At 43.7% G+C, this 132,875-nt stretch overlaps 7 protein-coding genes and 1 long non-coding RNA gene across 22 annotated transcripts; 5 read left to right on the forward strand and 3 right to left on the reverse strand.

Annotated features, from left to right (window-relative positions):
- Nucleotides 1-1,114: 1,114 nt before the first annotated feature.
- Nucleotides 1,115-5,034, reverse strand: LOC121233296. 2 transcript variants are annotated; one of them, XR_005932363.1, is made up of 2 exons: nt 4,804-5,034; nt 1,115-2,145 (listed from the first exon to the last, which is right to left on the reverse strand). It is a non-coding gene; the product is annotated as an uncharacterized LOC121233296 (long non-coding RNA). The 2 variants fall into 2 exon arrangements; XR_005932364.1 differs by having other exon boundaries at nt 4,779-5,034.
- Nucleotides 5,035-5,221: 187 nt separating this feature from the next.
- GRB2 (growth factor receptor bound protein 2) lies at nt 5,222-59,008 on the forward strand. Its single transcript, XM_030013142.2, has 6 exons — nt 5,222-5,347; nt 10,651-10,891; nt 46,585-46,682; nt 52,447-52,569; nt 55,125-55,293; nt 56,691-59,008. The coding sequence occupies exons 2-6, from the start codon at nt 10,814-10,816 to the stop codon at nt 56,874-56,876; spliced, it is 654 nt and encodes a 217-aa protein (XP_029869002.1). The 5' UTR covers nt 5,222-5,347; nt 10,651-10,813; the 3' UTR covers nt 56,877-59,008.
- A 1,381-nt stretch (nt 59,009-60,389) lies between these two features.
- Nucleotides 60,390-70,123, forward strand: SLC25A19 (solute carrier family 25 member 19). 4 transcript variants are annotated; one of them, XM_030013086.1, is made up of 7 exons: nt 60,390-60,497; nt 60,765-60,912; nt 61,415-61,570; nt 62,387-62,557; nt 63,520-63,703; nt 64,865-64,995; nt 66,233-70,123. In XM_030013086.1, the coding sequence occupies exons 2-7, from the start codon at nt 60,787-60,789 to the stop codon at nt 66,431-66,433; spliced, it is 969 nt and encodes a 322-aa protein (XP_029868946.1). In that variant the 5' UTR covers nt 60,390-60,497; nt 60,765-60,786; the 3' UTR covers nt 66,434-70,123. The 4 variants fall into 4 exon arrangements, with proteins under 4 accessions (XP_029868946.1, XP_029868947.1, XP_029868948.1 ...); XM_030013087.1 differs by having other exon boundaries at nt 60,390-60,473; XM_030013088.1 differs by having other exon boundaries at nt 60,396-60,410.
- Nucleotides 70,124-70,834: 711 nt separating this feature from the next.
- MIF4GD (MIF4G domain containing) lies at nt 70,835-77,319 on the forward strand. Of its 4 annotated transcripts, none has more exons than XM_030013140.2 (6): nt 70,835-70,981; nt 73,453-73,589; nt 74,385-74,494; nt 74,802-74,957; nt 75,703-75,795; nt 76,334-77,319. In XM_030013140.2, exons 2-6 carry the CDS (start codon nt 73,508-73,510, stop codon nt 76,559-76,561), a joined length of 669 nt encoding a protein of 222 aa, XP_029869000.1. In that variant the 5' UTR covers nt 70,835-70,981; nt 73,453-73,507; the 3' UTR covers nt 76,562-77,319. The 4 variants fall into 4 exon arrangements, with proteins under 4 accessions (XP_029869000.1, XP_029868998.1, XP_029868999.1 ...); XM_030013138.2 differs by lacking the exon at nt 70,835-70,981 and adding an exon at nt 71,184-71,296; XM_030013139.2 differs by lacking the exon at nt 70,835-70,981 and adding an exon at nt 71,606-72,358.
- Nucleotides 77,320-77,518: 199 nt separating this feature from the next.
- Nucleotides 77,519-81,600, reverse strand: MRPS7 (mitochondrial ribosomal protein S7). Its single transcript, XM_030013136.1, has 5 exons — nt 81,502-81,600; nt 80,570-80,761; nt 80,195-80,258; nt 79,143-79,310; nt 77,519-78,283 (listed from the first exon to the last, which is right to left on the reverse strand). The coding sequence occupies exons 1-5, from the start codon at nt 81,555-81,557 to the stop codon at nt 78,062-78,064; spliced, it is 702 nt and encodes a 233-aa protein (XP_029868996.1). The 5' UTR covers nt 81,558-81,600; the 3' UTR covers nt 77,519-78,061.
- Nucleotides 81,601-81,615: 15 nt separating this feature from the next.
- On the forward strand, nt 81,616-102,846 carry GGA3 (golgi associated, gamma adaptin ear containing, ARF binding protein 3). Of its 6 annotated transcripts, XM_030013050.2 has the most exons (18): nt 81,669-81,726; nt 82,159-82,275; nt 87,383-87,467; nt 88,209-88,284; nt 88,808-88,906; nt 89,704-89,827; nt 90,797-90,900; nt 91,440-91,520; nt 92,713-92,850; nt 93,896-93,977; nt 94,472-94,588; nt 95,587-95,856; nt 96,507-96,574; nt 96,977-97,299; nt 97,786-98,051; nt 98,224-98,393; nt 99,118-99,228; nt 100,440-102,846. In XM_030013050.2, exons 5-18 carry the CDS (start codon nt 88,823-88,825, stop codon nt 100,548-100,550), a joined length of 2,049 nt encoding a protein of 682 aa, XP_029868910.1. In that variant the 5' UTR covers nt 81,669-81,726; nt 82,159-82,275; nt 87,383-87,467; nt 88,209-88,284; nt 88,808-88,822; the 3' UTR covers nt 100,551-102,846. The 6 variants fall into 6 exon arrangements, with proteins under 6 accessions (XP_029868908.1, XP_029868909.1, XP_029868910.1 ...); XM_030013048.1 differs by lacking the exon at nt 82,159-82,275 and having other exon boundaries at nt 81,616-81,726; XM_041123417.1 differs by lacking the exons at nt 81,669-81,726; nt 82,159-82,275 and adding an exon at nt 82,295-84,135.
- Nucleotides 102,847-103,213: 367 nt separating this feature from the next.
- Nucleotides 103,214-115,813, reverse strand: NUP85 (nucleoporin 85). Of its 3 annotated transcripts, XM_030013051.2 has the most exons (19): nt 115,684-115,813; nt 115,490-115,583; nt 115,242-115,404; nt 114,770-114,840; nt 114,197-114,240; nt 113,323-113,392; nt 112,257-112,378; nt 111,743-111,877; nt 111,026-111,148; nt 110,508-110,639; nt 109,997-110,103; nt 109,613-109,696; nt 108,940-109,005; nt 108,322-108,473; nt 108,112-108,229; nt 106,661-106,761; nt 104,706-104,857; nt 104,013-104,099; nt 103,214-103,403 (listed from the first exon to the last, which is right to left on the reverse strand). In XM_030013051.2, the coding sequence occupies exons 1-19, from the start codon at nt 115,714-115,716 to the stop codon at nt 103,302-103,304; spliced, it is 1,956 nt and encodes a 651-aa protein (XP_029868911.1). In that variant the 5' UTR covers nt 115,717-115,813; the 3' UTR covers nt 103,214-103,301. The 3 variants fall into 3 exon arrangements, with proteins under 3 accessions (XP_029868911.1, XP_029868913.1, XP_040979354.1); XM_030013053.2 differs by lacking the exons at nt 115,242-115,404; nt 115,490-115,583; nt 115,684-115,813 and adding an exon at nt 115,119-115,229; XM_041123420.1 differs by lacking the exons at nt 115,242-115,404; nt 115,490-115,583; nt 115,684-115,813 and adding an exon at nt 114,953-115,095.
- Nucleotides 115,814-123,123: 7,310 nt separating this feature from the next.
- On the forward strand, nt 123,124-131,101 carry SUMO2 (small ubiquitin like modifier 2). Its single transcript, XM_030013149.2, has 4 exons — nt 123,124-123,342; nt 125,081-125,212; nt 128,267-128,338; nt 129,907-131,101. The coding sequence occupies exons 1-4, from the start codon at nt 123,322-123,324 to the stop codon at nt 129,967-129,969; spliced, it is 288 nt and encodes a 95-aa protein (XP_029869009.1). The 5' UTR covers nt 123,124-123,321; the 3' UTR covers nt 129,970-131,101.
- The last annotated feature ends 1,774 nt before the right edge of the window (nt 131,102-132,875 follow it).

The raw sequence follows: 132,875 nt of genomic DNA on the forward strand, positions 1-132,875 counted from the left end.
TGAAACTAGGTAGTCAATATACAGCAGTTACCCAATCCATTCACTATCCTGCTCTCTAAAGAACAGACACAGAAAACACGCTTGGACAGGTTTTTTTCCTTAGCTTTGCTGTCTGATTCTCTAATTAGTACTGTCGCACAATGTTCCAGATACAGGCATGTGGGGAAATCCTGTATCTAGACTGGAAACCTAGATATTGAATTAAGGTTTCAGAGAAACTCTAATAATACCAGTTAAGTCTTGTAGACTCCATCAATGGCCAAGCTTGTTTGGTGACCATTTTAATACTTAATTATGAATGAAGGGGATTTGTTGCCTTTTCTATCTGTAAGTAGTATCTGCAGGTCTTATTGCATGTGGCCTGACTTTAAGACTAGCACCTAGATGCTAGGTTTTCTCAAGGTATTTAGTATCTTCCTAGAGCAGGTCATTGCTCTTTTGTTGCATCAGGCATGTTCGGTGAAGAAACTTCCACTCCAAGACAGACTCAAATACCTAGTATATAGAACAGTTTTGGATTTTATGCCTAATGTCCCTGGCTTGATTGCTACACTGAGGCCAACATGGGTTTATGTGAGAAGAAAGAGACAAGAAGGTAATGTTCATGCAACAAATATCAACAGCCCCATTCCCAGCATTCCCTCCTTGCTGTGCCTACATTCTTGGCATTCCCCTATTTGCCGCACCCGCTTTATTCCTGTGCATCTCAGACAGAGGTATATAGCAAGTCAGCTCCCCTACAGCTGTCAGAACAGTCTTATGGCATTAAATTTTCAGCTTCCAAGAAAATTGATCAGGGCTATCTTGAGTTATCTACATCTATTCTACATTCCCCATAGCAGATTGTCTGAATTGTTTTCTATGGGAGGAAGCTTTCTGTCTTGGTTCATACATCAGGCTGCTTGTATACAACTCGGATAACACATATAGTGTTATGCTATGTAAACTGCAGCAATATAATCTAGAATCACAATGTGAAATTTTGAACACCTTCAGATATGTTGAGCCAGTCAGTGGTTTTGCTTTTAAAAAAAAACACAACCAACCAACAAAAAAAAACCTAGATCACAACAATTCTTTGAAATGAGGAAGTGCGTCAGAGGAAGAAAGGTGCATATTAGCAATGTATTTTATTACAATTATTGTGCCAGATGCCATTTAAAAAAAAAATTGCAACAGATACAAAATTCTTAAATTGGCAGTTGTGTATTGTAGTTCGTGATGATCGCAGATTCTCATGTCTGAGGAGAATGGGCTTGGGAACAAATACGAAAACTACAGAAAGGATGCAGTGAGACATCTTGGAGAGCTCTAGCAGGAAAGCTTCCTCAGCCTGTGGTTCAGCAGACACAGAGGCTGAAGCATGTGGAATGTAGGGTTAAGCCACATCGTTGTAAAGAAATTGCTTACATTTCAGAAGTTTGTCAAGAAGGTGATCTGTCTGTGAAACACCAGTGCTGATGAAGCAAGGGCTTACTCAAGGCCAGAGGTTCCTTTTGTTAGAGCTGGGATGTGACATCAGATTCCAGCAACCACCAAGCAGTTCCTACTCATGCTCAAGGGAATTACACCCACCCTGTTTTATCTTTGATACTGAGAGTATCTAAAGTACTCAGATGTTAGATTTTTCCTCTTGATTGATTAGAAGCCTTAAAGAATTTGGCCTCAAAACTTTGCATCATGTTAACATCTACAAATTAACGATCACTTTTGTTCTCCACTCAGGCTTGGATTTTTCTTGTTGCAGCCTCTGTTCCACCTGAGATGTCATTGCTTTCTGGGCTCTTTCTGTGTCTTGCATTATCACCAGAAAGATTTTGCTGTAGTTAAATTTGCTCACAATACACGCAGAACATACGAGACCACACTAGCTCATTCTTTCATTACTGTGTCAGTTCACAAGCTTTTAACTTATGTTTGCCAATAGAGAGAACAGATATGAATCAAAGCTAGAGCAAATATTTTCTGACTATGAACCCTCTCGAAGTTCAATAGCTCTCCCAATAGTTCCTAGTTGCTCTTTTGTTTGAGGCAGAGGCCCCTGGGCTCCAATTTAAGCTCCGACTCTTAGTTTTCAAAACCACCTTTGAAGCTGTGTATGTTGATGCTCTCAGCCAGTGGGAGTGAGAGGTCACTTCTTTATTCCTTTGAATGAAAAGAAACAGTCAAGAATATCTTCCTGGTTAGCTTTTAGTTTCTTGCATCAGCCCTACAAGGAAGTACATTTACTGCATACAGTAGCACTAAGATGGTGACAAAAAATTAGGAACATGTACATAGTATCTCTTAATACATGCCAGAGTTGCTTGACTGGAGAAGCAGTATGTTATAACAACACATGCCAAGTTCATGCGTTTGCTGTGACAACAGTACAAAAAGTTAATCTTTAGATGATATACAGTGGGAATTCTGAGTCCTAATAATGTAAAAGTTTCCACAGTAATTAGATTCCATTGCAAGGACACAGATGTTAATGGAGTATAGTTTAAAGAGAGTGTCAAGGCATGTATTATCACTATGGTTTGTCTTCAGTAATGTTTACACTAATGTAACTGCTGTTACTAATGTTAAACTTTGTGATCAGTAACTATTGTCTTTAGTCAGTAACACGGAATTAATATGAATATTTCAAGCAGCAATTTTAAACCTTGAGAGGCTGCTTACACGGCACTAACACTTTTTAACAGATATGCTTCTGATCTATTCATAGCAAAACCCATGAATTTATTTCCCCAGACTGCTCTGAGACGTTTAAAAAGGTATCCAAAAGAAATGTCAGACACCAAGATTTTTCTTACCCTTAGTACTTCCTAAAATACTTAGAGCTAATCTTAGATTATATTTTATCACCACAAACTGTCATAGGAAATTCAAGCTATTCCTAGACTACAAAAAACATTTGAAATTGATCCTCTAGCAAAACAATGTCTCTGTTGCCTTTTTCACCCTTGCTTACAGCTATGCCAGGATTTCAGCTTTTGCTGTAGCGAAGCTGTACTGTATTTGCACAGTAAGTTATGTATTTTTCTAAAGCTTTAACTTGTTTGCAAGCTGGGGGAACATTCTACATTAATTGGTTTGCAAGTAACTATATCTCAGCAACTCCTTTATCAGGAATATCTTTCTATAACACTTTGACCTCTGCTATTTCTAAAATTTGTTGCTTGTTTGATTTTCTAGGACTGCCCTTTTAAAGTCAGGCAGCTGCAGCCTCTTAAAGTAGCTATCATTCAACTAGCAGCTGTTAGCCATATCTAGCTTTTCAAGTCCAGCTAAAAGTAGCTGCTATAACTTTTCTGAGAAGATGTTATTTAACTTATAGAAGGCTTACTAAGAACTTCTAAATCTTCAATTTGAGGTCATACATGAAACCAGAGATTCTGTAAGCCTGTTCTGGCAACAAGTACTGGGGACTTGAGGGATCTTGGAATCTAGCTCTGACTTCATCAATCTTTGTGTCATCCTAGATGAATCACTTCTGCGTCCTCAGAAAGAACATCTGCAACATTTGTAACATCCTCAACTCCTATAGCTCTTTTTCTCCACCCTTTCCAATTTTTGCATGAAGTATTGGGAGAATTCATACCTTCCCCCAACACCCAAATCTGGGAATATGTTAAAACCCCTGAAGTACAATGCTATTAGGAGGAGAAAATGATCTTGCTAAGGGTTTAAAACCACAAATTTCATCCAAAAATAACCTCTTGGGAATCTTTATCAAGCTGCTTAAGCATTTAGAATGAGAATGTCAGCAGGCAATGTTTGCTGAACATGGTTTGTAAGCCAAATTGTATGAGGTAGCAGTATATATTCTGATGTTATTCTAATCTTGGTATGGATGAAACCATGACACCTCCCTGCAGAGTACAGCTGGGGAGATCAACCAGTGTGGTGGTTTACTTAAAAAAAAAAAAAAAAAAAAAAAAAAAAAAAAAAAGAAAGTGGGCTTAATTGGAGGCTAAAAATATGCATCTCATAAAACAAAATATCAGTTATCTATGCCTAAATTAGATGTGGTCTTGAACCCAGACCTTGGTCCAGAATAATCCTGCATTTACGTAAGCCCAGATGCAAACTCTGCATCCTATGTCTTGATACTGTGGTACATGCTGTGCTAAGACCCCACATTCCCAATCTCAGCATCTTTTTGGGGGTGAGAGAGTGGGGAGCAACCTATCAAAAAAAAAAAGTAACCCCTATAGTTGGCTCATCCTTTCTGGGGAGTGGAGTATGTTGTAGAAAGCCTCTAGTTGAGAAACTATCTTTCCTCTCCAGAGCCAGTGGAAAACTTTTTTTATTCAGTGGCTTTATTGAGGAATTGTTTACCTAAGCAACTGTTTTACTGTATGTTGTAATTAGAGTCTTTTCAAGCTAAAAGAATGTTAGGAGGGTCATGTAGTTAAACCCTGGAATTAGTCGCCTCTGCCCTCTGTGCATACTTTAATTGCAATGTGTGATCACACCGTTGTGTTTTTTTTTCCTGCAGCATGGGTTCTTTAATCAGTGCTCGGAAGGGATGTTAGTTGTTAGTTGTCAAGTAATGGCTCTACCAGCTGTATTCTTTGCTCTCAGAGGCTGGTGATCAGTTCCACACCCCTCGGTGCCCGCTGAAGCGCTGCGTAGACAAGCTCGGCTTTAACGCTGGTGTGGAGTTTTCCCTGGTAGCTACAGGTAGCTGCTGAATTAATTTCTCCTTGCTAGCTCCATGATGTGGTAGACTGCCCTGTCTTACAGACAAGCGGAGCCGCGGATAAATTAGGCAAATACTTTGCACAAACCCTGAGTGGTTTCACCTCCGGATACCTGTACTCATGGCCTCCTCCCCCGGGGGCTAATAGTCTCAGTGTTGCACGGCCCGTACTGCTGCGACGCTCGGGAGGGCTCGGTATCTCGGCTGCTGCCTCTCCCCTCTCCTCCCCGCTCGCTTCTACGCAAACCCCGCGGCGAGGCCGGCCGTGGGGCGCCGTGCCCGGGGCGGACCGGCCTCGGGGCAGCTGCCCGGCAACTGCGGGCCCGGTAGCCCCGGCCCGAGCGTCCCGCCTTCCCCGCGGCTGCCGCTGCGCATGCGCAGGGAGTGCCCGCCCTCCGCCCGGGGAGGCGAGCGCGCAGGCGCTTCTCCCGCGGTGGGCGGGGCGCGATCGCGAAGGGCGGCTGACAGGGCCGCTCTCGCGAGAGTTGCTGCGGGAACGGCGGCGGCGGAGCAGGCGGCGGTGCGGCGGGCGGGGGGGGCGCCGCGGGACGGGGCCGCAGCGGCAGCCGAGGCGGCGCTGGAGGGGCGGCCGGGCCGCGTGAGGCCGGGCAGGCGGCGAGGACCCTCGGGCGGGGCGGCGCCCCCCAGCGCTGCGCGGTGAGTCAAGGGGGTGTGTATGGAGGGCGGGCGGCGGGCCGCCGACCTCTCCCGTCCCCTCCCCAGCCCGCGCCCCGGTGCGGCGCGGGGAAGGCCCTTCCCGGCGGGGCCCCGGTTCCCCTGCCCACCGGGACACGCCGAAGCCCCGGCGGCGGGCGTCCCCCGGTGCCGCGGCCTGGGCCCCAGGGGTGTTCCGCCTCTCCCCGCCGTCCTCCCCGGGAGTCGCCTCAGCGCTGTCCCGGGGCTGCGGGCCTGCGTCCCGGCGGGCCCCGGCCTTCCTGGGGCGCTGGGCGCTTCTCGGGGGTGCGGGCTGTGCGGAGCGGGGCTGGCCGCGGGGCGGGTGGGGGTTGGAATAAGGTGCTGGGCTGTAGAGGCGTTATCTGCCAGGCGAGATTCCCTAGCTCTCCGTACAGCTGCCCGCACTCGGCTGCCCCGGACGGGTGTTGGTCTTGGGTCACGTTCCCCTTTGCCGTACGTCTGTGGAGTGTTGGCTGGTGGTAGTTCTTGGGGCTGATTTTTAATATTCCCCGAAGAGTTCTGTAACTTCAGGCCGCTTCCAAAGGTTAAAAGGTTGCGAATACCCTGTAGGCAGGTTACCATCCATACTTTTCTTTCTCCAAAGACCTTTTGGGTCACGCTTCAAACGTGAATTTCTGTGATAGCAAAAGACATTTTTCTCTTAGCCTCTTCTTTCTCTTCTGAGCTTCCTGCTTGACATTCAGTGTTGGTTTTGTGGCATAAGGTTTAACTTGCCAATGTAGTTTCAAATAATCTGTAGAAGAGAAGGATGCAGTCTTGTTAACTCCCACAACATCTGACTCAGGCATCTCTTTTATAACCTAAAGAGAAAAGTATTCTGTAGCACAGTTAATAACTGGGAGAGCAATTCATAGATAAATATAGTGTTCAGGGAAGTTCATTCCTTGTTTTAAAAATTACTAAATGCCTGTGGTCGAGGGCCAACATTTGAAGGGTCACAGATTGTTAATCTTCCTCAAACACAGTGGTGGTGTTTGTAATCCATTTCTGTGCAAACTTTGGATATTGAGAATTTGTGCCAAAAAAAGATCTTTCAATTATTACCATCTCTTATGATAATTAAGTCATGTAGTGTTTTAAGTATTTCATAATGCCAGGTAAGCTTGTAAAATTTAAAGCTGCTTTATACAGTTTAAAATAAGAAAAAAAAAAAAGTGGCAATAAATAAATTTTGGCAGAGGTGAAGTTTTCTATTACCTGATAAAATGATTTGACCTGATAAATATTATCTGTGCTTTGTGCTATAGCTTAGTTTTGTAAGTGATATCTTGAGTTGTTCTCTGACAAGACGTGCTTAAGGAAGTTGAAACGTATTAAGCTAGTAGATAATGAGTATCATTTATGACCCTGAATGTTCTGGGTTTTATATGTTGATAATTTAATTTATATTTTACCTCATTCGTTTATTATGTTATACTTCCTTATTTGGCTAATTTGAATTAGTGCTCTGTCCTCATGATTTTTTTCTTTCTATTCTTTTGTCTAGAGCCTGACACTTAACATTTCTGCATGTCTTCCAGATGATGTATGCACACATTTTTCTTTCCACCACCCTCAGTAATGTTTTGTCCTATAACAGCTGATGAAGCTTAGGATCCAATTCTTTGCAAAATCTTCCACTGAATGTATCTTCTTTCTTCCCTCGCTTTGGCTTTTCTGAAGTGTCTGTTCTTCTATTCCTGCCCATATGACTTTGCAGAAGAACAGTAAAAGAGTGGAAAGCAAACAATGAGAAAGCTCTCACTTGCTAGAAAAAATGCTGTTTGTAAGAGCAGTATAAAAACCCTACCTTTGCCTGTGTGTTTTTTGAAATACGTATTGAAAAGAACGTGAGAATTGTTTCCTGTTGGCTACGACAGGGAGGTTTGTATTTATAATTACTTACTTAGATTCCATTCTGAGCTGCAGCACTGTATTGCTAATAAGAATTTACTGTTAGCTGCATCTGCTGTCTTTTCTTCCTCTGCCCCCTCCCAGATTTAAGAGCAAGAGAAGTATCTTGCCCCAAATCACAGTAAGGCAAGAGGTGAAAAACATATTGATATTCTGAGAAATCTTAGTCATTTCTCTGGTAAGATCATCTGATAATTCTTGTAATGTGTATTCATTGTGTCCATATTTTGACGTTATTCATTCATACCTATCTTATTCCATTTGAAGTCTGTGGAGCTGGGGTGCATTATAGTATTTGCAGCGTGTCCTGTTTTGGTGGTGTCTGCCTAAAGCAAATACCTACAGATGTGTTCTCAGTGGGCAGAGACCTAGCACAAGCTACTTCCCCAGTAACCTTATTTTCTCCCTTGTTGTGCAGTTGGTTTGTCTGTATTTTAGTAATTATGTGGCTGACTGTCTATAAGAACTTATTTAATAAGATTAGTGAACAACAAATGCTTTCTAAGTGACTTTAAGGGAATTGATGTTCCAAGTTTACCTTTTCTGACATTTGCTGTGTAAGTATCTGGGTTTAATGCTTTTCAAAGCTTTTCCGTAACTTATGTGTAACTTCCATGCCTAAACTTCAGCTATACTTTTGCCTAGGGTCATGATGGTTAAACTTTTGTTCTACACTGCAGCTGCTGTTAGTATCATTAGCTAGAAACATTGCTCCTTTATATGCTGACAGTATATACGATGGTGGTAGTAATACGAATGCATGTTTAAAGAAAATTGCGTGATGAATCTCTTTCATCTTGAACTGTGCTGGAAAATTTCCCAATGTTGTACTATTGCTAAGCTCAGGGAAATGCCAGTATAGTTCTTGGAAATGCTGCATCAGTTTCTCTAAGAAAGTTGTGTATTAACTCCTTCAGTTAAAAAAAAAATTCTTAGATGCTAATGCAGTACTAGGTAGTAATACTTGTGTATGCCAAAGAAAGGAACATTTACCAATTGGCAGTAATTTCTTTCTTTAAATGTGTCTTTAGCTGCTAACATATTCTTTAAGTTGTGCAACTTGCTGTTAGGTTCTTAGGTTTGGAACGTACGGTTTTCAAGCAGTGTTCCCTTAGCCAATGGTGTTTGCATGCCCATATAGTGAATGATACGCATCTTCAGATGTAGCATTGTGCTACCAAAATGTTACTGCCAGTAATATTTATCCTTTAAGAAGGAATAGAAAGCGATGATATTTACCATGAAAGGTAAGGGACATGTAGACAGTATGCTTGAACAAATATTTGCATTTTCCATTGCTTCATATGCAATCATTCATGTGCTCCTTAATATTGCTATAATAGCAGAAAATTATAAATACCATCAGTTTAAAAAAAAAAATCCAAAGAGACCAGGTTAGAAAGACGAGGAGATGGTGAACCAAACACAATAGAGGCGGGCAAAGGGAAAATGTTGCCGGCAAAGGGACGTTACTGTTGCTGTTTGTATGAGTATGCTAGTATGGTGTGGAAGACTGACATCAGAAAGACAGATGCTTTTTTATCAGCATTGAAACTAAAATTACGTAGTTTAGAATCATCAAAATGTAGCTAAGATGGTACACTTTTTGGGTTTAATTATGTGTGTTGGTCAAAGCTCGGATCCAGTATATTTATTTCCAATAGCTGCAGTAGCACAGGCAGGTTTTTCAGTTGTGATCTTCGTGGCTGTTGACAGCTTTGTCAGTCTTACTGACGTTTCGGTAGTGCTGTGTAGGAGTACCAAAGAAAACTGCGAGCCCTGTCCACGTGGGGACCTCACTAAGCTGGTCTTTTTTTGATCAAGATAAATCCTCTAAATACCTCTTCTCATTCTACCAGTTTCCCTGTGATAGAAATCTCAGTTTGGGTGTTTGCCTGGAGCTTCATTATTCTTTATGGGGAGCTGAAGGTTGGGCAAACATGGGACTCATGGAATATAAGCACGTTAATTGCTGGAACTGCATTTATGTAAGGCAGGTTTTTCTCCAAAATGGGAAAATACTATTGCCATCTGCTGCCTTTGCATATAGCTGGGCTCTTTCTGGGCCATAACCACAGAGACTGAATTAGCAGGTGCGTGGGTTCACTGGTGTTTGTCAGATCTCTTCTGTCTTGAATTGTCATTGACAAGTACCAGCTCTCTGCTGGTTCTTCAGAAGGGTATTCGTGATGGTTTTTAATTTACCTTACTTGACTTTTTTTCTGATCCCTTACCTTCTCTGCTGTCAAATGTGGCTGGAGTTAGATTAAATCCTTCCTATTCTAACCTGAGATCAAGATTTAACCCTTTTCAATGGTTTCAGTGTGTCTCTATATGCCTTGCCAGGTCTGCTGTTATTTCTTCTCTGGGCCCATAAGAGATACGCAAACTTGCTGATTTTCATGCTGTGCCTATGAAGATTTTTTTAATGTGTTCTGCTGCTCAAGACGCTGGAATTTCAGGATGGTTGCTTTTACGTTAGAGTGAGCCCAAACTTTTGTCTCTATGCAGTATTATTTTAGGACGCTTTTTGGTGGGCATTTCAATTCCCAAGAAAGTCCTCTTACAGAGGATGCATAGAAGTATTCTCTGCTTTGTCTGACTTACTATATTTAAATTGATAGGAGCTGTATGCCTGGAAAAAAACCCAAATTACTGCTGTAAGCGGCGTCTTTCCCAGTGCAGCGCGTGGGGGAGAGGAGTGCATCGCCCTTTAACGGCCGCCTGTCCCCACCGTGGGCTGGCGCTGACAGGGTTTAGTTTCGTGTCCCGTCAGCCGAGATGTCCGGCCCTGGCAGTGCTGAGGGCGGGCAGCGCCCTGCCGCCCGGCCCGGCCCCGCTCCTCTCCGCCGGCGCCCGTCGGTAGGGCTAACCTCGCCGTGTCCTCCCGCCTCTTACGTCTCGCTGTAATTAAAAACGCGAGGAGCGGGTGGCTTCCCGTGAGAGGCGGTCCCGCTGCCGGGCGGGAGAGGGGAGGACCTGCCCTCCCGGGGCTAGGCAGCCCGCGCGGGGCGGCGAAGCGGAGCCGGCGGCGGGCCCTGCCTGGCCGGCTCCGCCGCGGGCGGCCGGGCGCTGGCGCTGCCGCCGCCGCCGCCCCGGGGCGAGGACCGGCGGCTGCCGCGGGGCGGGCAGCTCCTCCCGGCGGGCCGGTGCCGGCCGCGGTGCCGCCTCCCGCCCCCCCCCCCCCCCCCCCCCTTTTCCTTCTGGACGCCATTGGCCGCTTACTGTCACTCGTCTCCCTTGGGCCTTTTCGAGCTTCGGCGGATAATCGGCGGCCGCTCCGCCCGGCGGCTCTCTGCCGGCGCCCCGGCCATCGATCCGTGCCACTTCCCCTAATGGCCCGTCTCTTCCTTCTCCTCCCCCTCCCCTAGGGCGGATCGTCCCCCGGCCTCCCTGTATGTGAGAGACGGGGCCGGCGTCTCGGACGGAGCCGGGCCGCGGGAGGGCTGAGCCGGCAGCCGCCGCGGGAGGAGCGGAGGCTTCGGGGAGCGCTTCCTTCCCACCGCCCGCACCGCCGTGCGCGGCAGCCCCAGCATGGAAGCCATCGCCAAGTACGACTTCAAAGCCACCGCGGATGACGAGCTGAGCTTCAAACGGGGGGATATCCTTAAGGTAAGTGGCGGGTAAGGGCCCGGGAGTGTTCCCTCTTTGGCCCTGGGCTTTTCAGCTTCTCTCCGGAGCCTCTTCCTGTCCGTCAGACCTGACCCTCTCTTGCGTCCCCAGAGAACGCCATCTCCTTTTAACAGGGTACCTCAAGATTTCCTCAATCCCAGTCTGACCTCTTTAAGAGCAGGAGAGGCTGTTTCGTTTCTGTGTTAAGCATGCATCCCAAAGTCTCTCATTTCTCTCTTCTGCGATTGGAATATTTGAAAACTTAAGTCGTAAATGTGGTAGCAAATAAGCAGAAGTACGAGAGAATCTCTGTGCTGAATTCCCCTCTAGGAGAGGAAACCCCTTAAAGTAATCAAGATCAATTTGATATTCCTTTCCTTTGCCTCCTGCCAAGGATTCCAGTATCAAAGAACAGTGATTAGATTATTTCTCAGTAGATAATCTTTTAGCATCAGGCTGTCAAATATTGGTGCTGAGTTTTATCTTCAGTCCTGATGAACTCGTGATAAGCTTGTGGCTGAATATTTAATGGATCTGTGCAGATGTAAGTAGATGTTGGAGTGCATTAGAGGAATCTGGTCTATGGTTCTTTCAATATATCAAAGGCTGTTTAGACTTCATCTTGGCTATGTTAAAGGAATTTGAAAAATATTTGAATTTCTAAAACTTTCTTTAAAAAAAAAAAACCAAAACTGGGCACATAGAACAAGCCCAAAATTTTATTTTGGGGAGAAGTAAAATATAAAAAGCCATAGTGATTTGGCCTCAGTGAAGCATATCTCTGAGCATTGTTGCTTCCAAGTAAAAAGAGCTGTATTGTGGAATGTTTTAATGGAGTTTCGTTCAGAGACAGTATTTCTCCATAAACGTACAAGATGGGCTTTACCTTCCTAGTGTGATGTGTTTACTATTAAAGTATTTTAAGCTGCTTCTTTCTAAAATATTTTGACTAGAAACTGTTTTGAGAGGTACCTATCCTGCAGATGTAAGGCTGTAACTTTGTGTATGCTGACAAATCAAGTCCTGCAGACCTCAGTGGGATTACTCATCTGCTTAAAATTTTTGCCAGGGAAGGGCTTGATTTCAACTACTGTTCTAAGATAAGTTGGAAGAAACAACCTCTACGTGTAAACTTAATATGCGTCTTTTATAGGTGATATTTCAATAACATAACTGTGGCTTTGTTAAAAGTGCAGTAATATTGTGTGGCCATCAACAGATAAAGGTTGCAAAAATGTATCCTGCTTTGAGATTGTTAACTTTTAAAATAAGTGCATCTGTGTATATCCTACACATCCCTGGCCCACAATTGGCCTAAAAATGCCTGTTAGACCTGTATACCTCAATTCCAGTGTTTATGTAAATAACCAGAATATTTCCTTTTGCTTGTTTTAAACATTTGAGACTGTCAGAATTTTAGAAGTCTTCTGTGATAACCTCATTTATTTTTCTTAACCTGAGCTTCTATTTTGGGTTACTACTAGCTACCCTCAGCTTTTATGGTGTATTTGAAGTGGAGCACAGCTGAAGTCAGCTTGTAGAAAATGACGAACAGGAAGGAAAAATTAAGTATAGTGAAATATAGTTTATTTTAAAGTGTGTTCTTAATTTCATCTAGTTTGGTATAGAAGTTCGCTGAAGTACATGAAAAAATATCTTGTAAAATTTACATTCATTTAAAAATACGTTCTCTAAGAATTGAAGGAAAAATAATTTTTTTTTTTTTTTTTTTTTAGACTTTTGAAAGTTTAGTCTGTGCTAAAACTCTTACAACTGTGCACAGTGGCTGGTAGTAAGATGTTCTTGAGTCCTAGCCACTTGGTGTCATCCCATAGATACAAATTTTGTCACAATAATAGAAACATGGTGGTATGTAAGCTGTTACACTACATTAATCATTGTATTTTTCCTAGAATACAGAGAGGGATTTTCCTACTCTTCATAAAACCTAGGCTGAACACTTCCTCAAAGCGTTGATGAACAGTTCTACAAACTATATTTCCTTTCAGCTCATATTCTGAAAATGCTTACAAATGTTACGTATTTACTTCATAGATGAGTAAACCAAGTCATAGAAATAGTAAATTGCTCAAGATTATCACTAAAGTTAGTTAGAACTCCAACGGTTTCAGGAATCCTTCTTCAGCACATAGTTGAGATGAGTTCTGTGTAGCATGGTACGGTTCACTGTCTAAAGCTGGCAAATTTCAGACAAATAAGCCAAAACCAATTAGAATTGTTACAATTCACTTTACTCAAACTGACAAACTTCTGTAGTGCTTTGTCACTTTGAAAGTCAGGTTCACTTCAAATGTGTTTCAGGTTGTGGAAATTAATTTCCATCAGACATGCCTGATCTGTTTTGTTAGTACTTTGCTCATGACTGAGGAATCTCAGGGTATCCCATTCATGTGCCTCGTGTGATCCATCTTATTAATCAGGTCAATCCTGCTGCCCTCGAACGAATCGGAAAGAGAAATAAACTTGTAACATGTTGAATGCACCTGCATGCTTCGCTCTTTAGATAACCCTTGCTGAGGCGCACGTGTAATTTGACATGTAGTGAAGACTTCTTTAAATCTAGCTATTAGACACCTGTCCTGATGCACCTCCAGAGAGTTGAGTTAGTTTGATGGCATATAAGATGATGGCAAAGCATTGTTTCGTAGCAAAATGTTATGCCTTGACCACACTAAGGAAAGAACAAAATCTCTAATGCTTTAATTCCCACTCCTTGGAAGTTCATGTTTCTCTTTGTGGGGAGAGAAGGCAAAGATGCACACTGTCTGACTCCCTCTGATTTCAGCAGATAACTTGCCTATGATGTCATGGTGCCATTACTGCTGCATACCCACATATTCGGGACTTGATTGAATAGCATTTGAACTGTAGCCATTAAGCTGGTTGTTAGTAATCTTGTGGCTGGTTTCCAAAAGTGAGTGAAGATAGTTGACCTTTGGCTTGCAATTGTAAAACAGCTGAGTGAAGAGGAAAAGTGCTTGGCCTTTTCTTTTGTGGGCGCTATATGGTAAAAGCTGCTTCTATGATTTTTGTAACCCTGGCGGTAGACTGGATCCCCTTACGCTTTTTTCTAGTGGTTCTATAACAGTGTGTGGTATTGCCGTTCAAGAGATACAAACGGACAGCTTTCTTTAATCTTCTTAAATATGCTAAATGCTACTTACCGAGCATTTTCCAAAGAAAGGAAAGGTTGCTTCTTCCTTCTGTGTCTTCTGACTACAGTACAGTGCTGTAGCTCTCAAGATCACTGTTCTTTTCATGTACAGGTGGTTGCTTCACAAAAGCTAATTGGTGACTGGCATTCTATTGGGGGTGTGTGAAGATAGCCTGTCCTGTTATTTAAAAAAGTAAAAAAAGGAAACTGAGGGATTCCTATTTATTTACTGTTTTTCACTTTGATTAGTTCATGGTTGCCATGATGCTTTTTCAGTCTTTTCCCCTTTCACTTGCTGTATTTATTGAAGTTGGGACTAGTTAACTTCAGTCTCTGTCTATATTTGTTATTCAGGTTTTATGTCCCCCAAAACTATTGTATTTCTAGCAGCTTCTGGTTTTGTTGGCCTTTGTGCTAACTGGCAAGTATCCAGACCTAAAGTGTGCTGATACTTGCTGGTGGTTTGGCAGGAGTGCCGGGGGGGGGGGCGGGGAGAGAAGAAAAATCATAATTCTTTCACTCATCTCCTCATCATTTCTTTTCTTTATTCCTCCTACACCTAATCTGAAGTGTACAGTTAATACCATTGTGCTCTGATAATCATTTCTGCATGGTTAATACAGAAGCACTAAACATATTCATGAATATCTTGAATATTAGAATTGTGGGGGTTTTTTTAAAAAAACTATAGACCACTGCTCCATTTCCTCTTTCTCCTTCTTCTGTTGTAGCGTTGGGGCATAGCCAGGAAGTGATATTCTGAAGAACTGATTAAGTTCCTGTTCCCAGTAGTTATCAGCATAATTAATTCAGGGGCACTTACAGATTGGTTTTATGAGTAAAATTACTCAGGTGGAGTTCTAAATAGAGGGCCATCATCTTTAATTTTGGGGTTTTCACTTTTGTTTGCCACACAAAGCAGCTTCCCTATATGCTAAAAGGAGGAATTCCTTGATAGGATTTTGATCACTTGACAATTTTGTTCAGCAAAGTCAAGATTTTTTTCTTTTCCTACTCTGATCATACACTTGACAGTCACTGCAGGTTCTGTTCACATGATTGTTTGCCACCAGACTTATTTTCTGTCAGCCTTTAAGAGGATTGAGCGTTTGCAAACAGTTGATGCTGAGATGGCATTTTCAGTTCCTGCATGAAAACCATTTTTCTGTGTCTGGATCCAGTGAAACAGTTTTGAATAGAGGGAGGAGTATGATAAACAAGGGGAGCATGGTCTCCCTTTTCTTCTTCCACATCCCTTGTCTTTGACCTCACCTGCATTGGCTGTTATGTCGTGGTGACTGTGCTAGAGAACAGAAATTCATTGCTTGCTGAAGAGTAGTGCAAAGACTTTTTCTCTGTTTTGGGTGAAACTGTCTTCACTCTCATCCTTCCTTCTTCTCCCTTCCTTACACACCCCCTTCATCTTTCCCCATTTTTTTGTAAGGGGGTGGAGTCAGTGTGGTCTTGATGATTTTAATATGTGAGAAACAGTTTTCTGAATTAATGATTCAGGCAAATTGCAGGCACCATGTGCTTTATAGTGAAATAGGTCAAATATTAGAACAGGTTGCCCAGAGAAGTTGTGGAATCCCCATGCTTGGAGGTACCCAGACAAGTCCCTGAGCACTCTGATCTAATTAGACTTGTTTTGAGCAGGAGGGTGGATTGGGTGACTTCCAGAGGCCCTTCCAACCTATGTTATTCTGTGATTTAGCTGTGAGTGGCAAGTCTGTTGTATGCGATGGTTGATTTGTAAAGGTACGCTTAGGTCATGTTTCTTGGCCGGCAGCCTTGAATGAAGATGATATTTGTCATCAATATGTGATCAATATAGCAGTCTAAGAAGACAAAACAGAAAATTACAGAGACTCATAAAGACAAGTATGATTATCTTAAATGTAGTTGATTTGGCATCCTGGCAATTGGAGATAATGTGTTACAAAGAGATGCCGCTATAAGAGGTTGCATTCTTCCAGTCTACCCAACTGTTCAATGCCTATGTTTTTAGTACAAACTTCTCAAATATTGTTCCTCTTATGTATGATAGTAATCTGAGGGTGGGATGTGTTTTATTAGACAACTTCCCTAGGCATTGGGGGGAAGGGTTGCGGGAAGGAGCTACCTAACCTCCACAAGGTGCATGTGCCCAAAAAAGAACACACACATGTTCTGTATTTGTAAAAGAGCATGGACCTGCTTAGAGCAAGATTGCATTGCTGAAGGTGTGTCCGTGCAGAGGACATAAATACGGAGTATTCCAGACTGAAGGTATAAAGCGGTCTTTGCAAGCAAGGGGTAAACACATTCCTCCTTTAAAATGGCATCTTTGTTTTTGTTTAGTAGCTATTTGTGATGATTATTTAAACTTGTCACTGAAAGCAGAGAAAAATTAGCTCTTGTGAGCTGTGTGCTACCTGAAGCCCACTGGAGTTTTGAATGTCAAACAAGACACTGATTAAAGCTAGTGGTCAGCTCAGCTAATTTTATCATATTGACTTAACACGTATTGCATTCTGTTATAACCAGGGGAAATTATGTTAATTTGAAGTTCAGCTGCCTTTTGCCAATTTAATGGAAGTGCTATTGTTACAGCTTCTCTGTGAGGTCCAGCTTTTGATATGACTGGTGTGACAGACTTCTGGAAAGCGTTAGCATAGACGTATCAGCAAATCAAATTTTGGCTTGCTATATTATTTATCTGCTTTGTTCAACGTGCGTGTCAAACTGCAACCAATGTGATTCTCTTCTGGTTTTATTTACTGGCAACACAAAGATGTCGTCTCTCCTCTTTGGTTCAGTGATATTTCTCTCATGATAACTATATGATGAGGGAATGTCTGAGAATTTCAGATCAATAAAATCTGTTAATCTGAGGGACATCCCAGGTGTTAATGGACTAACTTTGATTAGGTTTTTTTAATGAAAATGGTAAAAGCTTAATCACAGCTGGGGGAAGAAAAGAGTGATTATGACTTTTAGTGGCATGTATAAAGGATTGAGTGTGTCATACTTTTCCAGTTTCTGTGAAGAGCCCTGCTAATTGGGGCTACTGCTGTTTGTAGTGAAATTCAGACTTTTCTGATTTCTCACTACAATCAATAAGGATCCAACTAAGTGAAGGGAGATAAGGAATCCAATTTGTCTATGTACAGCTCAGCCTAACATAAGCAGTGAGCTGTATGGCCCCTTGATAAAATCCCTTGTGCTTTACAGTTGCCAGTGGCTATATACCAGAAATCAATAACTAAAGCTTAAACCTCAGGAAAAAATGTGCTGGGCAAAACTAATTCTATTTCTTTGAAAATGAAAGAAAATTAAGCATTGGTCCCCTAACAACACTGGAGCCAAAAGTCTTACAATCTCACATTGAGCAAAAAGAGAATGTAATTTACCAAACCTGATGAATTTTACAATAGAAATCTAAACCAGAAGAACTGCTAAAGATAACATTAGGATATTTTCATGATTGCTGTGAGACTGAACTCTTGTATTAATTTAAGGGTATTAAACCGATGATACCAGATTTCCATACTTAACTTGTTGGTTACCTCTGAATTAAAACCTTTGCTAAACTGTTAATAATTTTATTTATGTAGGTCTTGAAAGGTTTGAAAAATCGCAGCTAGTTCTAGAACCATAACAATAAACATCTTTAAAAAAATCCAAACACCACCACTTTCCTCCCCCCCCCCCCCCCCCCCAAAAAAAAACCCCAAAAAAACATTTAAAGCCATTCATGTAATGGGCATTAGCAAAGAATTTGGCAACATAGATGAACTAGTTGAGATGAGTTTTTGAGTTTTTCCTGTGTAACTGTGTAGCATCACGTTTCTTCTGGTCTGTGGTGTTGAACCGCAGAATGTCCTTTCCAGGTTTGACAGCAGAGTGTTGTTAAAGCAATAAGGAGAACTGAGAGGAGTCTGTCGCACCCCTCTGCACAGAGGTTTACGGGTATGTCTGCATTGTGTAGTCACGAGATGGGACTGTATCTTCTGTAGCTATATCCAAGCTAACTTTCAGGTAGCTGGAGTAATGATAACCACATTACAGGATTCAACATGATTTACAAAACTTACACAGGACTCTGGATGAATACTTAGCCTGTGCTTAGTTCTGTGTTACAGGGTGTGTGATGCCTTAAAGTCTGAGCTAGCTACTCTGGAGGTCTTAATGAGCAAGATATGTAGCAAAGGATAAGCCTATTTCCTTTCTTCCCCCCCTCGCCCTCACTCCTTTCAGTGCTGGTGGGATAGGGGCTAGCCAGAGAGATGAAGCAGTGAATATAATGTTTAGGTAGAAAAGTGACCAAGGAAATGCATTTGTTCTTCCTCTGATGCTTAACCTTGCGGACATAGAAATGGAGCTTTTGTGTACTCATCCATTTCACTGGGGCACTAGTGAAAAGAGAACTAGGTCTCAGTGTTTTGTTATTTTTTTACTTGCTTTATTTAGCATTTTGTTAGGAAAGCTGCCTTTGATCTCTGTAATTTCCAGTTTTCTCTGAAAATTCTGTTAAATTCAAAATGCAAATGCGTAGATGACTTGTATGCATTCTGCGTTTCTACGCAGATCAGCAAACTGATACTGCAGTAGTCTGATACACAAGTTCTTATCTGCAGCTTTATCCCACAGCAGTTCTTGCTCTTTCATTTCCTTTGCTGGCCCTGCAGTGGCAGTTAATATTACCTTCCAAGTTGGGCAAACATCAGTGACTAGAATATACACAAGGAAGTAAAAATGTGTTTTTTAGATGCTTTGGGAGAGAAAATAGGATAGGAGAATACTTCCTATTATTTTTTTAGGGGCTTTTTTTTTTTTTTTTCATTATCTACAGCTTGGGGAATGCTGTATAAAGTTGTTCCTTTCCCTCAAATAGCCATATCTTTTTAGATGGAACAGCAACATTGTTGATCTCAATCTGTCAAGCTTCAAGCTGCACTTTGTCACGTTCTAGGCTTATGCCCTGTTGCTGAGTATTTAAAGCACTGCTCATGAGTGGCACATGCCTTCAACTTTGAAGTCATCTTGTAACACCTCATAAGAGTAGGTGTTCAAATGGAATAGAAAAACGGTTGTGAAGCAGACTGTCTGCGGTGGAGCCTGAACTTGTTCCCATGTCTTATACGCATGATTGGTGCCACCATCTGACAACTCAAGTGAGAATTGGTTTAACAAACTTAAGAATGTGTTTTTTTTCATGGTGACATGCGCTAAACACATGGGGTTGTACAGCTGAGCTCTAATAGAGCAAAAAGTGAACTGACAATCTCCAAAACTGCTCCTGATAATTATTTTTAGGATATTTATTATATTGCTGAAACCCAGATGCTACTCTACAGTACTTCCTGATTAGTTACTAGATGCATCTGAAATTTGCATTTTAAGTGGTTGTGTTCATAATTTTCCTCAGCCTGTATTTCCCTCTTTACTAAAAGAATAGTGTTTTTCTATAGATACTAAATAAAAGCCCATTTTAAAAATGTCTTAAGTGTCTTGAAGAGCCTAAGGAATGATTGCTCACTTGAGTTTCCATACCTGATCTTGGATCCTTTTGTCTCTGGTTATTTGAAGTTGTGAAAACAAATAGACAGTCCTGTTACTGAAGGTTCATTAAATCGGCCAGTTTTTTGATCCCATGGGGGCAGGTCAGGATGGTGACTGGAATAAGGCAGAAGTTAGGACAGCTATTTTTGTCTAGGAAGTAGATTGTCAGCCTCTGTAGAGTAATTAATTTATAATTGTGATGTTCAAACTTTACTGACCTTTATAAATAAAATATAGAAAGAGAATATGTAACAGAATAGCTTTATTCTGTTTGTACCTGCTGAATTTAGCTTCTTTGCATGCGTTCGTGTCAGCATGCATGCTTTGTTGTGAGCTGCATGTTGGCTTTACTGCGGCTGGACCTCATGCAGGGAGCAGAAAGCTTTTTTTTTATTTCAGTTCAGCTGAACTGTAATTATACTGTTAGTCTCTAAAACCTCTTATTTAAATAATTTGTCTCTGGAATTCATGCTTTCTGCATTGAGCCAACCTACTTCTTGCTCTAACTTGTACTAAAACTCTACAGGTTTACATGTGGAGGAAAAAAAAAAGTGCTGCTGTTATGCAAAATTGTTTCCCTTGGGAGGAAAGGGGGGAATTCTTCATGAGTTATGTATGAGCCAGCAGGTTCCACTGATCATGGCAGCTCTGCTAGTGCAGAAGACTTGTGGTCTAGGCTAGTCAGTCCTCTGGTTTGTGAGAAATTGGCACAAAATTTTAAACTCTTGCAACTCTTGCTGAGCTTGAGTAGGTTTTTCTATTATAAATCCTTATGTGCAGTCAAATTTTGAGTATTCTTTTGTTACCTACACTTCTTTAGCATAAATATGAAAATGATATTTTAACCATTTGATCTGGCTTTTACTTTCTGCTGTTAACAGTAGATTATGGTCTGCTTGGAAAGAGCTATCCTTAGATTCCAGGTTTAAGTGAATTAATTTCAGAATACTAGGAAGAATTTTAAGCTGCAGAAGTGTGCCTGTTTTGCCAGTTCCTCTAGAAAATCTGCTGCTTTTACTTAAGAGGTATATCCCTGAGCTCCCGTGTGGTTCAGGTCTTGTGCTCTAATCTTTACTACTACTGGGGGAATAACTAATTGGGGGGGAAAACTCCCAAATTCTTGGGGATAGAGGGGGAGGGAAGGCAAGGCAAACAAGTGCTCAAAGTGTGTCCTACAGTTGCAGAGGAAGGGAAGAAACAAATGCAAGGAGGAAAATGAGGAAGTGGCAGCTGTAATGGAGACAAGTACAATGAAAACTTAGAGGTGAAATTTGGCGTTTAAAATGTTGTGGTTCCCAACCTTGCCTTCAGACAGCACTTGAATATTGGCAAGATGAACATCAGCTTGACAAATGTGTCTTGTGGAGGCAGTATCAGGAATACCTGTTGTGCATATATTCCACAGCTGAATTTTATGTTTCTGTGATGTTTTGCATGTCCTTGAAGAATACTTTGTCAAGATGTATCCTTAGCCCTGGAAGTGATAAAGCATGGGCTGGCAATTCAGGCTTTCTTCTGAGCACTGGAATGGAAGAAGCAGAAGTTGCTTCTGCTTCCTCCTTGCCTTCACTTCTGTCCTTATTTTTTAAAATATTTTTGCACCAATGCCTCTGCCCTACCTCTAATGAAGCTATAGTTTGTCAAAAACTAATGTGCGGATTGCCTGCTTTGACCGTTTGTACCAGGGTGCTTAAACTTTCTTCCAGCATCAAGCTGTCTTGACACTTCCTTACTCCTTAGCAGGAAGTGATACATTCCTCAGTTTTTTCTTGAAAATTGCCTTTTAGGTTAAAAGTGTAACTTGCTCTCTGCCAGGATGGATAGATGAAGACTGTTGTGACTTTACCTAGGGGGACCCAGATTGAAACTAACAACTCTGTTTACAAGATCACGAAAAATAGAGATAACCAAAGTGATTATGGTTGACACAGCTTTCCTGGCTTCCACCCCTTCCTTTACAGCTTGTTACGTCTGGAACTCTTGCAAGCTGTTACCTTCACTCAGTTTATTTAGGTAATGTGAAAAGGAAGAGCATAGGTAAAAAGAGGCTTCCAATGTTTCTATAAACTTTCTTGAGCTTTCTTTTCCTTCAAAAGCTTGTCTCTCATTCCACCTGTCTCTGTTTGTATTACAAACATGTGCATGATGCTGCAGTAAGATTAGAGAAGCTGTTGATGCTATTTGCATTATGAGTAATAAGTTCCCGTAAAGCTTATTTGTTGAGAAGAAAAAATTAACTTTCAAAAAAGCTGAAGGTATTAAACATAAGGTAATATGGTGGTAAAAGAGCTGCTCTACAGTCTGGTCAGCTACTGAAATCTACCCATGGGTGACTTATATGAGTTGCAGATTAGCATTCTGTGGAAATGTTTGAGCTACCCCACAAGAGTATAGTTCTAGACCCTTTGGGGCTTCCTAGTTTAAAGTCCTCACAAACCAAATACGGTTATACCATTTTCTTAGTTTGCCTTGAATCAAACTGGATTTAGCTGTTTTTGTTCAGGATTGCAGTCCAAAATGAGAAGTCTGGCCATACCTAATCCAACTCTTGTAAAACCACCTGTTTTCCCTCAGTCATGATCCCCCCCCCCCCCAATTTACTAATGGGGGGGGGGGGGGCGCATCATCCAAATGAGTGGAGCTAGCTTTCGTGTCCTAATGCAGGGAACAAGTAACACTGCTGGGGTGTGCTTGGGTTTGGCAAGGTTTTTCAGCACTATCATAGACAGATTTGAGCTGACCTTTTACATGGCCTTTGTACCATGTTGCCAACTACCTGTATTAGTCAGCTTTCTCATACTGACTCTTCATTGCCACAGATAATATTAGGTTTATTATACCTTTATAATGGATTATGCTTTAGACTTTCTTCTATGGAAGTAAATTCTACCCTTTCTAATGTTAAAATACTGCCCCATATCATTCTGGGAGTGGTTCCCATCTGAAGTAAATTATATGCAATTTTCATGATTAAAAGTAATAGAAAACTCTTTACATGTATAATGCTCCTCTGCTCTTCTCTAAATATCTGTACTATTTGCCATTGGAGACTGGCCTAGATGGGCCCCTTGAGTGCTGGCTGTATTGGGTTGAGACATTTAGCACTGGACATAATCTTCCTCCATGTATAAGGTCTTGGATTCCTATAGTCAAGCTTTAGTGACTTTCTCAGCTGGAGGCTGTATCTGGACTACTGTGTTTTAGCAGCCACTGATGGCCACACCTTGGATGTATCTTTCTAAACCCATTTTGAGTCCATCTGTACATTATACCATTAAGTTCTCATAATGTAAACATGTACTGTGTGGAAAAAAAGTTATTTGTTGGTTTGAAACATGCTACCTGGGAAGTTTATTGACTTTTTTTTTTTTTTCCTCTTCTGTCCCCCTCCCCTTGCAAGAGGTAGTAGGAAAACACCTCTCACCATACTTCTCATGGGGAGAATAGATTTGCAAATGTCCTCTTGTCTTTGTTGCTTTTTTTCTGCAAAGGAAGTTGGGGGAGTCTGATCTCCTATAGTGCAAAAACCATTCCATGCTTCAATTTATCCTTCCTTTCTCAACTTTTTTAGTTCATTTTAGTATTTTTTGAGATGGGTTGAGTGTAGGTACTCAAGAGTATTCAGGGGCTGACACAACAGATTTACAGTGTCAAAATATTTGTCATCTTTTCAGTTCTTTCTTAACAGAATATTAGGTAATTTTTCTAATTTATTTTCAGATTACTACCCCCATGATTCCAGGATATTTGCTGAGGAGTAATAGTTTGTTTAAAACCTATACCTTCATTTAGTTACAGTTCTTGAGGTTTTTGGTTGTGTTTTTCCTCATCAGTGTTATTTTGCATATTATATTTAATCTGACATTACCTGTGCCACTTACCAATTTTAAGGTTTGAGTACACTTAATAACTGTCTTGGCGACCTTTGCCACTTCACCCCTCTGTCGCCTTCTCAGATCACTCGTGAAGCTGTTGAACAGTGCAGCCTTTCCTGGGATCCCTGTGGTACAGCCTCCCTCCACTGTGGACACTGACCCTTTGGTTTCCCTGTTAACCTTATATTCAGCCCCTGAGGCTGGGGGGGCGGGGGCGGTTCCTGCATTGTTAATGAGTACGTTTGTGGAGATGAGTAGCCGAAAACATGAGTTGTTTTTTTAAAATGAAGCAACCCACATAAAACCTAGAAAAGCCTGAGTCTTGGCCTTGCAACTATTCTAGTTTATCTCAATTAGTGATTCATTTGTCTTCTATATGGAGTTATATTTTTGTTCTCTCTTGCCACTGATTAAATGGAGGTCTGAGGTGAAGACTGCTTTTTGCTTTTATAGCTTTGCCAGAAGAGCCCAGCTTCCGAACAGCTGCTTGAGAAAGTCAACTTAATTGGATAGCTGTATTTCCAGGGAGGTTTTATGGCTGCATACTAGCAATATTGCTGCAAACCAGCTGGGACCAACTGGCATCTGTCATGGTGCGAGATATGTATTTAATATCTTTAGATAAGGCCTGATCCTGGTTTCTGAGTACATTAGTGAGATGGCTTCCACATATTGAGGTCTTCCCAGAACTCCACTTTTGGGAAAGTTTTTGAATGCATCCACACTAACGCATGGTCTAAAAATCCCATTTTGTTGTGTAGGAACGATTGACCCCTTGTCAGGGCCCTGGGGGGAGTCTTTTGTGGTCCAGGCATTGATCTCCTGATTGGAATCTCCCAGTAAGGGAGAGTTTTAGTGCCTTAGCTTTTACTGAGACTTACAATGGAGATATTGTGCTACTATAATGTACTTTGGAGCTTAAATTAGTCTGTGGTCAAATAATATACCCTAGGGTGTCAGTGACCTGCATTATGATATCCCTTCCAGGTTATTGCAATGGAGCCATAACGAGTTCTATTCTTGTTTTAATTTGTTCTTGACCTGGAACAGTTCTTCTAATTTGAGACACTAATTAGGAGATGGTTTTAGTTATCTCTGATCTTTTCTGTAAAGAATTTGGTGCCTCAGCTGTCTTGACTTTAGGATTCTGGAGCAAGTTACTGCTTTTGGCATTTAGTATCTGCATTTCTGCATTATTCATGTGAGGAGACTCTGATTTTCTTTTTTGCCCATAAGCCAAGAAAGCAGCAATAGACTTTTGTAGAGATTGCTGGTGTTTCTAATAGTATGTTACATTAATTTAAAAAAAAAAAAAAATGTATCAGTACTTATTTGTCAGTTTTATATTTCTCTGTTCCTCTGAGATATTGTACATAGTGCATCTTTTTAAATTAAAAAAATTATTCCTGTATTAGTATACTCTTTTTCTTCCTAACCTTGAGTAACTTTGGACGAGTGGTTTTTTTCCCAATCCATGTGATAGTGACCTGCAATGGCTATTGTAGGCTCAGCATCTTAAATATACAAAGTTCTCCTATTCTAACTTGGTGTGAGCAAATTCCATTTCAATGTTTTATTTTCCTTTTATGGAGAGAATTGGACATGAACTAATGCAATTTTATTAGCTCTGAAGTGAAAGAGGAACTTTATAACATAAGGGGAATTTTTTAAAACATTGCTTTGAACTGCAGATGTTGCCCCCCCCCTTTTTTTTTTAATGCTCTTCATTTTCCCCTCTCCCCTCCCCTGCAGTGCATAATTCAGAAGTTTACTTTCGGTAAGCCCTCCACAACTGTGGTTTTGGACTTTTTCTGAGGTAGAATGCAAATTAAACTTGCTTTGGAGTTCTTGGGCCTTGCACTTTCCCAGTTTTAAGTCAGAGTAGGAACGCTGTTTTGAGACTGGAACGAGTATACATTACAGACCATCAGGCAGCTCTCTGGCATGCATGTAGTCCTTATTGTATGGTGGTTGTCTTTCCTCCTTCTTTGAAAAAGAGGACGTTATTGGTATCTTTCAAGTTTTTGCCGTTCATAATGACTTCTGGCATTCTGTATGGGCTTCTTTTTGGGGTTAGATGTAGGCCATTTAGTTCTGATAGCTTTCCTTGTTTTAAGGGAATGATCCTTATTCTTCAACATCTAATTCCTTGTTTATGGTTCAGATGTCCTTGTCTCCAACTCCTCAGTCTTATCATTAGTTATCAAAGCATGTTTTTTTCAGTCTACTGAGGAGTGCGTATTTTTACAGGCTCTAGTGGGGTGTGTGTTTTTCTTTTCTTTTTGAAAGGCTAATCTTTCCTGTTTTGCCAGAAATTGTTGTGCTTTTTATGGTTAAATTGAGGCCATTATAATTCTGAATTTTGTTATTCCAATTTTTTGAGTACAGAATTGTGGGTGTTTCATTCTGTATACTATTTGTTCTCCAGAAATTGAACCATAATCTAATGATGAGTTTGGAGAAGAAACAAAAGTGGATTACTGTTGGAGTAAATCAACAGTTTTAACTAAGGCCTTGTTGTGACCCAAAAATAGGCTAAACTTAAATGTCATTAAAAGATTTCTGGTATATAATAGTTCATTATTCCATAGTAGACTGAAAACAATCATACATTTCTTCTTAAAGTTATCATGAATTAAAGATCAACATGAGACATTAGTACACCAACTCTATTCTGTGTTTTTATAGAATTTGGTGAGTTTGCCCTATTGAGGTTTACATATGCTAAAGGCATGACTGGCTATGAAAGCACTGAAGAAGCTTTGTGCAGAAAACGCTGGCATTTTTGGCAGTTGTGTAAAAGCTGGGATGATTGTAGGTAAGTGTATCGCACAAGTCTTCCTAATAAAATGACTGAGGATACGATGTCAAGAATATTGACATATAAGTTGTATCCCTCGTGATCAAAAAGCTAAGGAAACCTGGAAAAGAAATGAAAGGTTTATATCTGAAACAAGTTGGTTTGGGCACTATGTAGATTTAGAAAGATAACTGAGCATAACCAGTTTGTGTGATTTGTTTTTACTGGCTTTTAAAATTGTTAGAAACGTTTCTCAAAACAACCTGTGAAGCAGAGTTGTGATTAAATGTATTTTCACAAAGGTTATTTAGCTGCAAAATCCACTGAAATCCTTTTTTTCTTTTTTTTTTTTTCTGGGTATTTTTGTTGATCTAATGTCTTTGCCTTGTTGACTGTTGTTTTGAAACTTAAGTTTGCTTCCTGCATGCCAGGAAGTTTGAATTTGGAGTGTACCTGATGCCTTTGGTTTACAAGGGTCTTTCAGTATATCTGTTATTTGAAATCTTTTTCTCATAGAAGAACAAGAAATGACCAAAGTTGCTGGGTGAAAGCTCTGTTGTATCTCATAACAGCGTCCAGTGGTTACTTGAGCAGTCTGTAAGAATGGACTGTTTGAACTGTCTTTGAACTTCAGGTTATTAATGCAACACCAGCATAATCCTGGTTGTTTCTTTTTTTAAACCAACCAGGTTGGTTGTTTTTTGTTTGGTATTTTTTGTTTTTTAAGGTGTGGCTGATGATCTGCTGGGAGGTGCACCCGTCCATTGAAAGATTGGGTGCAAGAAAATGGTGATGTGCCATCTCAGGCCTTTAAAAGCAAGTCCCCTAAAAATAATTTTCCATTAAAGGGCCTCTTTATTATCCTTTCTTTCTTCCTCATTCAGTGTTATGTGGGCAGGAAAATCATTGGTGCTAATGTAATGTTGTACAGTAAAGCTGTATCTCATTTCTTGTTTGGCTCTGTTTTATGAGATTGGAGACATTCTGTGAAATGTTTTTAAGTGGATATAATGTTCTAGAGCCAATGGTGCAAACTGCCTTCAGTTTGCTTAGTTTGATACCTATGCTTATGCTCTTGTAAAGGTTTGCAGGATCTCTTGGTGTGCTTTGCATTATGCAAATGTGACAGGAATGAGTCAGACGATATTCTGTGTTCTGATTAGAAACCATTTGCAAGTGTCTTCCTCCTGTGTGCGTGTCCCACTAGAGAGGAAGTCTGAGCAGTTTTGCAGTTACTGGAAAACAAAGAGTTCCCGTCTCTCTTAAATATTCTCACTCTCTGAAGATCAGCCAGACCAAGTACCTAAGAACCTATACATTTTCTCTCCAATTTGAGATGTTGCTAGACATAAGTCAGTAAAAACAGATTAAATAAACTATATCAATCAAACATATGCTAATTAAAACCATCACTCTGCAGCTGACAAATCTCTTCTCTGATGAATATAGTTGCAGTCCCTTAGTGGTAAATTAGTATTTTAGGTGCCTTAAATGGTGGGGTTTTATACTGTGGAAAACTGAGCTCTTTACATCATGTGAAGCCAAAATGTTGTTAATTGCATGCACTGAAATTGCCTTGATTTGTACAGGGAAAGATAAGCTTCCTTAATTTTTCTTTATTTTAGTCAATGCTGATTTATAACTGAATTTATAATCTAGTTATGAAGGTGTCTTGTTTTAAGCAAGGGTTTGTTTACATGCAATTGGATTAAGATTCTGATAGGGAGCAAAAAATCTTCCCTGCCAGGAGGCTAAAGTTACGCAACTGTTGGTTTTGCTGTTCTTTTCATGTGAACGGGGTTGTCTGACCAGCCCTGTGGAACTGATGCGATCAGATCTCCTCTTCTAGCTTTTCTCAGTGAACCACCCCAAAATGAAATGGGTGATAAGTGCTTTTTGCAGATCTGCATGTCTTCCCCACAAAGGAGAGTTAAATTTAACATGTTAAATGCACAGATAAGAGGTGAGGCAGCAAGTTATGCATATGTACAAACAGGGTTGAGGCAATAGAAAGAGCTTTGTGTGGATACCAAATTATTAATTGTGGCTATGTCTATATAATACGTCACAAAATCACGAGGGCTGTGAGAGTGTGAACAGGCTTTTTGTGGGCTGAATTAAGACATGTTGTAAAATTATTGGCTAAGAGCAGATGCATGCAAACTGCTAATGTGCTCTAAGAGTTGTGAGAGTAATTAGTCTGAACTGACAGGTGAACCTGCTTGGTAAGAGATTGGATCTTGTGGTACCTTTTTTTTTTTTTTTTTCCCTCCTTTCTCATGTCTTTGCATAACTAGCTTACAATACTGCTAAACTTCACATCAAACCTCAAAGGTCTCATGTTGCAGGCTTTGATTTAGAGAGTCTGAGGCTTTTGCTGACCTATGGGATAGGGCTTTTTTTCTGGAAAAAGTTAGGAGCTGTTAGCTGCTTGAAAAATAATTTTCCGTTTATCTAATAGCCAATGGTCTGTTTTTAATTCCTTGGATGATTTCTTGCTTACCTCTGTTTCCCTTAACAGTGTTATTTAATCTCAAGGCATCTTCCTGATCCTATTTAGTGCTGAAATATAGCATGCTTTTCTTTCTTTTCTCTAAGTTTCCCTATTGCTGATTCTTGGCCAGGTTCCGCTGAGGTAGCTGGATAGTGGCCACCGTAATCACTCTCAGCTATGTTGTATATCTGAGGCTATTTTGTGCTTCCCCTCTCCCCCCGCCAATATTCATATCCTGCAGAATAGAAGAGTTAAGGGGTCATTCCATGCTGCATCTCTTTAATATGCTGTCTTAAACCAAGATTAAAACTGTCCCTTCCTGCGACTGCTTTGTGTCACACCGGTTGCAGATGCAAATTGCTATCTTAACAGTGTTTATCCACCTTGTAGTAAAAATCAATAAGCAGTCTTTAGCCACGTGCAGTTTTGAGATCTTTGTTTTTCAAATGATTGGCTCTTTACTCACTGTTTTTCCAGTTAAAGCATCTGGGAACAGTATTGGCTAGAATCTCAGTAAGTTAGTCTCTTAGTCTTTAATATTCTGCAACATATTAAAATTACATTTATATATTACTTTTTCTTATTGCTTATGTAGTATGGATTTGGAGATGCCTCATTCTCCCTTCCAAGATGTTATATTAGAATTGGTTAAATAGGTACGAATCTACCAAAATATTGACTTACAGCTATGGTGAACCTTGAAAAGCTGCCTATTCTAGGAAATTGGCCTCCTGTTATCTCTGATTTCATGCTTTTTCCATCTGTCTCAAAATGAAGAGATTAGGGCTGATCCTAGCTATGTGCGTGAGGCAGATTATGGTAATCTTATTATTCTGATCTCATTACACTTAGTCTCTAGATTTGAAAATGTCCTGGTTTTAACCCTTTCTTCAACAGCTACAAAAAATTTAGTGAAAAGGTAGTTGAGGCATGTTCTGCAAACTTCAGATTAAATGGTTATATCATCCTGAAATAACAAGCTCTCAAAGACTTTCCTACTTAGAGTAGTACACTTAGTTGTTGTTTTGAGGTTTATTTTGTCTAAACAGACTGTCTAAAATGATGAGTAAATCAACTCATTTGAGTTGCAAAGGATTAAATTCCCCCTATATATATGATAAAAAAATTAGTAATGATTATTAAGAATTCCATTTTCAGTTTAATACTTCTGGGAATCTAAAATAAGAGCACCTTCTGGAGATCCTTAGTTCATGATAGGTCAGAGTTATTTTTTTCTAGTTTTCTGAAGAGAAATGGGATTTTCCAGAGTTTTGTCCCGGCGTTTGACACACAAAAATATAAAAATGAATGGAGTGTCTCCTGATCTCATTACAAGTACACAGAATTTAATGCAAGATGCTGGAAAATATGTAGCTGTGTATTTTAAATGAAGAAGGGACTACTGAATTGGAGCACAGAATTCCCTAGCTTTTCAGTATCTACAGCACAACTTTGCTATTGTTACTGGGAGGTCAAATTTAATTGATTGCAAAGGGTTAACTTTCTAGTCTGTGATGGAGAAAGGGACTCTTTTCTGCACTAGGCTAATACCTTTGCCTGAGAACACTAATGCAAGCATTGTCAGGTGAACTTTGAGGATTACAAGAGGTCTTTGTCTTCAACTTGTGGAGGAAGCTCTGTCCTTTCTGCACATTTTCAGGCACCAATTATGAAACAACTGTTATTGCTTCTTCAGGCCTGTAAATGAAAACAAAGCAAAATGACATCTGCTGATTGTGGGAGTTAAAAAGCAAATATGATTCTCTGTCTTTAAGAGATTTGCATTTTATTGTGACTCCTGTTTGAACAGATTCATAGGATACTTGAGATTTTATTGTATTACACTGATGGACTTCTAGATTAGATACTGCAGGGAACTCTTTTTAAAGCATTTAAATATTGCTCTGACTATTCTACTGGTCATCTTTGAACATCAAGCATATTTGCCAGTTCCCATCCCGAAATTGCATTTAGAGGACAGGGAAGAATATTGGAAATGAAAGGGAAAAGATGTGTTAGTATGTCAAAGCTGGGATAGAAGGAAGCAAGTTCCTTCTACTTCTGTATTCTGTCATTTTTATAGGTCATCTAAATTGGACCTTTTTGTAGAATGATATATGTTGTTACACCTGGTTTTGCTTAGAAAGAAGCATGCAATGCAGGAATATCACTTAAATTGCTGCCCCAACTGCCTAGAGTACATTGAGTGTATCACTCTTAATTAAGCTTCATTGTTTTGTAGTACAGGGACCACTTGAGCTTTTCCTCTAGTTGCTAATTCCTGTGCTCTGTTGACATGAAATTCACGTAAGTGACCAAGCTCCATTGGGACTGAGCAAGTTGGCAAAAATGGAGCTGTTGCAAATAATGTTTTTTTGTTGTTGTTGTTCACTCTGTTCAGTCTTGACTAATGTCTCAAACACTTGGGCCAGCACAGGATGGGGATGAGGAGTGCAGAGGTAAGAATGAATGGCTGGAGGGAAGAAAGTATTGGGAGAAGCTTAACTTAGCTCTGTCACAAACTTCACTTGTGGAATCACTGCCTTGGGGACACATCTTTGCTTTATGAACAGGATATTCTGTTTTGTGTGTCACTGTTGTGGTAATGCAGACATTTGTAGACTTGCACTGTGAACTGGTCAGGGAAGAAAGCCAGCAGTGGAGAGGGGTTCGTTGTTCTTTTGTTTTGTGTTGGGTTTTTCGTTGTTGTTTTTGGTTTGGTTTTGTGTTGGGTTTTTTTGGTTGGTTTGGGTTTTTTTTTGTTGTTTTGTTTTAGCTAAGATTGTCTTTGATTTCATTTAAAGTAGTTGTGCTGGCTGCACTGGGGAGAGACCAGCTTTGGCATTGGAGTTGGATCAGTGTACTGTGAGCTAGCACTTCTGCTGAAGACTTTTGCGGCTGTCAAACTGCAGTCTTCATTCCTGCCCTCGGGCTATACATTTGGCTGAGCCTCATGATGGCAGAGCAACGTTCTCTTGGCGATTATAGAGCAGCCCTTTCTTTTTGTAACTTGAGTTATTTTTCGTGCTGTTCTCAAGAGCTCCTTAAAAATTTGCCTTACCAAAAATGCTGCTTCTATTGTGTATTCACACTGGGTGGTGATGGTTGTTTTGCTTTGAGTGCTGAGTTGCTGGCAATGTTTTAATATATTTTTAGATAACAGTGAAGTATTTGTTTTTCAAGTGAGAGGTAGGAAATTGCAAAGAATAAAGAATTGCATGAGCTGGCTTAGTGATAGCATGCCTGTTTCATTTGGGGTAATGGAGGAGGAATGGGGGAGTAGCTGGTGATGTAAGGGCTGTTGCTGTGACACTCCCCAGTAATAATTTCTGTGAGGAGCTGTAAAGGGTTGAAGGAAAAAAAAAAAGTTGAGTATTCGTTGACTTTGATGCTTGATATGAGTCATAGCTTCTCTCTTGTAAGAGGGGGGTAATTCAAATGAGCACAGTGAACCCTTACTGTAGCAAATGCAAAACTTTTCTTTTTCCTCCCCTGAACTTCATTCTTGACAAAGCAGGGGATAGATTGCAGTCAGTCTGAGTAAAGGGTTGTCTCTATAAAAAAGAACCATAAGACTCCTGCATAAAATTCTAGCAGAGTTGTGGAAGCTCTGCATTGATGAGGCAAGTCTTTTATTTGTGGTATCTGTTGGTTTAAAGCAACTGCAGTAAGCCTTACATCTGAAAGGTTCACATAGCCTTGAGGTTGGAGGCTGATTTTTCATAACATAGTAGAAAAGTGGAGGGGCTTCCTGTAGTATTTTAAGTTCTATTTTCTGGTCTAGTTATCACTAGTTGGTGTTTTCCATTTTGGTAGTGTGTGAAGTCTGCTTAATAAGGATCTGTGTCTTTCGTCCCACAAGCATTTATATCATTTTGTTCTCCATCAGTATGCGTGGTAAATTTTATGGCCAAAGCTAAATTATGCTTTCCTAAAGGTGCAGATGCAACTGCTGTTGCTGGTCCTGACAACAATAGGAAATACCGCTTCTTTGCATGGACTGACAGTTGTATGTGGAGGGATTCTCAGATCCTGTCCAGAGCACTGATGTTGCTTTCCAGCGATTGCTCATAAAATCCTATGTGGAACTTTAAAAAGTAATTTTCATTTTTCATCTCAAAATGAGATTTCAACACCATTTACTTAACTTTTTTCAGTAGGAGAGGGATTGAAATGCATGGGTGGGGAGTTACAGATGCATTTTCAAGTTGGGGAAAATGCAGTTCAAATAGGTGGTGGTAATACTATTCTTAGATCGCTAAGGCTGTAAACCCTTTTTGGTGCTAACAGGAAATGGCAGACTTCAGCTTCATTGGCCAAAGGGATCAGCCTTTGCAGCTGGGGTCTGAACTGAATCGTGATGACATTTGGGGCAGCTGTCTCAAGGTAGTGGAATGTGGGCTTTTCCTTCTTCTGTACTTTCAAATGCAAATTGCAGAGTATGCTTTAGGGACTGGCAGGAAAGTACATGTGTGTCTTAGGTATGCAAGAAATTAGCAAATATTGATTGTTCATAGTAAATACTGATTATTCAATTGCTGCAGAAAGGATATTGCAGTTAACACTCACTTGACATCCTATGTTGGATGAGTTTTGTGCACTGGTATTAACATAAAATTTTTAAACATCTAGTCAAAAAGCCCTGCTCTTTTTCATGTGTGCAGTTTTGCAATGTGTAGTTGGATGGAAGAGATTACTTTTGCTATGCATGTCAGTGATGTAACCCGTAAAGAAGTAAACTTGTCAGAAGGAGCAACAGCTGTCATTGTTGAAGGTATGGAGCAGAAAAAGAGACTTGCTCGGCCCACCAGTATTTGTTGTAAGTGTCCCTGAACCTGATAGCAGTTTCATGCATCAATTCTGGTGTTTTTTCTCTCTATGCTGCAGAAATCTTCAGATGTCTCTTGCCAGGATCAGTGTGAGGCTTGGCTTAACATGGCTGGCTGACCTGAAGTTAACTTTTCTTTCCATCTTATCCATTAAAGGTCCCAGCTTCAATCTGTATACAGCTTGAAAAAAAGCTGTCTTAACACTTGCCCAAATAAGCCTGTTGTCAGAAGACACAAATACCTCTGTAAGACTCAGCTGAGTCCCTCACTCCTGCTTCCCCATTTTCCTTCCCCCCACTCCCAGTCAGTTGAGTCTTGGGTTTTTGCTGCCCTTTTGCCGGACCACCCATGTGCTGCTACTTGAACTCTTGTCCATCTCTTCCCATAGTCTGCTCTGTTTAACTCTGCCTACATAAAACTTTAAGCCAGTGGAACTATTAATTCTTGCATATGTAAGTTTTTGGGGGTTGTTTATTGCAACAATTGTAGAGCAGGTCTTTTTTTTTGTCTTTTGAAACTGGAACGAAGGGTGTTTCCTTTATGGTAGTGCCTGCTCAAGCAGTACTGCCCTATTCCTTTCTTTCCCATCTCCTCAGTCGCTTGCTTCAGTTCCAGAGTTGTACCCTGTACTTGCTGGTATAGCTATCTGTGTAGCCAATCAGTCAACCGAGACAGGTGAAAAATACACCACCTCCCTAAACTGTTTTGCAGATCAGTTCCCCAATCTGTTGAACTACGTAAGTGTGTGTTACCAGTGCACGGAGTGCATGTGGGAGGGTGCAGCCACACGGCAGTGACTGCATAAACCAACTCAAACAGTACTGCTGCCAAACATCTAGCCACTACAAACTGATAGTGTAGCCTCTGAGTTTGTAGCTGGGTAGGAATTCATGCTCAGAAGTATGAATTAACTAGTAAGATTATTAATTCTGAGGTCAAGATGTGTACAATATCAGCATTAATTAACAATTTTGTTGCTGAGTGTTTTGAGAGATGCCTGCAAACATCCTCATTCCTGGATGGAGGCTTAAGTCATCTGGATTTTGGCTTGTAGCTCTGTGTTTAGTTGAATAAATATTCCACCTTTCAAGGCGTAACTTAACAACTGTGTTTTTTGAGGACCATCAATAAGAGACTTGAAATGTACAAAAGTTCAGTAATACCAGAATAACTGAAGTGTTGCATAGCTTTTCAAATACATATTTTTTTTAATATGGCATATCAGGTGTAATTAACCTAGGGAACTTTGTTCTATAGGTAATTAGTTGTCAAATACTATTCCTGATATCTTCCTGGCAAAGAGCTGAGTAAGACTGTTTCACATTCTGTAAAATTTACAAAGCTATGAAATATTAAGCAATCAATATTAAATGCAAGAATCAATGCTAGTAGAATCCTAAAGCCTTTAAATTTTAAAACCAGATGAAGCAAAGTTAAGGTTTTTATTGCTCTGTTAACTTGTCTGCACTGTAAAATGAATGAATAATAAATACTGTAATAAAACAGTTCAAACAAAACCATGCATTTCAAGAAAAAAATAATTTGGAGGTTATCTATCTTGTAAATATATGCCAATTGCACCAAAAGCCTTCCCCCCCCCCCCCCCCCATCATCATGTTGCTCATAGTCAGCAGGAATCTCTCTCTTGTCTTGATGTTTGGAAGCATGTTGGACCTTTTGCTCGTGGTGTTGTGATAGCTTTTTTTTTACTGGAAAAAACAGATAAAGCAGCTGCAGATCAAGTTAATTTACTTCCTTTAAAAGCAAAAAATGAAAGTCTGTGTTTTGAACACTTTTGAAGTTTTTCTGTAAGGCCTTTATGGGTTGTGTCTTAGTGTGCTTTAAAATGTAACAGGTAGTGTTTGTAACTGTATTTCCCACTGAAATGTAGTTGGGTTTTGGTAGTGGTTTTGGACAACCTCAGCATTTTTTTTCCTTCTGGCTTGCTTTGCATCAGGCAGTTAACATTGGTATCTGTTTTGCTTCTCACCAAATAGTCTGGTTGCCAGTGCAAGGCATGTACATATTTTTTTTAACTTTTTCCAGGTTTTCAAAGTACATTGAGACCGCAGTTTTCATAATGTCTTTAGACATGTTGTGAGTCACTTAAACTTGGCAGTGCATTGTGGGTTATCAAGCCTAGTAGTCCACTGACATTGGCAGCCTGTTTTATAAGCAAACGGAGAGACACCAATTAGGTGAAGCCTATGATAGGAAAGTCTGTGAAGATATTTAGAAAACAACAATCAAGCTTAGGTAGCAGTCATTCACTGTTGCACTTGAAGGCTTTGAGTGTCTTTCCACAATACTATGTTGGGTATGATAATATTGCATTGATGACCTGGGTGATGAAACAGAGCATGCTTACAATGTTTGTGGTGGTGATTAGTTGAGTTGGGCTTATGCAAGCTGAAGATAGTTTTAAATAGTATCTTAATGGTTTGAAGAAATGTATTAGAAAAACAGGAAGGTGTTCAACAAGGATTAATGTGCTGTCATACATGAAGGCAGAAATAATCAACTGCACCAATACAGGATGGGGAATAACTAGCTAGGTATCAGTTCCTCTGAAAATACCCCAAACATTACAGTGGAAAACTGGTTGAAATCATGGTGGTGTCACGCTCTTAAGACAAGTAAAACTCATGGTGAGATGTATAGACAGGGCTGTAATATCTCTACAGCATGCAAAGAAATTCTTCCACTCAGTGCATGTACAGCCTTGGCTGTGGAGCACTGTAGTTTGAAGTCCACGAGACTATTAAACTGCCCTCTAGTCACATACCCTAAATTTCTGATCAAAGATTAAGTCCAGGTTATTCCACTAGTAATCATCTTTCCTCCTGCCCAGCTTTTCCAGCACTGGGGTAGAGTTGCGTTATGTGGTGTGATATTATTGCAGGATGCCAAGTGAACTGAGCAATATTTAGCTTCAGTGGCTGCAGTCACCTTCTTTGAAGGTTTGCGTTGTGCAGCTGTTGGTAAGCAGTTTGTCTTCCTTAATGCACCCTTTTAGACTTTAACCTGCTGTTACTTAGTGCATCGTAGCAACTCTGTTGTGTACAAGCATTAGAATGGTTGTAATAGAGAACGTCTTACATGGAGCAGTTGCTCGATGTCACTCCACAAATAACTGTTCCTATCTGGTTAAAAGTGATAGGTAAATTGCTTGAGTTTGTGTGCTAGGAAAAGCAGTAATTAAGAATGAAAGTACAGGAGTGGAGTGTTGGACTTGGTGGTTTCTTGGGCAATGAAGTATAGCAGAGATAATGGTACACATCTTCCATTTGGAATAGAAAGCACGACTGTCTTCATTTTGGCATTTCTTATCTTTCTTTCTGATAGAGGAGTTTTGGGGATTTTATATCTGTAGATGTTTGGGGTACCAAGCATGAGATGATTAAGGGCTGGTTGTTACTGTTGCAATACTTCAGTGAAATGCAAGCCTTTCTTGTCCTCTACTGAAAGTTTTAGTCATGTTGACTGCTGGAGTGTGTTTAAAGGCAATCTGTGGGACAACTAGCAAGGAGTTCTGCCTTCTGGCCCTAGAGGGATCGCAGAGGATTTGTCCCTGTCTCTGAGAAACAGGTGTATCTCCTTCCTCAGAGATGGTGAGAAATACATTCTCTGGCAGTGCATTTTAGTAAGAGAGGTTAGGACAAAATAGGACACATGCAGATAGAAATAGGAACTATATGGTATTTGGGTAAAATTGTTATGCAAACCAGATTAAGAATGGATTTCACAAGCTATGAATCTGGGCTGATTTATGGACTGTCATGCATGTGTATTTCCCCAGGGTATTTTTCACTTTTACTGTATGTGACCAGCTTAATTTGTATTGTAAAGTTGTAAAAGGGCAACCACAGCTGGAATGACAAGCACATGTTATGATTGCTTGTTCTTCATTACCTTTTTCAGTTTTTCTGTTTGATACACACCATCAAGTAATGGTTTACAACAGAGCCGGCATGATGAGAGAAGTTGCATGAGTGAGAAATGTATGATTTTTATATGCTTGCAAACTGCCACAATACCACTGCTGATATTTCTGCAGTGTTTCCCTGTTAAGCTTGAAAGCAACTCTGAAACACTCTTATTGGAGTGCTTAATAGCTTTTTTTTTTATTATTATTTTCTGGTAGAGTGACTTTCAACCTTCATCCCTCAGAGCTTGTGCCAAGAGCTCTTACAAAAGCCTTAAGATTTCATTACAGGCCTGAGAAGTTGTAGTTGGTTGTACTTGGATAAACAGTCTAGAGCATATGATAAAAGATGTGTTTTATGCTTGGTATCCATGCTGCTAAACTTGAAGGGATAGCTAGAACAGCCCCTCTTTTAAGAGGGCCTGGAATTTATAGCATTTGCGTTAGCAGCAGATACAGGAATAGAAACCAGGAGATGTTACTCTGACCACTAGGTAAAAGTAGTTCTTTCAGAATTTTTCTTCTCAAAATTGAGGGTTTATTTAGATGCTTAAGGCAATGTATGCTCTGTTCTTTACGTACAGATGTGCATATATGCATTTGGGTTATTTTGGGGTGTGGTTTTGGATTTTGAATCTTTCCCAAATAGAGCAGGTTTTTACTCGGAATTCAAGGTTGTTTTCTTTCCTTGGTAAAAAAGAGGGGAGGATGGCATAGAGTTTTCTAGGGTTCAGAGCTTGACCTGTTCCTCAGTTTGTGTGCTTCACTGATGGTTTTCTTTTGGGACTCTGCTTAAACCTAAATTAAACAGTGCTAATCTGTTTACTTTTTAAATAAAAACTCAATGAGGAAAGGCACTCATTTGCAAGCAAATGGCCATCTCCACTAGTACCTGAGTAAACTAATCCACACTGCACAACAGAAAACTGGCAAAATGCTGTGCTCTTCAATGCTTCCAAATTCAATGTGGATTGGGTTTGAGATTAAGGAAGGATGTTTTGTCTTCTGTTTCCGTGATAACATCCTGAGCACTACAGCTAGTTATAAAAGGCGGCTGGTCCTGGTCTTCAGTCACTGTAAACTAACCCTTGGTCTGTTCGGGGAAAAACAACACTCCCCTTCCTCTTTTTAAGAAACTGTTCTTGTGAATCCCATAGCATTCTGCTCTCTATGTGCGCAAGCCAAGCTGTGGAGCTTAGGCTGTGATAACAATCTTTTTCCTTTTTTGCACTCCATTTTGATCAAGCACTGAAATGAGACAGTGCATTGACTGCAACATCCAAATGTTGAACAGTCATCCTTATGTTATGAAGTTTGTCAGAATTAGTGTTCACTTAAGCACCATAAAAGTTGCTGAACATAAAACGAATCTCACTTCTGAGAGTCCCTGCTGCTTCTGAAACACTTGGGGGTCTTTTAGATGAGGGAAGCCTAATTAGAACACTAGCTGTAGCTGCTTCTAGCTCTATAAAGCTATTTTTGTTTGGGTTGTAAAATCACCAATACTAATTTTTACTGCAGACTACCATTCTCTCTATGATGGAGATTTTGCATTAACCTTCTTGAAAATACACAATTTGTAGTATCTATAGCTTAACCTTTATACGAGTGGTAATAGTGGGAGGACTAATTGGAAGAGAATTCTGTTATCGCTGAGGCTAACATCTCGCTATCTATCCTTCACAAGCAACGTAGGCAGAATTGGTGAATTTGTTATCATTTTACCTTTGTGTTTTTGCTAGTGGAAACTCCCTACACAGAAAGAAACTTCATTGAAGACAAGACTTGTGGAAAAGTTCCTTGAGCTTTATTGACTCTTTCCAGGATCTCCATTAGACATTTTGGAGGTCACTACAATATAATTTATAATACTGGGGTTTTTTCTCCTATCTCTTTGTGCCACATAAATGTAAAAAAGGTGAGCCATAGGGAAGGAGAGTTGTCTAGATTGTTCTTTTTTTACTTCTCTCTCTCTTTCTCCTATTATCTTAAATAAGCCTTCATAATTGAAAGCTTTGCCAGAGGGGAAGAAGTAGTACAAGACTTGCAAGGCCTGAGAGGCAGGGTAAGTTAGTCTCTGCTGAGTTCTGTCCTTGTGGCTAGACTTGATTGTGCCTTAGCTAACTTAAAGTTGCCTCAAGTATTCTTGTGTTACACACAAAAAAATCAAAGTGGTTTTGAACTGAAGGCTTGAATGCTCATTCCTAGCTATATTCCTCTCTTTGGACTTTGCTTTGTTACGACATTCTTGCCAGCCAGTGCTACTATGGATTTCTTGACCACTATCTCTCGCTCTCTATCTGGAGTTCTGCATGGTGAAATATTGCATGAAATTGTAATTGTAACTTGCCTTTATCTCACGTAGGTAAAAGTAATATCCTTTCCTGTAATCTTACCCAGCTACTTCTCCCCATCAGCCCTTTCTGAAGGTTAGGTGAATACTGGATTTACCTATAAATGTATACATGGAACAATCCTCTAGTGATGAGTAGATTTGTGCAATAGACTTGGAGGACAATATTACTTACAGTTTGGAAAGAGAAGCTTAGATCCTGGAGTGGCTGTGTACTGTGACTTTCATTTTCATTTTTGGTTTGCTGTCGTTCAGCTTTGTCTTGTATTTTACTTTGGACTAGATTGCCAGGTTCCTTCAAGACGAATAGAAATAACTTAGTTTCTTTAAGAATAAAATATGTCTAAAGACAGCATTACGTAACCCAGACACTAGCCTTTTGATTTGAACGGGTTCAAAATTTGCTGTCCTTGATTCCTGCTTTCAACTGTTTGGCCTGCTGAAAGTGCTGTCAACGTGAAAAGTCAGTGTGTGTGCTGTGTTGAAGTAACAGTTGTCACTTCAGATAAGGCTTCTGACAAAAGCGCTGCTTGAGGAGTGGGGAAGAAGGGCCCTTGTACTTCCTGGTTGTTGTGGTGGGCAGACCTTCTGAAATTTTTTTTTGGAGTTTGTATGTTGTGCTCTTTTTGTGCCTTTAAAAAGATGAGGGTGGAAGAAGTGTTTCTGTAGTGATGATGAGAATTGGGGTGAGGGTGAGAATGAAAACCTGTATTCATAACACATTATTGCATTATATTACAATCTACTTGCATTATTTAGGTATTTATAATGTAATACTTGGTAGTTGAGTGCAGTTTAAGAAACAATCTTTCTCTGGCTGTTTCCAGTAACACTTGCTCAGTGGTTGTTAAGCGTTTTCACAGCTTTTTATATCTGCCTAGAGAGCAAGTATTCACAATCTTAAAACACCATGTTTAGACATGCTTTAGGTTTTGATCTGAAAAATGTGGATATTTTGCATTTCCTACGTGTGATTATGATAAATTGAATTTAAGGAAAAGCCTAAAACATTTTAGCAGTTGTGTGTTCTTGAGCTAGTCAACTTAATTGTCTAATGTATCTTTTTGCATTGAATGTTTGAAGTTAAAATTAACTGTACTGTATGTCATGATGAGTAAACTAAGAAAAGAAAAATTCTGATTTGGCTTGACCTGAATGAATTACAATGCCATTTTGACGTGCATATTACCCTAGGTTTCCTTAAGATGCCCTTTCCTCTGTGCAGCTGCCTTGTTGACGGCGTTAGGCAGCCAGAGTGAGGATACATTTGTTCAGGGGATTTTGTGCAACATGAGGATGAGGCAGGGAGCTGCAGGTTACCAGGCCATGTCTTGGGTTGTCTTCTGCAAAACCCTGAAGAGATGAATTTGAATATCCTGTGGTGCCATTTGCATTAAGTTTGTGGGGAAGAAAAATGCTGTATAATGGACTGTGTTGATCTTGCTCTGTTGAATCCAGGTGTAGCTTCCCTTGAAGCAGTGGGTGCTTGCTGGTTTTGTAGCTAGTTCATAATTCTCTTCTTGGAGCAGAAAAGGAGCCATTTTTCTCTGAAATGAAAAGCTGTGTTAAAGCACCTCTGTGGAGAGTGAGAGCCGTTCTCCCAACCGCCATTCCATCCTGGGACAAGTAATTTCTGGGCTTAAAAATTCAGTTGTAGAATTGCTGCCTTTGAATCGTTTGTTCACTTCTTTGATTTTAATTTCTGCCCTCGTTTGAGTGTCGTGAGTGCTTTCTTTGGATTCCTGAGACTTTGAGAGTGTTTTTAATGTACTGCATTGTTTTCTTTGTGGCAGTGTCAGTGCAACTTTGTTGAGGAGAAAAAACACATTGGCAGCTAACAGGTTGTACTTGAGCAGTTGTGTTACCTTCTGTTTCAGTGAGCCCAGCAAGAACCCCAGAACCTTACAGTTCAGCGAAAAGAGGAGGGAGGCTCAGCAAAAACTCAGAGCCCTCTCTGAACAAGTTTTTTGGGTTTTGTCTCTCCAAAACCCAAGCATTCTGATGAACTTGGCTAAATTCGCTAGCACGTAAGTACGTTTGAGGCCTTATGTTTAGTTTCACATTTGCATATGGGAGTCAGCTTGAGAGGTGACATGCCAAATCTGCTTGTTATGTTACAGTTTAGTGCCTGTGTGTTCCTGAAAGTTGTTTGGTTTTGAGAGGATCAAGACTGGTGTGCAACAGTTCACAAGGGTGGAAAAGCTGTGCTTAGAAATATTCTCTAGCTATGGAATTGAAAATGGCTGGGGATGCTTGCTGTGTGTGAACTGTTCTAGCTAAAACTTGGGAACTACCTTGCTGTGTGGCTCTTCAGCAGTGCTTCTCCATTTCCATGGGAACAGATGGGTTTTTGTTGATAGGAGATCTATTATCAAACTAGGAAACTGACAGGCAGCGGTTGAGCCACTATTACTGTAAAGCAGGACTGACTACAGACTGAGGACATCACATGGCAGTATGTGTTCAAATGTAGTGGCTAAAAATATCTTTCCTTCTTCCTCCTCTCAGGCACAGATGCCCCAGTGTGGAAGGAAGAGTCATTCTGGCATAGACTTGATTAGATCTATAGTAGGCAAGGGGATTGGATGCAAAGGAATGCTTTATGTTTTGACCTATACGAAGAGCAGCAGTTTTTAGCAGTTGTGGAGATAAATAAGCGTTTGTGCCTTTTAGATTTTTTTGCAGACTCTGAAGGCTGTCTCAGTTTGGAGCAGTGAATCTTGAAGTTTCATTTTGTTGCTTAATTCATCTGTATTTAGTTGTACTTGGGGAAATTTTCAAAGCAAAATCCAGTGATACCTGCAGTACTTAGACTAAATTTTATAGCTTTGATAAGTCTGGGAAAATCTTACCATAGTTCAGTTAAGAATCTTTATTTTTCTTAGAGACATAGCACTGGTTTTTCAGTATCCAGATGATAAATTTTAATCTTAATTATTACCTGGAAATCACTTGGAGGCCAGTTAGAGGTATGGGACAGATGGATTTACTGGATTCCTTTTCTTAAAATGTTTTGCAGCAAAATGGTTTAATTACTTAAAGCCAGTTCTTTCATTTCAGTGAGTTTACAATTTAAAAGAAAAGAGAGCAATGTCAGATGTAAACATCTAAGCTGCATAGACCAGTGCAGAGAGTTCTTACATGTGTTCCCAACTTACTTTTTAGTTGTATTTCACTAATGGATGTTAGTGGCATAAGTTTTTTTGAAAGCTGAAATTTTACATGGCTATTCTGCTGTTGTCATAATAATAGCTACACAACTTCATAGCAGCCACCAGAATTCCAGCCTTGTGCATATGACTGCAAAGTTGTCTGGAATTTAAGGTACTTAAGTACAAGTCAGTTTTGCTTGACGAAGCACTGGGAGCAGCTCCAGTGGTGTCGTTTGAGATGTTGTCAGAAAAATGATTTTGTAGATACCTGTGTTGTGGAGGTGACTCCTCCTGAAATGATATGTGAACATGGAGCTTTGTAAAGAAAACAGTATGTTCTATTGCCTCTGGAAGTGCACACTGAGAGACCCGGAGAGGGGAAAACAGTGTTTACAGGGTGACTGTGTATGTATAAGCTCTCTGGTATATAATATAGGGCATGGAGAGTTTGGCTGTCTGCCAGGGTGTGAATGGAGCTGTGACAACTAGTTAATATGATCCTAGAAAGGACAACGAGCTATGAAGATATGTCATTCTGGCTGTGAAGCAGGAATAAGTCCTTGGAGCAAACAAAGCCGCTGTGGAGCTTTGAAGGATTCATTATTACAGCAGAAGTCCCCTGAACAGGTTGTAGATGCATATGTGTAGGCAGTTCACCTTACTATGCTTTTTATCCAGCTTTTTTTTTTTTTTCCGGTCACAAAGCTTAATGCATGCCTCAGCAATGCTCCCTCACTGGTATTTGGCTTCAGGCCAAGCATTAATGAGTACCCCAAGCCCTATGTGATTTGGCTTCTCCAAATCTATTAGCATATCTTCAGAGCAAGATAAAACTCATTAAAATAATTTACATTTGGGCATTAGAATTTCTGGTAATTTTTAATACCTACTGCCAAAAGCACAAATATGTGGTAATGTCCTTCATATGAAGCTACAATTTACCTGATTTTTTTATTGTTGGAGAAAGAACAGACTGCCATATCACTTACCTGCTCTCTGATGGTAATGAAATGAGTTTCTAGTACACAATCTTATCAAAGGTTTGATCTGTGCTATCTTTGATAAAGGAATGTACACTATTGCATAAGATTTGGCTTATTAGAAATGACATAAAAATGTGTCATGTTTGTGTTCTATTGTATTGTAATGATGGTGGCTGAGGTATATAACAACCAAACTTCCTGGTCATTCAAGCTATGTGCCAAAATCTTTGCATGACTGAGTTGTAGATCTGGGCTTCAACCCCTGCACTCTGTCTCCCTAGTCTTATGCAATTCACTTTTTTACATAGCTGTTTTTAATCTCCATCTTCCCTGCTCAGTATCCTAGAGCTGCCTGCTGGTGTTATCTACCTGTATTTCCTATTCTGGAGTTGAATCAGGTTCTGCACAGAATGCTGTCTCGCAGTCAGTACAGTGGTTGTGAGAGAAGTGCACCGTTTTCTTGCTCAAAGGCAATTCAGCAGACATCAGCTGATCTGCATCAATTCTTCATGTGCAAGATTTTACCTCAGAGCCTGTAACAGAGCCACCCTTGAACTGCTCATGACCTGTGGTCAGATTATCCTTGCTAAATGACTGAACTGTAATGCATGCTAAAACAATGCTTGTAAATAAAGAAATGGAAGCCCATGGTAGTAACTGCACAAAAGATAGCTTGAATATTTTTATCCATGTAAAAGTACTTAGGCTCTTTTAAGTATTAAAGTCTCTTCAACTGGAAATATCCTGAAATGGGCCGTAAAGGTGCATATCTTTGCTCACCTGAAGTTCTGTAGATGTGGCCCTGCTGCTGTGCTAGTTCCCCAGTGGAAGTGCTGGCATCTGGGGGATGTACATCCTACCATCAGCCTCTTCGGTTGGGAGTTAAGGAACAGCTAGTTAACTACTACCCACTATAATTCACTGAGGAGATTCAGATTCTGTTCTTTTTTTGCTTTATGGGATTTCATTTCATTAGGTGTTGAGTTTTTTCTCTTTTTATATGTAGCAGTCAGCAATGAGGCACGTTAGGGTGTTGACATGTCATGTATTTTTGAAAGGCAGCAAGCATTGACCTTTAGGGTTTAATTTTCTGAAGCACCTCCACCAGCTGTAAGAATTTTAAGGCCTGCACTTGCAAATTCTTGTCTGCTTTTCCTTTTTTTTTAATTTCCTTTCATCACCCTTCCAAAACAGAAACATAGTGAGATATTAAAAAAAAAAAAAAGTCAGAAATGACAATAATTGCTTATGAAGATTTTGGGGTTTTTGGTGGATATCTTCACCATAACTCTGTGTGTATGTAGTATGTGATCTCTGGTCTGCGTTCATGTTGTCTTTCTCTTTGCATTTCCTCATCTTCCTGCATTCAGGCAGTGCTAATCATGTGATACATTTATGACTTGAGGCTTTATGTGTATCTTTTTTCTTTTTTTTTTTTTTTTTTTAAAAAAAAAACCCTCACATCCAGCTTTTTGTTGGCCATTGACGTAAAGTTTAAAAAGAACCTCAGAAAGCTGAGAAGGAATGAAAGTGCTCAGGGAAAAGTGTTGTGGTGGTGCTTGATTTTAAAGGGTGGGCAGGTTCTGTGCGATGTTTACTTCCAACACCAAATAAAATATTTTTGAGGAGAGGTAGTTTCAAACTCACTGTACCAGTTGACAGAAATTCAATGAAAAATAAAGCACCAAAATTTTTAGAGCAAGTATGCTTTGAAGTGTGAATTTGTGCTTTTTAAAGCTACCTATTCACGTGGCTCCTCTCTTGTGACTCCTGATCTTTCATTCATTTTAGAATAAAGTTACAGTAAGAAAAGTATCACTTTAAAAAAAAAAAAGAAACTTTGTTCATCTACATTTGCTGTTTGTATATGCTTAACTTGCTTTATTAACATAAAAATATTCAACAGGCAAGTCACTGTTTCTGCCATCCAATTTAACCTGGCTTTAACTTGTATCAGCAAAACCAGCTGCAGCTGCCAGTTGTATCTGCAGCTGGGCCAGTGCTAATGTCGTCACAAGGGAGGTGGTTTTTTTGTAAAATTCTCTAATATAGATGTTGCCTAGAATCTTTAATGTATCCAGTGTGCAATCAGTGCAAATGCAGAAAAGCTGGATGAAATCACGTTTATGCTGAAAGCATCGGGTTTGTCAGCTGAATTCAGGAAAAAGTGATCATTGGAAGTGATAAAGAATCAGAATTTCTTGGCTTGCAGATTTTGGACAGAATTTTTTGGTGATGACAGCCAACTTAATCTTTGGCACAAATCTCAGTCTAGTTATGTTATTAAAAGTACCTGTGGACTTACAGTGACTTTCTTACTAAAGCATGGGGTTTTGGCACTAAAATCCTTTGGCTATTTTAAATTACTCATCCAGCTTTTTGTTTACCACAGTTCTGAATGCTCATGAGATGCAGTGGAGCAGGATGACTAGCAACATTTTTTAATAGGTTCATCTTACAAGAGCAGTCTTTGAAACAAGAATGGGAAGAATAAGCTAGTACCTTCATCAGTTTTGCTCTATCTTGAAATGTGGTAGGCTTATTTTTTGTTTGCTTCCTTCAGGTTTTGAATGAAGAATGCGATCAGAATTGGTACAAGGCAGAACTCAATGGAAAAGATGGCTTCATTCCCAAGAACTACATAGAAATGAAACCACATCCGTAAGTAGAGCTTTGGTGATAGGCTCCCTTGATCTTACTTTTGCGCATCCTCTCAGACAGGAAGAAGGTTTTCTGCTGAATACGTTGCAAAGTGTACCTTACCAGGTCTACCAAAATGTATGCTTAGATAAAGGACGTCTACTGAGTTGTATCTCTGGCTGCAGTGTTTACTGTAATTCATTTCACAGCTAGCTATATAGCAGGGTGTTTTGGAAGCTTTTCTGGTGGTTGCTCTGGTGTTTTGCTGTAGGGTCAGACAGACTGATCTTGGGGGTCAGGCATAAATCAGCAGAAAACTCTTTAGTAGAGAGTTGTCACCACCACTGCCCCAGGAAAAAGCCTGACTCTGTTCTTGTGATGATTTAGCACAGCAGATAAGAGTAAAAATTGTGGCATTCACAGGTCACCAGAAAAATGTTTAAGGATATTTGAAGCTGAACTCTTAGTAAGTCTGTCACATCCTGAGTATAGAATCACAGAATTGTTTCGGTTGGACAGGACCTCTAACAGTCATCTGGTCCAACACCTTCCTCACAAAACAGGCCAACCTCAAAGAGTGTATACTGTTATGCAAGTGTAGTTGCATTGATTTGCAGCTCCAGAGAACTGTATTTGAGTAACTACTTTCAACATTTCCTCTTAGATACAAAGAATCTAGCATATGAAAATAGTAGCATTTCGTGACTGGGTATTTTCTTTGTTTCGGTTCATGTATTTCTGCTGTCTTCTGCTAAACTCTGGCAACCTTTGAGACCCTTCAACATATGAACAAGAAAACAGCAAGCTCTGGGTAACAGATTCAAAGTGGAGAAAAGGTTTAGGAAGGAGCAGCAAAATCTGTAATCAGGGTTTTTACAAGGAGCTGTATTGTTTCAGTTGCCCAGAAAAAATGATGATAGATTTGTTAATTGTTGAGTGTAATTATATCATGAAGATACTGCAGTTAAATCCAATCAAGAATTATTTTTCTAAGGGCTCTTTTGAAATAGCAGAAGGAAGCTTCTGGGGGACTGTGCCCCAAGAAGGAGAGGAGGTATACTGCTTTAGTGCAGCCAACTGGGAAGCGAAGCAAGGATGCACAAGAAAATACTGAAATTGTTTAAAGCCTTGTCTGCTGCAGTAACATGTCCAGTTTACCCTGATCGTGCTAGTCCACTGGGAATCACAAATGTACATTGCAATTTCTATCTCTCATTGATTTGAATCATCATACGTTTTCTCATTTTCTCATAACAGTTTTGCAGGCATTTGAGTTATACTGTGGTAATGTCTTCTGTGATGATGATGGTGATGATCAGTTTGTTCTGTAATCATCCCTGGTGTTTTGTTTTAGAGGGTTAGAGCTGTCAGGTTTTCGCTTTTTTATAATAAAAGGGAATGAACAATATCTGAGCCTGCAAGTGGGTGAATTTGGTAGTAGTTTTTAAGCATAGTTAATCTGACCTTTTCTGAAGATGTTTAAACTGCTGATGGCAGCTGAATGGAGTTAGCTTCATGTGTCAGCAGTGCTGGGAGTCTTAACTAGAGCATTAACAACCCTGGGAAATTATGCAAAAGTTTTTATAGCATAATGTTTGCTTAGCTGTAATGCAGAGCTCTCTTAAGTAGTCATACAGGTCATACAAAAAGCAAATTGCAGGCAGCTGACCAGGAGTGAGAAAGAGAATGTTTTTTTTACCAGACTAGTATCAAATCATGTTGTGGGAAGGTGCACCAGAGTTTTGCAAGAGAATTTGGAAAGCAAGCAACTGAAAACTGCTTTAAATCCTGTCCTAGGATCTGAGGCTTAAATCCTCCAGCCCCACAGCTAGTCTTAAAAGCAGCGTTTCTTCTTGCTTGTATTTTGCAAATCTCACAGTTTGCTTTGTAACTACTAGCAAATGAAGCTGTAAGGAAAATGTGGTGCCTCTCGGTCACCAGCTGAGTCACCTGGGTTCTGAAGGGTTAATCTGAATTGCCACATCAATTAACAAAGCAAAGATGTAAGTAGACATAGGCATGATACTCAGAGAAGAGCTGCAGGAAACTCTGGGCAGGGAGGCTTCCTGTGAAGGCACAGCAGTGCAGTTCAGTGGCAGGACTACCCTTCTGTCTTTAAGGGGGCAGGGGAAAATTTGCCGTTTATGAAATGGCCTGGATCAGACTCATGGTGTGTGTATCTCAAGCGTTTGTGTTTGTAATCAGCTTTTCTTGAAGATATTGCTGAAGTCTCACTTCACAATATTGTAACATGTGGAGGAAATTGGCCAAGCTAAATGCTTGTGCTAAGTAAAGCCAAAAGAATTGCCAAACTGCCGATTGAAATGAGTCTGAAAGCAATATGAACTTTGTGTTGTACAGATCAGTGCATCTCCCTCTAGCTGTGCAGCATCAGCAGTAATGCCTGGATTTGGTTTTGCAGTGCTGACTGGATGAGTTTCACCTACATTACAAAGCTAGTTGGAGACAAGTGTTATCAAGCCTAGCCCTTCAGCAGGGAAGCTATGGGAATGTTGTGGTCAGTTTCTTTGGCCTAATTCTCCACGTGTGCTTTTTGACATGCAGAGATTTTTGTTAATTTTTTCAGTCATCCTGTAGCAAAGATTCATATGTGCAACAATACTTCTGGTGCTTTACAAGTGTGTTCTTAAGTAGGCAGTAGTCCTTCAAAATAACTGTTTCTTTCATCTATGGAGTTTTCTTTTCATCTTTTTTATATTTAGAATTCAAGCTCCTTTTACCCTGAATGGCTAAAGTGGTTAGAAACAGCTGGCAGAAAACTTTTAAGAATTTGATATTGTTACTTGGGAAGTGTTACTTCCTTTAATCGAATTGTACGCTTCTACTTTTTAGTGATTCAGTAAAATTTAGGGGAAAAATAGGGTATACTTCTGAGGCTTCAGGAAGGATTACAGACGTTCTGTTGAGCTCTTTCAGGCTTTCCTTCCATTTTACAGACATGGGTGAGGTGGTTTGGTTTGTTTTTGGTTTTTTTTAAGATGAGGCTTTCATTTTCAAGTCACATGCAAGTAACTGAGAATTATATGAGAACTAAACAGGATTAAAACACTTTGTAAACAAGAACTATGGCGAGGTATCTAAAATCATAATATAAAGTTTGCTTTATGTAACATTTGGCAGAGGCAAAATTCAGGACTTCCTTATCTTTCTGACAATTGTGCCAAAAGCCCAGGAAACAAAACACCACCTTTGAATTTTGAAGGCGTTTCACATCATGGTTTCTCTTGGTCGATTTTTGAAAGTATCAGAGTGCAGGGAGAGACAGGTAGATGGTCCCTCTGCTGTCACTGCCACCACCTTGGGTACCAAGAAGCAGCACCAATACTAAACCACCAGGAAAGTCCTAAATGCCACGAAGTTCTTTATCACTGGAAATTGGATGGTTGTAGCAGAAACTTTTTATCCCCTAGAAGCAAAAGGAAAAGCTAACACAAGAAGACTTGCAAGCAAGTAAAAATTGTCTAGGTGATCATGGAAACCAAGTTTGTAAACAAGATGTGTCATTTTCAGTGCCAACATGCTTTTCATAATAGAGCTGCATAGCTAAATGGAATGAATACTCCTTTTACAAGAGGGATGTCCTAGAGTTGTTTTATTTACTATGTTGCATATAGTAGAAATATATCTGTGGACTCATCAACCTTGATATAATATAGGGATGTGTTTTTGTGTAGCCTGCTATGATGAGCAGATAGTGAAGACAGCCAGTGAGAGGGGTGAGGGCTGCCAGTAGCTGGAGAGCCTGGTAATTAAGTGGTCGGTCCTCCTTCACCTCTAGAGATAGCTTCCTCTTAGAGAGGAAGATTTGGTGACTTTGTGGCTTGGTGAAAGCTTCAACTTCTCTTAAGAATGACTGGTTCTGGGAAGATTCTGCAACTTCTGTCTTTTTACTGCACCAAAACATTCAATGTAGAAAGTAAACTTTGTGAGTGGAGCTCTTGTTATTAAATGCTCTCCTCTAAGGTCAATCATCTGCATGGTTATGGGCTGTGGTAAGTGCTTCTATCCTGTGTGATCTCTTACTCAGAACTGAAAGCTGTACTTTTTGGTTGTGGAGATGGTTCTGCTTTTCCCATGTCATGTGACCTACCACTCAGCCCTTGTTTGCCTTTAATCTTGGATTAGTCTGGAAATGCAAATGTAAATATGGGTAAGAATCCCATGACAAGGTGCTGTTGGTCAGTGCTGATGATCTGGTTGCCTGAGGTAGGTTCACCTGTGGTGTCACAGAGGTGGTCAGCCTGTGGCTTTCACTTCTACGCAGCTGTGAAGAATTTCAGATGTGGCTTCCATGGTGCAGCTGTTTCATGTGACTGCTTATGTGAAAGCTGCTAGATTGTCCTGACTGTAGGAGAAAGCCAAAAAATAGGCTACTGAAACAAGTGTTATCAGCATCTTTCCTAGAATCGAATGGCATGCCCAGCTCAGCACTCCTCTGCAATGAAGCAGAGAGACCTTGAGGGAACTTTTCTCACTTGGTCTGCATGTAACTCCACTCCTGGCACCTGCCTTAGCTTTCTGACATATGATATCTGTCTTTGACCACAGTGCTCTGATGGGGGTCAGAAAGATTGGACTCTGGGCTGCAGGAACTACCAGCTGCTGAATGAAGCTACTCATTCTCTCTGCTGAAGTAGCTGGGTCTTACTACCTGATCTAAAAGAGACTAGAAATTGGTTTTGATACAAAATGCGCTTTCCATTTGTGCAGGATGGGTCAATCCATAGACAGGATCTTATTCCTACAGCTGTCTACAGCTGTGATGTTTCTGAAGAGAAACCTGTGAGTGAACTTCCAGTGTTTCCCTTGCATTTTGCAAATACTAATTTTTTTTTTTTTTTAAGATTTCTACCCGCTAAAATAGTGATGTTTCTGTGCTTAATCCTTAATACCTTAAATTTTCTATATTGTCTGCTCTGCAAATCATGGCTAAGGCATGGGTGGCTTCTCCTTAGGGGGCAAAAGTAATAAAGGAGACTGTGTAGTTATTCCCCACTGATTATCTTTGGGTACTAATAGTGAAATAAATGCTGCTACATCATAGTGAAGTTCAGTAGCGACCAGCCACCAGTGCAGGACTTCTTTGCTGTCTCTGAGTTGATGGCATCATACAGTTTGGATAATTAAAACTTTGTATGTAGAGGCATAAGACTTTATTCCTTAGAGATAGAGGAAGGAACTTGAGTTTCTTGCTTGAGCTAGGCATTTAATCTGTTTGACTTTAGGTTACGAGGCCTGCTTACTAAGATATCCGTGCAGACCACAGCAGACGTTTTAATTTTGTCCAAGGTTGTAGCCAGTTCCCAGGGTAGTCGTCTTAGTCTCACAAAGCAGGACTTTGCTGTGAAGCAATTGTGTACATTAGGTTCTCATTGTGAGGTTTTATATGCTAAACTGCAGATACAATAGGGTGCAAAACAATGTGAATAATGCATTAAACTTTGAGCAGGTTTTTTTCCACCTCCGAAAATAAATCCTGTAATTTGAGGATTTCACTCTTACCACATCTCTGCTTTGCTAAATTGGCTGAAATAGGGCTGTTTCAAGCACCTGCTTATCAAGTCATGGTTGCTTTATTGCCAGGATGAAACATTGTGAAAAGCTGCATGGTTCAGTAGCCTGTATTGGAGTGGCAGTGAGGTGCAGTGTAGTTTTTTTCTGTTACGAATTATTTAATCTCTGTTCGAATATCTATGTCTAGCTCTTCCATGAGAGGATTAAAATTCTTAACTTTCCCTATTGTTTTCTTTTCCTCACTACACAGGTGGTTTTTTGGAAAGATTCCCCGAGCGAAGGCTGAAGAGATGTTAGGCAAACAGAGACACGATGGTGCCTTCCTTATCAGGGAGAGTGAGAGTGCTCCTGGGGACTTCTCTCTCTCAGTCAAGTAAGTAATCCCTAGAAGCAATCATGTGTGGTAATCAGGCCATCTACTGCTCATTTGGACTCATGAGTAAAGGGCAGGTGATTGTCAATGCTGAGGAGCAGGAATAATCTTCCAGATGCCCTGTAGCATTCCTGTTCTTCCAGTGATACTTATTTATTCCCTCTCTAATAGAACAATATATATATTCTCTGGTTTGTAATGAGCCTACAGGGCTGACCTGGTGGCATGTTGCTGACTGGCTTATGTAGTCCCAGGCACTATCTGTTGGTTTGTATGTGGATCCCATTCCTCCTCCTTACAGCCACAAAGTGCCCAGTGTGTACCTGTTTTCTCCCATCCTCCTTCATTCCTCTTCTGCAGAAGTTATCACTCTATCTTCTCCCTGTGTAGTACACTTCCAAATATGTTTTTCATGTCTGCTTGGCACATGCTTTGGGGATATTTGTGTTGTCTAGCACTGGAACATGGAGCTGTGAAAACAGAGGCCTTTTCGATCTCTCACAAGTGCATTCCATGTTGGTAGAGAAACTCACTCTAATAACAGTGAAGTGAGGAGGAACAGTTCTCATCCTTGAACAAACATACTAGTAGTACTGGCTGTTAACCAGCAGGAGTTCCTGCTAGTTAGCCATGGCCCACATAATACTGCGCTACCTATCTTGCCCATCTGAAGTCACTGTAAAATAGAGGTGTTAGAAACTTGAAAGGGTATGTGATGTAATTTAACGTGGGTTGGGATTCTGTCCCAGCAGTTGATTTTGCCTTTTTTTTTTTTTTTTTTTCTGTAATATTCCCCTTTCCTACCAGAAACGAGCAAGGTTTTCTTTAGGATCCTAACAATACTATTTTTGCTTATTCATGCAAGATTCCTAGTTTGCTCTATTTTCTGTGACTATCAGTGATCTGTCTCGACAGTATTTTTTGTTTTTTTCTGGTCATCTTTGGTCTGTAACCAAATTTTTGTCCTCCTGTACAGCAGCACTGAGTCATGCCAACAAACTGGATTAAAGCCACTGATTTTAGAGATGTTTATATTTCTGTCTTGGATACAATCATCTGAGCTGGAATACTAGATATGAATGGGAGCTTCATTCCAAAAAGTGCATTCTTTTAAGAAACATAAAAGTTACACTAGCATAGCTCTGCCTGCCTGTTAGCTTAGTGTTGCCATCTGGTGGCAATTTCTCAGTTGGGGTCTTTTTTTCCTGTTTGTTTAATATAGCAAAGTATTTTTCCTCAACAGTGATCTGCAGGATTTGAAATGGTGAGAAGCTCTCGGGTTGAGGAAGGAAGAGCAGAGGCAGTACTCATGAGTTGTTTTGTGTTAGCTTTGTAGTCAAGATAGCGTCTACTTTTTCAGCCACTGTATAGAAGCTGTGCATGCCAAGTGAGGAACAGTTGTCTTCTGTTTTCAGTGTTTTAATTGAAGTAAAAATACCGATGTACCATTCATCTGGAAAATCCCAATGGACCTCTTCGGAGTTCCTCTTTATTCAGAATAAAATCGTTGGAAAAGTAGCTTCAACTGAATGCCATCATTTGTCAGGAAGAATTGTTAACACAGAATTAAAGTTGCTGCGTTACAGTTCAGCATCACCTTTCGAACATTTTGGGGTTTTACAGGGTTTTTTTGTTGTTGTTTTTAAGGACCAGAGAGATCCTTTTGTTTTGCAAGACAGTCTTTTGCATAAGTCCAAACTGGCTGCCAAAAGAGACAATCCTACCCTCCCTGTGGCAGTGTTTTCCCAGCAGTTTACCTGTAATGGGACTGGTGCTTACGTACTGCATTATCACTCACACCCACTGGTGCTGTGTGAGGGAGGGATTGAGACTCAGATGTACAGGACCATAGCAAGAGTAGCACAAAGTAGCACAAACCTAAAGTGGCTTGAGTCAGTTGTGAAATTGCTGTGTGTGAAGAGCTAAACCGAAGCACTTGTACTGTTTGACTTCAGAATCTTGTATTTGGGAATGTGAAGTGGAAGGCACCATGGTGCAGCTTCTTTAATGGGACCTTGCATTTGTACTGCAAAGTCCATGGCATGTATCCTAGGTATTCTGTGCACTGTCTTCAGTGACTCAGATGACTGCATAGGTGCATCAAGAAGTACATGTACTGGATGCCAGCTATGTGGCAATGTAGTGTAAACTAAAAAGCTGAAATATTGTGTGTTATCCAAGATAGAGTATTGTGACACATCCTTTACAAAAAGACCTCAAACTTGTGCAAATTCAGAGTGGTTTGAAAAGCTCGTTTTAAACTGAAGTCCTATTATAAGGAAAGCACATGTGAAGCTTGCAGGATTTTTTTCAAAATAAATTCAGTATTTGGATTCTCTCTGATCACTGATTTCTGTAAAATACAATTGATAAGTGGCTTTCAGAAATCTTTTTTACAGCAACCAATTGGTATTTGTATTATCAGTGTCATTGACAGTTTCCACTGTGCCCTGAAGGACCTTTCTGTTCCAAACTCTGTGCTGACGATCCCAAAAGAGGAGTACTCAGTGATTAATAATGAGCTTTTTTTTGTGTTCTTCATTCTTTCCGCACAGGTTTGGAAATGATGTGCAGCACTTCAAGGTGCTTCGAGATGGGGCTGGCAAGTATTTCCTGTGGGTGGTGAAGTTCAATTCTTTGAACGAGCTGGTAGATTATCACAGATCCACATCTGTCTCCAGGAACCAGCAAATATTTCTCCGGGACATTGAACAGGTGCCACAGGTAAGAGAAGTGTCCTCATAGAGTGCACTATTTAGACTATTGCAACCACAGTCAGAAGTGGGATTGCACCTTAGAGTAAATGAATAGCAGTGGAAAGAAGCTGACTGACATTTTTGTTGTCTGTGGAAGTGTATCTTTAGATCCTGCAGCCAGAATTATACCGGTAAATAAGCTGGATGTTTGTGCAAAGCCTACCTGCTAACTCCCTAGTCTCCCCTTCAGTTCTGGCAAAGTGTTACTGTTGCTGCTTGAACACTTGGCTTGTCTTAGTGATTATGGATACTGTTGCAGGAAGGTCATCTGATTACTGTGAATTAACAACGGGTTTACTCCTGTTTTAGGACACACTAAGAAAGGATAGTTCTACTTATACTGGTTCATAGCCAGAACTGTACCCCTCAGTAGCCAGTGAAGCTTTGGTACTGGCCTTTCCTGAAAAGGTGGTTAGAGGTAATAGCATATGGAACATCTCTAGCTTTCTGGTTTGGATCTAGCCAGTGTTAAGAGAAACCAAAAACTACTGCTAAGTGCCAGCAGAGCAGCGCGTGTGTATCTAGCTCTTTGTTTTGTTCCATTTCCCAGGGCAATGAGAATGTTAGGTTGCATGTAGCTGCATCTTTTGTCAATTTTGGATAAATCCTTTTGCTTCCATGTGCAGCATTCTAGTTCTAGCTTGAAGACAAGGGGTGTGGAATTCATACTGCTGTCCAGGTGCCACAGGCACCCTTTGCCACAGTTTGTCTGAATTAACATCTGGCTCTGAACTGTTGGGTCAGTGATAAACGGAGGATGAGAAAACAGCTGGCTGAAAATGAGAAGCATGAGGATGCCTTCCTAGCCTCATGATTTTAAGAATGCAAACGCATTTTAAATGAACCATTAGCTTTTCCATAAGAATGGAAGTATTTGCTGACCAGGCAAAATGCTCTGTGATAGAATTTCTTTATATTGGAGGGTTTTAAGGAAAATGTGGAAAATGCCAACATCCAGGTTTTAGGGGAGACTTTTTGTATCACAGTGTTAGGTAGATTAGTAATATTCATGCTGTCAGTTGGTGAAAACAGGATGAATAAGCAAAAAGACTATTGTATTGCAATAGAGTACAGATTTACAGTAGGTCATGAAGACTGGAAAATACTAGGAAAACATCTGAGTCATCTGCTATCTTTATTTTGGCTCTTTCACAGAAACTTGACTTTTTTCTAAGGTCGTCTATAGACTATGCTTTCCTGTTTTAGCATCTTGTTACAGATGTTGGAAGCTGGCTTGCAGGGAAATGAAACAGCCTGAATGTTTATTGTTAAACTCCGGTGTAAGTTAAGCTCCTGCCTGAGGGAGCAGATGTCTCGAGTGCTGTGGATGATTCTCACTGTGTATCTTTTTCTTTCCCCTTACAGCAACCTACATACGTTCAGGCCCTGTTTGATTTTGATCCCCAGGAGGAAGGAGAGCTGGGCTTCCGTCGTGGAGACTTTATCCAAGTTCTTGACAATTCTGACCCCAACTGGTGGAAGGGAGCCTGCCACGGACAGACGGGCATGTTTCCACGCAACTATGTGACCCCAGTGAACCGGAACATCTAGAGATAAATATTAGAGATTATTTAAAGAAACCAGAGAAACAGTAAATACACATACAGAGCCTAACTGCAGCCAGTGACCTAAAATCACACGGCGATAAAACCTGAGTCACCTTTCACCGTGAGGTGATGCTCCTTCACTCAGTACGGAACTTCAGGGGTGGGGGGGTGGGGAAGAGTTCAACTTACACACCAAAACTTATCTTTAGGAAAAAAAAAAAAGAGAGAGAGAGAAAAAAAAAAAAGAAAATAACAAATTTCTTCAGCTGCTCCTGGGTTACCCCCTTTTATTCACTCTTCTTGTTTCCCCCTCCTCCTCTGTCCATCAGTGCATGAAGTTTTAATGCCATATAAAGTCCTAGCCATGCAGTTAAAGGAAAAGGGAGAAACTCTGCTGGTATTTTCTCTCTCTGCAAACGGTCTTCATTTGACATGAAGGGACATGAGAGAAGAACCAAATCCACAGTCCTGCCTTTAAAAAAAAACAAAAATCATCAGTCTCTGCTTTTGCCTTCAACATTCAGCTCTTCTTGCCTGGGAAAGATGAGGTGTTAATCTAATTTTTATTCCCTTCTCCTTTGGCACTTTCTTCTGAAGCTCAGCAGCTTCCAAGCAGGGGAAGGGAGAAGAGTTGTGTGGCTTTTCATCCTGTTTTTTTGTTTGTTTTTTTTTTTTTTCTTTTGAGTCACAGAGCTGCTTTGAGAAACTCCAACATACAACTGAAGTCTGTTCATGCTGTGCTGACAGCTTTTTTGTTTTTTCTTAAAGGTGTACGGTTGAGCACATTCTGTAATTTTTTTCCATAGTGCCTTTCCCTTATTTTCTTTATTATTTTTTAAGTTAAAAGGACAGTCCAGAGCTTTTCAGAGGGTTTTTTTCTGCCTATGTGTAAATAAATACTTTTGGGGGAAGGGTGTAAAGGAGGGTGGTTTTATCAATGGACATTTGAGAAAAATCTACAAACAGAGATGGAGCTTTAATCTTAAGATTTGTCTTACTGTTCAACTTCCCTTATTCCAAGGAAAATAAAATCAAGGCATTCAAGTGGCAGCTTAGGCTGCTCAGAGGTGGGGAGCTGCACCAGGAGCCTCAAAAGAAGTAAGAGAAAGAGGAAAGTTATGACCAGGGAAAATGTGGAAGAATATTTTGGGGAGGGAGGGCGGGCTAAGGGGGGAATTTGAGAAATAATAGCCCTGAGATGTCCTATAAAATGTACATTCCTTTGATGGAAAACTTTATAACGCAGAGAAACCTCAAGAAATAGTGCTTGAAAAAACTTTATGCTCTTAGTGAATGTTTCTACGTGATGCATGTAATCAGCCTGTCTCTTTGGCCTGGATAGGGAGTATTTGCAGTCGTGTTGCTCTTGAAAAGTGGGGTTGGCATCACTGTTCTCCAGTTTCTCCTCCCTCCTCAGGTCAGTGTTACTGTTGAAGTAGATTCCCCCACCCCACTCCCCATTCACAGCAGGCTGTGTGATGACTGTAGTCCCCACCCCGCACCATAATGGCATTTATTGTGGCCATTTGCTCCTCCACCAGAGCAGTGTGACATTAAATTGGATGGAAAAGAAAGCAATCAAGCTGCACCGCTCTCTGTGCCAATCTTCAGTTGCGTTATTTTTCCTTTTGATGGCCATTTGGCTGGATCCCTTCACCCCACCAACGAATCCAAAAACTGCAGCGGAGATCTCCTCCCGCCCTGCCTAAGCACAGGCAATCTTTTGTTGGAGGGTGCCTTTTTTTGTACTAAGTGTTACAAATGTTTTATTCCTGAGATGGACTCTGCCTTACACTTTAATTTTCCAGCAGGTGAAAGAGAGAGCTATCCTGTAGAGTATTACTTTCTCCCCCTATCCTTGCTAGCTGTCACTCACTTTCTTCCTTCTTTGTAAAGTGATTGGAAAAGGAATCTATGGCATTCTACACCTGGACCATTTGATTGTTTCCTTATTTTGGAATTGGTGTATATCATGCAGCCTTGCAGACATATGTCTTGTGTGTGTATATATATTAAAAAAAAAAAAAAAATCAGTGTTTAAATAAAAAAGGCCTATGTACTTAATCCTTTAACTCTGCAGCAGCATTTGGTAGATAGTAATTAACTGTGAATAATAAATATACATTGAATTCTTCACTTGAGCATCTGTCTGTTATTTCAGTTAACTGACCAAGGTAATTTACAGGACATTAAATTGCTGTGGGAGGAAAAAGCTGGAAGGTGTGCTCTGGCCTGAAGTGCTCAGACGCCTTAGCATCGTGGTTCAAACTCAGCATGCTTGGCTGAATTCATTACTCTTTCAAGCTAAGTCAACGGAGAGCCGTGTCACTTGGTACGTGTGGCATTGCGAATAGCAAGGAGGGGGGAAAGGGATGATTGCATCGCTTCCAGGGTTGAAGACTGTGTATCTATCAACTGAATGGGAGGGTGGCACTTCTGTATTTCTTCCCTTGCTTTTTTCTAAGCTTTTTGCCAAACAGCTCAAGTGCCCTTGCGGTACAGACCGTAATGTCGTAAGGAGCCAGTAATGAAGAACAAGACACCAGTTATTTCTGGAGCGTCTTGCTGAAGAACAGAGGGGAAGATGGGCATATGACTTGTGTAAGCACAGCAGCCATGGCTTAGGCTGTTGCGGGAGCTTTTGCTGTGCTTGATCAGTGCCTTGCAGATGGTTTTCGCTTTTGCTGCCTGAAGAAAGAGAACTGCTCGGTTGTGCTAACAAGGTGGTGTGCGGGCAGCTCTGCAGGTTACCTGTTTGTTGGCTCTGCAGCTTCTCCCCAGCCTTTGCTTATGTTCAGGAAGTGCCTCTGAATTTTGTAGTCGATTTTAATATACAATACAAAAAGGCCCACATGAGGGTTTGGGTTGTTTTTTAACAGTTGTTCTTAGTTACCATGCTCAAGTACAGATGTAGTCAGGGAGTTTGTAGTTGCTCAGAAATGCCTGAATGTTCCCATGATTAGTTCTTTATTTTTCATTTGTGCCAGTGAAGTCAATATAGAAAGGATTTGCAGCATGGTCCAGAGCTGCTCTTGGCTTTTTTGTAACGCTGTAGCAGAACACGTTGCTCAAAATTGCGTGCTATTTGTACCTTGGGTATCTACTGAAAAGTTTAGGAAAAACCTTTCTTTCCTTGTGCTTTACAGAGGGAAGAAGAGTGTTTGCTGCTACTGTGATTGTATGATGTCAAGGCTAAGGCCGTGGTGGAAGAACTGCTGAAACCGAGTCCGTTCTTTATGGGTGTTTTCCTTTCCCGCTTGCCAGCTTTGGCACCTGGGTCGGCCAGGCTGGGGGTGGACTGCAGGAAAAAACCTAAATCCCCGCTTATTTTACTGTCAGCCTCCTGATCCGGCAAAGCAGCAGCAGCGCGGGAGTGCGGGCTCCCCTGTGCCGGCGTTGTTTTTAGAAGCACGAAAGACTCGGGGCCGAGCCCTCCATTTCGGACACGGCGCTCCCCGGGGCGGGGCTGCGGGACTACGTTTCCCAGCGCCCCCTGCGGCGCGCAGGCGCAGTGCGGCGCGGAGGAGCCGGCGGGAGGGTGAGGCGGCCGTGTCCGCGCACCGCCGCCCTGGGCCGCGGACCGCCGCCGGCTCCGCCCGGGGTTTGGCTCTTTATCCCGCCACCGGTGCCTGCCGCGGGGCAGAGGGGCCCGTGGGGAGAGGGGAGGCTGCTGTGGGGTGGGGTTCTGGTGCGTGTGTGGCGGGGTGTCTGTGTGGCACTTGGGATGAGGAAGGGGTTTGGGATGAGGGGCGGCTGTGGGCCTTTGGGGTGAGGGGAACTTTGGGATGGGGGGTGGTCTGTGAGGGGAGGGCGGTGAGGCCATAGTCTCTCGGTGTGGGAAGGAGCCTCTTGGCTGGGGGAGGGCTCACTGGGGCCCGTGTTCCCCTCGCAGGCTGCGGGGACACCAGGCAGGCATGGTCGGCTATGACCCTGAGGCCAAGTGTGTCTCCTCCGTGGAAGCGGCAGTAGCAGGATCAGCATCTGGCTTGGTCAGTCGGGTCCTTGTCAGTCCCTTGGACGTCATCAAGATCCGCTTTCAGGTACCTTCCTCATGGCATGCTTGGGGACAGGGGGTGAAAGAGCCTGTTACAGAGCAGAGCTGATCTTGTCCTGGATGAATAGGTCACCTGTGCAACCCGAGAGCAGTAAATCTGCTCATCAGCCCTCACCTACGTTGTATACAGGTTATGCAAGGTAGTAGGGCTATCTTGTGTCCACCGCTTCTGTTTATATAACTTGTGTGTTTGAATGGGATCTTGTGTTTTTCATCACTTGTTCTCTTTCTGTTTTTCTGAATGCTTTCCACCGACTGAATTTCACCATCATCCCTACTGATTACCTTTGTGTTGCATGCATGTTTTTATTCTTTTAGAGCCCTATGTAAATAGCATCTCAGTCAGTTCTAGATGTGATTCTGTGGGAAGACAGAATGTAACCTCTTAGCATTTGTTGGCTGACAGGGTTATGAATTCCTGAATTGGACACTTGAACCTTGTTGAAATGCGATGTGGAATTGAAAATATTTTCTCTATTTTCCTCCAGCTTCAGATCGAGCAGCTCTCCTCCAGAAACCCAGGGGCTAAGTATCATGGCATCTTGCAAGCTGTACAGCGCATCTCCCAGGAAGAGGGGTTGCTAGCCTTCTGGAAGGGCCATGTTCCCGCTCAGCTCCTTTCAGTTGGCTACGGAGCTGTTCAGGTAAGGTGACCAGACATCATCTGGGCCCAGCGTACGTGCGTAGGACTCTGCTTTGCTTCTCTTCAGACTGGCTGCGTGGGCAGATGCAGGAAGGTCCAGGTTTAAACTGTACTGATACAAGCCAGCTCCAGTCTCAAAGATGTGTAGTTGTGTAATGCTGATGTACAATGCCGAAGTTAATGTTCCTGAGCTTGCTGAACAGCCTTCCTGGCCAGCCTGGAGCACAGCTAGAGCAAACCGAGTTCTCCTGTATCAGGTGTCATAGACAAGCCCTGTTTGTTCCTAACACCTAACACTTGGTTTAGCTGTTCATGTTCCAAGCCTGTGTAGTTTTTTGCTTTGGTTCACGTTGTCACCCTGACAGCTTGTTAGTAAAAAAAAAAAAAAAAAAATCAATGAAGTTGATGATGGTGTTTTACACAGCATTGTTATGCTTAATTTGTAAATATTAACAACATGTTTTACGAGCAGTGGTTGAAAGAGTAATGGACAGCATATCTGTAATACAGCAAATACTCTTCAGGATACATGGGGTGTTAAAATGAGTTTTTCACAATTCTAAATGCAAGATTTAGCAGAAGTGTCAAGAGATCAGAATATCCCAAGCATTCCCTGGGCTGCTCAGTAATTTTTACAAGGTATTCTTTGAGCACATGCTCCCACAGGTTGCAAGTTGGGGAGGACTTTTGAAGGACAGAGACAGAAGGTGGTTACAAGCGGTGGGTGGAGCTCTTGTGGTGAAATGAAAGAGGAGTGGGAGATCCATGTCAGTGATAAGGATTGACTCCTTGACCTGTGTATGTTTGTTTCTGTAAGTTCATGGCATTTGAAAGCTTGACAAAACTGGTGCACAATGTCACCGCATACAATGCCCGCGATTCCTTTGTGCACTTCGTCTGCGGTGGACTGGCTGCTTGCACCGCCACTGTTGCAGTTCAGCCTGTTGACACACTACGCACCCGCTTTGCTGCTCAGGGTGAGCCTAAGGTATGGTTGAGGATTCAATATTTGGAAATGTCAATCATAGCAGTAGCAATATTTCATGTGTATGAATACAGGAGGTTTGAAAAGTACGTAAGAGTCTGTGGGTTGGAATAAAGGAGCAGGTGCTGTTATTGGGCAATTTTTGCACTGTTGCCAAGTTATCCTCTGTGCTGTTGACACAGCTTTCTTAATTATGTTTTGCTGCTCCTGATCATGTTTGACTCCTGACAGGTGATCCAGAAAGAAGAAACTGTCCTTAACAGGATAACTCAACTTTCATTTCGGCTGTTGGCCATTTATAGAATGCATTCCACAGTCTGTCAAACATTGCATGTTTTAAACTTTCCACTTGCACAGAGTCATGTTTAGATAATGATGGAGGTGATACTTGAAACCAGTCACCTTTCACCTGTGTTTCATGTTCTTTTTTATGCAAGAATTGGTCTCCATGCTAATTAGGTCTGTAATAACTAGACTTATATGGGTTTGTATCAGAGCCATTTCTGGTTTTTTACTTAGCCTGCAGTAGAATCACAGTATATATTATATGAATTCTGTGGCAGGAGCAAGCAGAGCTGTTAAGAGAAAAATAAATATCTGTGATGCAAGTGGTCTCAGGCTGCAGGTCTCAGTTCTGTGCCTTGTTTCATCCCCTCAGAAGCACAGCTTGGATGTGGGATACAATGTCAGCCCAGGCCTTTCAGTGCAGAGATAACGATCGTTCCTTCAGTTAGTCTCTTGTGGCTCAGAGGTAGTTTTAGGTTGTCAGGTTACTTGTGAGAGTCACAAGGGATTAGCTGAGAATACTGTGTGAAGATGTGCAAAACCACATTGTTCATCACTTTGTGCTGAAAATCAGCCAATTGTATTTTGGGCAGTGGGAAATGCCTGTCCTCATTACTGGGAAATAACCTGTCCTTTTAAGCCTGTGTCACTAGAGAGTCAGCCTCTTCTTTATTGTCCAGATCTATCCCAACCTTCGCCATGCAGTGGTGACGATGTACCAGACAGAAGGGCCTCGGACTTTCTATAGAGGTTTGACCCCCACAATCATTGCTATCTTTCCGTATGCTGGTCTCCAGTTCTCTTCCTACAACATCCTGCAACAGTTTTCTGAATGGGTGATTCCAGCTGAAGAAAAGAAAGGAGGTAGGCACTTGGGACAGTGATGTCTGTGATCTGGAGAGAAAGAGAGGATGAATGCTACTTTGGGAGACTGACATAAGCTGAGTTTTCTGTGCTATCACTCTTTTCAATGCAACATCTGAAAAGTATCTCAATTTCCCATCTCTCATTGTTACTCCTGCACACATATTGTGAAAGTAAGTACAGTCAAGTTTACAAGCAACTCATGTTATGGAATAACCATGAGGGAAATGTGGATGGATGGGAAAGTGAAGTGTCACAGGCTAGGGTACTCTTCCTTGAGCTGTGTCACATTACTCATACTGTGGGAAGACAGTGCTGGTGTAATCTTTCTCTCAGTTTCATTAGTGCTGTGGGGACAGGACTCTTGGATTTCCTCAGGAAATCTGCCTGCAGATTCCAGCACAGCTGTTACAGAAGAGGATTCATTTAGCCTAATTTAAAACTGCCAAGTTCTTTATTTGATATTTTTATGTTGATTTCTAGCTCCGTTATAAAAGAACCTCCTCCTGATGGGACCTGTCACCTTGACAGTTCTAGATACCAGTGCCTCCCTGAGAGGATATTTAGCATCATTGTGGTTTTGTTCCTCAATGGAATTTCAATCAAGGAAGTAGACTGTTCAGTATCATGTCTGCATATTTATTTTTAGATGGCAGAGGCTGGTGGTAGTTTTGTGCTGGGAACTCATGTTTGTCAGGAAAAAAGCTAATATCACAAAACTCATTTCCCACAAGCCTCTGAAATCATCAGGCAGCGTCAGCTTGTGACTTATTCCAATAAGTCACTTTGAGCAATCAGGAGTGCAAGATCTCCAGTGACTGGGCTTTTACTGGGGGACATGAAAACTTTTCCACCCACTAGTGGCAGGTTCTCTGGTGACTAGGGTTTTTTGTACAATGCCACTTGCCAGAGCAAAACCATAAATCAGCGTAATGAACCAAGATGAGCCATTACACTCGGCTCCAATGGACATTGCAAGCCTCATGTAGAAAATGCAGATTGAGGTTCTGTGGCCCAAGCTATGCAGAAGAGGTGATGTAACTTTAAAGGGCCTCTTTGGCCTTACTTCTTATGAAAAGTGATTTTTCACTTACCTCTCATGATCTTTAATCAGAACTCTTTTTTCCCTCCCTGCTATCCTCTCCCCTTCCTGCTTCGCAGGCAATGTTAAAAACCTTGTTTGTGGCAGCTGCGCTGGAATCATCAGCAAAACCCTCACTTACCCTTTTGACCTGTTCAAAAAACGACTGCAAGTGGGTGGCTTTGAGCGTGCCCGGGCAGCCTTTGGGCAGGTGAGAAATGTTGGAATTGACTGATTTTCATGAGCATGGATTTGCATCAAGACAATTCAGAGCCAGTCCTTTGCACTAGAATGCAGTGATGATTCACCAGTGGTACCTGTTGTGTTCGTATTCGGGTTGGGAGCTCCCAGGGAACTTCTGGGAGCTGAGCATTGGTCTTGCTTAATAATGGGAATAGCTACATGAATATACTGGGTTAATTTTATGACACTGTCCAACATGCCTGTGCTCTGCCTTCTCATCCATCTCCATCAGGTTGGCTGTCTTGGAGCTGGGGATGCGTTAGGCAGGCAAAGGGGTTTCAAATTACTTTACTTTTCTAGTTGCGGCTTGGTATTTCTGATTCAGGACCAAATTACTGGTAGAGGATAACACTAGCTTAATGATGGGATTGCCTGGCTGTCAGGATCCTTTTCTGCAATTAATAGTTTGATACAAGGAATGAGCACCAAGTGTTCAGCATGTGTCTTATGTACCAGAACATCCTGAAATTCAAAGCAACTACTTCTGGTGTTCTCTAGCACCATCCTTACCACCTCAAAATACGCTGTAAGACAAATACAGTTATTTCAAGGAACTATCTCTTTTTTTCTGTGAAATGTGGAAATTGGCTTTTTTCCTTCAAATTCCTTGGATCTGAGAAGCAAATCAGTCTGTACCTCCAGAAACTCTGGGATAGGAATTTGTAGTCTTAACCCATTGCATTGGATGCTCCTCCTCTTCCAGTGAGGTACAGAATTTGTTCTTAGCATTGAGGTGTCACAAGATGTTAAACCTCCACAGTGTGACACGATGACATGCAGAGAGCTAATTTAGAGACATGTAAGTGCTGTAGTTGTGTTTTCTTTCTGTCAGAAAACTGAAAAGTTGTCCCTCCTTAGAGAGTGAAGGGGATGGAAAACAGCAGCAGCACAATCTGAAATAATTACTTCACAAACTTGTACCATAAATAATACATGCTGTTGTAGCATAAAGATTTTACGGCCATTCAATTAGAGTGATCTGCGTAAGTCATTACTGATGCAAAATATGTACTTTTCCTCTACCCCACTCTCTACAAACTGGCTCTCTGAAACTTTCGTTTAGTTATAGGAACAGCCAGAAAGGCAATTCCAGGCTGCACATCTAGATTATGTTTCTGTGGTATAGTTTAGGGATCTCTGTGTTCTTTTCCATGTAAGTTGTCCTGGAGTTTTCTTGTTTAACCTTTTTGCCATTTCTCTCCCAGGTGCGGATGTACAGGGGTCTCCTGGACTGCATAAGGCAGATCATGCAAGAGGAGGGCCCGGGTGGATTCTTCAAGGGCCTTTCGCCCAGCTTGCTGAAAGCTGCTGTCTCTACTGGCCTTGTCTTCTTTTGGTATGAGCTGTTCTGCAGCCTGCTGTGTGCCCTGAAGAACACCGATAGCACTACAAGGACAGAAGGCTGAAAGGGGCGTGTACATGGCTACCTGGTGTTCTCCTGGAGGAAGGGAAACTGATGGCTTTGCTCTGTCGTGAGCGTGTTGGAAATGTCAGAGCTCCCAGAGCTCCACCAGCCTGCAGGAAATCGCCTCATGGGACGAAGCAGAAGGAAAAGGCGACTGCAGTTCTTCTGAAGACACTGAACTGCTTTGCTGGAAGCTGTTCAACTGAGCACTTTTTTTCCTCTGTCTCCTCTCATATCAGCACACATTTAGTGGGGAGCAGGGGAACCAAGCAGAAAACTACCTAGCAGAGACTGTGCTCTGAAAAGGCACCCAATAAAGTGGGTGAATTCCTGTGCTTGCCCTGGATCACAGAGAGGGATCCTGGCCTAGCTAGTGCTGCATAACCAACGTAACGTCACTTCCTATCGCTGCATCTGCACAGCTTTATTTCCTTGCTTTATGGCCTGCTGTTTGCACCGTATTCTTTTCTTGGTGTTGCACAGGTAGCTCTGTCCTGCTGTTGTGAAGTCAGTTAAAACCTCTTTAGTGTGCACAGAACCTCCCTTTTCCTTTTCTTTGCTGCCAGCTGCTGCTTCTTGATTACCACTTGCTGGCTGTGCATTCTCAGCCACCTTCTAGTGGATCATGCTGACCCAACCTTTCTCTTTCTTTAACTGTGGTGAGCTTGGTTGTATCCTAAGTGCCCATTTCTCTTCCTGCATGTCTTGCCATACATCTCTTAGGGTTTTGCTTTGCCTCAGTCATGCTTTTTACAAGTAGACCTGCAGATTAAGAACCCCACTGTAAGGGGATTCAACACACAAGCCCAATTCTTACTTCAGCGTTCTTTGCGTCGATGCACTGAGTAAACAAATGCTGTATAGAGTTTTAGAAATACTTAGTCTAAGTTGGAATAATGAAGGAAAAGTCCTGTGGAAACTAGTAAATGTCGGGGGTTTGGTTTTTTTTTAAATACCACTTTTGAATGTTTCTAGCAGGTATTTCTGTAGTGGCCTCAAAACATTTCTGAACCTCAGTCCTACAGTGGTGCTAACAAATGAAAATGTTTTGACAAGATTAGCTGAAGTGAGAGGGCTGAACATCAAATCGGAATTGGTTGGCTTGCCCTGGTGTTTGACAAGAAAAGGATGATTGAATTAGAGCTGGAGAAGTGGTTTTCTGGAGTTTGAAAGGTTTTGTGAACGGTAATAAAAAAAACCACCTACTCTGATTTATGTAACAGGGAAAAAGAGGAAAATTACTTTCTTCCTCCTCTTTTATTCTCTGTTTTTTAAAGCTGAGCAGGGTGTGGCTGGACCAGCGTGTGGAAGGTAGACTTCAGAGGAAGAGCCACTGTGATGCAAAAGCATGTTAGTCATCTGGCGAGTAGTGGATAGGGCAGAGCACTGCAGTTATTTAGAGGATGGTTTGATGGGTCTTCTCTTCATGCAGAACTTTTCATGGCTTCTTTGCAATGTTCAGGGTGTTAATCCCAAGTGGTCTGGCCAAATTCCAGCGTGACTAATTCCATTCTGTTGACGTAACTTCTCCTGGCGATTTTGAGCATATCAGCATTGCTTACTTATCCCGAACTATTGTGAGAGGCTGTTTTTAAAGAGCAGCTGTCTCACTGGTGGCTGAGATATTTAGAGAGATTCCTTGCAAGCCTAGGCCAAATAACTTTGTGTCTGCTGTGGTTTGAGATCTTGGAGTGCAAAGTGGCTGTTTCACTGCAGGTGACTTTGAGAGCTATGTAAAATTAAATTCACTGAGCAGTGTCAGTGTCAGGCAGGAGGCTAATACATGAGCCTTGAAGAGGGAGTTAGCTGCGTGTACTCTAAAAATGGGCAGTTTTGTTTAGAGGAGAAAATGCAAAGAATGTGGAGTGAAGTTTCTCAAAGTGCCTCAGTCCTATTGACATTTTCCTGGGTTATTTAGGCTCTTCTGAGATTCCCCAAAAATCTTCTTAACAATATTTTGCCTTTGTTTATTGTTCATCTGTTGTTCTTGGAAAGACATCATAACGAGTAATGAACTTAGCCTCATGACATCCTTCTGAGGGAGAGACATATCTTGTTTCAAAACAGACACAAACAGGTTGGGATTGTTACTGTCTTTTGGCTGCTGATAGAGAGGAATGCTGTCGTGGTTAGCAGGGACAGGACTGAAAATTTTCTGTGCAGACCTAGGCTTCCATACAAAATCGGGACCCATCCATCCTGTCTAAACATTACAGGATTCTTGTTTTCCACTTTATGTCAAAGGGCTGCTGTTAAACTGCACAAAATAGAGAGAAACTGGTTAGGAACTCAGTAGTGGGAATTGCTACCTCTGGAATAGAGTGTGAGTTGCTTTGGTTGTCACAGGGGTAAAGAATAAAAAACAAAAAACTGTGTGCTTTGCTAAGATGATGTTCCTCGAGTGTGCTGTGCAGCTTGCTGCTGATGCAGGCATACAGCTTTAGGGACATGCAACTCGGCTGCTCTGCAGAGAGAGCAGCAATGGAGAGTATAGAGCAGCTTTTTCTCTCTGGGATAGTTTTTTCCTCCACTCTAAATTAAATGAGCTTGTCTCCATCCAACAGATGGCAAAGTCAGAGTTTGAGTTATGCCAGTCTGGCCCAGGCTGTGGAGGAGATACTCCCTGGACGGAGGGCTTTGGCACGCAGCCTGGTTTATATATCCCTTTGGGCTGTTAGTCATAAATGTTACAGGCCCATAAAGGCACCTAGTCTTCTAATGAGTGAAGGAGAAAGGTGTGACAACCTCAATTATACAATATTAGAAGTTGCATCTAACAGTTGCTTCATCCCTCGCCTCTGGTCAGCAGCATCTGTCATAAATTCCCAACGTGCAGTTTGCTAACTAGGAGTCGCTGCTGGGGAAAGGACTGTGACAGCAATGTTGTTTTCTCTTTGGGAATGAGACCGGTTTAGTGTGAAGCAGTAGGACAGGTCTTATTTCTGATGCTGCTCTGGCAAAATACAGCCCATTTGAAGCTAAATTTCCTAGACTAGAGGATCAGGAGATGGAAGAGATCTCTAGTCACCTTGTTGTCCCGTATGCTGGAACAGATTTGCTCTCAGAAACTACACACCAGTTCAGTTTCAAGTGACTCAACGCGGTGAGTAACTCGCTGTGAGACTGCACCGGATTTTCCCCGTTGGGATGGCTGGGATTTCACTATGATGTAATCCTATCAGTGGGGATTTGCGTTGCCTGAAATTCACCTCACAAGCTGCTCAGCAATAGCGTTTGTTTTCTTCTAGTGCCTTTTACCATCAGAATGTCCAAAAGCACTTTAGCAGGCAAAGTGTTCCAGATGAGTTGCACTGTAGTTGTTAGGGGATCCACCGTTGCTCTTTGCTGGCCTCGGATGGGACAACATTGACGCACAAGTTCTGTTATGAACACACTGTTTCCTGCAGCGCCGACTGGCTCGCCGAGTTCCTAGGACAGTCCTGTTTTCAGGAAGCTGCATAGCATCATTTTTTAAAAGAAATGAATGTGTTGCAGTCAGGTTTGGAATAGATTATACTTAATTTGGGTTTAAGTTTCTCTTGTGATGTAGAACTGTAATTCTCTGTGGCATTTTGCTGTGTTGCCTGAGTGGATCTTTTGCAGCTGCCATTGTCTGAAAGCATCCGAGCACAATGTGCACAACGCCTGCCTACCTTTGAGGAAAAGTACATTAAATATTTTGTTATGCTTATGTCTGCCTGCAGTTTGTTTATTGCTTTCCTCCTTCTGCGTACACTCAGCTGGACCCCGCAGGACCACCATGGCCCTCCTGCTGCCCAAAAGGGGGGATAATCAGGGCCCAGAGTGTGGGGCAGCAGGAGCCGTCTGGTTTTCCCTGCCCATCGCTGGCTCCTGGATGCTCGTCACCAGCACGCAGAGCCATCCCATTCCCTCTGCGGTGTGGGGCGACGCTTTGGATATCGCAGTTGAGAACCGTACCAAGGGGGATCGGCCGAGATCAACCGCTGTGCCCGAGAGGGACTGTCGGAGCCACGGCGGCTGCTCCTGAGCCACGCACCCGCGGTGGATGGGTTCAGGCTTTGTTTGTATCTACCCGGGCCACACAGCGCTGCAGAAAACGTTCCTAAACTGCTCGTTCTGCATTTCCTGAGCTGTTCTCTGGTTTCAGCAGCCCGGCTGCTCTGCTGTTGTCTCAATGCTGCGAAGGCTTCACCCCCTGAGGGGTCTTCCCCTGTGAAACGGGTGGGACTTTAGAGAAAAAGCGTCTAGTACGTTATACCACACTCGGCTCTTGTGGCAGTGAGTTGGTTTAGTGCCTCTCCCCTTTCCCGATTTTTTTCTATTCTTTTTTTTTTTTTTTTTTTAATGCCACTCCGCTGCAGCCTGCCCTGGCCTGGAGGGGAGGGCAGATTAAACGCGGGTTTCGCCCGGAGAGCGGCAGAGCTCTCGCCGGGAGAGCCCGGCCGCTGCTCGGCGGAGAAGCCCCGAGGGGGACCGGGCCGGAGGGGGGGTCCGTGCCCCCTTCAGCCCGCCGGCGGGGGGGGAGCCGGGGAGCAGCCGGCCGTGCCTGCGAGCGCCCGGGGCGCAGGTGAGGGTGCCCGGGGGGAGCCGGGAGGCAGCCGCCCGTACCTGGGGGGGGCTTCCCGGGGAGGAGGCGGGGGAGCCGGGGATCGGCCCCGCGGCCCGCCGTGGCCCGGTGCTCGCAGGCGGTGGCGCTGCGGCGGCTGTCGCTGCTCTCCCGCCCCGGCCCGGCCCGGCCCGGCCCTCCCCCGGCTCGGGCGAGGAAATGACCTAAGAGGAAACCTGGGCCGCGCCGGGAGGGAGCGGGGCCGGGGCGGCGGAGCCCCCGGGACGCTCCGGCGATGCCCCGGCGACCAGAGGACCCAGCGGGGGCGGCCGGCAGGTCGGTGGCGTCCGGCTCCCCGCCTGCCCTGCCCTGCCCTGCCCTGCCCCGTCCGGGGGCACCGGGGAGGGCCGGGGGCTGCTTTCCCCGAGATCCGCCGCTGCCTCCGTGCCGGGGGCTCTTCGGCTTGTGCCGCCCGCGGGGCTGGGGCGAGGCGAGGCAGCAGCGGGGGGGTTCCCGGGAGGCTCCGGTGGCCCAGGTGCCCCGGGCAGGAGGCGTCTCGGCGCTGGTGGGGGGGTCCCTGCGGCTCGGCGGGGATGGGACGGGGGTCCCGGGTGGCTGGTAGTGCCCCTGGGACGGGCACGGGCGGATGCTCGGGGGCGGCAGAGGAGACTCGCTGCTCTTCTCCCTGCCCTTGCGATAGCCGGGGCACGGTCGGCCAGTCCCGCCGTGTGTGACCCCCGCAGGGTAGGACCCTGGCACACGGGCCGGCTGGTCACCGGCAGATCAAGGACACTAACCCCAACCGTGTCAGTCCCCGGGACGGCTCGTCTAGTGGGGACCACTTGCAGAGGAGGAATCGGTACCCACGGGTGACGCTGTGCCCGGTGTCACCCACCGCCACCAGCCCTTCAGGCAAGGTGGTCTTGGCAGCAGGATCTCTAGTGCAGGTGGGGCCTGGCTGGTTTTATGCTCACACGCTGTGGTTTGCTCTGGGCAGGGTTATTTGGCAGAGCAGTTCAAAGCAGCCGTGCCCGTCCCCGAGGAGCCGTGGGGAAGGATGCTCCGGGAGAGGTGCTGGGCGGTGGCGGCACAGACGCTGCCAGACAGGCTTGGGCGCTGCCTGCTTCGCTGCGAGCAGCGCTGAGCTCTCACCAGGTTCCCTCCGCGCAGCAACGATGCCGGTGGGATGTGGGGCTGTTGGCGAGCTCGGAGGGCTCTGCTGGCAGTGCAGAACGGCGTGAGTGTGGATACAGAGGGAGAGAGACGGTGCGGAAGGAGGAGAGGTCGGATGGGAAGGCGTTTGCCAACCATACGAGGCACGGAGGGCACCCAGCTGCTTGTGAATCCATCTGGGAAAGAAACCTCTGTGCAGGTCCCAGGGCAGGTAACCCTGCGCAGGTGAGAGCTTCAGCAGCGTGAGCAGGTTGTCACCCCCGTGGGGCAACGTCTGCCCTGGGCCTCGTGGGGAGGGCAGAGACGGGCCTCTACCCACCGGCGAGCTTCGCTCTCTGCTCTGAGTTATTACGTGTTGTGCCACGGCTTCGTGGCAAGTGGCGCGTCGGAAGGGTCAGACTGCCTGGGATACGTGTCCCATGTCTCTAATGGGCGATGGGCTCTTCGGCTTTAAGCCGGGTAGGGACCTGTTTGCAGAGGGGGGTGAGTAACGGCCCAGGAATTTTGACGAGCTGGCAAAACTCAGTTGGCCGATTGCCTTCTCCTGTTTGTGCTGTGGGTCTGGCCAGCCCAGCATTTTGCATCCAGCAGATCATGCGTCCGTGCCAAAGCCCTTCCTCTCTGTGCCGCGTGTACCCTCTTGCTGCCTTCGTTGTATCAAGAAGCAGAAGAAAATTAACCTAGAGACCGCTGGTACTGCAGAGAGCTGTGCTTGACTGCAGGGGGATGAGACAGGAGCTGTTGCTGTTGGGGATTTGGCTGCAGAGCTTGCTGTGTCTCGCTGGGAGTTGAGGGAACCTGGCTCCGGCACAGGAGAGGTGCTCTGCTTGTTCTGGCGAGTGTGCGTTGGATGCTTAGGTGCAGGTTTTGATTCTTCCCAGGCTTTTGTGTGAAACCAGCTGAATTGGTGTTTCCAAGGCAAAAAGAAGCAGCTGCATGGGGTGCTCCTGCGTGTGCTTCCCTGTGATATACCCACAGGGAAGCTGTCTGAGGGAAGATCGGTATATTTTGAGGTTGCTGTCTGCTTTGAACCTGCAGATCAACAGACTGAAACACATTTTTCATATCAGAAAAATGTAAAGGCTCTGAAGATGAAGCCCTATCATAGACTGGTAGGAAGCAAGTCTTAAAAAGATGTGGGAGTGAGGCTTTGCTCAGATCTAGGGCCAGAGTTGGGTACCCTAACAACAGAGGAGTTGCCTTGGGGTGGGGGGCTGTCAGGACAACAGCCTGTGCTCCAGCACTAGATGGGACTTGCCAAATGGCTGGGTGAAGGTCTGCCTCTCTGCCCAACTAAGCTCTGTGTGCTCTTTCCCCAGGGACTGTCACTAGCCCATCCGTTGGCCTGACTCTTGCCCTTGGAGGAAGCCAGTCATGGGGGAAACTGGTAAAGAAGAGTATAAAATACAGTCGTTCGACACTGAGACTCAGAAGCTGCTGAAAACAGCCCTCAAAGGTCAGCAGGCTTTTTACTGGCTCCTCTGCCACATGCAGCTTGGCTGGCAGATGAGACTGGATGCTTGGACCCATTTAAGGAACACCAACTGCTAAGTGTAGAAAAGCTGTTTCATAAACGCTGTTCATCCCTGACTGGGTCCCGTTGGTGAATCTTCTTCTGGAAGGTCTTTGCTCCCTGCCTCTTCTTGCCCTCTCTCACCTTCTCCCCAATGTTTAATGGTACAGCTGTTCAAACTCGGCTCCTGGTTCTCATCATTGGGGTTTTCTCTGATTTCGGGGTACCGTCCTCTCCTGCTCTAACCCAGCATCTCTCCCCAGATGTGGTCTCTCGCCCCTCTCCAGTGCCTAGCTCCTGCTCTCTGCCTCTCCCGACTGTGAGGCTGTCTCGTCCTCCCGGCCCCCGGGGTCTCCTGCTCACCGGTCATTTCTCTATTCAAAGCCCAGCGGGAGTTTGCACATCTGGCTTCCGCTAACCCAACTTTGAAGCAGTGCTGGGATTTCAGATTTAGATCAACTTCTTGCTTCCCGTATTACCTGCTTTCCTCCATCACTTTCCCATCGTGATGGCTCTGTCTCCAGTCTGGGAGGACTATGCACCGTTGGAGATGGTATCTCGAAAGTAGCTAGTGTACGAGAGGGGCTGTGACTCTTGATGTGAGAGCGAACATGAGGTTTTGTACCAGATAACATGGTTGTACCAGGCCCTGCACCGACCTTGGTTGCTTTCCAGGTACCCCAAAGCAAGCAGGACACAAAGGGTGCTGGGTCCTGACCGTGTTTCTCCTCTCTGCAGACCCCAGCAACGTGGACCTGGAAAAAGTGGCCAATATTATAGTGGACCAGTCCCTCAAAGACTGTGTGTTCAGCAAGGAGGCAGGGCGCATCTGCTACACCATCATCCAGGTGAGAGCTCCTCGTGTCCAGACAGCGAAACACTTAAGCTTGTCCCTAGGCTGGGCCAGGAGAGGCTTCGTCCCAGCCCTGCGCTCTGGCCCTTCAGCCAGCTTTCCTCTTCTGCCGTTTGCCCCATGCAGCGGCAGCATCCAAACGAGCAGCCGGCGAGCACAGGCAGTTAGTTGCAGCTTTCCTGCCTCTCTGGGCCATCACAGGAGGGTTATCTACGTGGTCCTGCATCACCCAAGTAGCAGCATCCCCCTGCCCCTCTCACACCCCCATTTCATCCCTCCATCCTGCTTTTGTGGGCTCGTAGGCAGAGAGCAAACAAGTCGGCCAGAGCATCTTCCGGAGGAGCCTGCTGAACCGGCTGCAGCAGGAGTACAAGGACAGGGAGGAGCTGCGCACCCGCTCGCTCCAGGCGTGGATCTGCTACGTCACCTTCATCTGCAACATCTTTGACTACCTGAGGGTAAGGAGCCGAAGCAGGAGCACCCGGCCGCTGCTGCCGAGGGGTGCCAGAAGGGCCTGGGCATCCGAAGATGCCAGGGCAAGGGTGTTGGATGGGTCTTGTACGGAGCCCCAGGGCCATGGCTCGGCAGTGGGGCCCGGAGTTGGTTCTCAGCACGAGAATGCTGCCCGGGCTGGTGCTACCTACAGGCAAGCGAACAGGCTTGGAGAGGCAGAGCCATCTCTGGGAACAGTCACAAAGTCTGAGCTTCCTCATTTTGTACCTGGTGTTTGAAATCCCCTGATTTGCCTCCTCCCAAATGTCCCAGATTGAACTGGTTTAGTTGCTATGAGGTCCCGGGGGGGACCCGTGGGTGCTCACATAATTTCTAGCCCACGTACCGACGGAGTTTGTCTGCAAGCCTTTGCTGCAGTGTGTATACTTGGATGCCTGCTTGGGATAGATGTAAAAATTATGCAAGCAGAGCTGCAGGCAGGAAAAATGCTGTTGCAACCAGTGTATTTCCCATGACTACCTGCTTACATTTAAAAATAGATGTTTTTTACATCATTTGTTCAGCTTCTCTGGCTCCTGGAGACTCGAATATCTGGTCTCCTACGTAAATCCCACCAATACGGCATTTGGCAGCACAACTAAATTCTGCTCCCTTCTCCTTTGAAGAGCAGCAAGGGAACAACTATTTAAAATAGCTGCAGACTGCTCCCTTTCTGGCCCCAAACTGGCAATGGCTCCTGCCTCCTTACAGGTGAACAACATGCCCATGATGGCTCTGGTGAACCCCGTTTACGACTGTCTGTTCCGGCTGGCACAGCCCGACAGCTTGCGAAAGGAGGAAGAGGTGAGTGCAGGGAAGAGGGCTGCTAATGTCCTTCTTGTCCTGCCAAGGACCAGCAAAAAGCACAGCCTGGGGGGGATGCAGAGGGTGCTGGGTGCTGGTGCAGAGGAGGGAGAGCTGCCTCCCCAGTGCAAATCGCTGGACTTTCTAAGAGCTTTAGCGCATGTTCCCACCACTTCCCTCTGTTCTTGGAGGGACTTCCTTGCTCTGGCCTTGGCTGCAGCCTTGCCATCATCTCTTGGACATCCTGCAGGAAACTAACATTTTTCCACCTGTACGGGTGCATTTCTCTGGCAATTTTGTCTGAGAGACAGGGGAGTTCAGGATGTGCTTTTCCAGTGCTTTTGCCAGAAGAGACATTCAGCCTCTCCTGCCTCTTGTCACAGTGACTTGGGGGAAGCAGAACTGTCACCGGTTGGTAATCCAGAACAGAGGCAACAGGATGAGTTGGTCCATTAGTGACTGATGGAGACCTCCACAGACATGAGCCAAAGCTCCCCATTCCTTTGTACTCAGCCGTCTTCTTTTCTTCCTTCTGAAGGTGGACTGCTTGGTCCTACAGCTCCATCGCATCGGTGAGCAGCTGGAGAAGATGAACTCCCAGCGGATGGATGAGCTCTTCTCCCTCCTCCGAGACGGCTTCCTTCTGCAGGAGGGGCTCAGCTCCCTGTCCCAGCTCCTACTGCTGGAGATCATCGAGTTTCGGGCTGCCGACTGGAAGATGACGGACGCTGCCCAGAAATACTATTACAGCGAAGTGATGGATTAACCTCTCTACAGCAGAGGTGGAGAGATGTCCCCAGCACTTTCACCAGCAAGCTTCTTACCAAGTTTGAATTTCTTTTCACATTAATGTTTTTCTAGCACTTCCTGTAAATAGGATTTATACTGGCTAGAGCCTCTGGGCACGTTAACTGTCAGGCTGCAACTGGTGCTAGCCTGACTGTGGAGGTTTGGAGAGTTGGGAAGGGCAGGGCATATTTAACTCAGCAAGTTGTCCCACTGATTTTGTCTAATATTGGGCTGCTGCCAGCAAAGGGCAAGGAAGGCTTCTAGCTCAAACCAGCATTTTATGTGGGTGTTAAGGAAAGCACAGTTTAGGCTGAGAACATTCTGGTTCACCTGAGAGCCAGCGGAGCTGCGGGAGGCGGAGGGGAAATCTTTCACAGCTCAGGTTGTAACTGGTTCTCTGGGACAAGTCACAGAAAACACTGTGGCTTCACAAACAGCTCAACCAAGTGCTCTTTTTTGCAGACTCCTTCTAGCACGCTGGCTGCACCTGCATGCACACAGCCTCCCCTACGGGTCACGAGCCACCAATACCTGCCACAGAGCAGCCTGCAGCAGGACAGGTCCCCAAGCACATGTAGCTAGGAACAGGTTTTATAAGTTTTATACAATAACTGTCATGTTTTTTCAGAATTTAGCGGGTTTCAACTATGGTATGTTTCTTATAAGAATGGGAGAGGAAGAAAGGAAACAAAATAGTTTATTGAAGGATTTTTTCTAATAAAAGCTCTCCACTAACATGTGCCCTGCTTTCTCTCTACACAGCTACTGAGCTATGAACAATACTTCAAGGTTGCTCCTGACTGAAGCCTTAAGGCTGCAATAGTCATTTTCTCCTCCGGTGTAGGGTGTCAGCGTGGCTTTATACAACCAGGGTAGTAGGAAAGAGCAGTGTGAGATTCAAGCAACAGAGACAAAGGTTTGGAATCAAGAAACGTTCTCCATAAAACTGGTTTTATTTTTTCTGTTAACATTCCCACCAGATCTGTGCAGACAATGTTGCTGATGACCAGAACCAAAAATCAAAAAGGGCCTTTTATTGCATTTTGTACCAATCACCCTAAGGCTGGTTACAGTATGGAAAAAAATCCAGCTCTGCTCTTAGCTGTGCAGTGAAAAAGGGAAAAACATGGCTGATTACAGGAGCAGAGAGACTTAAAAGTCCCCAGGAAACAGGTAAGTGGAAGATTATTTTGTACAGCATTGCTCTAAGAAAAACATCTAAGGCTTCTCTTCAAAGGAAAGTGATTATGAAATAACTAGAGTATCGGTGCAGGGGTCAGTAACTCTTTCAGATTCCCCCTTCCGCCACCCAAACAGGCACAAGGGAAATTAACTTTGTGGGGATCGGATGAGCTTTCCCTGGCTTAGTTCAGAAGCTGTCTGGAAGGGATCTTCCACCTTTCCCTCTTCTCCCCAGCTTCTGCCAGGCAGGTGGCCCTGTGGGGCTGGTGGCATCGTGTCCCGTGCACAGAGTCCCTTACCACCAGCGGAAGTGGGCGTAAGCCCGGTTGGCCTCTGCCATCTTGTGCAGCACATGCTTCTTCTTGATGATGGGTCCTTCGTTGTTGAAGGCCTGGAGCAGCTCCTGGGAGAGCTTCTCAGGCATCAGCATCCGACGGTTCTTGTTCTCCCTGCACTCGGTGATTAACCACTTCATGGCCAGGAAGCGCTTCCGATTGTCCTTCAGAGGGACCGGGACCTGGGAAAGGTTTAAACCGTAACAGTTATCACACTGCGAGGGTGCAGTAACCTGCTCTTCTCCAGCAGTCATACAGGTCCACAGCTGGACACGTGCAGATTTACACTGTGTTGCAACTCCAGTGGCAGCATGCTGCTCTCTGCGGTAAGACCAGCTCCCAACAGCTGATCTGTGCCAATTTACCTCCTGTGTCCATAGAAACTGGCCATTGCTACCAAAACGGAAATTCTGATCAGCCTTGGGTACTGCTGGCAGACACTGGCCTTTGTAAGGACTTCTGGCCTATTTGGGAACTGGATCCAGGCTGGTTTGTGCTAGCAGAGATGGGAGATGGTCACCACTCCCCTGCACTGAATGGCAGTGAAATGCCTTCACATCTTATTTCTCCATCAGGTCTCAAGTGTTGCAGAGCCCGTACTTAGAGCCAGGTTCTGCTTTTGTTTTAAATATCACGCTGTATCTAGTTGACCTTTTCTGCTATGCTGACCCACCCCAGGGCTTTGGGACCTCTACCCAAGCAACATGATGCAGCAGAGAGGATGAGACTGGTAGTCCTGGGACTGCCAATTCTTTTGCTGCCCATCACTGATCTCTGTCTCCTTGGACAACATTTGCTGCGTACTCCTCTTTTATCATCTAGTCAGAGAAGTAGAAACTGCTGCTGATAGGGGAATTACCATGCTCACAGGCTGAGGTCCTGATCTTGGACAGGCTTTCTAGGTGCAGTTTTAATCCAGATTGGAAAGTGGCTCTCTTTCCAAGGAGAGGAAAACTTGAGCTGAAGGGGTGAAAACCAGTTCATCTGCTTCCCTAGCTAATTCTCTCCTGACCAGATGTGCTCCCAGGCCCCCCCTTTCACCTGGTAGGTTTTGCCTCCTTTTGTGATGCTGCTGAGCCCAATGATGGGCTGGCAGTTTTTCAGCGCCTGGTGGAAAATGACATAAGGGTTGCATTCAATTGTCTCCTTCTCATCTTCTGGAGCTTTGTGGTACTTCTCCAGCTGCTTCCTCTTAATGGCCTCTAGAGTCTTGGGACAAAGACAAGAAAGGAGACATGCAGAGCAGATGGATTATCCCACTCCATGAAGTTACATCACTTTTACAAACACCCCATTTTCACCTGAGCAGCTGGTTTTCTAGCCCTATAGGCAACAGGCTAGTCAAGGATTCTCTATCTCAAGTTTACTTCACTCTTTCCACTCTTCAGTCTCTTTATCAGGCATCATTGCATTTGGGATGAGGAGGCAGAGTAGCACAAACCTCGGCCAGAAGGCAGGGAAGGGCAGGGACAAAGTGGAGACAGGAATACAGGTCTGTGTGCAGTAAGCATCCTCCCCTCCAAAGCTTGGACTCAAGAGCCCAGAGCCTGTGTGTTTTTCTGTCACAAGCAATCAGCAGTTACTTGGGGAACATTTGGGCAACCTGCATCCCCGTTTCAAGGGCGGAACACACCAGATGGGACCACCAGCTAATACCAGTTACTGTAGGTCAGAGCAGGGGTCAAAGCTGTGTCATGTAGGTAACACATTTGTGGGACTTCATAGGCAAGTTATACAGAAGATAAGGCATGAAAGAGAGCTGGAAGGAACATCTTTTGAGAAAACTATGCTTTTAAGGGTATTCTCTGAGTTTATGCGGTACATAAGGTCCAAGAGATACTGAAGAGTGGAAAGAGAATGTTCTCCATTAAGCTATCACCACCTGGTCTGTGAGCTGAATGAGGCTGGGGCTTGTACAGAATGCACATCTTATCAGATAAATAATGGTGAGAGTAACGTGTGTGGTGAGGGACGTGTTAGGACCACAGAGATGACCTGAGCTCTAGTAATTCCTAATTCCAGTGGGCTTGACGTCCCAGCCTTCCATTTTGTATTGTTTTAATGTAATAGTGAGAAGAAACATGAGTTCTCACCTGAGCCATGAGGCTTCTGGCCAGCACTTTATTTCCATCCTTCATCATCATATTGGTGAATTTACTGTAAACACAAAGCCAAATGCGATCTGATGTAAATTCTGATTTTATCACCCACAGAAATAAGCTCCCCCTTTGTGTTGTTCCCATGGTTAAATCTGGGTGCTGCTAGATCTGCTGTAATTATCTCTAATCTCTGCCAATCAATAGACTGGCTTTGTGGGAGAAGATTAACCCAGAATAAAGGGATTGTGCTGTAACAGAAGGCAACGTGCAGCGCAGCAAGTAAAGGCTGAGGAGGACAGCACAGCTCCCAAGCGTTTTGGCTCAATGGGACCTAGCTGTAACAGAGGAAGAGATGATGCTGTCTCTGACCTGATCATAGGGTCGCTGAACACAGAGGTGGAGAGAGAGGGAGGAGCAGCTTTTATGGGTTGAACAGCCTTAAGCTCCAGTTTTTCCTTTTCCTCCTCAGTCAGCTCCTCCCAAGGTTTCCGATACAATTCCTTGTTCACTTCTGGCTCCACGTAACTGGGGTCATAGCGACTCCATCTCACCTGCGTCAGCCTGCAAAGAGCAAGAAGAGACGGGAGGGCTGTAAGCTGATGCACGCGATAAGTCGCGACGGGGATGCGGACAGATGTGAGCGCACCTCAGAAGGACATGTTGGACTCGAGAGGCATCTCCGCCTTCCTCTCCATCGCTGCTTCTCTACTGCGGCAGTGCCAGAGGCACAAATCAACAACAAGGCCCACGGTTTTGCTGCAGAACCGTCAGGCGACCCCCACGCCGAAGGGGACGGGTCGGAATGGGAGTCCCGGCCCCCGCGCCAGACCCTGCCTGTACCCACCGACCAGCCTCCCCAGGGCCGAAGGGCCCACAGGCCTGACACCCTGAGGTCCCAGGCTGGGGGTGCCTTGAATAAATACTCTTCTCTGCTCGTGGGAGTGGGCCGAGTACCTTAAACTGGGATTTTATTCATTTTTCGCTGCGTTTTGGTGGGTTTTGGAGAGGAGCGGGGGGGGGGGGGGGTACCGAGACCCCAGAGCCCCTCCGGCACAGCGGGTCAGCACACGCACCCGTGACGGACCCCACCCGCCGGGGCCGCGCTCCCCGAGCCCCGCAGACAGCCCACGGCGTTTGTCGCACAGACCCCCACGCGAGACCACGGCGGAGCCACGCGCGAGCCCAGAAAACAGCTAAACCGTGTCCGGCCCGGCCCGGGGAACGCCCCACCGTTTACGTCCGTGAGTTTCCGGGTGAAGGGCACACCGCGCCGGCCCGCCCGCTCCCCCGGCCCCGCTTACCGGGGCAGCCAGGCCCGCAGCCGCCGCCTCAGCCCCACCGCGCTGGGCGCCGCCATCTTCCCGCCGCGCGCGGGGCGGGGCCAAGCACGGTGAGGGGGGCGGTCCTGCGCCCGGACCCGCCCCCCCCCTCCCCGCTCGCGGGGCTCTCGCGCGGCCGGGGCGGGGCCTCGGGCCGCGCCGGCAACATGGCGGAGGCGGAAGGGGAGAGCCTGGAGTCGTGGCTCAGTGAGTACCCCGCGGTCCCCGTCCCCACCCCGCGGCCCTCAGCACCGCTCCCCTCAGCCCTGGGGTCCCCGCGGCCCCTCAGCCTCGCCGGCCGGGGCCCCTCAGCCCCGCTCCCTTCGGCCTGGCGCCCCCCCGCCCCCCCGCCGCCTCAGGCCCCCTCAGCCCCGGGCCCTTCCCATCGCCTCACCGCAGCTCTCCTCCCGCCCTTCCCCGCCGCCCCCCTCAGCGAGGCGGGGGGCCCTGAGCTGGCCGGGGCCGTGGCGGTGCCGTCCAGGGGAGGCTGGTGAGGGGGGTGTGAGCACCCTGGGGACGGTCCCCCGGAGCGGAGACCTCCGCCTGCGCGGGGATGCGGCCTCCCGGTGGGGGGAAAGGGCTGAGGCCTCCCCTCTTGCCGGTGCCCACTGCCACCGACTCGCCCGCTCTGGCGTCCAGCGTCCTCGGCGCGACAGCATCGGCGAAGGAGAGATGCGGAACTGTGGCTGTAGGGGCACAGCAGCGGTTTGGGTCCGGTCATCGATTTGCTTGTTGGGAGGCGTGAGGAGGGGGCAGGTTTGTTGCTCACCTTGCTCCGCACCTGCAAGGCTGTTGCTTTTTTTTGACCTAAAGGTTCATGGTACGTGTCTGTCCCTGCTGCCTCCTCTTCCCTCACCTGGATTTTGGTCAGCTAAGTCTACAGCCTTAGTGCTGTTTGCGAGGTTGAGATCTGTAGGGATTTCCCAAATAAATTGTATTCATGTGTTATACAACCATGATTTTCAAGCAGACAAATTCTGCTTTATGCCTAGCTGCAGTTTCAGGGTAGGAGTTATGGATGCCCATTTCATACAGACTGGAATGTTTACAAATCCTTTGTCAAGATAAGGTATTTTTTATCACAGAATCTTAAACATTAGAGACAGGGGCAGGGGGGAACCAAAAAAACATGGCTTGTTCACCCACAGCACTTGGTGAGTATCTCATCATTATCTGTCCGTCAGTGCTGCCCGTGAGTTGGCTGGCTTTTTCGCTGTTGGCTGTACAGAACCTAGCGCTGCAGGATCCCGACCCAGCGCCGGCGGATCCGGAGGTGATTCTTGAATGAATCAGTCATAACAGTAATTGTTTTTCAGATATTCCACGCACAGGGGCTCCCGCTGCTGTCCCTGGGAGGTTATCCTGCACATCACTAGCTTGTTGCCTAGATTTTCTTCTTTTTTTAATAGTTATTTGTTTGATTACAGCAGTGAGTGAAGTTCCTAAGTAGTTGGGCACTAGGCAAACAGCAGAAGATAAATACCTTAAAGTATAAAACCTGTAGCCTTTTGGAGTTATCCTTCCATAAACAAGATTAAATAATTCTTGTTCTTTCTTGGTGTTTTTATATAAAATTCAAACACATACATGGTATCATCACCTGTTATAGGAGTTACTGGCTAAATGATGTTTTCAGCTCTTACTTCTCATTCTAGATCAATCCCTTCTGTCCCCTTACCATTTTTGCTCCTCCTCTGAACTCCCACGGTTTGTCAATATCTTTTATTGTAGCCAGTGAGACACATGAAGAAACACCCACATCCCTTCCTTTTAATCTTTCTCTGAGGAGAACTGACTCACCAAGTTCAGTTTGTGTGTGAAAATATCTCTAGTAGGAAGAATATTTTAGGTTGTATAGCCTGGAAAGCTTCCTGACTGTTTGTTTCATGGGGTTATTTTTTAATTGTGGAAGTTAAGAGAGAAGTTATCTCTCCTTGGCCAAGCAGTAGGATATTCTGCACCAGAGAACATGTGCTAAAGGGTAGTGTTGCAAAGGCCTTACTCACTCTAAGAAATATTGCAGTGAGCCTGATTGCAGAGGTGTACACATTTTTCAAGGCTTGAGTGTTGCTCTTATTTAAGAGGATGCATTTATGCCAGGTCACTGCTACAGTGATTTGTGCTGGTGTGATTATATCGCTCCTCCCATTGTAGGGGAGCGCGGAGCATTTAGTGTACGTAAATTACCGGAGGAGTCGTGCAGACCAGGAAGGCAGAGTGCAAAGGCTGGTGCATCTGAGTGCTTTCACCAGGCCTCCTGAGGTTTTTTTTCTTGTAACCATCACAAAGCTGTTCTGTGTCTAATGCTAACCTTGAGGGTGTGCACCTACTGTGCCCTTACTAAAGGGAAGGGCCAGAATTGCTCAGCAGCACAACCAACTTCCCAGTCACAGGAAGATGGAAAATTTCTTATTGCCAGTGTTTTTGTTTTTTTTTCTGTACGGGTGGTATGCAGCCTTCCACGCTGCCCTGTCTCTGTCATCAGGTGGAGTCATAGACCCATGAAGTAACATCACCCTCGTGTCCTAATGCTGCAGCAAGATCTGCACTTCAGCCAGTGATGATGTAGCATCTTCATGTCTCCTGCCTCATTTCAGGCAGCTGGGATGAGAAAAGGTGATCCTTTCTGTTCTCTCCCTGCTGGCCAGCTCTTCTGCACTTGGCTGAAATAGAAGAGGAGGTTAGAAATAATGTCAGTTGTACAAACACAGCTGGATCCTTTGACTTTAGCGCTGCCTTTTCTGCTGCATCCAAAAGGAAGTTTATTATATCACATTCATGTCAGGCTTAGGCAATGTCCAGGTATGTAATAGATGCAGACAGATAAAATATTATGATTGTCTTTGTTTTTTCCTTGTATTGTCATGGGTCAGCATTCTGCTTCTCCTTCCAGGGATACAAACAGAATCCAACTGTTAGACTCGACATGCCTGGGTTGGAGATTCCCAATTCATATGCTAAGCCTGATCTGGGGAAACTCTTTGTTGGGATGGCTTTTGTCTCACTTCAGTAGAGAAGTAAACCCAAGAAAATATGAGCATTCATTACCAGTCAATTAATGTTCTGTGGTTCTCTGCATTCCAACATTGTTTCTCTACAGAGAAAATAAGCACCTTTGTTTCATATCTAATGATGCATCTGAATGTTGACTCATTAGCGTTTCAGGGTTTAGCAGGGCAACTGAGGGCGGAATGGCTCTGACGCTTAGGTCAAGCATGAAGCAACTTTATATGTCCTAAGTGCAGCGGTGTCTGAAAGCTAAGGCAGAGATGGTGGCAGGACTGGGGTAGTGCTGAGACTTTTGTTCCCAGGTTGCCAATCACATTCACTTGGTTGCCAATATGAAATGGGATTTTCAGGATGGGACCTGATGGACAAGCGTCTCTGAAACCAAACCTTATAACGGGTACCAAATGGGCCTTTTTTGGCAGTTTCAACAGAGAAGCCAAGGATTCGATATTCCAGAGCACCAAACTCTTCTTCCTGGAACAAATCCTTTCATATAAGGGTTGAAGCATATTTATAAGGCAGTGCAGAGGAGCTCCCTGCCCACATTTTAAGCATTCTGCATAAAAATAGAGGATTTTAAGTTATGCCTTGATAGGCATGATGCAGCTTCATGTAGGGATGTCCTGAAAAGATTAGGCAAGGTAATTTAGCTTGTCTGGGATGCTGTGTTCATGTGGCTGTACTGAGATTGGTAATAAGTATCCATACACACCGTTGACTTGTGTCATGCAGACACGTCAATCTCCAGAGCCAGGGTAGGACTTCTGATCAAGCTTATTAACTTTTATGAACTAGGATTTCACATGAAGATTTTATGAATGTTAGAAATAGGGAGTTTCTTCATGTGGAACATAGCTTCCCTTCAGTAATCTCCCTCTCCTTCTGAGACTTTACTATCTTTATGTGAGAGCTTTTGGTGCAAAAAATTAGATGAATCTGAACTCAATCTGAGAGTGTGAAATAATCCAGTGTCATTCCAAGAAATCTTTGGAAATATTTGGAACAGCTTTAAAAATAAAATTTGGCAAGGAAATGTTGGTTACGTTTTCCTATTTGTACCAGATCTCTTTCCTAATTTCAGGATGTGCAACCAACAAGTAGTTCATTTAGTTGAGTGAATTTACTTGTTTGTACTCTTACTGTATTTATTAAATAAATTCCATTAACTCCAGCCAAGAACTGTATTTCTTTCATCTAGGCCTGCAGAGCAGCAGAGGTGCTTTGGAGCACCGAACCATGCACAATGTCATTTGACTTGCATGAAAAGACTTTAGATTGTTATAAGTCCACGGTTTCATGATGCTTCCAGGGTATTCAGCAGTTGTGAGTGTGGTAATAAGGTTTAAGTGCCACATATGTTTTGAACAGTTGCTTGGCTCTGCAGCAGCTGCATTTTAAACTAAGCCTCCCTTGAAGCTCTTGAGTTCAAAAAATAGCTTGGTAGCTTAGCTTGTACAACAAGATGTGATCCTACACTTGGTCCTCCCTGGCTGCTGCCTTTTGCTTATCTAGGGTCCCATGAAAGTCAGCAGTGGGCACAGAGATTCACCTCTGCAGATGCAATCCATGGAACAATTTACAAAATTGCTTTACAACTATCCTTCTGTGAGGAGGAAAATACGAGCAAACCTTGTAGGACTGCCACAGTAGGAGGACTATGGTACCCTGTGACAGTGAGGTTTCAGAGTATATGTTTGACAGCTGTTTTTATCTGCCTCTGGAAAGGTAAAAGGATATGTTTTAATGAAGACAGAAAAATGACACTTTGTAAATTAGCATGTGTTTATTTCGTTATGCTTCCCTCTATGATGAAAATACAGGGATGTGTGCTGGGTTTTTTCCTCTCCTTCATCCCCTGCTCTGTACTATCTGGCTAAGCAATATTTTCTTTCCTGTATCTCTTTTCATTGTATTAAATTTTTGAGGAAGGCTTCTTAAATGCCAGCCCGAAGATACATAGCTACAGTGCGTTATTTCTTCCCTTACAAGAAAGAAAAATCATCATGTCCGGTCATCTTGGCTGGAAAATTAGGTTAAAGCAGGAATCTTGTCTACTGTAAATTCAGTGCTCCATCAGAGTTAAGCAGAATACATGGAGAAGATGCATTCATAACAAAAAAAGATGCTGATAGCCTCACTATTCTGCAATCAGTACAATGAATGAGGCCCTGGTACCCGAGGGAGGATCCTTCAGGAGCCTGAAATAGCCCAGTCTGTAGAGCATCAGTCTCTCAGTTTGATCATATAGGACTGAATTCCTGATTAGGTACAGGCTGTGGTGTTTATTACTTGCAAGAACAACTCAATGTATAATAAAAAAATTCAGTTCATAATTTCCAGGAGAAATGCTAAGGCATCTAACAAATCAGCTGGTACTCCAAAAACAAGTGTTAATGCTAAATGACTTATATGAAACATCTGATCTTCCAGCTCTTACTTCTACAAAACTCCCAGGGAATACAAAAATAATCTCCTGTGTAGAAAGTGTGAGGGTTTAGCCTTTAAGAAGTTTAATGTTATAGCCAAATAGAAAGATATAGCATTTCAGGCAGAGGGAAACTGTGTGAACTCAAATATTTTATCTTGTACTCTCATTTAGAGTGTGGAAATAGCATGTTTCTAAGTTCTTGAGATTTGGCACCTGTTTTTTTGGAAAGCAGTGATTCTTGCTGGATATTTGAATGTCTCAACTTGGACGCACCCTTTTCCCTGAACAGACATACCATGTGTGAACTACTTTCTCCTTTTTTTATAGTTGGTAACAGATGTCAGATGCTTTTCTGTAGGAAATGCATGACCTTTTATACTGTTTCTTTTGCTTGATTGGTAATATGTTCTCTTTCCCTTACCAAAGATAAAGCCACTAACCCATCTAACAGGCAAGAAGACTGGGAATACATCATCGGATTCTGTGACCAGATCAACAAAGAGCTTGAAGGGTGGGTGTCCCAAACCGCTCTAGACTTAAAAAATTAACATTCACAGTTTAAAATATATCATTTGATCATCAAGCTTTCATGTTTTCTGATACTGCAAGGACGATCTGTCTACAAAAGAAACAAGATGCTGCAAAGTGTAGTTTCTCTTTTGTGAAAGGCAGCATGGCTTATATACAGACTGAGCACTAGGAAAAAGGGAATTCTGAATCTGCCTCTAATGTCAGCTTCTGCAGGTGCAGGGTTCTCATCTAGCCAAACTCAGTCTGTTCGTCAGTCTGTAAAATGGGGTTATAACTCTTAGTGCCTGATGGGGCTTCATGTCTTTAAGATCTTCACAAGCCTTCACTGAGGAAACCTCCTGGGTCACAGCATTCCTGTGAGCTAAGGAAGAAGTGTTTTCTTCTGGAAAAAGGAAACTAATGCAAGAGAAATGAAGTGATTTCCTGGGCTGGGGACTGTACTGGGAGTTGTTTGGCCCCTCCCAAGCAGGAATCTGGAATTGCTGGCTCAGACTACCAGCCCTCACTTCCTTTTGTATGTGCAAACACCCAGGCTTATGAAGATGCACTGAGCCTTTCTTGTTAGCCTTTGTACACTGATGGAAAGATGAAAAGTACTAAATGGCATTCCCTTATAATTATGTGAAAGGCATCTTGTTTAAACAGAAGCATTTGTGAAAGTCTGAAAATCCTTCAGCGTGTTTGCCTGCTTAGTTTGTAATGGGGATCTGCTTTGTTTCAGGCCACAGATAGCTGTGAGACTTCTGGCTCATAAAATCCAGTCGCCACAGGAATGGGAGGCAGTCCAAGCATTGACAGTAGGTAGTCCTTACCTCTCCTCTTAAATCCAGTTATATATCATTTTATGTCATCTGTGTGGAGTCTAAGGGGGCACAGTGTGTGTCAGTGGGGTTACTTGGGGCTAGTTCTGGGGCTGAATGCCCTGATTCCCCTCTGCTGGGAGAGAGTGGGCAGCGAGAGGGAGCACAGTTACGTAACTGAAGTGTCCAGATTGCTCATTAGCAATAGAGCAGTCAGAAAAAAACTCTGGTTTAGTTTTAGCTGCTTTCATCTGTTATCTTCAGGCAAGAGTTGTGTGTGTTGTTATGAGACCTGATGGTGAGGTAACTTAGACCCATATATACATGGCTGAGGGTGGGAGACCAGCCTGCTGTGATATGTCACCCCTAAAGATGGGAGATTCATGCCTGTATTGCAGAGCAGGAATACGTGTCCCACTGATGTGGGTGCTTCCGTTCCCCTATAAGCAGAACACAGCTACGCTGTTATTGCAGGGTTTTGGTGTTCATTTCAGCCCCTGTTTTTATTACTTGAATGCAGGTGCTGGAAGCTTGTATGAAGAATTGTGGGAGAAGATTTCATAATGAAGTAGGGAAGTTTCGCTTTTTAAACGAGTTAATAAAAGTTGTGTCTCCAAAGGTTAGTCCCTGAGCCTTATGGCTGTATTTACTTTTTGTTTGGCCTCAATAAGCTGCAGGCAACATCCAAAATGTTTGCAGTGCTCTGTCTGGCTCATCACATTTATTAGCCTATATTCAAGAGCACTTGTTAGCTAAGTTTTTGTTTGTTTGTTATGCTCTGCTTACTATTTTTCTCAGTAAGTTGTACTTATTTACTATCAGTATATAGTCTCTGTACCGTTCTAATCCTTCGTGTAACTCAAGGGCTTCTAAAGCTTGGGCTGTGTTTTTTTAAAAAACAAACAAAACTCCAGCATTAGTGGAAGTGTGATGCAGAAGTTAAAACAAGAGACTTGGCAACACACCCTAGAGTTCTAGTCCTGACTCTGCTGTCGACTTGCTGTGTAAAGAGTGCCTGGCTACGTCCCTCAACATTCATGATCAGTTTGATGTGGTGAAAAATAGACAAAGGTACCCCATGGCATGATTGATGCAGCAAAGTATTGCCATATTCTTTCCCATAAGACAGGGGCGGTTATCTGTATTGCTGTAATTTTTAACTAGCAAAATCCTGAAACCAACAGGATAGCTGCTTTTCCTTTTGCTGAAGATAATCACAAAGCTTCTCTTCACTGTTATTTCAAATATATTAGAGGAGCATTTTTTCCTCTTAATAAGATGTATCTTAGATCATCTTGGAACTTGGATTATACACCTTTTAATGCATATCACTGAACTTCCATTCTCTGGGTTTGGACTTTGTTTTTAAAAAGAAATTAAGAATGTGGAGAATTTACATCTTTTTTCCACTCGTAGTACCTGGGAGACCGAGTCTCAGAGAAGGTGAAGACCAAAGTCATTGAATTGCTGTATAGCTGGACAGTGGCATTGCCAGAAGAGTCCAAAATCAAGGATGCCTACTACATGCTGAAGCGACAAGGTAGGAAGTCAGCTGCTCGTTCATCCATTCTCTCCAGCCTGTGCTTTAAGCAGTAGTGTCACAAAATATACAGCTTCTAGTTATATGCGCTCAAGGCAAGCTCTGAGGGGAGATAGAACAAGGGAGGAGATACCCTGAAAAGCTTCTCATTATATTTAAATGCCTTGGGCTGGATTGGGTTGGCTTTTTTAACTAGAGTAGTTAAAACACCTTGCAAATACTTTTGTTTTGGTTTGCAGGGCCTTTTTTGAGTTTTTCTGGAAGTAGCTGTTAAATGATTTGAACAAGTCTAATTTAAAGTGAAATAAGAGCCTCCATGTAGTCTTTTGTGTTCTTTTCACTAGATCGCTTCACAATTGTGCCTTTAGTTCAGCTGATACAAATTTCTTGTGTAGGCACAGTGAAAAAAGCTCAGCTGAGAAGCATGCAGCTTCAACACAAGAAAAATTGGTTCCAGGAAGGCTCTTTAGTTGGAGCACAAATCTAAGGATTTGACAGTGGAACAAGCAGGGAGCTTAGCTCTTTCCCCACTCGTGGTTAGGAGTCTGCTCATCACCCCGTTTTGCACTGCTGTCTGCTTTCCTGCTCAGCTCATTTATACAAACGTCATGCCCTTGAGTTTGCACAAAGCTGGGTTGTCTGTGACTTCACTTAGTGGTTTAACAGGTAAAGCGAAAGGGGGAAAGACAAATAGTGGAGAGCTATTGATTATACTGAGCTATTAGAGGAGCAATATGGACATGGCAACACATTTTCTGGGGTTTTGGCCTTTATCAAAGAAAACTTTCTTTGTTTTTACAGCTAGCATGCTCAGTGATTTCGATCCTGTATTGTTCATTGGAACAGTATGCTAGTATCAATGGACAGATTGACTGCATGTTCGCTTTGATAGCAGCCTGTGAATAACTGGGTGCACTGCCTGGTGTGACTGCATGTGCAAACCCATGTGGGTTCCCTTTCTGCTTTCAGGGATCGTTATGTTTGATCCTGTGATTCCTGCAGACAGAACCCTCATTCCTTCTCCACCACCTCGTCCCAAAAACCCTGTGTTTGATGATGAGGAGAAATCCAAGGTACAGTGAAGACATGTATTGTCATCGCTAATGAAAAGTGATTACTCAATGCACATTTAGAATAAGGAAGTCAAGTATACTAATTCAGCTTTTAATTTTTGGGGTGGTGGTGTGTACTTTCACATAACTCATTGCTTTGTCCGCCTACCTAACTTGAAGTTCCAGTTAAGGCCTTGTCTGTGTTACCATTATGAGGTTATTCTTTGTTAAATTGCCATCCTGCAGTAGTACTAGAAGGCAGAGAACATTTCACACACACGACCAGAAATGATGTATGGGAGGAATGCTTATCTAGTGTTAGAAGTCTCTGAGATTTCACACTATATGTCCTGTGTACAAGCAAGAATGCAGCAAGTCGCATAAAATAATAAACCATAAATGACTCCTGCTGAAGTCACTGTAACTATGAAAGCACTGTAAGCTTTGTAATAGTGGGCTGTATCTCTTTTCCCATGAATTCTTCACTTAGATTCCTTTCACTGCTTCCCTTTGCCAAGGGTCTTTATTTGTTTCCTGAATATCCTCTTCCCATCTTACAGCTTCTAGCCAAACTGCTGAAAAGCAAAAACCCAGATGATTTACAAGAGGCCAACAAGCTTATAAAATCCATGGTAAAAGAGGTAAGAAATTCCTGTAGGTGTGGTCCCAGTCAGCAGTCTGCTTTTGAGTTTTTAAGCAATTTGACTTCAAAATGGTGGAGAGCTTTAGGATCAGGTCAGTAGCAGAACCTGGGGTTTTCAGGCTCTGGGAGCATTGTATTAGTACATTCCTTAGTTAAGTTGTGGGGACTGAATGACACTGACCATCAGCGACATCCAGCCTTTTACTATTTTTTTAAAACTGCTAACAGTGCTAATTTGCATCTAGTCCCTGTGGTTGCCGCCATAAAGGGGATGCCATCTGATGACTTAGTAGGGCTCTGTGTGATATGAACGTGTTGTAATTTTGACTCCAGCTTGCAACTGGGAGATGTTTGTATCACAAAAATGTCTACAGTTGGTGTCTCTGGTGGAGGACAGGGCAAGAAGGGGTAAGGATTGAATGACCCTTGTTGTAATTAACTATGTTCCCATCACTTAAGATGGTATTTCATGTCAGGGTTTAGTGGGAGCATTGCAGTACCACCCTTGGATACTGAGGACTGAGTCATTGGACTGGGTCTTCTCACAAGCAGGCTTCATGGAAACACCTTCCTGTTTGTAGAGCTGCGATGCATCCACCCATGGCAGTCATTAGAAACTCTGGAGTCCAGGAAATGACTCACTGTGATTCTGGCAAAAAAAATAAAAGGATAGCTTCTAGACTGAAGAGGATGTATAGGTTACTGAAATGTTTCCATTCAAGCTCCTCTTATCCCCAGGGCAGACTCTCCTACATCTTTAGTTGGAATCTCAAGTCAGAGTTGGGTGGACATTTTCTACCAGAGAGTGCTTGTTGTTCCTAGTAAATGTTTTGCTTCAAACACATCTTTTTCATAAAATGGCATCAAGTGACACACACACACACAAAAAATTTTCTGAAAAGGTCAGAAGGGAACTTTGGGGAACTTTTCTATTTTTAGTGGTATAATTATACATTAAAGTCTATTTAATGAGATTTTTTTGAAACATGGGGTTTTCTATCATTTCAGAATGGTGGTGAAAAGATAATAAAACTTCACATGAACGGAGAGGTTTTTTGGTTGGGGTTTTTTTTCCTAGCTTAAGCTTAAATAGACATCATTTGACATGATTTACAGATAATACCTGCTGTTGTGATACTGTGGACATTTACAGGGAAACTCACTTTTTATGTCTGTTTTATACCCTGAAGGATGAGGCTCGGATTCAAAAAGTGACAAAACGCATGCACACGCTGGAGGAAGTGAATAACAACGTGAAGCTGCTGAATGAGATGTTGGTTCATTACAGCAAAGAGGACTCATCAGAGGCAGATAGGGAGCTCATGAAGGTGGGTCTGAGGTGCTCCTCCTTGCTAGAAATCCTGGAGTCAGTCCTTTCTTCTTACAGACTGAGTTTTGCAGAGCATTACAAACAGTGCAGTAAAATGGAGAGCAATGGCGAGAAACAAGAGCAGTTGTGGGAAACAGCAGGAAAGAAAATAACCATGTTTTTAACGCCTTTCACCAAAGGACTCCGTGGGTAATAGCTCAGTTTTGCACATGCTTGAAGTGAGGTACAGCTGTTCTCCAAAGCTGCAGCGTGGCAGAACTGAGAAGCTGCAGTTTGTAATTCTTGCTCGTATTAGGACATACTGATTGTAGATTATAACTGTCCCTTACAGCACTGTGGATGGATAAACTAAAGGCTGAATGGGGCAGAAAATAGGTCCTTCCCTTCAAAGGAAGAGTTTTAGCTGGTGTTATAAGGTTGGGAGAACGTCAAGAACGTAAAAATCAAAACAGCCACCAGGGATGGTTGGGTAGGCCCAGGGCCTTGAAGAGTTTCACCTTATCTAATTAAAAAAGTTAAAACTACTCATTTTTAACAACAAGCTCCTGAAATGATTGTAAGAAGCTTAAGAAACTGGTTTGTTTCTGTGAAACATTTCTTTCTTGCCACCTTTCTTCCGTGTGGTTGCAGGCTCTCTTGAGTAGTGGTTGTAGCACAACTGAAGCATAATTGTTGAAGCACAATTCTGCTCTTCCATGGGCTTTTAGGGACTACTGTAATACAAAGAACTTTTGGACTAGATCTCTTTTGGACTAGAGCTGGCCATACATAAGTGCTGATGTGAGGGAGGACTGAGAGATGTTGTGTTGAAAATGCAGGTTGTGTTTAGACTCCCAGGCTAATGTAATGCTTCACAGCCCTGTAAATAGGGCAGGGACAGGGGATCTTGGTTGTCCAGCCACACTGGCACATTCAACACAGGGAGACTGGTTTCTCTGTTCTGGACTTTCCAGTGCATGCCTGGGGAGTCACTCTGTGCTGACTGGGATTGCTGACAGTGGCTCCTGGCTGATGAAACCCTTTGTCCTAATCTGTCTTCCTAGGAGCTCTATGAAAGGTGTGAAACCAAAAGACGGACATTATTCAAGCTGGCCAGTGAGACAGAGGATAATGACAGCAGTTTGGGTAAACTAAGCTACACTTCTCCTTTTTTAATTGCTTTTGCGACCTGTGACTGTTCAAGAGTTCAGTAAGGGAACGACTGCTGTAAAGATGCCTCTTCACTGTGGATGCACTTTGCTTTGCACAAGCAGATAAGACAAGAGCCTTGTCTCTTCATGCTTATCATTTAAATTCAGGCAAGGACTTGACAGTAGAGTTAGTGGTTAGGGAGGCTAGGGGCAATAATGGGGGACAGCTGCTGCTTTGGAAGGGGAGGGGAGTTGCTGTGGGGAGCAGAGCCTTGGACTCATTTTTCCATTGTTACTGTAATGTGCATGGACCTAGAAAGGTCAGGGTATTGCTTAGAGAAGCATGGCAAAGACAGAGTAATGGAGCTCATAGCCAAATAATGATGCTTTTTCTTGCTGATTATTTAGTTGATAATTGAGTAATCTCAGCATTAGTGGGAGCAACGTGACTAAAGTCTTGGAGGTCGTTTTTGTCTCTCTTCCATATAGGGGATATTCTGCAGGCCAGTGACAATTTATCCCGTGTGATAAATTCCTATAAAAAAATAATAGAGGGGCAAGTGATCAATGGTGAAGTGGATCTCCCTGTGATGTCTGTAGTGGAAGGTGAGTTCCTGGGAAGCCAACTGGGTAGTTTTTGAATCCTGCAATTCTAAGACTTTTAGACAGGGTTTCCTATTAATTGTGGTAAAGTAGGCTATTGATGCTTCTTGTGGCCAACAGTTTGTGAATCAGAGGGGGACAGGACAGCTCCTTAGCAGTGGATAAACAATCTTGGACATGAGCAACAGTGCTGCAGCTTTGCATTTACCCTTGGTCGTTCCATATTAATTGAAACCTTTGATAACATCAGTAGCAAACCTGCACCTGAACAGTTTGTGTGGCTGGAAGTTCTCATACATTTTCCTCTCCACATTTGTCCTGTTTCTTAATGGTGACATGTAAGAAGACGATTTTATCAAAAGGACAAGAGCAGAAGAGTGGGAGGCAGGCCAGGGGTCCTGTTCCTGGCCTTGCCAGCAATTCCATTTGTGAATTTAGGCCAGTTGCCCACTTTACACTTCAGCTTCACCATTGAAAGCTCTGGACATGTGTGTGACAGAATTACCATTTGGGAGTCACTTAAACATTTTTGGAGAGCAGTAGAGGAATGAATAATGCTGCCTGACAGCAACTTATTGGGACAAGACTATTCTAAATACGAAGATCCAGACAGTATGAATTTTCCTCAGCTCTCTAGCTCTCTGGTACCCTTTGTTTATTGTAATTCTGTAGGATCTCCCAAAGCCTCATCTGAGCTCAAAAGATTTTGAAAAGATTATGAATTGTGCTACAAGATGCACTGGGGAAGGAGCAGTGGTTGGAGCAGGTGTTGCTTTTCATATAGAAATTTCCTAAGTATCTGGGTTGATTTAAGTAGCTTGTGGACAGCAAATGGTTAGGTGGAAAGCATGTGGGCTTTCTGTTATAAAGAGCCATAAGCCATGAGTAAATGAGGATCTGTGTTATCTAAACCATCTCTCTGATAATTTCTTCTGTACATGGGGTTTGCTCTGAGCTTTTTGCCTTCTTTCCTAGTAGTGCTCTTCTCCTGTCTGCTGCAGGGAGTAACTCCACAAGTAATCTCAACACCCTCATTGACCTTGCTGGATTGGACGTCACTAGCACCCCGCCACCTCCAATGCCACCTACCACCCTGACGCCAGCCCCCACAGTAGCCCCAGCCCCAGCAGAAATCCCCATTCTCCCACCGCCTCCCCAGACGTTCGCACAGTTGCGGAGCAGTTCCTCTAGCCAAGTGGAAGCCGCACCCGCTCAGCAGAGCAGCACGGCTAACTCCCTCTCCTTGCTGGATGAGGAGCTTCTGTGCTTAGGTAAGACACTGAGGGGCCCAGAAAAGGGCTACTTAGTCCATGCCTAACAAAGACTGCTTTCTTCCTTCAGCGTGAGTGTGAGATGTGGCATGCCTAAAAGGAGCATGAGATGCCTTTGGTTTCTAGAGAAGTCCAGGGGACACTCCCTTACATCAGCCTGAGTGTAAGACCTGGTCAGTGAGTCAGTATTAAAAACTCTGATCTTCCCAGAGTAGGCTGCAAGTGAAATAACTGTTGAGTGTAATTGCAGTCTGATCTCTGTACGTACTTGGATATGCCGGACATGCAGGCTGCAGTTTGGTACAAGTTTCACCCCTGACTTTGCAGCTGTGCTAAAGAGCAAGGTGCCTTAGAGGGGTTGCATATAGGAGCCTGCAGAGTGCCTGCCTGTGGAGCCCGGATGTGAACAGCAGAAGACACTGCAAATCAGGAAGGGTTAGAAGAGCTGTGCGCAAGGGGTGACTGTCAGCTACTGGTGCTGTCTGCCTCTTTTCCTCCTCATAGACTTGCAGCCCATTTCAGTCTTCCATCAGGTTCTTGGGCTCTGGCAGAGCTGAATCAAGTAGATTGATGGTACTGAAACAATTGCCAAGGGGTGACACCTAACTCATTTTCTCCTCCAGTCACCTTCTTGTTATTTTTCCTTTCAGGCCTGAATGACCCAGCTCCTGCAGCAGTGAAGGAGACCTCAGAAAACAACCAATGGAGCATGTTTGAGGTACGAAGGAGGGTCTCAGGGGAAGGGGAGAGAGAGGTTGTCATTGTGGGAGGTCTTAGGACACACTCTGTCACCTTGGAGAAACAAGTGATCACACATACAGGCAGAAGGGCAGCTGTTCTGAGGGGAAGTCTGGCTTAGCCCTATACTCTGGAATAGCTGTGTCTAAACAGAGTAGATATCCCTGAACCTGGCTTTCTCAGTTTCCCATCTGTCCCCCATGATGTTAGCGCTTCCTTTGCTTAAATTACAGATCAGATGTAGTCCTGACATAGGCCACAGACTTTGCTGCTTGCCACCCAGCACCTGTTTTTGCGGTAAATCTATCTCCCTCTGTAACAGTGCCATATCTACAACAGGGGGTAGCAGTGAGTTAGAGCATCTACTTGTCCTCTCTTTCAGAATGACCAGTTGGACCTGGATTTCTTTAATCCGAAGATGGTGACTGTTGCTTGCAACCCTGCAGGGAACCCTCTCCTCCATCACCCATCACAGACCACATGTGGAACATCAGTGACGCTGCCCTCTGCTTTCACAGCCTCTCAGACTGCTCCCAGCATCCCAGCACCAAACTCGGCACCATTTGTATTCTCTGCTGGACCGGCTGCCCCTTCGGGGCCTCCTAAGACTATTGCAGCTGCTCCTGGGTACTTCAGCTCGTCTGTGGGGAGCAATTTGTCACATAAGATGGATGCACTGGGACAACTCCTTGAAGAAGCCAAAGGGTAAGTAAAAGTCCTGGACTTTGCTTTGTCTCTGCAGTTAGAAAGCCAAGCTTGCTGCAGTGTCAGGTTCAGAGGCAGGCTTTCAACTCTCTGGTTTGATAGGAATGTGTGATTGGGATTTCTCTTCTCAGAGGGTTTAAGTTTACAAACTAATACAAGGGTCCCACCTCTGGGAGGGAAAGGCAGGCACTACTATGTAGAGCACAACAGCTGTACTCTTGCCCGATACAAATGCATGGTGTAAAGTTGAACAGGCTGCTAAGGTACAGAGGCCTTTGCCCATCTTAGCCTTGCCCGTCTTTGCCAAAGTGGGACTCTGCTTTCTCCTTGACTTAGAGAAGTGATGCCTAAGCCTACCACCACCACTTTCCTCGTAGCTCCGGGCCACTGCTTTGTCCTTGTGATCTGCTGTTATCTTGGGTTTGCAGTGAAATGCCTGCTCCACTTTCAGGTCAGTTTCCCATTTTTTTTCTGTTTCTCTTCCAGGACTGCCACCCAAGGCATGGCGACACCCTCGGTGTTCCCTGGGGTTACTATGCCAACCACTGTCACCTCTGCCCCGTTAATAGCACCTGCAGGGCTGCCAGCCACTGCCCCTGGAGCCCCTCCAATTTCTTTCCCAAGCAGCTGCGCTGCTGGCTCAGGAAGTCCTCTCTTCCAGCCGGCATCATTCCAGCAGCAAGGCAGTCCCATGAAAGCACCTGAAATTTCTTTGGCCAATGTCCACGTTCCCTTGGAATCCATTAAACCCAGTGAGTATCTCGGGTTTTTCACCTTTCTCTGAACATTTTTTAAAAGCAAAGCTTATGAAGTAGAGAGAAAGGATGAGATGTCCCAGCAGAACAGTCAGATCGCCTAATGCTGCTGCAGATCGTCTTCTGCAGCATAAATCTGCATTCCTCTCCCCTTTTCTCTCTGCGGTAGGCAGTGCCCTTCCGGTGACAGCCTATGACAAGAATGGCTTCCGGATCCTCTTGCACTTTGCCAGGGAGTGCCCGCCGGGAAGGTCAGATGTGCTAGTTGTGGTAGTCTCGATGCTGAACACGGCACCGCTTCCTGTGAAGAACATTGTGCTGCAGGCTGCTGTGCCAAAGGTAGGGATGCGTGGCTCAGACTCACGGTGACGTGAAACCATGCATTTGGGAAGGCCTGGGTGTGAACTCAGGGACTTGGACAGCCTGGTTCTACCTTTCTATAGGCTGTGCTGTGCCTGTTTCAAAAATGTAAAGGTGGTTGTCAGAGGCAGAAAACACTGCATAGGATAAGTCAAGAACTGCAGGTAGTTAGTGTTCTGTTTTTCTTGCTAAGATCAGTCCAGCTGTGTCTATTCATGAAGGTGGCTCAGATAGCACAATGACAGGACTGTTACATGGATAGAGCCACCCTTGAGGTCTTTAGAATCAGAATTTCTAACAGACATCCTAAATCTGACAATATGTTCCATTCTAGTCTTACTGCAACTAAATCATTTTGGATCACCAGCTTTGTGTTTTGAAAACTGGCCCAATCTCAGCTGCAATCTGCCTACCGTCACGAAGGTGTTCGCATTAAAACCTCTGACACAAGAGCACTTGGATAGGAAGGTGCTGTTCGTGTTCACCTGACCAGTGCTTTTACTCTGGGCTGACTTGTTCTCAGTCTACCTGTTCCTATCACGTTGTGCAAGCTGGGCTGGCCCTTGTTTCCTCATCCTCGTGTGTGGATGGATTCTCTTCAGTTCGGATGTGTGCTGTTATCTCTCCAGCCTGTGCCTGCATCTTTCATTGTCCCCAAGGTAGGAGATAATCCCTGAGGTTCCGCTTTCTTTTTCATTTGCAGTCCATGAAAGTGAAGTTACAGCCACCCTCTGGCACAGAGCTGTCTCCATTCAATCCCATCCAGCCGCCTGCTGCCATCACCCAAGTCATGCTTCTGGCAAATCCTACGAAGGTGAGAGGGGCAGTGGGATTTATACTGTCCTTGTCAGACAAATTTGATGTAAGCTGAATTCTACAGGGGAGTTGGACCAAACATTCAAGCAGATACAGCTGTTTGTTCCTAACTTGCCCTCCAGAGGTGGTCGCTGCATAATGTTGGTGTTTCAGTTCAGGGCTAGAGGGAGGCTCTTCCCCAACAGACTTTGTCAGCAAGGAAAGTTATGAGAAGGACCTGTACATTTCTCCCAGCAAAAGGGCAACGGTTGTATGAGGCTCAGCTATACAGGGTAGCAATCAGAGCTGTATCAGGAGCTTGTCTGACTCCCTTGTGCACTGGAAGTGCCTGGCTTTGGCGATAATTAGATTGATGTCAAATTAGCTGGTGCTGTAGAAATACTTTTTCTGTGTTGAGGCTATAGCCTGACAGACCTGAACCAACAGACGAATGTCAGATTGTGTCCGTTCCATTACTCTTTGAGGATGTACCTGTGACCAGTGAAACAACATGGTTAACACTTTCTTTTCTGCTGATTGTGCTGTGAGCATCTGAGTAGCTGTTTCTCCTTGCTGTAGTTACTCATTTAAGTAGCCTGCTCCATAAAGCTCAAAGCTGTATGCTGAAGTAGTTTCTAATTATTTGAAAAATCTAGATGTTACTACTTGAGAATTACAGCAAAAGGGTCCTTAAAGTATCAGTGGAAAACTTTGAGATCCAAAGGGATAAATGTCAGAGGGGTTTGGTGGATTGTTGGAAAACTTTTGTGGTACATGGAGGGGCCCACATTGAAGGACTGGTTCCATCTCCTGCTTACTGTTTTACTAGGAATTTTGTAGAGTAGGAACTGTTCTGTCTTCTTCCACATGATGAGGAATTTAATTTTGAAAATGTTGAACTATTCCAGCAGCATTCTTCAGGCTCACTGGAGAGCAGCTGAGCAATGGGTGCTGGCCACGTATGTGCAAACTAATATCACAGGTCATTCATGCTTTTCTCCTGCTGTTCCATGCTAAGCAATAAAGCTTTTGTGGTATAAAAACTGTAAGGTAAATAACTCAGGTTTGCTAAACAGCTGAACTACTCCATGAACTTAACCTTGGCCCTCTTCCCCCTGCTATGTGCAACAGAAGTCTTGCGCTCTCTGTAGAGCTCTAACAGTGAAATGTTTTGTTTGGGAGCAACTGGGGCTGTTCTCATGTTGCTCTTGGGTTTTGTCTTTCCTGCAGGAGAAAGTGAGGCTGAGGTACAGACTGACCTTCACACTGGGAGACCAGCCCAGCACAGAGGTTGGCGAAGTGGATCAGTTTCCCCCGGTAGAGCAGTGGGGGAATCTATGACCTTAGGACACTGCCAGAGACTCTGTGACAGGACCAGGAAAGGATCCCACAGGACTGGAATGAATGTGACGTGGGGAGGGACACACATGCTATCCACTGGTGATGTTCAGCTTTGTTTACATGTCCTGACCACTCTGCTTGTAGCTTTAGTCCAGAATGTTTTGCCCCACATTGAAGGGGTCCTGGAACATTTCTGCCAAGCATGAACTGAGTGGCAGCCAGTAACAGGCAGTGTTGGCTGCTTTTATCTTGACCTCTGGGTGAATCTGGTTCTATCTTCCACTCTATTAAACTTGAAGTTATTGTATTTTGAGGGGAGACCTGTCAGCAGAAGGGGATTTGGTTGGCTCGTTCCTGTCCTGCTGTCCAGAGATACCTACAGGCTGGTGGGGTAATGATGCCACCATGAGCTTCCTCAGTGCAGAGCCCTTACACATGCCCTCCCTCGGACTTTTCCTTCCTCAGTGCCAGACTGGAACCGCTAAGCATGTTGAGCAATAATGCTGGCTCCATGAGGGAATGCTTATTTTTTACACTGAAATGGCACTTAGCTCCCTTCCTCCCCCTCCGCTGCTTCATTCCCAATGGCCAATGTAAGCAGACCCTCGCCCTGTGTTGTGCGACGCTGCTGTATCTTTAGTTATATTTATTTTATACTGCTAGCTGCCTCCCTGTTGTATCCATTTTGAGCAGCTGGGACTGAGTTTTGTATGCAAATGGTTACACTGGTTATTTTTCTGCCTTCATTGCATTCCATAGAGTGGGGAAAAGAGGAAATGCGTAGCGAGGAGGTGAACAGGGCTGGAAAGGAGTGGTCGGTATTGGTGGAGGACAGCACCTGGAGCGCAGAAATGTCTTTACAATCACTAATCAGGTGCCGTGACTGAATCCAGGGATAAGGAGAAATGCCTCTCACGTCCCCTCATGCAGGCAGTATTATTATTGTAGTTGAATACTGTGTTTTATTGAGATGAGTACAATGACATACAAGATGTAAATAATAGAGCTATAGGATATCTAAATAGAAACAAGCAGACAGTGAAAGGAAAGAAGTCTCCACTGGGCTGTGATGATGCATGTGCTGGGTTTAATGCCGTGTTTTATTTGTTCCCTGTATTAAGTGGCTAAGTGCAATTGTCCCCACAAGGGGGAAGGCAGTTTTGCTGGACATCAGTGTTCTGTGCTAACAGGGGGCAGAAGAGCTGACCCCTCTAGCTACGGTCTCTCAGAAACTAGGTTTAAATCACCAAAACTGGATTCCAGCAGTCCCTTCCTTCTCCCTCTCGATTTCCAATCTCAAGCAGTGCCTCAACTAGCTTTGAGACAGACTGTTTTAAATTAATGGGGTTTTTTTAACATCCATTGACAAAAGCACAGATAGGGCAGGTCCTTGGACACTAAGCTCAGCATTTCTAGCAGTGCTGTTGAGCAAGAGCTATTATCAAACCAAGAGTGGGAGCAGTCAGCTAAAGCACGGAGAAAATCAGTACACAGGAGACCCCTGCCTGTTGTAGGAAAACTCCAGAGGCGAATGTGCTGCTGGAATTAACGGCGGCTGTAAAACCCATTACTGCAAATGCAGCTTGGAGTTATTTGTAGTTGAATTTTCTTTACTGTGTTGCAAAGTAAAAATCACTAGAGGCGAAAAACTCAGTGGATTCAAAGGCCTGAGGTCCTAATCAGAGGCACCGGGCAGTTGTAGAAGCCCCTGAAGGTGGCATCAAAGCTTGGCCGAGGAACTTGCTGTAAACTCCTGGTCTGAAGCTCACGAAGACCCCAGCCTTGTCAGCTCCCTGACGTAGAAGGCAGGTGAAAGGGCTGGGTACGTTGTTTGGATCCTTGAAGAATGTGGTTTTAGATCGATGGACTAGGATAAGGGACAAGGAGAGAATTCTTTCTGCCTCAGACATGTTCTTGCCAGCACTTTAGACCCAGTAGGCATGGGGGTAGTGCTTAGGTCACGGTAGTGTGTCCTGAGGAAGCAGGTTTCACTGCTTTAGATGCCTACACGTGAATCTCACTGTGACTTTGAGGAAGTCAGAAGAGCACAAGTGCTATTCTGCAGAATGGCTTTGTTCTCAGTGTTAATGGCAGCGTACTGCCTGCGCTGTACAGCCAAATGGAGAGATGCCATAGTCTTGCTGCGTGGAAATCCGTTGTTAAAAGCTTTGGAAATTAAACTATGAATGTTCCTTGTCTGTAGGGTGAGGTTCCTGCTTCATACCGAACAGCCGTAACTGTATATACATCTCAAATGCATTTGTTCTGCTGCATGTTAAATAAATTGTTTTCCCTACTTTGCTCTGTGGATAGCCCTTACTAACAACTGCTTGTGGAGTACGGTGCTGTTTCTGGAAATCCTAAAACTCCACCCGTCATCTCAAAACCATGCAAACTAAGCGAAAATGGAGAAGTTGCTGTTTTCTAAAAGTCCAGTCATTTAAGGTGGGCTTAATTTCGGTTCTCGTTATTAGAGGCAAAGCGACTGAAAAAGCCATGGTAATGCCGCCATTGGTAATGAGGTTTACTTTACCAGGGGAGGGTTGCCAAGCCAAGTTAGAACAAGTGACCTTAATGTTTTGATGCAGCTCCTTCTTAAAAGTTACATTTACATTTTTTTCAAGTTATCTTTATGGAAGACAAGAACAAACCACCACGCAATATGCAAAACAAGACATTTATTCTTAGAAAAGCAGTCAGGTTTATGTACAGTGAGCCACAGACGAAGACAAAAATCACATACTGCCATCTTCAAGATCCTTCCAACGTGCCTTCTTTGACGATGACTCGTGCAAGATTTCGTGCAAGAGCAAGTCTCAGCATTTCCACTTTCATAGTCTCGACGTCATCATTCTAAAAGCAAGCACAGTTTGGGTTAGACTACTACAAGCAGTAATGTGCTGGTGATAGGTTCTCTTTCTGGGTTTTGGAAAGGAAGGATGCAGGTCATTAAGAGGGAGAGTACGTGTGTATTTACCTGTTACAGGGACCTCCTGAGAAGAGCAAAAGCTACATTTCCTACTTTTTAGATCAACACAAGGCTTGGCAATGCTGTCTTTTCGTTTTCTGGCAGCTGTAGAGGTTTGCATGTGCAGCAAATGGCTCCCTGTTCTGCGCCTGGAACCTTTCATAGCTTGAGCTGTTAAATGGCAGCATCTCAGCTTTTCATTGCCCATGTAATTTGCAATTATTTATCTTGGAAGAGCATCACAGTCCAATCCAAATCAGCAGAACAGTGAGGAGTGGAAATACTGCTGTACTGGTTTTGCGTATATTTAAATATTTTTTGATGATGCCTCAGTTGGCTGGCCTTTAAAACTAACACCACATACCAGCCTCAGTAGCTCAGGCTCTCCCTCTTTTCTGCCCCCACATAGAAATATAAATTCAGAGCTTGCTTTCCCTGACCTTCCCCACAGCCCCACTGATTCATTATCCAGTTGTCCTCAAAACAGGAGGTACCTGGAATTTCTGCTTATCCGACTTCCCTGCTGTCAGGTCTTCCAGGCATCGCATCAACTCGTAAGTCTGCTCTGCTGAAAATATGACCTGTGGAAATGGTAGTATTCACTGAAAATGATCAAGTTTAAGGACATCACACAGTCTGAGAAGAGAATGCTTTCGCACTCCCACAGATCTGTTCTGACCCTTTAAATCACAGGAACAGAGGATAATGCAGGCTGGAAGTGACTTTGGGAGGTCTCTAGTGCCACCTCCTGTGCAAAGCAGGGCCAGCTATAAGGTCAGAGCGGGTGCTCTAGGCTTTATCCAGTCATGTGTCTGTAATTGCTAAACTGTCATTTTCTTGATGGATCTTAAAGCAAAAACTGGGCTTAGAAGAAGGAAGCACAGTAGAAAAATCTTCAAGCCAAGTACCAGAAGGAACTGGATGCAGCGTGTACTTAAATTATCAGTATGTATGTATTCTGCTGCTGTTTTCTTAAGAGTTGATTATCCTATCCTGGGTCCCGTGTGCTCCCACCAATAGGACATTTGGATAGCTGTGCAATTCTGGAACTGCCACAAACAGTTCTTTTGCACTGGAAGCGCAAGTCCTAACCTGGGGGCAGAAAGGGGGTCACCACTTCCACATACCTTGTCAGGAAGAAAAGAAAGGGGGTGGGGGGCTTTGTCACCCGTGACCAGCGTGCTCACCTCTTTCTGCTCCAGCAGGGGAAGGGCATCTGTCAGCAGGGTCATCCAGAAGGAGCAAGGAGCAATGTGAGCCGTCATCAACATCAAAAGCAACTTGGCAGCTTCAGAGAACCGCTTCTCCCCATACAGCCGGTGGAATTCTCGGTACTTGCCTACGCATGGGTGTTGGTGAAGGGTAAAAGGTGTCAGTGTCTGTCAGACCTGCTCAGGCCTGGGCTAGTGGATGTTAGGTGGTCCGTGTGCTCCCATGAAGCCTGTGGTAGAACTACCCCCATCTGAAATGAGTCTCTAAAGCAGCTGAGTCTGGGGGAATGGGAATCTTGTGTATGAAGAAAGGTTAAAATAGAGGCTGGCTGAAAAGGCAGCCAAAAAACTGTTACTGTTCTTGATGAGGTTAACTGTTTGAACCAGCCTGTTTGCTAACTGATACTGTCTGGTGCTGAGTGTTTTCAGGGTGAGCAACAGCACCAGTGGCTTGGAGAGACTGGTGGCGTATGCGAAAACCAGGAACAGGAGGGGAGAGGCCAGGGAGTGAATGTTCTTTTTGATACCGCAGAGTATCAGGAGGTCTGAAAGGCTTCATTGTGTTTCTGATTGTTTAAATGGAAACTGAGATCTTTGTTGATGTGGAAAGTTCTGCTTTTGCTAAGGATTAGTTACATCACTATCCAGCACATGAGAACTGGCTGAGGATGAAAGTGAGTTTTATTCTGCGGCTTTGTTTGTATCCACTAAACTGTCAAAATACTGGAAGTAATGATTCCCATTCAGATTCACCTTTGACTAATGCTTGAGCTCAAGATAGAGACATGTGAAAGTTGTCCAGCAAAAATACACCTGATGTTTCTAAAACCTCTAAAGGCAAAACAAGCAGAAATATTTTCAGGCCTTTCAGGACTTTTTATAAAAAGCAGAAAGGGAAGTAATTTCTCTATAAACGTAGCTTATAAACACAGTTACACAACTAAACTACAAATCTTTGGGGCTGATGCAAGGGTCACTAGGTGACACTGGGCATGCAGAGATATGAGGGATTACCAATTTGGTAAGTCACAGTTACCTTCTAAGCTTAATTTAGGATAAGGTTTAAATGAAGGAAATACAGTTCCAGTTTTGCAAGCTTGGACCAAATGGGAACAGATCAAATTCAGGATCACCTTCACTGTAATGCTGCTGTCAGCCAGAAGGGAGTCAGTCCAATTGCCAACAGCTATTCCCAATTCTTATTAGATTTTGGCTCCAGTAATTGGGCTTGCTAACTAACTGCCACAGCTCCAGCGAAAGGTGCATTTTAGCTCCATTTCCTGTCTTGGTCCATTAATCAAAGGCCACAGAGCAGCGGCAGCCAGATGGGCAGGTTACCACAGCCCACACCTCTGCCAGCCAGGAGAAGGAAGCTGTGGTATGTGAAGGAAACTCGCTGGAGGCCCTCAGCCGTTATTTGGCACAATTGCTATAGTGAAAGGGAAGGAGACATCTTTTGTTTGAGTGAGCTTGAAATTGGCATACTGAACCAACAAAAGTTGTTCAGATTTTGGAGACCTTTATGTAGTTAGTAAAACTATCACATTGTAAAAGTAACTTAAACCAGTGGTTTACTCTTCCAAGGAAGCCTCCGAAGGTCTTCCAGATTGCGTTTGTTAATATTTCAAAGTCTCCCTAGGTAGTGATAAAAGTCTGGAAAAAGACTAAGAAAGGGGAAGCATACAAATGTCAGAACTCGAGACTATCCTGCTCAGAGCGCTGCAGAACAGAAGCCTACTGTGAGTGCAGTGGTAAAGGCAGTCTCCTGGTAGCAAGCAGGCTGCATCCCTAATCACCTTCAGGCATTTGCTTTCCCCTCATCACTAAAACAGAATGTAGCCAGATGGAGGAAGAGACAAATCCAAATAATTCTGTGGAGTTAACTATGTTCTAAATAACAGACCAGAAGGAAAACTGTAGACACTTCTCACCAAGAAATGTTAGCCGGTCACTAAGCAGCATGGATGGTCCCAAATTATCAATGAGGTCTAAGTCAGAGAAGCAACCCCTTTCACAATAGTCCTTAAGGAATCTAGGGAGAAAGTAAAACAATAAAAGCTTAGAGGGAAGAACATCATCCACATTCATTTTGTATCTCCTAATCCCTTCCCAGAAAACTTACTACACAACTGAGTTTCATCTTAATCAACCTCCTGTGAGGGTTTCAGAAGACATCAAAACATTTCCTGGGAGTGCCAAATGAACTGATGTAATGTGTGTTTAACAGACACTATTTATTCTTCTAGATTTTGTGGTAGTTGAGATTTATTCTTGAAAAGGAGTAAGTGAAGGAAGGAGCACAGGAAGCTGAGGCTGGTGGATGCATAAAGAACACTCCCAGGTCATGACAAAAGCTCTATTTTTCTGCTGTGTAAAAAAGTTGATAAGCAGTAGGAACAAAAACAATTCTAAAAACTTTTTATCTGTTTTGTCACAGCCTTCATTATGCTGCTGTTTTCAGAGCTGCTTCCTGTGATGGTTTTCTTTCACCTTCTGCTGAAAGAAATATAATGATTCCCACTCCCTCAAAGAATAAATGAAAAAAACCCCAGCAATCTCTTAATACTCCCTTTTTTCACTGCTGAAGATCGAGTATTGCCTGGCCCTCTAACCAGAGTGTAATTTCAAAATTATACTCTAACTATGCAAAGAGATTGGTACCTGCCTATTTCCAATTAGCAAAAAAATACATGACATGGATTGCTAGATTAAAAAGCATAACGAGAGTTGCCATATCTTTTGTCTAGGCCTAAGCTAAGTGTTAGCACCCTCTTCAATTTTGTAACAACCTTCCCACCCATGCAAGGTCAGATACTGTGACAAGCTTATGCAAAACCAGGGACACAATAAAATTTTACTCTTTTTTTATATATAATTGTGGCTTGAGATTTTCTGCAGAACTGGTGGCTTAAGTGGCTCCCACTGACTTGTATGGAGACTGGTTAAAAATAATCTGAGTAAAGCACAGAAGGGAATTATCCTCCATCCAAATCAGTTCCCTGGTTCACTGTACAGCTCATCATAGAGCCATATTGGAGCAAGTGAAAGGGCAGTGCATAAGAGAGAGATATTGCCAAAAGAAATGTTTATCAAAGCAAGGTCTAAGAGGATTGGACTGTTAGATAAAGCAAGTCTGTTTCATCTCTATCTAGATTTCATGAAGTAAAACAATGTAGAAAAGAAACAGCTGGGGTATTGCAGATGAGAGTACCCAAGGATGTAATTTTCTAGTCCAGAAGCAGGTACTTGGACCGAGGGAAAGACAATCCCAATCTGCCTGCTGCAAGGACCTTTTCTGGTCCATTGCAGAGTGGCTGCCTTTTCCCCTTCCTACCACCCCACTATAGCAGCAGCCATCTGAGAGCTTCCGACTCAGACTCACCGATCGGATATTAGTGTAGCAAAAGCCGCATCCTTAGCTCTGATGCTCCACGACAGGGCAGAGCCCAAGCGATTGTTCCGCAGAGCCTTCATGGCCATGATTTTACAGATGCTACGAACTTAGGAGAAAACATAGGAGAAGAGGGAAAGAATTAGTTTCAGTAGTTTCACCTGTATTGCTACGAAACAATGAGGTTTAAAAATCAATCACCTTGTTCATGCATCTGTCTCTGCTCACAGATCCTCAGCACTTTGAGGGCCTTCTGTTCTGTGTTAAGAGGTATCCGCTCAATATGAAGCTCCAAATATACCCTGCCGTATTCTGGACAGTGGTCAAAATAATCTACCCCCAGCTGCCACAGGCTGAGAGGGGAAAAAAAATCATCAAGCATTCCAATCATAAATCTTAAATAAGCACAACAGTAAAGCCACAAGGAGAATCTGAGTATGCATTAATAACAGTTAGCTCTGATTAACTTAGTATTCAGACCAAAAATGGCTTTTACTTTCTACCAAATACCAGCTGCCTATTATACAACTTTGGAATACCTGCATCTCACAAGTGCTTTGGTACAAGTTGCTCTGTACCAAAAAGCCACAGTGGAAGGAGTAATTCTACCCTGGTCAAAACACTTGATGGGTTCTAATAGATAGCTTTTATCTTTCATTCAGGAAAGGAAACATGCTAGTGTTGTACAATCCCTTAGGGACACCTTTGCTGAAATCCTAACAGTGGCTTCTGTAAGTTTTGCCTTTTTACTTCATTAACATGTAGTTCTTTGTTTTGGCTGCCTCGATGTTTGTCCTCTGAGTAAAAAAAAGTTGCTACCTGTGATGGGAGAAGAGTCCTGAGGCATACTCTAGCAGAAGGAATTCACGCATATTTGAACCAAAACTGGGGGGAAGAGAGAAAAGAAACAGGCATTACTATTGGCACCTCATTGGAAAAAACTGCTGGCTTTATTTCACAAGTACTTTTAATGTATGCAGCATGTTTTCTCATGGGCTATCTTAATAAGCTTTGTACCTCAGGCCTAAGCATGCAGGTCAGCTTTCTCCTGGGGCAGACCTGCCAAATATTTACAGCACTTAGCAAATATAACTGCAAGAAAGTGAGACTTCAAGAGAATTCAGATAGCAAAATTCAATTGCTCAAACCTATTCAGAATGTAAGTACAGAAACTCTTTTTAGATGGGTTTCTCACCATTCCCAATAATCACAAACACTTGGACCCTTGATTATATTTCAGATAAAATTACATTTTTAAAAAAATCCTAACACTGTACTGAGGCACTGTTGAAGAGCATGTCAAATTCATTCGGTCAGCAAATGCTTCTTCTCAGAGCACCTGGACTGCCTGTAACTTCAGAGGCACATGCAGCACCTTTATTCTCCATCTTCTGTATATGCCCAAGATGCTCCTTTTCAACCAAAATCCACATGCTATTTCAGTCATCCTTGCTGCTGGATGTCTGAATAATCAATGCAAATAAATACTTACTAGAGATTGTGAGACTGCAGGAGTTTACAGTGATCCAGCAGGTCAGTCAGATGAGCCACAAACCACCAGTTGCTCAGGGCAATGCTGTATTTGAAGCAAGCAAAAGAAAAAAAACTAAGCCTACTACTGCCAAGGAATGTGTCAGGTTTCCCACAGACATTTCTTACTAATACAGAAGCTATATTACAGTATAACGTCTGGCTGCAATGTTCCAGACCTAATGGAATACTTTTAATTGCTGCCTGCTTCACGTATTTTTGCAAAATTCTTTGAAAGGATGATCAGGTGGGCTGTACCCATATCCTTTAAGCCAAACACTATTGGAGTAAGTGCACACAGAAGCAATACTGTAGAACTAAAGAATCAAAAACCTTAAAACTCAACCTGCATTCCTTGATCACTTGATGCATCTCAAATTCAAAGGCTGCCATTAAAATCGTGTCTAGAGGCTCAGGGCTGCTTTCTCCACCCAGGAATAGGTCCATACTAGACTGTGGAATGAGATTAAAAGACATGATAAATGCAGAAGTTGTGAGATGGTGAAAGGAAGACACTTGTTTGGATGTAGCAGCCTCATTTAGGTTATTTTATGGGAAATAACAGGTCATAGCAATTGAACACATTAACAAAAAAGGTTTTTCCTTATTTTAGCATAAGGAAACAGGGAAAACAGTTTGCAGGAACAAGACTGGTAACATTAGACACTGAAGAGACTGGGTCTTCAACAATTATTTGTCCACTGTGTCAGTCTCCCCGTCCACTTAAAAATTCTATGAAACATCTTACAGGTATGTAGTTGCTGTAAGATGTCAACCCCCACAAAGTTCTTCTTTAAATACAGTAACCCTTGTGTGCAAGAAACAGTGGAGAATATAAAAATAATTCTACTTCATGCCTGTGCATAAAACCGCAGTTCCATTGGCTTCACAGTTGGATGGGAATACAGGAGTCGGGTAACCAGAAAGTGGTACCAAGTAGTCATAAGTTCCTTTTTCTCTAGTATGGCATCCTCATCTCCCAGCAGGATCTAACAAGAGAAAAGCATAGGAGTAATTCTGCAAATTCAGCAATGTACACAGCTGCATTGTAACTCTTCAGAGGCATTACTCCCATTTTGCCAAGTTGAGAACTGAATCAAAATTAAATAACAAAGGACAAAGATCCTTCTCAGAGCCCAGTTTCCTCATTTTCCCCTTATGGCCTTGGACACAAAGAGAAAATGATCTGCCCAGGCTTGCAAAGACTGTTGCAAAACAAAGAACGCTGTACAAAAGACTGGCTTGAAATCTCCTGATTTAATGAACAGATCATCCAGCATATTAAAGTTACTTATGGCTACACAGGGCTCCTGAAATACACAAGAATGGATCCAATACTTGTCCACAGTTTCCTTCCTTCCTAGCAAAAACACACCTTGCAGATGGATTCCATGTGGGAATTGGACGCAAAAGTTCCATCCTGTAGATACCGCTGACATTCTTCATGCCAGTGCTGCCATTTCAGCTCCATCTCGGTCAGTGTCTGAGTGTTGCCAAGCTGAACAGAGGCAAGATACATAAAATAAAGAAAACACCAAGTCAAATCACAACAGGCACTTGGGCTGAACTCATAGTCATTCATGCTAAAAAGCTAAACACAGGGCTACCATCAAATTTTTCCTTGCCCTATAACTGCATTTGAAGTGTCTTTACCCAGCTAAATAAGGCAAAGGATCTTAAGAGCGTCCCATGAAAGATTACCGTGATGCAGCTGCAATTTTTCCTCCACAAGGAGATCACTGCAGCAGAGGGAAACTTTGCTGGCAAAGTCTTCAGCAAATATTCTGTACAAGAGAACAGTTCTCAACAGGAACTGTTTCAGACAACTGGATAACGTATCCTGCTGCAAAAATTATCTTTCTGTGTTGGTTTGTCACCTAACAGGTTTTTGCCTGTATGGTTGGGTCTTTTGGGCAATTCAAGAACAGAAGTATTATTATTGTAAAGGATTAAGACTGAGAAGTTTTAATGGTCAACAAATTGTGATGTTACAGGAGCCACAGCAGAGATGAAATAGACTGGACTAATACTGTCATCCCTCTTATCTCTTTTCCCAATGGAACTGCATGAAAAAAATCCACTTTGTACATACACTGGGCACGGGCATCTTCTTCATCAAGTCATCCAAGATTTTGTACATGTTCACTGACGCGGGATTGGCACTGGCTTCCTTGGAGAGCAAGTGCCGTGCTTCATCCATTCGGCCTTGCAGCACAAAGACATCCACCTGCAAAATCCACCTGTCTGTGAGCACCACACCGTGCAAGGCTACAAAATACCCAGGAAGAGTATCAGAGGGGAATTTTAACTGGTGATTTAGGCAAGTTAAGTGGAGTTAAAATGCTTAAACTGTAGGCCCTGCTAATTCAAATACACAGTGTAAGTCTTGACCTCTATGGAGCATGAAAGTGAAAGGATCAGGATGGGAATGAGGGGTAGGATGATCTTCAGAATGGCTTCATCTTAAAACCTGTATAGGCAGACAGCAGCAGTGTCCTAGGTATCAGTTCCTAAGATGCAGTCTAGTGTAAAGTGGGGAGGAGGAAGGCAAAACACATAGGTGTGAATTCTCTTTGTTTAAGAATCTTATAGGTGACTATACTCACCACGTTCCAGAAGAGCTCATGTTTCGATGGATTTTCACTGCTCAGAACTTCACGGACCATGTTGTCCACATCACAGACATGAAGTCGAACCCAGTCAAGGAGCCGAAGCAGAAGGGGACCAGCTTTATGCAGAGAAGATTTCACTCTGTTAGTTCCCAACTGTTTGTTCCCAAACTGCTATTTTACATGCTTCTAACCTTAATGGTTTGACAATCATTAGATGAGGTTTACTGATGGGATTTCTATCTGCCACACTCAAAGTACGAAGGAATGGAGTTCCTTAAGTAGTCGGGCTGTGGGAGCACCAGGCTGCTGACAGATTTGTGTGGCAAATTTTAGACAGAACAGCAGCGGAGTCCAGCAGAAAACCCTAATGAGTTACTTGAAGAAATAAAAGGTGAGTGATTCAGATCATAAATCTCACAATGCCAAAAGACACATAGAATGCTTCTGTTTAATTTAGCATCAACTCGTTATTATTAACTGAATATGAGGAGGAAATCTGGTACTAGGTGATTTTCTTCAGATTAAGTAATCTACAATTTGTGAATCTCTCTTCTGAATTCTGGGACTGTGCAAGTAGCAGATTTGTTTGCATAATTCCATTTCCTTAAAAAATTATTTACTACTTTAAAATGCTGGTGTAAACAAACTGACTTCAAAAGTTGCATCCTAAAGTTAAAGGAGTTGCGTCAGAGAATGCATAAATGTTAGTTGGCATCAACGTATTTGACGCTTAAATATGTGTTTATGCTTAAAAGTCAAATAAATTGGCAACAACTTTTGATATCCCTCTTCTTCACTACCTTTCTGTTAAAAAGACAATTTAAATTGTAGTGAACTACACATCGGGGAAAAAGAAGGCAAATCTAATAGCTTGACATAATTCAACATGAAGGCGGCAATTTACTGAGGCAGAAGAGGTATTAAAAGGCTTGTTGGCACTTGTTATATCTCTAAAACGTATTAAAATATGACACAATGGATGCTATACACATTTTAAACAAATAAATATGAAAAAAAAAAAAGCCCTTCAGTCTTAACATCAGGATAGTTCACTGCTCACCTGCAGCTGCTTCAACAAACAGAATCTCACACAGGTTCCAGATCAGCTCCATTGCAGAGAGAATAGAAACCTGAAAAGAACAGGGCCATGCTTCAGATTTAGTAATTATTCCGGTTAGGTTTTTTTTAACCACACAAAGGCATCTGCTGTCCATAGCAATCAGTTAAGCTCAGTTCTTGCAAACAAGAGAAATGTCACACTGACACTTCAGAGATACCAAATAAAAGACAGAAACAGGCCACAACTTCTCTACGCACATTCAGCTTAGAAAATATTGAAGCTGTTTGTGTATTGAAATGCAGTGATAATCTGTCATCAGTGGGCAATACTAAATAGTACAGAAAGTGTTATTTTCAGCCTTTTTGCTCTCCTAAGATTTAACAATACAAACAGCAAAGAAAGAAAGAAAGGCCAATAAAGCAACGTCAGTGCAGCTAATAGGACAAAACTACTGTGAGCAATGTGTTCTTCCCATAACACACTTCTAGTGTCCAACAGTTCACAGTGAACACCTAGAGCTTGCTACGAGGCTCAGATGCAGTTGATTGGAACTTGAGTGTTTGAGAGGTAAAGTTTCAGACAGGCGAGTACTGGCCCACAGCTGGCTTTAAGATGACAAGAAAACATCACACCTAATAACACTGAATATATGTTTAAGAAATGGCAGTGAATCCAGATGTTGGTCATCTTTTTATTGTTTTAGAAGTACAGGAGCCAACTATTTATTCCCGTTTATTCTTGGTCACGAAACGCATCCAATGTACTAAGCCAGAGTTAAATCTAAAGTGCCTTACTGCCACAGTGTTGGTCTTGATGAGTTTACTAGCCAGTGATTCATGTTCAGTTGTGACTACATGACAGGACTGCAGATTACCTGAGTGCTATACTGGCTGTGCAGGGCAGGGTCCCGGGTTGAAACTAAAGAAAGAATAAGGGAAGACAAAGAGCAACATATTTACCTTTCACAGCCCTTTCTGGGCTCATAAATAAAGACAACAATGCCTGCTCACTCATGAAGCAGAGACCTAAGTGAGTACACACATGGCAAAGCAAACTTTTATATAAAACTTTCTAACTTTTTTTTGTAAATCCTGTGCAAATCTGGGTATGGCTACAGGGCACAGATGGAAGGGAAGAGTAAAATCCCCCACTTTTTGGTGGGAGCAAGCTGTTAATTTGGACTCAGTTTCCAATAAAACTGCAACCTGAGATATGAAAAGGCTGCAAGTCCCCAGAAAATCAGTTAAAACATGGTAAGGGAAAAAAAAAAAAATTCTGACCAGATTTACAAACCAGCTTGGAAATCTCCCGGATGGAAACGGAGTCTTAGTAATTACTGAAATCTATGCATGCTATTTTACAGTAGTTGCAATAACAGACAATTGAAGTACTACTTTTATAATCACAAATGGCATTTCCTTTTATTGCAGTAAGAGAACAAACTTACTAGCTGCCTGGTGCATGTCCTCCATACAGGCTCTTATCACTGATCGGTAGTTCTTACTCACTTGAACCAATCTGCCAAACACAAAAAGGCTTCGGTTAGAGAGAGCTGCTTGAGTTTTACTCTCATGCCTATTGTCCACTAAAGCCTTGCAGGTTTCTCAGCAGCAGCAGGCACCCCCGGTACCTGGGTGAATCCAGTGGGGATCAGCGGGGCTGTGCGCGGTGGTTGTACGCACGCCGGCTATATGCAGGCAAGGGCGCTGGTCAGCACCGTTACTGGAAAGATCAGGGCCTTGTTTTGTAAAATTACCCCAAAGCCGTCCTTTTTTTCCTGCACTGCTGCTGCTTACCGCAGCTCTAAGCAGCCTGGTCACTGGCATTTGCCTCGCTCGGGGCACTTATAGGCGAGAGGCGTTTGCCCAGCTGGAGAAGGAGCAGCGACGGCGGCGGTTTCCCGCGCCCCATCCACTCACTGCGCTTTCCTCGACTTCCCCGCCAGCTCCTCCTCGCTCCGCTGGAGGCCGACGAAGATCCCGTGCGACTCGTTGAAGAGTTTCCGCAAGGTCTGGATGTAGATGTCCTGATCCCTGCGGACCACGAAGACGCGGGAGGAGCTCGGCCCTCCCTCCCCGCTGCCTGCAACACAGCCCGTCAGCGTCCCGGGCAGAAGCGCCCGGCCCGGCCCGGCCCTGCCCGCCCCCTCCCCGGGCCGGGGACCCACCTCTGCGGCCGAAGAGGGTCTCGCACACCAGCACCTCCGCGGGGCCCCAGGCGAAGCACAGCTGCCTGGCGGACGGGTCCGCGCCCGGCACCACCTGTGAGGGGACGGCGGCCCGTCAGAGGCGCCCGCGGCCCCCGCACCCACCCGCCCGCCCGGCCCTGCCCTGCCCTGCCCTGCCCTCCCCGGCCCCGCACCATCAGCGGTGGCTCCGCGTCCAGCTCCTCCATGGCGGCGGCCGCGCTCCCCTCACCGCCTCCCGCCTTGCCGGCGCGCGGGGAGGCCCCGCCGCGGCTGCCCGCGCCGCTGCCTGCGCTGCCCGCGCCGCTGCCCGCCTCTCGCCCCGCAGCCCCGCCGCGCTCCGGCCCTTCCCCGCGCCGCTGCCGGCCCGAGCTGAGATGCCGGCCGGGGTAAAGGAAGGGCGAGCGGCGGGTCTCCGCCGGTTCGGGGCAGGCGCCGGCCGCTCGCCCCGGAAGCGCCGCCGCGCTCCAAAGGCCCCGCCGGGGCGGGAGCGGGGCGCCGCGGCCGGCCGCTCGGGCGGGGACGGGGCAGGCCGGGCTCCGCTGCCGCCCGTAGCTGGCTCGGCCGCTTCCCTGAGGCCGACCGCGGGTGAGCCGCCGGAGCTCCGTGGCTGTCCCGGGAGGGTTGGTGCTGCCCGGGGGTCTGTGAGCGCCGGCTTTCGGGCAGGGCCCAGCGCCGCGGCCGAGCGGCCCCGGGGCTGCCCCTCCGGACCTCGTACCCGGCTGGCAGGGCCCGGCGGGGGGAGGAGGGGAGGGAGGCCGCCCCGTCTCCATCTACTTCGTTTTCTTGTCTCGACGGTGTATGTGCCGCGGGGATGCGTCCCTGGCTGCGGGCGCACCGCGATCTAGTTGCTCGGTCAACGTGGTCTTTGTGTTCACTTCATTGACTTGGTTGCCTTCTAATAACCAGTTTCTCCTTTATTTCTTTATGCACTTCAAACACTTGAAGATAGATGAGCCTCCAGGTTGTTGAAGGTGACGTTCTCTGGAGTAGAGTTGCTGGAGCTCTCGGGCAAGCTCATTGATAAAGCTGACTAATCAAATTACATGCTTTATGACTTCAGTGGGTTCCCTGCAGGTTGGAGAAGGACTCGTAATGAAGCATTAGATTGATCACAGCAGGTCAGGGAGACGTGCTGGCAGGTGTCAGGAAGAACTCTGCTCTGCCTTACTTACTCAGGGTCATGAGATTTTTTCCCTTCTCTGCCTGGCAGGGGTCAGGGTGGGAGTTAAGACCCCCTAGAGACTGGGCAGAATTTGCCTGCTGAGGCTGCTGGAGACTGCCCAGTCAACTTTCTGATAACTCTGGGAGCTCTGGTACCAATGGAATTGAACTTGAGTATCCATTAATAACTTGGTGTGATAAAACACGAACCACACACTGCTCCTTTCTTTCCATTCTGCTCTCCTTCCCATCTCTACATACTCCTCACTTTTTGCCTATTCCTCTCAATGACAAACTTGTTCAGTGATACACTTTTTAAGAAAAATATTAGCAATGCTGTCTTGCTGAATGCACAGCTAGAAGCAACCAGTCCCTCTCAGACTGGTGCTTTTCAGAGAAGCTCACTAAGAATTAATTTTTCAAGACAGCTTGAGTCATGCACTGTCCTCACATGACGAATGCTGCAACAGTCCACTGCTAAATTGCCTTTTTTTACTTGATTGGCTACTGCATCCATCATTTCCAATAAAAATAAAGCTAGCAGTTATCTTGGGTAAGAGCACGTTATGACACCAATTGTGCTGAGAAAAGGGAGTAGTGTCTATTCAGGTCAGTCAGGAGGAATGGCTTGTTGCAGGGTAGAAGAACTTAACGTAAATCTTCAGAAACCTGCTTGAGAAACTAAGACTCACCAGTTTTAAGAAAGCCCATCCTTTATTGTGGGTTAGAGTGCTTTATCGGGGGGGGAGTTTGGGGATGTACATGTATTTGAATCTCTGTTGTACAAAGTCAAATTCATCTACTGTTGTACAAAATGGTGCTGCTCTATGCTTCACGCTTCTGAGGATGTTAGTGATGATATCTAGATCCAAAATATCCTTCCACATGTTACTAAAATGGCTCCAGATACAAAGCAAAACTGGATGACTGAAAACCCAGCACTAAGAGGTCTTCTGCCACCATTCTTCAAGGGTGAGGTGCTGCTTCTATAACTGCATCTGTTTCTTGTGACTGATAGAAGGAGACTTCTAATGGCTTAAGCTATCCGACAGAAAAATACAGAGCCTGCTGCCTGTATGGGCATCATAATTAAAAGCTATTAATGAACTAAAAATGCATAATTACTATAGACCTGGCTAACTCTTAATAGAAATCTGAGACTTGCCTACCAAGTGAGATCCTTGTTGGAAGGATGGGAGTTGCTATTTGTTTTCCATGTAGTGAAGCTAAGGAGCTCTCCACGTGAGCTCATTTGAGTATCAACTGTGATAGCAGAACCTGCCACCTGAGGCTTTCCTAGGGACACTCGAGTGCCTGGAGCATCCCTGTGTTCTTTCACTCTGCTGCATGTGTTTCTCTTGCTTTCCTTTTATCCTTTTCCACACGTAACACTTGTCTCTGTGGACCACTCTGTAGGGACCACAGCTCTACCCACAGGGAGAGGCAGCCAAAAGACAGGTGATCAGCCTTTACCAACTATATTGCAAGGCCTGACAACCCTGGAGAGTGCCCATCGGTCTCACTGGTCTTATTTTCTCTTTATCAGCATGGAGAGAGAAATGTTGATTACTGAGGTGGTGGATCTAGGAGTGGGACAGCGTCCTGTTCTGCTCCAGCATCCATCCTGTGTAAAGAGACACACTAAAAGCTGGTCCAGGAACTCTTTGATCCTCTCCTGCTGTCTCTTGGCACGTACAGTCTAGTTTGTTCACTCACTAGAGGTGTAAGTGGTTTTTCGTATCTGCAGCGTCTGATGCTTTTGAAGTGATAAGGGAGGTGGGTGGTTCCTGGGGAAGTCATCTTGGGAAAGGTGAGTTTTAGTTGAAATCTTTAAATTTTTTAGTCCTCCTTTGAACATTGGCTGGAGGTCTGCACATACCGGGAAGGGAGACCTTCCTGCATGCTTTGCAAAAAGGCTTCCGTGCCTGTCCAGTCCATGTAATTAAGCAGAACTGGGAATCACCACGTCAGCATGGAACTTCAGATTGCTCAGAAAGGTTTTGGAGTACAGGCTCTGAGTCCAGGGAGGAAGGCAAAGGCAGAGTGAAACTGTGTTACTGTTTTCCAGTCAGGGGAGAAGAAAAAGGCAAAAAAATCAAGGTCTGATGAGGAGGGGAGTTACTAAGTTGTGAAATAAGAAGTTTGGAAGTTATTTCATGACTTGAGAAACAGAGGGAATGATCAGCATCGTGAACCCGGAAGGCACAGAACAGGCAGTGCCCCAGGCAAAAGGTATTTTCTATTCCCGGTGCTAAACTAGTATTAATGAAGAGCAAAGCCTGAAAAAACCACTCGGACCTTCAGGGTCCAGACAGAGAAGGCAGCTTTAGCCCTACTCACCTGCTTACACCTTCAAGTAACTGTTTGCTTTCTATTCTTGCATTGAACTAATTGCAAAGTAATACACAGTTTTGAAGGGGCTGGAGTTGCTTTTGTAGGCTTATGCTTGCTAATGTGCAGTAGCACACACCTGCTTGTAGCTGTCTTAATTTCTTAAAAATGTTAAATGTTTTAAAATCTCATTGTGAAAGGGAATGTATGCTGAACACCCATATTCCCTGCCCTCTTCAGAAGAGAGTGGAGACTTAAGCTAAAGAGCTCTGCAAGATCTAGGTACGTCATATTCCTTCCTTATAAAACTCCTGTACAAGAATGAAACGAGGCTTGGAAATATTTTAGGAAACAATACGTGGAATTTTTTTCCCAGAGATGGAATTTCTCTGGAACTCTCACTGTGACGCTTCCCCATTCACTTCTCTTCAGCTCCATGCATTGAAGAGGAGGAGCTCAGAGAGACAAAAAGCTTCGCCTTTGCCCCCCTCTGCTGCGGCCTGGACCCTGCAGGACTGGGTCCTTTGTAGTTCCCAGTGTGGCTTCTCCCCTGCCACTCACTCTGAGTGCTGCTGTCTAGCCCGTTATCTTTGCATGTTTTAGCACTCTGTTTATTGTTAGCTCCACTGAATCTCCAGTATAATGTGAGTTTCCTCTGTTGATATATAAGAAGAAAAGCCATATAAATATGAGGTTTGTAGAAACCTGCTCTGTGATTGGGGATCTGTGTAATTGGTGGCGAGACCAATGGTGGTACAGCTGAAACAGTTTTCAGCTTTTCTGCTCACGTATAACTTCTGCAGTGGTAGCAAAATCCCATATGTTCTCATAAAATCTAGTGTATTTTCCTGTGTACTTAATGTGTATTTAAGCACATTTGTTCTGTTTGTGATGCTGGCCTCAATGTATGTCTCGCCGCCATTCCTGCATTCAGTTCTTGCTGCTCTCAGGCCTTGACCAGTTTCATCCCACCTCCCAGAAATCCTCCTCCTGGACGCACAGCAGAGAGATTGTCAAAGAGGGAGGGGGAAGAAGTGTCAAGAACAAAATAAAACAGGACCATCGAGCAACATCAGTCTTGCGACGCCCTTCCTCACAGCAGTCGCTTCTCTGTGATGTTGCATCATTTCTAAAAATAGAACTTAACGTCCTTGGGGAAATGGCACTTACTTGTCTTTTGTTCTGTAAAGTACCCGGTGTGTTTTGAGTCTCGCTTAAAAAAGCCCTGTAAAGTAGAAAATAGAGTGGGGTTTGAGATGCTTTATTTCCCTGTTCTTACATATGGTCCTGCTTCTTAGTGGTGATAGTGGACTTCAGAAGGTCCAGATGGCATTGCCCATTGCTCTTCAGAGCTAAAATAAAAGGTGAAGGGAGATCATAGGAGACTGATACACCATCAGACTGTGCAAGGGGGATTTGTACAGAAGCATGTTGTTGTCTCTAGCGACAGGTGCTTCTTGCCTCCCAGTAGCTTAGAGAGAAAAATAATACCATGAGTAATTAAATGCAGGGAAAACAGGCAGGATAGACTGATTGGAACAGTCTTTTGATGATAAGTCAAGGAAAATGACACAGGCAGGAGTGGAAAATACAGCTCAAAAGACTGTCAGTTTGAGTCGCAGGTACAATTTAAAGCAGCATCTCAGTTGCCTTCCTGGGTCAGGGTGAGCTCTTCCAGTGCCTCTGATTTTTCCAGAACTGACTCAGAAAGACCCTTCAGAAGGAATAAAATACTAAAAGGTTCTATGAAATTTTAGATGAGATTTGATCTTTCAGCTTATTGAAGCAGAGGGAAATTTTTACAATACATGGGAGCCTAGTCTACAAGGAGATGGTAAAAGACTTCACCACTCATGTGCATTAGGTTTGCATGGCAAGGTTTTGGTAGTGGGGGGGGCTGCAGGAGTGGCTTCTGTGAGAAGCTGCTAGAAGCTTCCCCTGTGTCTGACAGAGCCAATGCCAGCCGGCTCCAAGATGGACCCGCCACTGACCAAGGCCGAGCCCTTCAGTGACGGTGGTAGCACCTCTGGGATAACAGAAGGGGGAAAAAAAAGCTGCACAACAGCAACTGCAGCCAGAGAGAAGAGTGAGAATATGTGGGAGAAACAACCCTGTAGACACCAAGGTCAGTGAAGAAAGAGGAGGAGGAGGTACTCCAGGCGCCAGAGGGACCCCACGCTGGAGCAGGGGAAGAGTGTGAGGAGTCCTGCCTCTGAAGAGGGTGGAGCGGCAGAGACAACGTGTGATGAACTGCCTGCAACCCCCATTCCCCGTCCCCCTGCGCTGCTTGAGGGGGAGGAGGTAGAGAAAATTGGGAGCAAAGTTAAGCCCGGGAAGAAGGGAGGGATGGGGGGAAGGTGTTTTAAGATTTAGTTTTTATTTCTCATTATCCTACTCTGATTTGATTGGTAATAAATTAATTTTTCCCCAAGTTGAGTCTGTTTTGCCCGTGATGGTAATTGCTGAGTGATCTCTCCCTGTCCTTATCTCAACCCACAAGCTTTTAGTTATATTTTCTCTCCCCTGTCCAGTTGAGGAGAGGAGTGATAGAGTGGCTTTGGTGGGCACCTGGCATCCAGCTAGGGTCAACCCACCACACTATGTTTTGCAGAAGCTCAGCTGGCTGCGTGGGCCACCTTCGCTGCCTCAGGTAGGGTTGTGGGCGTGTTATTTTCTCAACTGTGGACTTGGGTAAAGGTTCAGCATCAGCTTCCTTTCTTCTTCAACTTTCACACAATTGCAATAAAACAAAAAAGTCCCCGTGAGCCTGCACTCACAAGGGAGGTCCTGGAATGTGAACTAATGTGACAAAAGGCAGAGGAGAGGGATCACAATCCACAGAGAGAAGCAGTCTGTATTTGCTTGTAAGTTAAGTTTCTTTTCAGTTGATATTTCACTACTTGAATAGTTTATTGTGGACAAATCCCATCTTGAAACATCTCTGAAATGGTGCAGGAGGTGTGTTATATGCAGGCCTGGGTTTTGTCACGCCAGGAACAGAAGGTGTGCATGACTATATGGCCACGTCTGCATCGTGATCCAGGGCGTATTCACCATGTGGAGCCTGGTGAACATTCACTAATGCCCACCTGGTAAATCCACCCCTGAAGTATTTACAAGGGTCATTTTTGTGGTGTTTCTTTTCCACCTCTGTGCTGTAGAGAAACAGTTGACAAATGATAGCGGCGGGTGTAACGCTGATGAAAAAAAGGCTCAGAAACAGTTTAGTGGGAGCCTGTGAAATCCCTGGAGTTACTGAGAATTTCCTCCTCCTCTCCGCTGGACTGAACTTGAAGAAGAGATCACATCATTAGTAGTACATCCTCTTATTTAGGTATTATAATTTTTGAGGTGCTGCATCATGTCCTTAGCTTGTTGGAGAGTTTCAGTAAACCTTGACTGCAATTAATTATATTCAAGATGCATTTTTCAGACGCAGCGGAGAGGCACAGCAGAAACTACACGTATTTCAGGGCAAACTCACGCCTCGCCTTCCTCAGGGGCAAGGCCGGGGATTTTGGAAGCGCAGAGGATGGCTGTCAAACCTTGCAGCCCGTATCACCATCATCCGTAAAACACTGAGGGCCACGAGCGTGGGGGGGAAACGCGTCCGGTGTGAGGAGGCCCAAGAGGCGGACGAGACGGAGGGGTCACCCGCGGGGGAGCGTCAGGGAAAGGTGCCTGCGGGGAAAGCGCAGCAGGCCCGAGACCGAGGGCAGCCAGCAGGGCTCCTGGGCGAGGTGCTGAAGGGACGGCGGCGCTGAGGAGGCCCTGAGGAAGCCGGGCCGCGGGCCGCGAAGCTGGCGGGCCCGGGGCGGGCGGCGGAGGACCCTTCCCGGGCGGTGGGGAGGGGCGCGGGGCGCCGCGGCCCGGCGGCCATTTTGAGGAGGACAATACCCGCCGCACGGCAGGGCCCGCTGCGCCCGGCGGGCGGGCGGGGCGGGGCGCGCGCACGCAGGGCGGGCAGCGGCCGGGGCGCGCGCACGCTCCGCCTCCTGCCGCGTTATGTAACGGCCGGGGCGCGCGCGCGCTCCCTCCCCCCCCAGCCTGTCCCCGCCCCCCACCGCCCGTCGGGGCCCAATGAGCGGCGGGGCCGCGCCGGGGGGGGAGGCGGGGGAGAGCCCGGCGGACGGGGCGGGCGCGCGCACGCACGGGGGCAAGGCGCGGCCCCGCGGCAGTGCGTGCGCGCTCCCTTCCCCCCCCCGCCTTCCCCTCTCTCTCTCTCTCCCTCTCTCTCTCCTCTCTTCTCCGCCGCGCTCGGTCGTTTCTTCCCCCCCTTTGTGAGGCGCTCGGAGTGGCCCGGACATCGCTGACTCGCCATGGCCGACGAGAAGCCCAAGGTGAGGAAGGCGCCCTCCCGCCCCCCCCCCCTCCGCCTCCCTCCCTCGCCCCCGCCGCCTCGCTTCGCCCCTCAGGCGGCGGCGGTGGCGGCGGCGGGAGGCCAGGGCCCGGCCGCGGGCCCGGCCCCGGCCAGCCAACGGCCTCTGCTCCGCCGCGCCGGCTTTGCGCGCCATTTTCCTGCGCACCCAGGCCGCGGCCGCCTTCCCGCCCCGCCGGGGGAGGGAGGCCGGGGCCGCAGCCTCCCGGGGCGGGCGGAGGATCCCCGGGGAGGGCGGCGGGGAAAGGGGGGGGCCGAGGGGGGCGAATCCGGGCTCCCTTCCCGCCCTCCTCGGGGAGAGAGGCAGGTCCGGAGGCGGTTGCTGCCGTTGCCTTCCTCCTCCTCCTCCTCCTCCTCCTTCTCCGCGCGGGGCTGGATCCGGCCTCCCCTGCGCGGCTGGCGGTGGCTGGGGCTGGCTCGGGCGCAGCATCCCCGCTCGTATCCAGCCCTTCGCTGGGGCACTTGCCAGCCCCTTCCCATACGGTGCTGGCAGGAGCGCGCCGGGGCCTTTCCGCCGCGGGAGGGGCGGGCGGGCATCGCTCCCTGCCCCTTTTGTGCTGCCTCTCGCCCCGGCTCCCCTGCCCGCGGGAGGGGCTGCCCGGAGGTGGGGGGGGCTCCTACGGGCGGAGGGGAGCTTCGCTTTACAGCAGCAGGAATTGAAAAAAACAACCACAGCGAGAAAACCCACAACCAGCCAACGCCGCTGTTTTTTTTTTTTTGTTTTTTTTTTTTTTTTTTTTTTGTCGGGCCGTCGTCGTCGTCCCCCCCTTCTATTTTTAAACTGAGTTTGAAGGCGCCAGAAAATAATAAACGGCGGCGGGCCGGTGTGTCGGGGCCGTGGCCTGGAGCGCGGCGTGCGGGGATCTGTCACATGGCGGGGACCCGCAGCCCGGCCGGGGCCATCCGACACCCTCGTTGCTTCTCTGGCCTCGGGTCGCTTCTCCTAAAGAAAACAAAGATGAAAATGCTGCTGGGCACCTCAGGAGCGGGTGCTGCCTAGGAGCTGGGTAGCGTTGAATCTTCTCTTTGCCTCTGCTGTTAACACTCTGGATCAGAACACGAGCAGTGGAGTTGAAAGTTGGTTCTCTGCAATTTCTGCGCGTGGCTTCTAATGGAAGCGAGAGGATCGGACTGCTTATTTAGGAGGGTTTTTTCTTAAACGCTTTCTGAAGGGGAAAGCTCGGTTCTTTTCAGGTGTTGTCACCTTTTCAAATACAGTCCTTTAAAGTGTCTTGGAAGTTTTCTTAAGAAGTACCTCGACTGATCTGAAAAAGTTTGAGATATAGCAAGAAAGAGACTTGCTAGTGGTTGAGATCATAGTTATAACATAAATAACTTTATTCCTTTGATTGGGAACTGTAGTGTTGCGTATTATTATGCCCTTGATAGAAATAACTTTTTTTTAAAAAATTGTTGTAAAACAACTGGCCTAGTAAGTCTTCACTGCTACTTTGCATGTTAACCAATCTCAAGAATGGCAACTAATATTAGTAGGCTTTGGGTTTTTTTGGTGTGTGGCTTCCTCCCCTCCCCCCCCAAATAAAAAGTACTGACCTTTATTTCCTAATTCAAAGTGTCGAGTGGTAAACAGCTATAATATCTTTATTTCCTCCTTTTTAATGACCTGTTGCACTTTGGTAAAATGTTAACTTCTTGTTTCATACCTTTTCAAAAAGTGTTTTTTTTTTTTTCCTCAACAGGAAGGAGTGAAGACTGAAAACAATGACCACATTAATCTGAAGGTGGCAGGGCAAGATGGGTCTGTGGTGCAGTTTAAGATTAAGAGGCATACACCACTTAGTAAACTAATGAAAGCCTATTGTGAACGACAGGTATGGTTCTTGTATAATCATCAGGAGAACTGGTGTCTGGGGGAGAGGTGATCCCCATAGAGACAGATGAAGACAGTAAAGTCTTTAAACTATGTAAATATGCAAAATGATAAAGACTTAACAGAAAGTAATTGTGTTGTGGAAAGTGTATTGTTCTTAGGATCTGTTATAGAGTGGACTGGCAGGGTTGTGACAGGAAATGAGTAAAATAAAGATCTGTTGTTATCTTTCTGAAAGCTGCATTATAGGTGTAGGCTCTTGGGAGGCAACTCTTACTCTGCTGCTCAAAAATACCAGTATGGAAAAGGGTGGGTTAGGAACTGGCAGTACAAACTTAGGACAGAGAGTTGAGTGATAATCAGAGGTATTTTTATAACTGAGTAAGTTCTTGGTCTGGTCATAGACTTCTGATTTATTAGCTTAGTGTTAATTGTGTTGAGATGAGAGACTATCAATGAGTATTTCAGGGTTTAAAGCGGTTTAGTGTCTAGCTTGAGAAGGAACTTGTACATTTAATCGTGAGCTTTGTTTTTTCTCTTGTGGCCTAGTTGTCAAATTAATCTTCCGAGGGACAAAAAAAATGTATTTTGCTAGTGTAGTGGCAACTGCAGCCAACCTAGTAGGTTGTGGGTGGCTATTGCAAGTTTTAAAAATGCCTGTATAACAGTAGTGCTATTTAACACTTCATTCTGAAGCTTTTGATTAGGAAAATTTTGTCTGTGCTGTCTATGGTTTTTTAATGAATGTCTGCCTTTAAAAGGTTCCATATCTACAAAAGTGTTTGGAATTGGGGAAGGGGTTTTTTTTAAACACAAATATTCAGTGATACAATCGAATGCAATAAAATCAGTATAAAATATTGAGGTAACTATTTCACCACCGCGAAAAACAAACTCTAATTCACATACAGAGTGGTAAAACCTCTTCGGTTTACCCTTTGCCGCAATAGGATAGTGATATGAATAAAGACAGGGAAAATCAGCTCTTACTCACCCATACAAGAACGTATTCACATGTTATTCTGGGGATACATGAGTGAATGCTTGAGGCTGTGGGCTCATTTTTCCTACCTCTGTTGTACAAACTCATGTTATATTATGTAAATCACTGTGTATTGCTTTTTCCAAACATAAAGTGCAGTTATATCTGTCTTTTGGGGAGTTTGAGGATTGGTTAATTGTTTGTAAAGTCCTGGGAAGGATGATTTTAGAAGTACCATGCATGCTTCGGTTACCTGGACACAAACAAAAGTAAGAATCTAAAACTTTTTGCCTAAATTTATAATCTGCCTTAAAAAAAAAAAACAACAAAAAACCGCAGGTGTCGGAGAGAAAAAAAAAAAATCTTTTGAATGGGAGATATTTCTTCTGATTTTGTTTTTAAGCTAGTAGGTATCGAAAGGATATTTCTGTGGAGATGGACTTGTCTTTAATTTTATTTCTTGGGTGGTTGCTTCTCAAACTTTGTTTAAAAGCATTTGTTCTGCGTATCTCTAAAAATTAGATTTTGTTTGTGTTCCTAACTAGGCATACCCACCCTTAAAATCCTTAAGCTGTGGACTTCAGATTTAATTTTGGAGAGGTGGAAGCTGCGTATAATAGAGAATTTAGCAGCTTTAAAGAATGAAAATCATGTATTGCATGTAGTAGACCTAAAATGGAAGTAACTAAACCTTAAATGATACGTTTAGAAGATGAAGGCTATTCAGCTAGCATTTATTCAGCTCATAAAGTTGTCAGGAACCTGCAAAAAACCAACACTTTTGGAATAGGAAATACATATTTTAAGAAACACAATGTCGGAGAAAATGGCTCAAACCAAATGTTGCTGTGCAAAAATGTGTTGCTGCCATGACACTTAGCCACATGGTTTTCTTAAGATGATGTTCTGAGTGAACACTGCAGAATCTTAGTCACGCTAGAGAAGGCGTTTTGCTGTGAACTATAAAGTCTTACCAAAAAGTTTACTTGTATTCTTTATTAAAATATTTTTCCTGACAAATCAACTTCTCAAAAATAATTACTACATTAAGTTTTCTTTTGTGTGTTACATCTGCTCTTGCATGGCTAAATGAAGGTTGCTTTTCCAATTCAGAGATGCCAAAGCAGCACCATGCAATACATTGGATTTACTTCAAAACCAACTAGACTTCTTGTATTTTTAGATACTCTAGAGAGAGAGTAGATAGAACTGGGAAAGAAGTAGACACCAATGTTCTTGGTTCTGGTTGTATCCTCAAACTTCATTCATCTTCCTCTGCAGAATGTAGTGTGCTGTAGAATACCTTTGAAAACTAACTTGTGAATTTGAAGCTTATGTTATTAGTCAAAGGGATTGTTGCTCTTTAGTTATCTTTTTGAATCCGTTGGCTCAAGCAAGAATGAGAAGTAGTCTTTTGGGGATGGAAGAGGTCAGCAAAGTGACTATTGTGTGGTAGAATGGTAGTTTGAAATACTATTCAGTAGATTCTGGAAGTAGAAGATTCCTTTATTTTTTTTGAAAGTTCCAGCTGTGCATGGAAAAACTTTGTTCCATTGATTTCTTGTTAATGGGAATTCAAGGTCAAAAAGTTACCATTGCCTACTCTTTTCTGATGCAGACTAATAGATGGTAATTGCATTTCTGGAAAAAATACTTTAGAATACCTTTGCTTTGGGGCAAGATCAAAAAGGAGTATGGAATATTACTGTTTGACATTTGTTAACCCAAGTGTTGCATTTAATTTTTAAGTGAATTATTATTAAAAAGCACTATAAAAATCCTGGCCTTTGGGGTGAGGCTTGTGTACTAGAAATTGCTTTAACTTACAGTGGGGGCACTGTTGCTTCTATTAGTTATTGGACACAGTGCGATTTTTAATACAAAACAGATTGCAAGGATTTATAGTGAAATGCCTTAAAGTCAGTGCATAAAGGGAGTATGAAAACTGTATCTTGCATTATGAATGGTGGCTTTTAATGATCATGCTGCAATTCCAGTGACAAGTTCAAGAGAAAATTTGTGAGTACTTTTACACCAGGCTTACTTCCCTTTGTGTTACTTCTCTTTGTCCAGGGGTTGTCAATGAGGCAAATCAGATTCCGGTTCGATGGGCAGCCAATTAATGAAACAGACACACCTGCACAGGTAAACAACAGAAGCAAGACCAAAGAACTGTATTTGAAATTTGCTGCAGGAGTTGATGCTTCTGTTTCATATAAAATACTTGTGTAATTGCATATATTGGTGATAGAACTTGATCTTTTTTACCATTATTTGGGTAACTAGTTTAGAATTACTGGAAATGGAATCTAAGACTTCTTGAGTGTTTTGAATAGTAAGTCAGTATCACTGTAATAAAATAAAAAAAATGAAGTACAGTGTACAGATGGTGAGTCTTGTAAAACTCACTTTATTGAGTCACAGCTCTGAGATAAGAATTGGTAAGTTAAGAATTGAGTTTTTCCTGAAGCAATGGCTTTATTTTTTTATAAAAGCTTGCCAGGATGTTATCAAAGATCCTGTTTGCAAAATTGCATTTGTAATACAAAAGACATTTTCTGTTATTTGTAAACTGAAGCTCTGTTTCAACAGCATAAAATTAATGAATACTGTGAAGTTTGGGTTGTCTGTAATTGGTTAAAACAAAAGCCATTCCAATAACAGAATGATTCACTGTGACTCTTGAGTATTTTTTTGTACTGCTCCACATAGCTGTGTTTAATCAGCCTTTCCAAGTGATACAGGTTTATATGCTTTTCAGAACCACTTGTTATGAAATAAGGGACTCTTGGTTTTAGAAGGCTTATGGTAGATTTGTATTTTCTTAGCAGTTGCTCCAAAGAATATGCCTCTTACGGCCACAATCTATGCAACTTTTTAACTTGGAATACTGATAATTGAGGCAACAGGGTGCTTTTCTCCCAATCCATGTTATGCTGAAGCTAAGGATCAGTCTATTTATAGCTGCGGTAAATGCCATAGACCAGTTTGTTTTCCTGGAGCAGAAATTGAGACTGTTTAGAAATATAACTTAGGTTAGTTATAGCAGCTCCTTCAATCGTGGTACAGATTTTGTCGGTAGGTAACATTAACATCCTGGGAATATCAACTGTAAAAATTACGATGAAAAAAGAGAGTTGTATCAATCAAGTATTGCCGTTCCTCATTGGCAGTTTGTTATGCGGTTGACCAGGTAAAGTGTTTTTAATTTTTTTGTGCTTGCTGATACTTGGTTTTACTGCCTGATTGGGCTAGGGGCCTTAATTATAGTCTGCTTTCTTTAGTGCTGTAGCTGAAGCCATTTGCACATTTCAACAACAACAACAACAAAGTGGAATTGTGGCAATGTCCTAAGGTAAACTGAGGAAGTAAATAGGAGAAAGAAGATGCAATAGCAAAGTAGGCAACAGAACTAAAATATTATGAATGCTGATTTTTCCATAGGAATCATACAGTGCACCCTGAAGTTACGCACTAGAATTCATTCTAGGACAACAGCTGTCGACTGGCGCTTTTTTTTCCATGTAATTTCTTTGCTTTTGGGTTATGGTGAAGTAAGTTAAATGTAAAAAGTGATGATGATGGAGGGGAGCAGGGCTGGTCTGGTTAAGTTGCATAAAAAGTAAACATGAAGCTAGGAAATGTAAGAACAACCCAGCCTATAGTAGATATCTGAGAAGAGTTGAAAGCCTTTTTTCTCTTTTCTGCTATAGTTGGAAATGGAGGATGAAGATACAATTGATGTGTTCCAGCAGCAAACAGGAGGAGTTTACTAAAAAAACAAACAAACAAACACACAAAAAAAGAACCTGCTACTTTCCTCTCCAGAACTGTGCTCCCACAGGCAACACATTCACAATTAGAAAAATGAGACTTGGTTCAGCCACATCCTGACTACTGCAGTATAGTTTTCTCTCTTCTCTCTTTGATTTTTTTTTTTTCCTATTCCTTCTATTGTACATAAAGTAACTGGTGTATGTGCACAGACATAATGCATATTTTTTTTAACTAAATGGCCAATGGTATGTTTTGATCAACATTTAATGGAGATGGGGTGGGAAAACAAACTGGTTCTGTGAAAATGCCCCTTTCTCCGTTAGTGGCATGCTCCTTCTACTTTTATCTTTATATTCCAGTAAGTTATTTTGCTCTCACTGTTTAAAAACAAAAACCTTGCATACCTTGTTTGATTGGATAATTTCAATGTTTTTCTTTTATCATTGTAAAACCAAGGACAATTTTATAACTTTTTTGTACGTAGCTGTTACATGTAGAGCAATCTCTGTCTAAGTAGGGGTAAATTACTCTAAAAAAAAAAAAAAAAAAAAAAAAAAATCCTAGATAGTTTTCCCTTCAAGTAAAGCGTCTTGTTGTTTAAATAAACTTCTTGTTTAAAATAACCAGTTTTCTTTATTTTTCTGTGGAGTAATAGTACTCAGCACTTATTCCTTTCTCTGCAGCTTTTTATGCTTCTCAGTTCTCAGCTTTCTGTGCGGTAAGTAAGCATAATCCCCCTTTTACAGTCAGAAGGCTGTTGGAAAATGAAAGGCTTCCTTGAGACCTCTCAGTCAGTCTGTAGTTGAACTGGAAATAGAAGTCGGTTTTCTCTTCTTTTGGTGTTTTTTTTTGTGTGTGTATGTTCTGCTAAGCCAAAAATGTTTGATTAGGCAAACTGCAAAATACTGGACTACTTACTAATGCCTTTGGGTTGAGATCTCTTTGTCAGTTTTTAGTAGAAGCATCAATATTGTTGTTACAGTAGCTTATTTAAAACTCTGTATTTGAATGCTTTTTGATGTAAACGTTAAGTTACAAAGAGCAGATAATTTTGTTAATCATTCAGTTTACCGTGGTATCAAATGGGAGATGCTTGGAAATGTAAAGCAAAATAAAAACCTGAGTTCTGGTTTTGGGTGTATAGCTATGGTCGTGTAGATTCCAAGCTCTGCTTTACCATTGTGGTGTTCCTGCTTGAAAGGGGAAGAGGTTTGAAGTACCAAAGGGAGCTAGTGCCAATGATGTTTCTTATGAGTCTTTTCCACAAGGCTGTTGTTCCTGAGTTTTCTGGGGAGGTTTATAGGTTGCAGTGAAATTCATGGACGTTCATGAAAGGTTATATGCCTATCTACTCAGCAGCCCCAAAGCATTCTCTGATGTCCTAGGAATGTTCTAATATTTTGTAGTATTTGCAGTAAGTTAATGCTCTTTTAGGTACTAACTTGTTAGCTGAACTTACTTTTTGGTGGTAGTTTTTGTAATAGTTAATTCGAGAAGTGATTATTACACACTAGGCCTGTGCCTGTTGGATCTGGAAGTTCTTTTAACTTTGTAGCAAAATGATGGGTCTGTGCATTTAGCTGGTGGACAATGATCTATTTGACTGTCACAATTTTAACACATTTGATACTACATTAATTGCATCTAATGTAGCTATAAGAAAAATAGCTGGTTTTGCAGTTGCTTTTGACTATGTCACTGAAAGATGTAATCTACTGTATTCCATTGTTTTAATTCTAGGAAATTCTACTGCTAAGCAGGTTACTTCTTATTCTGCTATGTATCTTGTAGACTTCTGTGGTATATTGCAAGGTTGGAATTCTCTCTCGTGAACAAATGTTTTCATATCCAAACTCATGAAGGCCTGGAAGAAACTTCTTCAAAATAAAGGGTGGGGAGAATATATTTCAACACCTTTCATAGGTTAGACGTGGAATACTTTCCTCTTTGGCTTTAGAATCCCTGGCTTTCAACCTGGCTAGACTTCTGATAACAGTGTATAAAATTCTTTCAACTTGATGTCATGCCAAAACTTTTCCCCGGAGAAAGCTGTCTTTATCTTGTTTGGCCAAAAAAGATGTTTGGACTTGCTCTAGTTTCTGAAGAAAGGGTGAGGTTCTCCTTAAATACAGTTTTTTTTCAGCCCAACTTAAGACATTGAAGCACAAAATTCACTGTTGTATCTTGCCTACTATTTTTTCTTTCCTGAGGCAATACAAGTCAAGTGGCAGGTACTGAATGGCATGCTTTCAAAAACAATGTCTTAATTTCCTGAATTAGTAGAGTGGTACTTCATCTGCCATGAACTTATGTGCAGGATTCTTGTAACATAACGTTCCATTAATAAAATGAGACCATTTAACATGAATTTTGATTAGCGTACCAAAATTCCCCTGTGCAAAAATGAAAAACATAGGCTTTTGTACCTTTGAATTGATGTGGCAGCTTTGGAAATACACTTTAATTAAGCATAAATTGAAATTTCCTCTAGTATTTACCAACAGGCTATTAAAAAAATGGAGAGGCATTGATCCCCTAAATTTCTCCACTTCTAACATCTTTCTGCTATTCACTTGAGCTTGCTCCTCATATTTCTGAAATAATTCCTCTAACAGTGCTGAATGGTGTTTATGTAAGATGGTGACTGCAATCAAAAACTGATAAAATGGTCTTTTCTGAGAGCTGTTTCCTTGATCAGATAAAAATCAAGAAACTCAAAGATTTTAAGTAACTTAGTTCCTTAAGAGTCTCAAACGTTTTATTTCCATTAGTGTAGTGAACTGTTAAGTGGACTGGCACATTCTGATACATAATATATTTGTGTACACAGCAGTGCAGAAATACTAACCTGTTTTTTAAAAAACTTTTTTTAGAACTCTTCTTGCATGGTCTTGCAAAGACTCTC

The sequence above is a fragment of the Aquila chrysaetos genome, chromosome 5, assembly GCF_900496995.4.
Source record: "Aquila chrysaetos chrysaetos chromosome 5, bAquChr1.4, whole genome shotgun sequence".
Classification (NCBI taxonomy): Eukaryota; Metazoa; Chordata; class Aves; order Accipitriformes; family Accipitridae; genus Aquila; species Aquila chrysaetos.

Excerpts from the sequence above, each read along its gene's own strand:
- GRB2 (XM_030013142.2), top strand. The coding sequence starts at position 10,814 with ATGGAAGCCATCGCCAAGTACGACTTCAAAGCCACCGCGGATGACGAG. Across the intron at positions 10,892-46,584 it reads AACGGGGGGATATCCTTAAG|GTTTTGAATGAAGAATGCGA; the intron begins GTAAGTGGCGGG and ends TGCTTCCTTCAG. Across the intron at positions 55,294-56,690 it reads ACATTGAACAGGTGCCACAG|CAACCTACATACGTTCAGGC; the intron begins GTAAGAGAAGTG and ends TTCCCCTTACAG.
- SLC25A19 (XM_030013086.1), top strand. The coding sequence starts at position 60,787 with ATGGTCGGCTATGACCCTGAGGCCAAGTGTGTCTCCTCCGTGGAAGCG. Across the intron at positions 60,913-61,414 it reads TCATCAAGATCCGCTTTCAG|CTTCAGATCGAGCAGCTCTC; the intron begins GTACCTTCCTCA and ends ATTTTCCTCCAG. Across the intron at positions 64,996-66,232 it reads CCCGGGCAGCCTTTGGGCAG|GTGCGGATGTACAGGGGTCT; the intron begins GTGAGAAATGTT and ends TTTCTCTCCCAG.
- MIF4GD (XM_030013140.2), top strand. The coding sequence starts at position 73,508 with ATGGGGGAAACTGGTAAAGAAGAGTATAAAATACAGTCGTTCGACACT. Across the intron at positions 74,495-74,801 it reads TCTGCTACACCATCATCCAG|GCAGAGAGCAAACAAGTCGG; the intron begins GTGAGAGCTCCT and ends GTGGGCTCGTAG. Across the intron at positions 74,958-75,702 it reads ACATCTTTGACTACCTGAGG|GTGAACAACATGCCCATGAT; the intron begins GTAAGGAGCCGA and ends GCCTCCTTACAG.
- MRPS7 (XM_030013136.1), bottom strand. The coding sequence starts at position 81,557 with ATGGCGGCGCCCAGCGCGGTGGGGCTGAGGCGGCGGCTGCGGGCCTGG. Across the intron at positions 80,259-80,569 it reads TTCAGCGACCCTATGATCAG|TAAATTCACCAATATGATGA; the intron begins GTCAGAGACAGC and ends TTGTGTTTACAG. Across the intron at positions 78,284-79,142 it reads AAGGAGGCAAAACCTACCAG|GTCCCGGTCCCTCTGAAGGA; the intron begins GTGAAAGGGGGG and ends AACCTTTCCCAG.
- GGA3 (XM_030013048.1), top strand. The coding sequence starts at position 81,687 with ATGGCGGAGGCGGAAGGGGAGAGCCTGGAGTCGTGGCTCA. Across the intron at positions 91,521-92,712 it reads TAAAATCCATGGTAAAAGAG|GATGAGGCTCGGATTCAAAA; the intron begins GTAAGAAATTCC and ends TATACCCTGAAG. Across the intron at positions 96,575-96,976 it reads ACCAATGGAGCATGTTTGAG|AATGACCAGTTGGACCTGGA; the intron begins GTACGAAGGAGG and ends CCTCTCTTTCAG.
- NUP85 (XM_030013051.2), bottom strand. The coding sequence starts at position 115,716 with ATGGAGGAGCTGGACGCGGAGCCACCGCTGATG. Across the intron at positions 115,584-115,683 it reads ACGCGGAGCCACCGCTGATG|GTGGTGCCGGGCGCGGACCC; the intron begins GTGCGGGGCCGG and ends GTCCCCTCACAG. Across the intron at positions 109,006-109,612 it reads CTGCAGTCTCACAATCTCTA|TTTTGGTTCAAATATGCGTG; the intron begins GTAAGTATTTAT and ends TCTTCCCCCCAG.
- SUMO2 (XM_030013149.2), top strand. The coding sequence starts at position 123,322 with ATGGCCGACGAGAAGCCCAAG. Across the intron at positions 123,343-125,080 it reads TGGCCGACGAGAAGCCCAAG|GAAGGAGTGAAGACTGAAAA; the intron begins GTGAGGAAGGCG and ends TTTCCTCAACAG. Across the intron at positions 128,339-129,906 it reads AAACAGACACACCTGCACAG|TTGGAAATGGAGGATGAAGA; the intron begins GTAAACAACAGA and ends TTTCTGCTATAG.